We start from the raw sequence: 144,179 nt of genomic DNA, 5'->3' as shown, positions 1-144,179 counted from the left end.
AATATTCAAAAACTGTATTAGGTGTTTGTGTCAACCAACTGGCTGGTCACGGTGCTGCTGTATTTAGGTGAGTCCACTGATCATCATAGCTCATTTGGTAAAGAATCTGCCTGCAGTGCAGGAGACCTGGATTTGATTCCTGGGCCGGGAAGATCCCCTGAAGAAGGAAATGGCAACCCACTACAGTATTCTTGCCTGGAGAATCCCACGGACAGAGGAGCCTGGCAGGCTACAGTCCATGGGATCGTAAGAGTCGGACACAACTTAGTGAGTAAACCACCACCACTGATCACCATATTACATGCGTGTGTGTGCATATACGTATGTGTATTATGACTTTGTATTTATGACTTTAAGTATAACTATGTGTATCAGTATCTTAACCACATACAGGAAAATTATTTTTGAAAACTTCAAAACAAATAATTTGGCTGTTCCTAATTGATTATACTAGGCCTGGTGCTGCAGCCCAAGGGGTTGCAAAGAGTCGGACACGACTGGATTATTGAACAACAACAACAATTGATTATGCTATAAGGACAAAAAGAGCTACAGTGAAATGTAAAACAGGATTCAGTGATGGCATCAATATTTTCAATAACAATATTGAGATTGTTATTATGAAGCTATTAAATATACATTGAAGGATGAGGCAAATATGCAGTTATGTTAATGGTATGTGGAACTAAAGTTTAACATACAAGAAATGCACACATAAAATATTTTAAAAAGATAATCAAAACCCCTATATCTTTACATTTAAATTGATAGTATGGATACAAACTCTTTATCTGCAGAAACATCTTTATCGGCTTTAATTGCTGAAAAGGGCCAGTATCTCAACCCACTAGCAATGATTACCCATCACCCAGGAGTGGACTCAACTTTATTTTCTGCAGAAAGCAAGTAGAGCTTCTCACAGATCTGACTGGTTCTAGATCTGACTGGGATAGAGAATATATTATATGTTGGGATACAGAAAACAAAATATTTATCAAATATTACTGATGCTGTGCTGAAAGGAAATGAGTCTATTTGAAAGGGTGTCTCTGGTTAAAAATGGGATAATTTGAGCATCACAAAAAGCAGTGACTGCAATTGATCGAAACCCATCAAATATGTTACAAAATCCATGATTTCACACTGAAAATAAAAAGAGCTAAATTGGTAAACTTGAAAGTTTTCTAGCACATCAATTTCAATGTATCTTGCCTATCCTGTATCAAGTGCTCTTCAAGATAATCAAATAGTTGATGGACAGTTGCTCTTAGAAAATAATTCCAATGAAAGAACTTCAATTTCCCTTAAAGTAAGTCAGTAGTAGAGATGAGGAAGTGGAGGAGTGAGATAGAAATAAAACAGATTTGGCTATTCCTGACAATTGCATAGAATTTGTGAAATGAGTGTACATAATTCTTTATTATAGTCTTCTCTCTTTTTTTAGGTATGTTTATATAATGAAATGTTTAAAAATGCCAAAACAGAATGTGAGGGATTTGGAGAGGAGGTACTGATTCTGCCTGTGTGGGTGCACAGAGAGTGGAACCACACTGCATTCTCTAAACAGCAAGGATGGTGTGAAAATGCCAGATCTAGGAGAGACCGTGAACACGAACATTAGGAAGGTCACCGCTATGCTCACCCCATGGGAACAGCTTGCATTTATTTGAGAATTGAATGGATGAAAGCTAGAATAAGGACAGAGATTTTTAGCGATTTTGACTTTACACATTGATTAACCACAGAAGGTTTTTGAGAACTGGATTAAACCATTTCAACTGGGTCTTAAAGTTATATTTCTGTTGGTACAGGGAATGATCTGGATTAAGAAGTTGAACATTGCTGAAAGAGGAGTTAGCTGGCATATTAATATATTATTCCAGATAACAGAATGTGAGTGAATTAACTAGAAGATTTAAAATGAGAGTGCAGAGGAGACAATGCATATGAAAGAAACTGGAGATTTAGAAGCATGGAAATGGCATGACACTTTGAATGTGGAGGAAGAATGGAGAGAAGTTAAATAAATCTGTATCTGTTTATTGAAATTCCTTAAGAGAAAAGGAATGATTAGCAAATTACTAAGAGACGGCTTTTGTCTTTGCTAGATTTAACCAGGAATTTGTGTGTGTGTTTGTATGTGTGCACCGTGTTGTGCGTTTCATTAATATTCCTCTTATTTTTATTATTTATCCTTCTCATTCACTGTTAAGCTGAACATAGACAGAAAACGAGGTCAACTCAACATTTGCTTTTGCTCAAGGCTACATCAGGCAAATGAATTCTTTGTCCAATTCAGAAGAGAAATAAATCAATTACCTTGCTGAAGGGTGGCTATCTTAAGTGCTTTTAGGAAAAACTCAGGTCATTCTAAAGAAATGTCTGAAATATCTGCAAGAGTTAAGAGCAAGATAAGCACTAATTGGCCATCTCCTTCATCCCCATAGGGAGGTACTTAAAAGAGGACAAAATGCATCACTAGGTATTGTCAGGGTCAAACTAAGATTTCAGTATTTCTTTGAATACAAGTACTATGTTCCACTGCCTAATATGAAGAGTGTTTTTGTAGAACAGCTCTAAGAATACACCTTACTAGCAGCACCACTGGGACAGCAATATCCATTTTACCCCTGGAAAAGTTGATTGTCCCCTAAACCTTCCTAGCTCCCTCTTCTCCCCAAATTTCTTAATGTATATTGTCTTTCACAAATGAGAACCTAAGAGTCAGAAGGACACAAAACTATGGTTGACTGAGGATAGAAATATTTTTTAATTTATTTGGGTAGCCTAAGCATCTAGTTTAAAAGATGCTTACTCCTTGGAAGGAAAGTTATGACCAACCTAGACAGCATATTCAAAAGCAGAGACATTACTTTGCCAACAAAGGTCCATCTAGTCAAGGCTATGGTTTTTCCAGTGATCATGTATGGATGTGAGAGTTGGACTGTGAAGAAAGCTAAGTGCTGAAGAATTGATGCTTTTGAACTGTGGTGTTGGAGAAGACTCTTGAGAGTTCCTGGGACTGCAAGGAGATCCAACCAGTCCATTCTGAAGGAGATTAGCCCTGGGTGTTCTTTGGAAGGAATGATGTTAAAGCTGAAACTCCAGTACTTTGGCCACCTCATGTGAAGAGTTGACTCATTGGAAAAGACTCTGATGCTGGGAGGGATTGGGGGCGGGGGGAAAAGGGGATGACAGAGGATGAGATGGCTGGATGGCATCACTGACTAAATGGACCTGAGTATGAGTGACCTCCGGGAGTTGATGATGGACAGGGAGGCCTGGTGTGCTGCAATTCATGGGGTCGCAAAGAGTCAGACACGACTGAGCGACTGAACTGAACTGAACTAAAACATCTAGTGGTGATTAGAAAGTATCCTAGAGTGAACAAAGGAAGCAAGTAATTGTTAGTTTATGCACTGAAAATATAAACAGAGCAAAAAATACAGAGATGAGAGAAGAAACCAATTGCGTATAAACAGCACACTTACATAGGAGACAGAAAGAGTTCATTCATGTACTTGAATGAGGGGTGTATTGGATAGAGTTGACTTGCAGTTGGTCAGGAAAAAAGTCTAGATTCGACTGTGGGAAAGCTTAGGTGTCTGTCTTTGTTGGCCAAGCTAAGAGCAGTAGGATTAAATGGCAACCCTCTCCAGTCTTCTTGCTTGGAAAATTCCATGGACAGTGGAGCCTGGTGGGCTACAGTCCATGGGGTCACAAAGAGTCAGTCATGACTGAGTGACTGAGCTCACATACACTCCCTTGGTAATTCTGACACTCCCTTGGTGACCACTAGGGGCAGTTTGCTTACTGATAAACTATTTTACCTGGCATAACCAGTTACATAACTAACCTAGCTTGATGAAGTGACCATTGAGGCATTAAAGACACCACTGAGAATTCTGCCTTGAACTCTCCCAGAGCCACAGCACATCATATATCTCTTGATAGTTGAATTAAGAAATTGAGCAGGTCTGCATGAGAATTAGAACCCTCTCTTAGACCTCCAGTGCTTGCCTGAACTCTCTCTTGCTGCATCTTATCTTTTGCTTTTAAGTAAAATCTTTATAAGAGTATGTCAGTGAAGTTTCATGAGTGCTTTCAAATAACAAAACTTGTAAAATCTTTGCAAAGTGAATTCTTGGTAAAAGCACATGAGGCAAGGGAGAAAACAGAGAAACTGGGAAAAGTGGTAAATAAGTTGGGGATTTGAGAAAAGACGGCTTCGGGTTTAGCTATTATTACATCTGTTTTGAATGGTCCGTGAATTCACATGTGATAATCCCAAACCTAAGAGCTATCACTGAAGTTCCCATTAGCATCTCCTATTTTAATTGATTTCTTAGGCTGTACTACAAACAGATAACCAACCAAGCCCAACATTTTGCTGAAGGGTGTGGCTGACATGAGCAAAAGTATGCATGTTTTGGGTCTTGGGCTGGGAACTAGCATCCCATCACTCCCACTGCATTGTATTGGTCAAACCAAGTCATAGGAACAGTCCGGTCTCAAGGAAAGGGATAATATAATCTGTTTCTTGATATGAGAAACTGCAGAGCTATTTTACAAATGCATGGGAACTGGGTTGATTGAAGTATTGTGGTCATTTCCCCCATCTATAACACTAAGGAAAATTCAAATAAAAATTCAGTGACATAAAGCATTACCATAAATTAATAGTTTAAGATCTAGTCAAATTTTCTGTTGTCTACATGCAGTAAAACTCTTTTCCATTTTAAGTAAAAAATGTTCACTTTGCAAAAAAAAGAAAATATCCTGTGAAGGAAATCTGTTGGGATATTGGTTAATGTTATTTATAGTAGAAATGAACTCAACACTTAGAGATTTATAGAATGCATTAAAATATAGGTATACATGATGATTTGCTTATTTATTATATGATGATATATTTATGATAATCTTGTGTTCTGATGTTTCTGTTATAATCCTGTAGTAATTAAATCATTTTATTATTCCATAAATTCCATTCCATATCCTCCAAATCTATTCCCCTTTGACAGTTCTTGTGTTCCAATTTTCGTTCTAAGAAATGCTATTCTTGTATGAATAACTTATCCTGAAATGTGCATATATGTTTATGCATATTAATTGAACTTAGTTAACCAAATAATCAGGATGTAGAGAAGGCTGAAATTAAGTTTAATTTCGCTTTATAAGATGAGAAGTTTCTGTGTTCAGACCAGTAGAGAATACAGAAAATTGACAAGTTAATAGGTATCTACTAGACTGATCAATGGCTGTAGAGCAGATGTAAATATTAGGGCATATTTAGCAGTGAACTGTGATGCTGTAAAAGACTCTAGAGAATCCCTTGGACTGCAAGGTGATCAAACCAGTCAATCCTAAAGGAAATCAACCCTGAATACTCATTGGAAGGACTGATGCTGAAGCTGAAGGTCCAGTGCTTTGGTCATTTGATGTGAAGAGCTGACTCATTGGAAAAGACCCTGATGCTGGGAAAGATTGAGGGCAGGAGGAGGAGGGGATGGCAGAGAATAAGATGGTTTGATAGCATCACTGACTCAATGGACATGGATCTGAGCAAACTCCAGAAGATAGTGAAAGACAGGAGAGCCTGGCGTGCTGCAGTCCATGGGGTTGCAAAGAGTTGGACATGACTGAGCAAGTGAACAACAATAACAAAGCAGTGAAGAGCAATATCTCTCTTCTCTCAGGAGAACTTTGGCAGGCACCAAGCAGGCAGTCCTGGAGAGTCACTAGACATGTGTCATCACAGGCAAGCCTGTGACCTAGGACAGCACCTGGGAGACACAGCATATCAGAAATCACAAAGTAGATCAAGCGGTGGAGAGAGAGGATGCTCTGGGATGTGAGTGTTGGCCAAAGCATCAGTGACAGCATTGGGCTACCAGTCAGACTCTTTCCTTGCATCAACAGCAAAACTGCAGTGCAAAATGAAGTCCTGGAGAGGAGTCTTCCCAGAGCCTGCAAATAGAAATGGAGGTAGGTGGTAGGTGAGAAAGTTACACTGAGTCAGCATACCTGGGGGAACTGGTCCAAATCTATTCACAGTTGAATGAAAAAAATATGTGCAACCCAAAGGTCAAGAAATGTTTTATTCAAGTGGACTTGCTGAGGACTTAAGTCCAGGAGACAGCCTCTCAGATAACTTTGAGGGGCTGTTCCAAAGAGATAATGGAGGAGCCAGGATATATAGGAGTTTTGCAAAAGCTAACCACATAGTTGACCATCAGAAAATTTCTGCTAGCTAAAGAAAAAACAAACATCCCAAGTTAATGAATTTAGCACTTCTTGTGTATGGGAAGATGCAAGAGCCTCACGTTATTGAAATCAATCCTTTAATATGCACCTTAACTATCTAGAGCCAGTATCCTGCTTTTCTCCATTCTGAATCCAGTCAGGGTGTAAAGTTGGGGCGGGGGGTGGCAGCAGCGACTGATGACTTGATGGCCACACATTCTTTGTTAACTGATATGGCACATAATAGTTTTTCACCTGGTTCCCTTTTTGAATGTCTTTAGTAATACAGACATGGGGCATGTTGAGCACTTATATTGGCCATTTACTAAATCCTACACAAATATTATTAAGAAAACAGAAACTAAAGAAGGTAAGTAACTTGCTAACTACCACTGGAATGTATGCTTCAAGAAGAGAAGGACTATATAGGATATGCCCATTTTCCTAACAGCGGCACCCAGCACTTAGAAGAGAAGGCAGCACCTAGGAGAGAAGGCCATAATTACCTATTGCTGCTAGTGCCTCCCAACTCACAAGCAGTAGACATGGAGATGGAGTTCTGTAGGTAAATGGATTTATGATCTTAGTCCTTGTGCTAACTTGCTATCAGTCTCATCCAAGTAAAAGACCAGTCAGATGATGGTTTAGTAAATATGTCTTCAAGATGTCTGGGGTCTAGCATTGGTCAAATATAAAGGGATGTCTGGAAACTTGCCATTAATCTATTTGTCTTTGAAGTTGTACTTGTTACTGGGCTAGATTTTATGTTTGTATCTGGCAAGCAGGAAGGCATTTGGTTATAGCTGAGAGGTAGTAAGAAATTTATCTGCACCTCCAACTTGGATCACGGTGCAGCTTAGTATATGTCATGCTTTGTAAGATGCTTTATCCTATTGTAAGACTCAATTTTGCCCAGTTCTGATCAAATTTTTACATCAAGCTCTTTATCCTGCTCCCTCAGAAAATAATGGCTGAAGTGTTTCCTTCTCTGTTTTTCTCCAGTCCTTTCTAAATCTAGAGCTAGAAAATCTACTCAAGATACAGTATTTATCACTTTCTTCATTATAGAGAAGCATTCAGATAGGCAGTAAGAGGAGGTTTACAGCAGAATTTTACCATAAGCTAAGAAATTCTAGTTGTTTTATTGAGAAAAACTATCCATTTCAAATTACTAAAAAATTCCCACTTATTTCTACTCTCCAACCTGGCTTTCTCAAAAGGATAAAGATATTTTCTTATTACTCTTTGGGTGCTACATCTGTTCCTTTCTGTCATTCCTTCCCCTGAAGTCATTCTCTCCTTCCTCCACATGGTCTTTATTCTCCCCTTTCACTGGTCAAAGTGTAATATTAATTGAATTAGGAAATTGTCATTCACTGATTTATATGCCTCTCTTTAAACTCATTAGTGGATCTCAAGTCTCAGAAAGAGGTTTTCAGTAGTAAGGTTTTTACCAAAAATGAAAAAAAAAAATTTCTCGTAGTTCAATGCTTTTGCTCCAAGATGAAGATGACTAGTAGCATGAATTCTTCAACTTTGCTCTTTTTTCAAGTTTGCCTTGGCTATATAAGTAGCCATTTGCATTTGTTTCTAAATTTTAGAATCTTGTCAATTTTGAGAGTAAAGCATATACCAAGATTTTGATTGTGATTGCTTTGAATCCATTGCAGTTGTATAACATTCAGTGTAGAGATTTTATGCTTCTTATATTAATTTTTTTCTAGATGATGTTGGAGCTATTATAAATACTGTCATTTAAAAAATTTGCTTTCCTAGTGATTTCTTTTGCTAGATAATTTCCATAAAAATGCAATAGACTTGCATATTGATCCTATATCCAGTGTTTTTTTGTTTTTTGTTTTTTTTACTAAATTCAGTTATTATTTTTAATACCTTATGATTCTTTTGGGTATTCTACAAGTACAATAATATCAATTATATACATAATAACAGTTTTATTTTTCTCTCCCAAACCTTATGATTTTTATTTCTTTCTTCTTCTCTAATTGCCCTAAGAATTTGAGTACAAAGTAGAAAGGAAATCATGGTAGCAGACATCCTCGTGCTGTGCCTAGTCACTCAGTCATGTCCAACTCTTTTCGATCCCTTGGACTGTAGCCTGCCAAGCTCCTCTGTCCATGGGGATTCTCCAGGCAAGAATACTGGAGGGGGTTGCCGTGCTCTCCCCAGTTCTAATATTTGGGGAAATGCTTTCCATATTTCTGCATTAATTGTGATATTTACTGTAGGTATTTTGTAGATACTTGCACTGAATTAAGAAAGTTGTATTCACTGATAGTTGAGAATTTTGAGTACAAATCTGTTTTACATTTTATCAAAAACATTTTGTATCTATATATTGCTTTTCTCCCTCACTCTATAAATATGGGTAGAATACATTAATTCATTTTCAAATACTAAAAAAGCTTACCTTTTTCAAACAAATTCAAACTTTATACCACAAAATTGTAAATATGTATGTAACTCTTCTATATGACATTTGATTTGACTGCTGCTGCTGCTGCTGCTGCTAAGTCGCTTCAGTCGTGTCCGACTCTGTGCAACCCCATAGACGGCAGCCCACCAGGCTTCCCCGTCCCTGGGATTCTCCAGGCAAGAACACTGGAGTGGGTTGCCATTTCCTTCTCCAATGCATGAAAGTGAAAAGTGAAAGTGAAAGTGAAGTCGCTTAGTCGTGTCGGACTCTAGCGACCCCATGGACTGCAGCCTACCAGGCTCCTCCATCCATGGGATTTTCTAGGCAAAAGTACTGGAGTGGGGTGCCATTGCCTTCTCCATTGATGTGACTACCTTTACCCATTTTGCCCAACCCCACCACTGCCAATAAAAGTAATTATTGATAGGGAAGAATTTACTATTGCCATTTATTAAACGTTTTCTGTCTATCGTAATCCTTTTGATCCTTTCTCCTCACTTTTATCTTCCTTTGTATTTCACTGATTTTTTTTTTTTGTAGTGATATATTTTGATTCCTTTCTCTTCTTATTTTGTGTGTATTCTGTACATATTTTTTTGTGTGTGGTTACCATGAAACTTACTGTGTGTATATGTATATGCTAAGCTATGCTTAGTCACTCAGTCATGTCTGACTCTTTGCAACCCTATGGACTGTAGCCCACCAGGCTCCTCTGTCCATGAGATTCTCTAGGCAAGAATACTGAAGTGGGTTGCAATGCCCATCTCCAGGAGATCTTTCTAATCCAAAGATTGAACTTGAATCTCCTGCATCTCTTGCATTGCAGCTGGATTCTTTACCCACTGAGCCACAAGGGAAGCCCTGAGGCTTTTTGTATTGTACATACATCTTTAAAACTCTGTATTTTCCCTGAAACCTCACCATGCCCATAGTGTAGTAAAAGTCACTATTGACATTGGGTACTTTCACTTATAAAATAAGAATAATAATATTCCCCTTATATAAATCACAAAGATTAACTGAAAAAAATACATGTGAAGGTTATTTTACAATGTATTAATACAAATATACAGTTTTAAGAAAAGCATGATATGTCAATGATGTTGCATTATAAGGCCAGAAAGGATTTCAAAGTTCAACTGGTATATGCATTTTCTGATCAGATATCAGTAATTGTCCTTATATCAGAAGAAAGTTTCCTTTAACAAAAGTAGATATTTAATCCTCATAGTCTAATCGTTCCCACAATTTTTTTCAACTTTCATCAACTTATTATATTTTAGCAGTAAGTCTGTTCTACTCTCTATATTTTAGAGTTATTTAAAAAAGAAAAAAGAAAAGACAAAGATAACCAAGTGACATTAAAGGGAAAACTTAATTAGAATGAGAGGCAAGAACTTGAACAAATTCAACCTCACAATCCAGAGATTTGAATTTTATTAAACTTTGGGGGAAGAAAATATGTGAAAAGTGCTCAGAGCTGACCTGATTGCAAATTTTCCCCTCTAAACAAAAAATTTCCTGTGTATTAACATATTTGAAATCCTCTTTTTTGAAGTTTTCTATTTCAGTGCAAGCTTTAAAAGAAAATCTGATTTCATCAGTCAAGATTCAGTCAGGAAAGATCTACTAGGAGGGTTGTGGGATTAAGGGATTTCTTACAGTAAGTAGATATTACACGAGTCTAGGATGAGATGGTGATATATAAGTCCCCAGAATTCTGACAGAATTGGAAGATCAAAGCAAAGGTAAGACTAACTAGCCTTACTGAAAGTGAACAATTGCAGTGAACAATTTAAAACTTGCAGGGAAATTCTGAGAATCTAAAGACTTTCAGTCTCCAAAGTGGGACCATGACCAGGAAACTTGTGGAGAGGTCTATAGGAAGTTGTGACCTCTGTTGGGCTACTGTTTCTGTATGTCTGTTACCAAGTATTTCAGTATAGGCCTGGGGCTGCCATTGCCAAACACACACAAGGAAAGGCAAGGCCAAGGCCCTGGCCTGACTGATCCGGTTAGTAAAATACAATGAGTCACTTTTAGATTAAAAGAGTTTATTATTAACATAGACAGTAAAAGGAAGAATAGCCAAAAGCATCAGCTCCCTTGTTCCCACACACCTATGAGGACAACACGAAACAAAAGGAGCCCAATGACTGCAAGGCAGGCTGTGGGATGTATCACTGCCCAGGAGCCAATTTCAGACTGTAGCTGAGAAGTCTAGTCTGACGGATGCAGGCAGAAAGCCCCACCCATCATCAAAAGTTGCAAGGCGATGGGAAACTGTCTCATGACTCTCCCAGGGGGATAGAGAGGTGACTGGGCGATGACGTCAGGGTGACTCCTTTTAGGCCCCCATCCTCTCATGTTCTGGGAGGACCACAAGATGTTCTGCCAAGACTCCAATAAGCTGCTTTTCGAGCCTTTCCTTGATTTTTTTTTTAGAACCTCCCAATTAGAATTGCCTACATGTTCCAAGTCCTCTGGGATTCAGGCCTGGGTCCTAAGAAGAGGAGCCTGCAGTGAAAATTTATAGTGCTCTTTTCTCTGAAACCTCTGTAGGAGCCAGAGGAAAAAGCAAACTTACTTTGGGAAGCTTTGATAAAATAAGAGGATGGTATTCTGTAAAGCCAGCATCAAGAGTATGAGAAAGAAGGTGGTGAATTCTAGAAGCAACTGGAGGGAATGTATTCAACTTAAAGTGAGTTTCTGGAGACTTTGTGAACAGATTTGGAGTTTTGTTAGCACTGCTGAACTCCCCCACCCCAATTGTGGTGACTGAAATAAGGAGAATAATAATAATGTTTTATTGTTATTTTGTGGCTCAGACTGATGTAGTACAGGAATTATCCATTCTCTTCTTTTTCTAAAATAAATTAGGACTCAGAAATGTTAAACATTGAAAGTAGCACTTGAAAGCTTTAGTAGACATTTTTATTCAATGTTCACATTATCCATGTAAATTTATGATTATTAATGAGTGGATAAAAATAAGGGCACAGTTGGTGAGCATGGGTGCAACATGTAAATGTGTGCTTGTGATGTAAGTAGGTGCCAATATATGCCTTTAATTTGAGCAAAAAGCTGTAAAGATTAAATAAGCATCAAGTTTAGGGTTCAAACCAAATAATTGTCTCAAAGCTAATTAGCTTGAATTCTAACACAGAGCTCAACTTTAAAAAAATTTTAGGCATTAGCAAGTGGATTTTGTAGTAGCAGCTTTAGTATCCATGTCCTAACCAGATACTCAGCCACTGCTACTTAGGATCAGTCTTTATTTATTACAACCTTCCCCACTCCTTATGCTGAAAGACTAGATATATAACCAGACAGTGCCCACACTCTAACCCAAAATGTGCAGCAACCAGTAGCTGAAGCCAACCTGAAATCTGTAGCAACCAGTTCAGGAAGTCAAATCACAACCTCTGTAGCACTTGATCCCAAGTGACCAGGACTTGATCAAGAACTGAGAGCTTCTCCTAAACTTTTATCGGCTTCCCTGATAGCTCAGTTGGTAAAGAATCTGCTTGCAATGCAGGAGACTCTGGTTCGATTCCTGGGTTGGGAAGATCCACTGGAGAAAGAATAGGCTACCCACTCCAGTATTCTTGGGCTTTCCTTGTGGCTCAGCTGGTTAAGAATCCACCTGCAATGCAGAAGACCTGGGTTCAATCCCTGGGTTGGGAAGATCTCCTGGAGAAGGGAAAGGCTACCCACTCCTATATTCTGGCCTGGAGGATTTCATGGTCTTTATAGTCCATGGGGTTGCAAAGAGTCGGACATGACTGGCTGACTTTCACTTTCTTTCTCCTAATTTTTCCCCCTACTTCCAATTAACAATCAACCACAGAAAGCCAAATACACCCCATTAATGAATCACACAGGGCTACTCGCTTCTCGTTAGCCTGCCTCCAGTTTCTCCTAGTCAAGACCTTCGATCAGAGAATACTGAATCTTTCTCTTTCATCTACTCTATAGCTCAGATATTTGCACACCCAAGTTCATAGCAGCATCTTGACTGCAGTCTGTGGAATGTCCTGAAGCAGAGGATCTGATTAGCTATATCCAGATTACTGACCAACAGAGATAGTGAGATAATAATTGAGTATGGTTTAAGCCATTGAATTTTGGAGTAATATGTTATGCAGCAGTAGGTAACAACAGAAGTCAGCTACTCCTACACAGGGATAAATCCCAACCTGGGGTCCTGGCCAGGGAGTGAAGATGGTATTTGTTTTAATGGGGTTTGCTGACCTTGACTTAAACAGATGAATAGTACTCTGATTCTCTAAACCAAATATTTAAAGCCAAGGTGAGAAGACACCTCATGTTTAGCAATAGATTCAATAATAGTTTTGGCCAGAAATATTTTTGTGTCTTTTTTACCAACAGAGACATCTTAATCAATGATGTTGCTATTTCTTCATGTTGATATCTTATCTACTGTTATTTAACTTGTATGCCCAGGCTAAGGAAGAAGAAAAGAGTCAAATGTATAGAATTTTATAAATTCTAATCATACACAAGATCCTGTTTATAATGTTTGAAGGACTGTTTAGTAAATTCTACAAGTGCAAAGATTTGGAAATAAAGGCTATTTTGTTCTCACCCTGTTATACATAAGGCAGATAACAGAAGACAATCTTTGGCAATTTGGTGAATTACTGACTGATCTTCAAAAAATTAAGCACATGGGGTTTGTCCTAGGTCTGAATCCCTACTATTGAATTCCACTTCTTTGATTTCTGTGATGCTATATCAGCAGGGCAGAAAAAAGAAAGAAAACAAACTCTGCCATCCGCATTAAAGGACTGTGCAGCTGAAAGGGGAGCCCATCAAAGTAGTCAGCTCTTAAATTGACAGAATAAGTGACTTCTATGCGACATTGAGAAATTTCATGGAGGTGATGGAGAAAGAGTCAGAAAAGGCCTTCTGGCAAATTAGCAGCTGCTTCACTCATCCTTTGCTATTTTGGGTGCTTGTTTTTGAATCCTGAAGCCCATTATGGCATCTCCTATTAAAATGTAAATATACTTGGGAGGAGTCTTATTATTATTTGTTATCAATAAAAAGTAGAAAGTAACTGAAATGAGCCATCAGAAAATCATCTAGGATGTGTCACCAGAAGCAGCAGATACATAAATGTCTCCCTCCAAGTCATGGCCAAAGGCAAAGGACTATCATCAACTCTAACAGCACACCAAGTGTAATGAGATCCACTAAAACAGTTCTGCTGATAGAGTTTTGCAGCCTATATAAGCTGAAGCCTACATTCACATTAAATTCACATTTGAATGCTCATGAACAATCCTTTTTGGTTGTCTCATTGCAGTGAATTCATTTACTGCCCCCGCACAGAGCTCAGAGTTCTTTAAAGGAAGGGGAAAAATTGAAAATGTGGCAGCATTGATTGTTAAATCCAGAATTAGTTCTGAGAACTCAGGAAGGCACCTATGAAAGGAAAAAACATGTTGCTGACTTCCAGGTTCCCCAGTCTCAAAACTATGGTAAGTAAACAAACTTCATTACTAATTACTCTTATGGCTAAGAAGTGATTCGTGGCTGTATGGTATAAAACACTAAGTTTGAAAGTGACTCAACTGGGTGGAAAGCAAGTCCACACAATCCTTTTTCAAATCCTTAAAGTTCCTACCTGTTAGATGAGTCAGAATTTCTATAACCCAAATGCTTTTTTACAGACCAGTACTCTATAAAAATTTCCACTAAGTAAAACGACATGTTACAAAAAATAATTTCAGAGATTTCCCTGGTGGTTCAGAGGTTAGGACTTCACTTTTTCAATGTAGGGGGTGTGGGTTCCATCCTTGGTCAGGAAGCTAAAATCTCATATGTCGTGCAGCCTAAAAACCAACAAACGAAATATGAAACAAAAGCAATATTGCAACAAATTCAACAAAGACTTTAAAAAATTGTCCACATCCAAAAAAATACTTTAAAAGAGCTCATAAATGGATCCCCCTTTTTTCACTGAAATATAATTGACATAAAATATTAGGTTAGTTTCAGGTGTATTACATGATGATTTGACATTTGCATACATTATGAAATGATCACCACAGCACCTCTAATAACCATCTGTCCCCATAAAAAGTAATTACAATATAATTGACCATATTCCTTATGCTCTATGATTCATCTCTGTGACATTATATATCTGAAATTTTGTACCTCTTAATCCCCTTTACCTATTTCACTTACTTACTTCACCTCCTCCCCTCTGGCAGGCACCAGTTTGTTATCTGCATCTATGAGTCTGTTTTCATTTTGTTTTGCTTGTTCATTTTGTTTTTTTTTAGATTCTACATATAAGTGAGATCATACAGTATTTGTCTTTCTCTGACTTATTTCACTTAGCATAATACCTTCTAGATCCACCCATATTATTATACATCTAATTATTTCAGTTGTGCCAAATTCACTTTTAAATCAACTCAAATAACCAAATGATCCACGGCCTGATGCACAATTGTTTGAGCAGCCTGATTTCCAGCAGGACTGGAACTGCATGATCTCAATGTCCTGTGCTGTGCTTAGTGCTTAGTTATGTATGACTCTTTGTGACCACATGGACTGTAGCCCACGAGTCTCCTCTGTCCATGGGGATTCTCCAGGCAAGAATACTTGAGTGGGTTGCCATGTCCTCCTCCAGGGGATCTTCCCAACCCAGAGACTTAACCCAGGTCTCCCAAATTGCAGGCAGATTCTTTACCATCTGAGCCACCAGGGAAGCCCAAGAATACTGGAGTGGGTAGCCTATCCCTTCTCCAAGGGAACTTCCCAATCCTGGAATCGAAATGGGGTCTCCTGCATTGCAGGCGGATTGTTTACTGGCTGAATTACCAAGGAAGTCCCTCTAATGTCCTAACCCCAGGTAATTCTAAGAGCAGGAGACTGCCTATCATGGTTTACACACAGTTATGATTTCCTCTACCTCATACTCCTAAGTGCACACCTTGACAATCAACTTTTGTACAATGTGATTCTGTTTGTAAAATAATTTCCTGCAAAGATCTTTACAAACATATATTCATTTAATCTCCATTCCATAAACAAAGAAGACTAATGTTCAGCATAATCAAAGGGCCTCAAGATCATTCAGGTGATTTGTGGTAGAGCATTTCCCACTTAGTCAAGGACATTTTGCGAAAATTCTTAAGTCATATCCACATATCCCTAACTTATTTCCTTAAGTGGGCAGGAAAATTCTTAAAAGCAGAGTCAGTATCTTTTTCTTTAGTGTCTGTCTACAGCATGTCATAGAGCTGTCAATGTGCAGTTGGTAATTAATAAGTGATGCTTTAGTGATGGAAGCATTCTGCAGAATTGTTAGTATTTGAGTACCTAAAAGCACCTCACTCTAAGCAAAGACCTGAATGACTTAACATGTCATCACAGTTCCATAAGCTGTCTCATGAACAATCTGTCTTCTTTGTTAAATAAGCTTTTAACTTATTAAAATGAAGGAAGATTGGTGACATGTAAGTAGACATGATGATAAGGTGACTAATGTTTCTTTATATTAATGTCCCTGCTTAAAAAAGAAGGAAAAGTTCCAATGTCTGTTCCTTTGGAACTAGCAATGATTTTAAACATCTGTACTGTATAGCTTCAGTGCAATTACTATGCAAACAGACACAACAGAAAATCAGATACAGCAAGGCACCAAGAAGGTACGTTCTTATCTAATCAATTTCATTATCTTTCAATATGATGCTTTAAAAGATAGGAGCTGAGCAAAGACAAAGCTGGTCAGCATTGAAAGGGGATTTTTTCCCAAAGGCGAATTCAAGGACCTAAAAGACTGAAAAGAAATACTGGTATTTTATTACCAGATCTTTTTCCTCTTGAGTATAAAGTGATTTATAAGTACCCTGAAAGTTATTATAGTTAAGAGGATTTTTCTAAGGTGAAATGTAAAAGGAATAATCCAGATAAGTTGATCATTAAATTTCATGTGATGTCTTTCCAAAGGGCAAGAAATTAAAAGCTCATTCTCATTAACATGTAGTTCATTTTACCCTAAGACCAAGCTATTATAATTGTCATTTTAAAACATTCTTAACATGCCTTCACAATTCTGAAACAGAATCAACGTAAATATCAGTGCAGACTATTCCAGATTCTCATCTTCAAAGTATCACAACTCAAACACTCATACTTCAGCCATTCTGAGAGTACATAATGTACCTCCATCATGACCCTATAAATTTTTTTCAGGGACAAAAACTGTGGAAAATCTAAGAAGTTTCCCCAGTATAAAATGAAATTATTGTATAGAAATATTGTACCCCTGCTTCTTCCCTCTACCATTTCCCTTGAAAGAGAAAACACTATTCCCAGCTAGAAGCACTTCCAAGAAACAAAGGAACTTAAGAGAATCTTCCAGGAAATGTACACACACACACACACACGTACTAACAATCATTGGAAAAGACCCTGATGCTGGGAAAGATTGAAGGCCAAAGGAGAAGAGGGCAGCAGAGGATTAGATGATTGGATAGTATCATCAATTCAATGGACATGAGTTTGAGCAAACTCCAGCAGATAGTGAGGGACAGAGAGGCCCTGGGGTCACAAAGGGTCGGACATGACTTAGCAACTGAACAACAACAATCCTCTGAATTGGTGATATAAAATGAAAAACAAGTATTTTCACCCATACTTCTCAATCTTAAAGTTTTGCATTTGTTTTAGAGAACCCCAGACTGTCCAAACATGGTCCAAGAATGGAAGAACCCATAACTTCAGAGTAAGGGGCTTCTTCACCTTCCTTGCTTCCTAGAAGAAGAGAGGGAAGACCACGGGGAAGGCATGGCATTGAGGCAGGCAGACACCAGAAGGTGAATGGCCTTTGCAGGAGAGAAACCTGACTACAGTTCAAATGATGAGCAGATTCTTTCCAGGGTCCTACCCAAGACAGATGAGCCATGGTGAAAAGTTCTCACAAAATGTGGTCCACTGGAGAAGGGAATGGCAAACCACTTCAGTATTCTTGCCTTGAGAACCCCATGAACAGTATGAAAAGGCAAAAAGATAGGACACTGAAAGAGGAACTCCCCAGGTTGGTAGGGGCCCAATATGCTACTGGAGATCAGTGGAGAAATAACTCTAGAAAGAATGAAGAGAGGGATCCAAAGCAAAAGCAATGCTCAGTTGTGATGTGACTGGTGATAGAAGCAAGGTCCAATGTTGTAAAGAGCAATGTTGCATACAAACCTGGATTGTTAGGTCCATCAATCAAGGCAAATTGGAAGTGGTCAAACGAGATAGCAAGAGTGAACACCAACATTTTAGGAATCAGTGAACTAAAATGGACTGGAATGGGTAAATTTAACTCAGATGACCACTATATCTACTACTACTGTGGGCAAGAATCCCTTGGAAGAAATGGAGTAGCCATCATAGTAAAGAAAAGAGTCCTAAATGAGGTACTTGGATGCAATCTCAAGAATGACAGAATTATTTCTATTCATTTCCAAGGCAAACCATTCAATACCAAAGTCTATGCCCCAACCAGTAATGCTGAAGAAGCTGAAGTTGAACGGTTCTGTGAAGACTACAGCCCTTCTAGAACTAACACACAAAAAAGATGTCCTTTTCATTAAAGGGGACTGGAATGCAAAAGTAGGAAGTCAAGAAACATCTGGGGTAACAGACAAAATTGACCTTGGAGTACAGAATGAAGCAGGGCAAAGGCTAATAGAGTTTTGCCAAGAGAATGCACTGGCCATAACAAACACCCTCTTCCAACAACACAAGAGAAGACTATACACATGGACATCATCAGATGGTCAATATCAGATTGATTATATTCATTGCAGCAAAAGATGGCGAAGCTCTATACAGTCAGCAAAAACAAGACCGGGAGCTGACTGTGGCTCATATCATTAACTCCTTATTGCCAAATTCAGACTTAAATTGAAGAAAGTAGAGAAAAACCTCTAGACCATTCAGGTATGACCTAAATCAAATCCCTTACGATTATACAGTGGAAGTGAGAAATAGATTTAAGGGACTAGATCTTATAGACAGAGTGCCTGAAGAACTATGGAATGAGGTTCGTGACATTGTACAGGAGACAGGGATCAAGACCATCCTAAAGAAAAACAAATGCAAAAAAGAAAATGGCTGTCTGAGGAGGCCTTACAAATAGCTGTGAAAAGCAAAAAACAAAGGAGAAAAGGAAAGATATACCATTTGAATGCAGAGTTCCAAAGAATAGCAAGGAGAGATAAGAAAGCCTTCCTTGGTGGTCAGTGCAAAGAAACAGAGGGAAACAATAGAATGGGAAAGACTAGAGATCTCTTCAAGAAAATTAGAGATACCAAGGGAACGTTTCATGCAAAGATGGGCACAATAAAGGACAGAAATGGTATGGACCTAACAGAAGCAGAAGACTAAGAAGAGGTGGCAAAAATACACAGAAGAACTAAACAGAAAAGATCTTCACAACCCAGATAATCATGATGGTGTGATCAGTTACCTAGAGACACACATCCTGGAATGTGAAGTCAAGTGGGCCTTAAGAAGCATCACTATGAACAAAGCTAGTGGAGGTGATGGAATTACAGTTGAGCTATTTCAAGTCCTAAAAGATGATGCTGTGAAAGTGCTGCATTCAATATGCCAGCAAATTTGGAAAACTCAGCAGTGGCCACAGGACTGGAAAAGGTCAGTTTTCATTTCAATCTCACAAAAAGGCAATGCCAAAGAATGGTCAAACTACAGCACAATTGCACTCATCTCACATGCTAGTAAAATAATGCTCAAAATTCTCCAAGCCAGGCTTCAACAGTATGTGAACTGTGAACTTCCAGATGTTCAAGCTGGATATAGAAAAGGTAGGGGAACCAAAATCAAATTGCCAACACCCGTTGGATCATCAAAAAAGCAAGAGAATTCCAGAAAAATATCTACTTCTGCTTTATTGACTAGGACAAAGCCTTTGACTGTATGGATCACAACAAACTGTGGAAAATTCTGAAAGAGATGGGAATACCAGACAACCTGACCTGCCTCTTGAGAAACCTGTATGCAGGTCAGGAAGCAACAGTCAGAACTGGACATGGAACAACAGACTGGTTCCAAATCAGGAAAGGAGTATGTCAAGGCTGTATATTGTCACCCTGCTTATTAACATATGCAGAGTACATCATGAGAAACGCTGGGCTGGAGGAAGCACAAGGTAGAATCAAGATTGCCGGGAGAAATATCAGTAACCTCAGATATGCAGATGGCACCACGCTTATGGCAGAAAGTGAAGAACTAAAAATCATTTGATGAAAGTGAAAGAGGAGAGTGAAAAAGTTGGCTTAAAGCTCAACATTCAGAAAGCTAAGATCATGGCATCCAATCCCATCACTTCATGGCAGATAGATGTGGAAAGAGTGGAAACTGTGTCAGACTTTATTTTTTGGGCTCCAAAATCACTGCAGATGGTGACTGCAGCCATGAAATTAAAAGACACTTACTCCTTGGAAGAAAAGTTATGACCAACCTAGATAGCATATTAAAAAGCAGAGACATTACTTTGCCAACAAAGGTCCATCTAGTCAAGGCTACGGTTTTTCCAGTGGTCATGTATGAATGTGAGAGTTGGACTGTGAAGAAAGCTGAGCACTGAAGAATTGATGCTTTTGAACTGTGGTGTTGGAGAAGACTGTTGAGATTCCCTTGGACTGCAAGGAGATCCAACCAGTCCATTCTAAAGGAGATCAGTCCTGGGTGTTCATTGGAAGGACTGATGTTGAAGCTGAAACTCCAGTACTTTGGCCACCTGATGCAAAAATCTGACTCATTTAAAAAGACCCTGATTTGGGGAAACACTGAAGGCGGGAGGAGAAGGGGACAACAGAGGATGAGATGGCTGGATGGCATCACAGACTCAATGGACATGAGTTCGAGTAAACTCCAGGAGTTGGTTATGGACAGGGAGGCCTGACGTGCTGCAGTCCATAGGATCACAAAGAGTCGGACACAGCTGTGTGACTGAACTGAACTGAACTGAACTTGTATGAGTAATATTAGTTCTATTCCAAAAGTTTATATTTGCAAATCTCTATCCAGGGAATCCACCTATTTTCTTTATTTTTTTTCCTTCCTTCCTTTTCTTTTTTTCTCTATTGCTCTAAAATATTTTTTCACCTGGACTCTTACAAAGAGCATTAATTATTTATGACCTAGTAGACATATTCAGGATCTTCCCTGGTGCCTCAGACAGTAAAGTGTCTGCCTACAATGCAGGAGACCTGGGTTCAATCCCTGGGTCAGGAAGATCTCCTGGAGAAGGAAATGGCAACCCACTCAAGAATTCTTACCTGGAAAATCCCATGGACAGAGGAACCTGGTTAGGCTACAGTCCATGGGCTCTCAAAGAGTCAGACACAACTGAGCGACTTCATTCAGACTTATTCAAACAGGATAAGGAGCAAGACATTTTCTCCTATTATCCTCTGATGAAGGTTGTTTACTAGAAAATCAGAAATATAATAAGAGCCCATTGGGAAGGAATTGAAGAGAGTCCGCATCAAATAAAGAGCTCTCAGCCTAGTATGAAGTGATGTGCAGAATGGAACAGAATGGGTCCCACATCTGAGCTAACTGAAAAGGGTTCTAAAAGAATCCTGAGTTTCTAAATTGATGAAAATGAATATCTCTCTTCCTATCAAAAGATTGCTGAACTACAAAAACTTAATCCTGCTCTAAACTGAAAGTGGATTTGGGAATTTGGGCCTCTATAGGTAAAAGGATGTGTCTGTTTAAAACTCAGACAAGTCTGAGGTCAAGAAGTTGTAAAGACAAACAAGAAAGCAGGGGTAAGAAAAGAGGGATGTAGACTGTTTATCTCCATTTAATTAATATTTGTTTCTGAAGTTTTGTCTTATTCTTTCATTTGGAGTATATCCCTCTGTCTCCTCATTTTGCCTGACTTTCTCTATTTGTTTCTACATATAGTGAAGTGAAGTGAAGTGAAGTGAAGTTGCTCAGTCGTGTTCGACTCTTTGTGACCCTGTGGACTGTAGCCCACCAGGCTCCTCCATCCATGGGATTCTCCAGGCAAGAATACTGGAGTGGGTTGCCATTTCCTTCTCCAGGGGATCTTCCCAACCCAGGGATCGAGCCCAGGTCTCCCGCATTGCAGGCAGACGCTTTAACCTCTGAGCCACCAGGGAAGCCCTACATATAGTAAGTAAGTAAGTAAGTCTACATATAGTAAGTCCCCTAAATACTAATGAGTTCTGTTCCAAGAGCACGTTTGTAAGTCCAGCAAGTCACCCTAGGTATCCAACAAACCCAATCAGCTGTATAGTACTGCCCCGGGGTTGGTAGCTGGCCAAATCCTACTTCTCTAAATTTTTCAGCTCTGGGGGCCCAGAAATGCAAGCCCCCTCTGGCCACCAGGTACATGAATATCTATGTGCATGTAGCCAGGGGGTCTTGCATTCACCTTCTGCACTTTCTGGATCTGGTGGTGCAAGAGCCATGGTGGAGGAATGAGCCTGTGTGCCAGGTCTGGTGGGGTGGGGCCCCAGAGGAACACTGGGTTGGGAATAGATTGAGGGTTCAAAAAAGGTGCTTGTCTCCACCAGGTTAGTAAGGCAGAAGGGGAAGAGAATAAGAAAAAGTGGTGCCCATCATTGTCTCTGTCCCTGGAGAGATCCCCAATAAACCACTGCCCCTTGGTATACATTCTAAGAGAATGTGTTAGTTGTTCAGTCATGTCCAACTCTTTGCAACCCTAATGGACTGTAGCCCATGTCTTCTGTCCATGGAATTCTCCAGGGGAGAATACCAGAGTGGTTAGCCATTCCCTTCTCCAGTGGATCTTCCCAACCAAACTAATCAACAAATCTCTCTCACACCTGGCCGAGGTGCTTCTCAAGCTAATGTGTCTGCACTGGGACTCAGAGCAAATAAGTATGTGTGTGACCCCTGCAGAGCAGAGTCTTGGTTTCCCAGATGGTCTTCAAAGCCAATCATTTCAGGGGCTTGCCTTTCGAGCCCACATCCCATAGGCTGTAACACCTAATGTGTGGCTCAAAGCCCTTGCTCCTCGAGGGGTTATGTGTTTGTGATATTTTTTCCACTTTTGGTTTCTGCATCAGAGGTAGGGGCCATGGCAAAACCACAACTCTGCCCCTCTTATCCATCATGGTGTAGCTTTTTATTTCCTTTTATCTCTCTTGTTGTGTAAAAGCTGTTCTGCTAGGCTTCAGGGTTTTTCAGATAAAATTGTTCTATATGTTGTTGTTTGATAAGTCTGTGGGAGGAGGTGAGCTCAGGAGGTCAGCTCCTATCAGTTGAGGTGAGTTCAGTTCAGTTGCTCAGTCGTGTCTGACTCTTTGCAACCCCATGCACTGCAGCACGCCAGGCCTCCCTGTCCATCACCAACTCCTGGAGTTTACTCAAACTCATGTCCATTGAGTCAGTGATGCCATCCAGCCATCTCATCCTCTGTCATCCCCTTCTTCTCCTGCCTACAATCTTTCTCAGCATCAGGGTCTTTTCAAATGAGTCAGCTCTATGCATCAGGTGGCCAAAGTATTGGAGTTTCAGCTTCAACATCAGTCCTTCCAATGAACACTCAGGACGGATCTCCTTTAGAATGGACTGGTTGGATCTCCTTGCAGTCCAAGGGGCTCTCAGGAGTCTTCTCCAACACCACAGTTCAAAAGCATCAATTCTTCAGGGCTCAGCTTTCTTTATAGTCCAACTCTCACATCCATACATAACTACTGGAAAAAGCATAGCCTTGACTAGATGGACCTTTGTTGGCAAAGTAATGTCTCTGCTTTTGAATATGCTGTCTAGGTTGGTCATAACTTTTCTTCCAAGGAGTAAGTGTCTTTTAATTTCATGGCTGCAATCACTATCTGCAGTGATTTTGGAGCCCCCAAAAATAAAGTCTGACACTGTTTCCACTGTTTCCCCATCTATTTCCCATGAAGTGATGGGACCGGATGCCATGATCTTCGTTTTCTGAATGTTGAGTTTTAAGCCAACTTTTTCACTCTCCTCTTTCACTTTCATCAAGAGGCTGTAAGTTCTTCTTCATTTTCTTCCATAAGCGTGGTGTCATCTGCATATCTGAGGTTATTGATATTTCTCCCGGCAATCTTGATTCTACCTTGTGCTTCCTCCAGCCCAGCGTTTCTCATGATGTACTCTGCATATAAATTAAATAAGCAGGGTGACAATATACAGCCTTGACATACTCCTTTTCCTACTTGGAACCAGTCTGTTGTTCCATGTCCAGTTCTGACTGTTGCTTCCTGACCTGCATACAGATTTCTGAAGAGGCAGATCAGGTGGTGTGAGTTCCTATGCCCTCATCTTAAACTGTATGCCAACAAACTTTTAATTTTACAGTACTTTTCAATTTCCAGAAAAGTTCCAAAGAGAATTCAGATTTCTATACTCCACACCCAGTTTCCCCTAATAATATGATACATTTGTCACTATTAATGAATCAATTCTGATATATTATGTGCTTATGTACTAAGTTACTTCAGTCATGTCCAACTCTTTACAACCCTACTGACTGTAGCCTGCCAGGCTTCTCTGTTCATGGGATTCTCCAGGCAAGAATACTAGAGTGGGTTGCCATGCCCTTCTCTAGCAGATCTTCCCAACCCAAGTTTAAACTCATATCTCTATGTCTTCTGCATTGACTGGCAAGGTTTTTACCACTAGCACCACCTGGGAAGCCCTCTGATACATTATTATTAACTGAAGTCCATATTTTCTTCACCTTTACTTAGTTTGAGAACTGTCCCTTTTCTGTTTTAGGATCCCATCCAGAATTCCATGTTATATTTAGTTGTCACGTCTCCTTAGGTTTTCTTGGGCTGTGACATCTAGAAGTTCCTTTGATTTTGATGACTTTAACACTTTGGAGGAGAATCAATCAGGTATTTTGTAGAGCTAGTCAGGTATTTTGAAATTTGTCTGATATTTTCTACTGATTACATTGTGGCTTAAGGGAAAACACCCACAGAGGTAAAGGATACCAGCACATTCTGCCAAGGAAATATACTGTCATCATGATTTATGACTGCTGACGTTGACCTTGATCATTCTGCTGAGATAGTGTTTGTCAAGTTTCTTCACTGTAGCACTATTCTCTGTCTTCTTTTATGTACTCCATTCCTTCTGAAGAAAGTCTGTATGTGAGGACACTCTAAAGGAGTGGGAAGTTACATTCCACCTCATTCAGGGCAATGCTTATGCAAATTACTTAGAATTCTTCTCCATAGGATTTATTATTTTAGATCAAATGATAGCTGTGACTCTGGAGCATAATCTCTGAGACATCATATCGACAATATAGAGTGAAAGTGATGCTTCAGTTAGGGCCATATTCTCCTCTCTAGCAGAAAAGTGATATATTTCAATTTCTTCTGTTTCTTTTCTATGAGCTCCAACGCTCATTTATATGGTGAAGTTGAGAGATGGGCTCTTCTGGACATGACTACAAACAAGGTAACATGATTCATTCTCCTATCATCGAACTATTCCCTAAACCAACACACAAAGAGTAGTATACTTTGATTTATTTATTATTTTGTTAATCTGAGGTTGTCTCAAAATCATCCCTCCTAATTCATCTAGAGACTGCTAACCAAGGTAAATTAGGTTTTTACTTAAGTCTAATCTAAATCTCATGGGATGTAACACAAATTATTTTTTCCCATTGTTTATTCTTTCATGATAAGGTCTAGTTTCTTGAATATAATTAGGTATATTAGTCAAGGTTCTCTGTAGAAACAGAATTAACACAAATGTATTTCTACCAAATATTTTATATATATATATATATAATACATATTATTCATATATAGAAAATTGGACCACATGATTATTGAGTCAGGCAGAGCCCAGGAGCTGTATGGTGAGTTGGTAAGCTGGAAACCCAGGAAAACCAATAGTGTAGTTCAAGTTGAAAGCCCAGCAAGCTTGACACCCAAGAAGAGACAGTTTCAGTCTGAGTTTGAAAGAGAGGAAAAACAAAACAATGTCAGTATTCAAAGACAGTTAAGTAGGGAAATTCTTTCTGAAGGGTTAGAATCACCCTGTTCTATTCAAACCTTCAACTGATTAGATGAGGTCCATCCACACTAAGAGTCTATCACTTTAAATCTTAATCTCATCTAAAACCACCCTCACAGAAACAACCGGAATAATATTTGACCAACTATCTGGACTAGTTGACACATAAAATTTACAATTGCATTCAGTTCAGTTCAGTCGCTCAGTGGGGTCCAACTCTTTGCAACCCCATGAATCGCAGCACGCCAGGCCTCCCTGTCCATCACCAACTCCCAGAGTTCACCCAGACTCACATGCATTGAGTCAGTGATGCCATCCAGCCATCTCATCCTCTGTTGTCCACTTTTCCTCCTGCCCCCAATTCCTCCCAGCAACAGAGTCTTTTCCAATGAGTCAACTCTTTGCATGAGGTGGCCGAAGTACTGGAGTTTCAGCTTTAGCATCAATCCTTCCAAAGAACACTCAGGACTGATCTCCTTTTGAATGGACTGGTTGGATCTCCTTGCAGTCCAAGGAACTCTCAAGAGTCTTCTCCAACACCACAGTTCAAAGGCATCAATTCTTCTGTGCTCAGCTTTCTTCACAGTCCAACTCTCACATCCATACATGACTACTGGAAAAACCAAAGCCTTGACTAGAGAGACCTTTGTTGGCAAAGTAATGTCTCTGCTTTTGAATATGCTATCTAGGTTGGTCATAACTTTCCTTCCAAGGAGTAAGCATCTTTTAATTTTATGGCTGCAATCACCATCTGCAGTGATTTTGGAGCCCCAAGAAATAAAGTCCCATGAAGTGATGGGAACAGATGCCATGACCTTCGTTTTCTGAATGTTGAGCTTTAAGCCAACTTTTTCACTCTCCTCTTTCATTTTCATCAAGAGGCTTTTTTGTTCCTCTTCACTTTCTGCCATAAGGGTGGTGTCATCTGCATATCTGAGGTTACTGATATTTCTCCCAGCAATCTTGATTCCAGCTTGTGCTTCTTCCAGCCCAGCGTTTCTCATGATGTACTCTGCATATAAGTTAAATAAGAAGATACCCAAAGAGTCTATATAAACTTAACAAGTATTCTGCACCCTTATAGATTTCAACTTCTAAGACATTTGAGTGATTTTTTTCGTTGTAAAGGACTGCAGTAATAGGTAGTAGGACACCTAAAAAAGAGAACAATGTATTAGTATTTTCATCCTAAATTTAGTACTATGAAAATCTACCCCCTAAAACAAAGCCAACAAATTAAAAACGAAACAAAACAAAGAAAACTAAAGGACAGAAAAGAAATCAATGACAAGAAACAAAGAAACTCAAAATGCCTCTTATAAATCAAAGAATTTCCCATGTTTTATTTATTAATCTGTTCAATAAAGTCATGCCAATCATTCTTCTTGGTGCTTGGGAGACAGCAGTAAACACAGCAGAGAAAAGATTCCATACAGAGAGTACATTCTCATAGGAAGAGAGTAACAATAAATAATAAAAATGCACTTACTAACAGATGACAAGTGTAGTGGGAAGAAGAGAAAACAGAGCAGGAGAAGGATCACAGACATTGATACTTGAAGAGATACAAGATAAACTTGAAAAGCACCACCAACTCATTGGATATGAATTTGAGCAACCTTCAAGAGGTGGTGGAGGACAGAGGAGCCTGGTGTGCTACAGTCCATGGGGTCACAAAGAGGCAGACACGACTTAGTGAATCAACAACAACAGCAACCACTTTAAATAGAGAATGAACATGAGCTTCATTGAGAAGGCAGTTATTTGGACAAAGTCTCAAAGACAGTGAGTGAAGTAGCCTCGTGCATATTTTAGAAAGGCCGCCCAGGCAGAGAGCACACTCAGAGCAAAGGATAGGGCATGACACATAATTTGGTGAAAGAGGTCAGAGTGGCTGGACTTGGATGACTAACAGAGAGAGTGGTAGGAGACGAAGCTAGTGTAGAGGGGGTGATGAGGGTGGTAGGTATGTAGAAAGGGAATACATGGGGCATCGGAGGCCATTAGAAGGGTTGTGCCTTCTTTCAAACATCTTTGACACTCAGAAGTCTGTGTTTATTTAAGAGTCTGACACTTTGCTTGTGGTGGTCTTTGAGTATAACCCATAAAGATATTATCAATGTGTTTGACTTCAGTTAAACTTCAAAATATATTCTATGGGTTGATTTATCATACATAAACTAATATATGAAAAGTCATCAGCAACTGGAATAGAAAGAAAGAAAGAGGAATTATAGAATTCTAGAATTTATACTGGAGAAGGCAATGGCAACCCACTCCAGTATTCTTGCCTGGAGAATCCCATGGACGGAGAAGCCTGTTGGGCTGCTGTCTATGGGGTCGCACAGAGTCGGACACGACTGATGCGACTTAGCAGCAGCAGCGGCAGCAGAATTTATAGTGAAGTCACACAGAGTCATAATGTTGCTCACTTCCATCTATGTGCGCAGAACTGCTTCCTGTGACTTGCATTTTTGTAAAGTTAGATGCTGAAATTTAATTTGAGTTTTAGTGATTCATTTCCATTGCTTTAAATAAATAGCCTTTATCTTTAATATTTAGGAGTTCATTTTTTGTGTGTGAGGAATCAACTAGGTGTTCAGGGAGAAAAAAACTATTACAATCTAATTTGAAAGTCAAACTGTAAATCAAAAGTAACTACCATATACCCATGTAATTTCCAGATAATAATTACATTGTCATAAGATATTTTTCAATATATGAAGCATTTTACATTCTCAACTTCATAACAACTCTGCTTAGCAAATATTATTTTACTATCTTATGGTTGAAAAAATAGAGATTAAACAATGTAAAGAAAAAAGCATGCCACTCTGTCTCTATTTTAAATTTAAATCTTGATATTTTTCTACATTTACAGCAAGTATTAATTTTTTCTCTCACTATACAGGAGTGTTGTAGTTTACTGTAAAATATTGGAATATATTTCAAATAAAAAAATGGGGAAAAGTGTGTGTGTTGTCTACTGTGTGTAAAATTTTCTTACAAACTTTATACTCATTTTTCCTTAAAGTGATACTACAAAAATAAATATTAGAGGGAGTGGCCAAGATGGCAGTGTAGAAAGAACCTGACCTTACCTCTTCCTATAAGGACACACCAAAACTACAACTACTTTTAGAGCTACAATATAGGGCTTCCCAGGTGGCCCTAGTGGTAAAGAACCCACCTGCCAATACAGGAGAAGTAAGAGATGCATGTTTGATCCCTGGGTTAGGAAGATCCTCTGGAGAAGGAAATGACAACCCACTCCAGTATTCTTGCCTGAAGAATCCCAAAGACAGAGGAGCCTGGTGGGCTACAGTCCATGGGGTCACAAAGAGCTGGGGAGTGACTAACAGTTTCACTTTCATAGAGCAACTATTAATAAGAAAGACATGAAGATTAGCAATAAAGATCTTCTAGAGCTAAATAGATATAAAAGAAACTGCAGCAACATGGCTAGGAGTGTGAAATGTGGTAGAGTCAAGACCCATATCGCCAGGTGGGCAACCTACAAATGGAATAATTACAATTACAGAGGTTCTCCTCAAAGAAAAGTAGAGCCAAGTACCACATCAGACTCTCCAACTCATGACCTTAAACCTGGAAGATGAACCCCCAGACATTTAGCTTTGAAAGCAAGTGGAACTTACCTTTGGGAGAGCTAGAGAGCTGTGGGAAACAGAGACTCCACTCTTAAAGGGCACACACAAAATCTCACGTACTCTGAGATGCAGGGCAGAAGCAGTCATCTGAAAGAAACCTAAGTCCGACTTACCTGCTAATCTTGGAGAGCTTCCTTGAGGGCAGGCGGCAACTGGAGCTCATCTAGGTGACAAAGACACTGATAAGAGCCATACGGGGAAGCTCGTTCTATCATAAAGACAGGGCTAAAGGCAAGGGTCAGTTTAGAATCCTCCCTCTAGCTTATCAGTGCTGAGACCTGGTCTCATCCACTAGTTTATAGGCACCAGTGCTAGGATACTTTACGCCAAATATCTGGTTAGGCAAGAATACAGCCCAACCATCAGGTGGCTGGTTGCAGTAAGACTCCCCCGCCCCACCCCGAAAATGCATATGCCCTGGAACCAGGGCCCAACCACCAGAGGACTTATTATATAAGCACTTAAAACTAACGCATATATATGGAATTTAGAAAGATGGTAACAATAACCCTGTGTACAAGACAGCAAAAGAGACACTGATGTATAGAACAGTCTTATGGACTCTGTGGGAGAAGGAGAGGGTGGGAAGATTTGGGAGAATGGCATTGAAACATGTAAAATATCATGTACGAAACGAGTTGCCAGTCCAGGTTCGATGCACGATACTGGATGCTTGGGGCTGGTGCACTGGGACGACCCAGAGGGATGGAATGGGGAGGGAGGAGGGAGGAGGGTTCAGGATGGGGAACACATGTATACCTGTGGCGGATTCATTTTGATTTTTGGCAAAACTAATACAATTATGTAAAGTTTAAAAATAAAATAAAATTAAAAAAAAAAGAAAAAAATATTCTTGAGTTCACTTCTTGGCAAACACATAAAGCATAAAATATTTACTATTTGGTCTTTCACAGAAAATGTTTTTAAATTGGTGAGCTACTAAATTGCGGTCCTCATTTAAAACTGTGGACTCTTAAAAAAAGCATGCATCATCATAAACATGACACCAAAGGCCTACTGAGTTTCCAGGTGGCCTAATTTTAAATCAGAGCATAAGTGCCATAAACTTTTATTAGATTATAAAAGACAAAAGATAATAAGATTTGAGGTCATACATTTTTACAGTATTTTTTCTATACTTGATTATACCACTGAAAAAATTCAGTTTGGACAACAAAATTTTAAACAGCTCCAAGTAGGTAAACTTTCCTATTGACTAATTAGGAATCCCTTGCAGAGGATATTATGGTGGAGGCTATTTAGCTATCCAGAACTGGCACTAAAGGCACCTGCTTTTAATGAATAATTTTGTTGAAATGAATTCTCTTATAGTAAATAGTGCTCAAACATGATGCCTCTTGTTTAATAGACATGACCACAGCAGGTTGTTGTATTATGGCCAGGTGTACTTGGAAAGAAACCATAACAACAAAATCTTCCCAAGCTCCTAATGTGTGCCTGAAATTATTAAACAAAGAGTAATTAATTTGCCAGTAGTGCCACCATTTTATTCTAAATTGGCAAATTAACACACAAAGGCTCAAAAACCAAGAGTTGAGAGAAAAGAGTCACATTAAAACATCTAGGCATCCCAGATGAGTAGCTGTTTACACATATTAAACTTATTTTCAAGTGAATAAAATGAAATTCATGAAATTTTAAGTGGAAAAACAAAATGATGAAGGACTTGTTGATTAATAGCAATTGTCAATGCAAAATTATTATGAATGGAGACTTTTCTAATAGCTGAGATCCCTTGGTAGCACTGGAATAGCATTCAGGTACATCTTGCTTTATTACACTTTAATTTATTGCAATTTGCCTTTAAAAGCATATTTACTATATATATTTTTTTTACAATTTGAAGGCTTGTGGCTATCTTACTTTGAACAAGTCTAAGGGCATCATTTTGCCAACAGCATTTGCTCACTTTGCATCTCTGTGTCACTCTCTGGTAATTCATGCAACACTTCAAACTTTTTCATTATATTTGTAATGCTGATCTGTGATTAGTGATCTTACCGTGTTACTACTGAAACTCTTTTGACACTTTTTAGCAACAGTTTTAAATTAAGGTATGTACAGTGTTCTTTCAGAATAATGCTATTGAAGGAGGAAACAGACAGAACAGGCTCCATCTTGAAAGCAGGACTCCATCTTGGGCTGGACTGTGGTCTTTGAACTATATGCCCAGTACCTATGGAAATGACATACCAACTGGAAAACCAGGACTCCTGAAGGAAGAGCCCCAGGGCTCGTACCTAGACTCTTCATCACCCTAATTATCTGTGCAACCGAATAGAATCACATAGTCTATTATGCTTATTGGGGTATGACCACAGGCCTATTGATAATCGTCCAATGTTAACTATCTAGGCCTAAGGCATATGAATCACAGGTTAACTTTGATTGTATCTTTCTTTTCCTTTGTTCAGACTAGTTTCAGAGAATTTGGGGAGGTGGGTTTGGGCACAGACACTTAGAGTATGTAAGGTTTTCACAAAAAACTGGTCGGGGTCCTTGACTAAGAGGAGACTTTCCCTTGGGCCCACCAGTGTAATAAATTGCATTCTACTATCTGCATTGTCCTTCTGAGTGAGTTTCCCAGAATGTGTGGCTACAATATTTGGTGCATTGGCTGGGAAACTCCTCACTGTGAGGAAACAAGTCCCATTTGGGACTACTCCAAGGCCTTGCAGCTTGAATCTTCTAGAGAGGGAAAGGCGCCTCGTCCTTCTGGAAGGATTCTGCTTCTCAACGCTTAGACCTTTCATGTTAGCAGGTAGTAGACAGCAGCAGGGGAACTGAGCGCCCAGGTGAGGAGGAACCCACCCTGCAGGGTGGAAGAGGGGGCCTGATCACCCCCCTGGGAGCAACTAGAAGGGGCATGGACCCACAGGAGCCTGGAATAGGCAGATGGCAGCAATCGCTTTGTACACAGGTTGACGAGCATGTTAGGGCTTAGGAAGGAAATTTGTGAAAGTCATTTAGGAGGTGGTGTCCATGCCGTCTTGGGGAAAATTATTACCAAGCAGTTGCCAGGGGATTTTTAGGAGAAGAAAGTTGGTTTTTGTGTGCTCGTATTCTGCCCTCCCCAAAGAGGTGTCCCATCTGCTGTGAAATTCTTGACCCCCTCGGAACTGTCAGGCTAGAAGGAGAGGGATACATAAGTGAGTGTAAATTGACTTTTCCAGAGACCGTCTGGGATGTGGAATATTTAACCCATCTGTGTTTTCATCCGCACCAGATCTAGTCCACTAATGCAGAATGGACTTTAAGGGAGAAACAGTCTTGGACCACGTGGTGTTCTGGTTTTGCCATGCTGACCGGCAGGTGAAGACACATGGATCCCCCTTCTCCCTCTGGTGCTGGGAGCCGGCATATTGCATATTGAGTGAGGATCTGGAATAGCTCAACTGGAATTCTATCACTTCCGGGAGCCAGCGTGAGGCACTCCGCCCATGACAAAGGTCATGAGGAAGGAGGCTCGGCATACGCAAAGGCGGGATCGAGCCTCAGGAGTCCCCCTGGAAATTCTCGAGCATCTACCCCCAAAACCAGAGTCTGCCTACTTTCTGCTTTGTGCTTTCACCTACACCTCTGACTTTACGGGGGGCTGTCCCCCACTACCTCTCTCTGAAAAAAGAGTTAGCTCACAGCTCCAGTTAATAATTCCTGGATGTGACAGTGTTTCAACCTACAAACTCCTTTGGAAATCCTCTAGCCTGCCTGAATGGGTTTTTCCGGCCACATGTGATTGTTCAGAGCCTCCCAACTGTGAGAGGCAGGAGATGTTCTAAACTGCCTAAACACAGATTCCTTTGAGTAGTTAAAAGATTGATTAGAAATTGTATTGGTAAAGGGTTTTTCACTTGTTGGGCCAATGTTTGCTGCTAAGTCTCCATACTCCTTACCTACTGTGTCCTTGGCAGTGTATTGATTGATATAATGGGTGTATAGAAATGTAAAATGCCGCTTTGTCCAATGCTTTTTGGAAGGCTGGCGCCTGACTTTGGAATAATCACCTTTAGAGAAAGATAAGTTTCTTAAAATGTTAACAGGCCTCCGGGCCAGAAGATGATGTCAATCACCTGAACTTTTGCATATGATAAGTTTGCAGGAAGAAAGCCTGGCTTGCTGCATGACTCTACCCCTTCCCCCATTATCCTCTATGCATACCTTAAGGTATAAAAACTACTTTGGAAAATAAAGTGCGGGCCTTGTTCACTGAAACTTGGTCTCCCCATGTCACTCTCTCTCCCAAATTCCGGCTGAGCGTCCATCTGGAGCGTGGATGTCCTCTGCGACCATTTATTTGCCTGGGCTTCTAAGACCCACTCGAGAAGGTGTCTAAGGTGGGGCACCTTCCGCTATTCGAGAGGGCGCCTGCGGCCTCCGTGGTCAGAGCTAACCTGGTGTCACGGGTTATATTGATTTTCCGCGTAAACCAAGCCACTCAGCTTCTTTTCTCCACTGAATTTTCCTACTGAGCTATCCTTATTTCAGCCGCTTTTCTCCACTGAGTTTCCTCACTGAGCTATCCTTATTCTATTACTCTTTGTATATTTAATTAAAGTGTAATTAAGCAGTTATTCCCTGACCCTCGCCTAGCCGTCTCTCCTTCGAATACCCTGGATCAGCCGGGGCTGGTCCCCGGCACTCTGGGATCTGGCAGGATTTGGAGGAGGATGACCTGCCCCTCTCCCATACTGGATGGTGACATGCCTGTTGCCCAGTGTTCCACCAGGACTGGAGGCCACCTTAATGCCTGATCCAGGGCCAGGTAAAGTTCCTGAAGTAGTCACTGCTCCTCTGCCAGCTCTCCTGGAGATTGTAGAGCTGCCATTTCGGCAAGCTCCAATCCCAGCGATGGAGACCTCTGGTCAATGCCCCCAGGATTACACCTCAGCCAGGTCTCCTAGATTGTATCCACCTCTCCCAGTGAGTACTGATGGGAAGAGGGAAGAAAACACAGGATGCATGTGGGCACTACCATCTGCCCCCTGTAGCCTATTATTACCAGCCATTTTCCTCTAGGAATATATTAAAGTGGGAGAGACACCCTCCACTATACTCGAGGGAGCCACAAGCCATGATTACGATAATGGAGACTATTTTCGAACCCACTGCCCTACATGGGATGACATAATCCAACTAGTAGTCTCCCTTTTCAGAACTGAGGAAAGACACAGGATCCTGAGGCCAGAAAATGGTTAAGAGAAATGGCACCTGAGGGTACTGCAAACCCCGTAATGATGGGCAGAACTAGCCATCCCCGATGAGAGGCCCAACTGGGACTGTAACACAGAGGAAGGGAGGGGCCCCTTGGAGAGATATTGGACAGCTATTTTACAAGGCCTCAAAACGGGGGCCCGAAAACCTATGAATAGGGCAAAACCCTCCAAAGTGATTCAAAGAGAAACTGAATCAACTTCTGAGTTCTACAAAAGACTGTGAGAGGCCTATAGACTTTGACTCATGAATTTTTATACATCCATGAATGCCCAGTACCTTTGTTAGGAAGAGACTTGCTGTCTAAATTGGGGGCACAAGTGACCTTTTCCCCCCCACGAAGACCCACTCTTCAAGTGGGCTCAACCACCTATTTACCCTCCCTCTAGGTAACCTCTCAGGATGAATGGAGGTTGCACGATCTCCCGGAAGGGAAACCTGAAAGGCTAAACAGTTGAAAGAGAGAGAGAGAGAGAGAAATAGAGAGAAAGAGAGAGGGTCAACAATTCCCTGGGATCTGGGTGGAGGACAACACCCCTGGGCTTGCAAACCAACAAGTCCCAGTGGTAATAGAACTCAAGCCTGGGACAATTACATCAGCATTTGCCTTGATCCTGCCAGACCTTGACTCTTTACATGACTGAAAAGGACAAAGTGGCTATAGGAGTGCTGTCCCAGACTGTGGGGACATGGGACAGGCTCGTGGCTTATCTCTTGAAATGGCTGGACAATGTTGCCACTGAGTGACTGGGATGCTTCTGACTTAATTCAACAGGTATGTAAAGCTCTAAATATCAAGTGGAAATTACATATGGCATACAGGCCCCAGAGTTCTGGGATGGTGGAACGAACCAACTGGACACTTAAAAGAGGCACTCTCCAAGTGGATCATAGAGACTGACTGCTCCTCGGTGGACTTGCTTCCGACACCTCTGCTCAAACTCAGAATGACTCCATGGTCCCAGGGCTATTCTCCATATGAAATTGTGTATGGGAAGCCCCCTCCCATAATAAAACAGGTGTCAACAAATTTGCCTCAGGTAAGTAGAGATGGGATTTCACAGCAGATGGAACTGGGTAAGGCAACAAATCAGGTAACTAAGTTTGTACAAGAAAGGGTCCCATTCCCCCTTGGGGAATAGATTCATGAGTTTATGCCTGGTGACCAAGTATGGGTCAAAGACTGGAAACATGATTTACTAGCCCCTTGGTGAAACGGCCCTTATACTGTTATTCTAACTACCCCTACTGCAGTTAACGTTGCAGGTATTGTCCCTTGGATCCATCATGTGAAGGTGAAGAGAGCATACCATGGAGACCCAGAAAACGCTGAGTGGACTGCACAGAGGGACCCCACTGACCCTCGAGAAACTAAGATCATCCTTAAGAAAAAGAAGGAAAGAAGATCCCAGACGAGCCCCTTCAGGATGAAGCTGCATAATCAACTCCTGCTGCCTGGCCTCATCAACATGCACATTCCCACGCGGACTTCCACAGCACCTCCAACTGTTGGGTATGTGGGGCTATGCCTCTGTTTGTGATGGATGGACTTCCCTGGTGGGTGTCACCACTCCACCAAGGAGATTTTAAACCACTCTGCTCTTTTCTGGGATGACAAAAAGAGACTTTCCTTTCTCTTGTTAATCATAATCTCTCCCTGCTTTCTTGGTGTAAGCCAGACCTACAGTCAATAGACTCAGGTCATGGGGTTACATATTATGTAAACACCAGTTTCATAGAAGTAACAAAAGTGGTAATTTGAAATAGAACGGCTTTGGACATGTTCACAGCTGCTCAAGGAGGGGCCTGTACTATAATTAAAGTTGAATGTTGTGTATATATTTCTGATTTATCTGGCAATGTATCAGTTGCTTTAGATGACATGAAAAACCAGGTATAAGCAATGTCAAATGAAAACATTTCTTTCTGGACTTTGGTCCTACCTTGGATGAAGAGTGATTGGTAGAAAACTATATTTACCATAGTTATAGTTGCTTTGATAGTTCTGCTTTGTGGACCTTGCATTTTACAATGTATTATGAATTTTGTAACCCAAAGGTTGGTGGTGTTCTCCCAGATTTGCACTCGGAGAGCCAGCGTGCAATATATCCCTATGAATGATGCTCATACTATGAGTTAAGAGCAACAAGAGTGGGGAATGAAGGAGGAAACAGACAGAACAGGCTCCATATTGAAAGGAGGACTCTATCTTGGGCTGGACTGTGGACTTTGAGTTATATGCCCAGTATCTATGGAAACAACATACCAACTGGAAAACCAGGCCCCCAGAAGGAAGAGCCGCAGGGCTTGTACCTAGACTCTCCATCGCCTAAAAAATACCCTAACTATCTGTGTAACCAAATAGAATCATACAGTCTATTGTGCTTATTGGGGTATGACCACAGGCTTATTGATAATTGTCCACTGTTAACTACCTAGACCTAAGACAGATGAATCACAGGTTAACTTTGATTGTATCTTTCTTTTTTTTACAAGACTAGTTTCAGAGAATTTGGGGAGATGGGTCTGGGCACATACACTTAGGGTATATAAGGTTTTCACAAAAACTGGTCGAGGTCCTTGGCTAAGAGGAGACTCTCCCTTGGGCCCACCGGTGTAATAAACTGCATTCCACTATCTGCATTGTCCTTCTGAGTGAGTTTGTTTCCCGGAACATGGGGCTGCAACACTATTACGTGCTTAAGACTATAGTGTAGTGTAAACATAACTGTTATATGTACTGAAAAAACAGAAAGTTAATTTCATTGTAATACTGGCTTTATTAGAGTAGTCTGGACCTGAGCAGCAACATCTCCAAGGGATGAAAGGGAAAGCAAAAGTCGCTCAGTCGTGTCTGACTCTTTGTGACCCCATGGACTATACAGTCCATGGCATTCTCTAGGCCAGAATACTGGAGTGGGTAGCCTTTTCCTTCTCTAGGGCATCTTCTCAACCCAGCGATCAAACCCAGGTCTCCCACGTTGCAGGCAGATTCTTTACCAGCTGAGCCACAAGGATTCTTTACCAGCTGAGCCAAAAGGGAAGCCCTCTCCAAGGTATGACCGTAATTGAAATTCTGTTTGAGTTTGAAAGATATTCAGGTTAATCAGATAATATTTATTACTTTGGTCAACTCACTAAAAATGATATATTCTTAAGTCCTGTATTTGTCAAGCAAAAGCAGGCTATATTTTCCTAAAGGGTGGTAAATACCATAAATAAAATGATCTCCCTTGCTTTCATCTGCATATCACTATCCAATTGACAAGTTGCTTTAGACACATTTTCTCATTTGAGTCACTCCACCTCCCAGGCAAGAAAGATATAATTTCTATTTTACAGATGAATTAACAGAGATTCTGTGACTTTCCCAACACTTTACTGATTGTAAGAGAATCAGTTCAAAGATAGATGGTCTTTTTTTCTTTCTAAAAACAATTATTCTAATAACTACCTGATTTTTAAAAAGGAATATTACAACTCCAACTGATTCCTCTCACACCTCTTCCTGGCTCTCGCCTCATCTAAAACACTTTACAGAGAGCTACTAAAATTGTGAACACATTGCTGAATATGGTGATCTAGTATTTCTAAATTTCTCTGTTGTGGTTAGTTATTTTATATATGCCAGGATAAGATATAGCCATCCACATGTTACTCCTTGACTATGGAGTGAATACATAGTATGTTTAGGTTGATGCTGGGGAAGGGGTAGGGGTTTGTTTCTTTCTACAATTAACACACCTTACATCTAGTACATCTACCTCAATTGTTAATAATACCAAGTATAGGAAAGCAATTTTAAGTCAATGAAACCCTTCTAGGAAAAATGATCTCATCAAAATCATCTGTTGATTATACTAAAACTGCAGTTTCTTGGGCAATATTCCAGAACAGTTGAATTAAAATCTTTCTATGTGGTATCCAGGAATATGGATTTTAAACCAATTTTCTAAGAAATCCTTATGGGAATTGAAGTTAATATTGGAAGAGGTAATCTGGCATGTGTATTGAGTATCCATGCCCATTTCTGTTGGCTATGACAAGAATGTAAGTCCCTGTTTATTCTCTACTCAGTATGTTTCTTAGGGTTGTGTCTCTTCCAAGACAAAGAGGCTCACTATGGAGGTTGTGAGTCTCCAAATTTACAGTTTTGGGACTGCAAGCTTGCTGCAAGCATGACATCCAGCTGGGCCTGCCTCCTCACCCTGTGGGGCTTGACTGCATGCTTGCTGTGCTGTAAATAATAAATCATTGTCTCTGATCTCTGAGTTTCAGATCATCTGCCAGCATTCAAGCAGCAATAACAAGCTTGTAAGTAGGGTGAAATACTAGACCCTGGTAGAGAACCATGGTATCATTCAGATGTGGGTAACAAGACCATACCTGGTTTCTGATAGAAAGATTTGCTGAAATCCAGAGTAAATTTCCAAATGTTTCATATCAGAGGCATGCATGAGCCCGTGTGCAAAAGGCATTTATCTTTTTGCTCTAACCTCCTACTACAGACTCATTTTATAGTATTTAAGGAAAGAAGGTATCACTGAATTTAATTAGCTGTTCTCTATCCCTGTTAAGAACCAGAGAAAAGCCAAAAGGCTTTAAAAAAACACAGATAAGAAGAAATAGAATAGAATATGAATAAAAACTGAAAAAAGATGGGTCAGTAGTATTTTTATAATGTTTTCGAAAGTAACCATTGAACAGTAGGAAGAAAATAAATCTTAGGTGGTCTCACTGCCCACAGTGATAAACTAGCATCAGCTCACCAAAGAACAGAATTTCTGCAACAGTCAACAGCATAGTGATCTCAAGGTGTTTAATTATTCAGGTACAATGTGATTGTACAGAGTTCCAGTAGCTATTATTCTTTTTTATTTTAATTTATTTTATTGAAGTATAGTTGATTTACAAGGTAATATTGATTTCTGTTGTGCAGCAAAGTGATTCAGCTATACACATATATTCTTTTTCATATTCTTTTCCATTATGATTTATTGCAGGATATTAAGTATAGTTTCCTGTGCTATACTATAAGACTTTGTTGTTTATCCATTTTCTATGTAATAGTTTGCATTTTCTAATGCCTAACTCACTCCCAGTGAAAATCTCTCTATGTTGTATCCAGGAATATTGACTTTAAACCAATCTTAAAATCCATATTGGATTTTAAATCCAATTTAAAATCCGTAAAATCTATACCTCCACCCCCACACCTTCCCTCTTAGCCACCAAAAGTCTGTTCTCTGCGTCTGTGAGCCTGTTTCTTAGATAAGTACATTTGTGCTATATTTTAGATTCCACATGTAAGTGATATCATTTGGTATTTGTCTTTCTTTTTCTGACTTACTGTGACAATCTCTAAGTCCATTCATGTTGCTGCAAGTGACAGTATTCCATTCTTTTTTATGGTTGAGTGGTGTTCCATTGTATACATGGACCACATCTTCTTAATCCTCATCGGTCAACAGACATGTATATTGTTTCCCTATGTTGGCTATTGTGAATTGTGTGCTATGAACTTAGGGGTGAATGTATCTTTGAATTATAGTTTTATCTGGACTTAAGTCCCAGAAGAGGGATTACAGGATTATATGGCACCTGTTTTATGAGGAACCTCCATACTGTTTTCCATAGTGGTTGCACCAATCTATATTCCCAACAACAATGTAAGAGGGTTCCCTTTTCTCCACACCCTCTCCATCCTTTGTAATTTTTAGACTTTTTAATGATAGCCATGCTGACAGGTGTGAGGTGGTACCTTACTGTAGTTTTGATCTGCATGTCTCTAATCAGCAATATTGAGTATCCTTTCATGTGTCTGTTATATATCAGTATGCCTTATTTAGAGAAATGTCCATTTTGGTCTTCTGTGGTGGCTATAATTCTTGATATTCTGGGTTCTTTTTATTATGGGAAGAAGTAAGAGTGGTCCTTCAGACCTGGCCTGGTGATAAAGGAGATAAAGGAGATATAGGAGAAATAAGACACCAGTGCAAAATTAGGAGCAGAATATAAGGTAGCTTTGCAGAACATGGTATAGAGGGGAATAAGAAACCAAAAGAGGTTTCAGGAGGGAAAAATGTATAGGCACTCACACCCAGGCAGTACCAGGTTTTATCTGACAAGTCAGAAAGGAGCTCTGGGGTGGACTGGACCTCCGTATCCCAGTTCTGGATGGGTGACTTGAGTCTTTGACTTACCTGATGACAGTATTGTGGTTAGTCACCGTCCAACTGTCTGCCCCTATCTGAAGATGTAAGACGGGAGGTTATCAAAGCTGGAGAAGACAAAGGAAAAGACACTAACCAGATTAAAAACCATCATGACAAAGAATAGGTGAAAGCCATAAAGGAATATTACTCTCTCAAATGTTTTCCATTCTTTTTGTCTCTATCTTTTGTCCTACCTTGTTCTAAAGAGAATTGGATGGCCTTTTTGGAGGTTTAGGGTTTTCTCTGTAGGATTTGTTCTATATTCTGATGAACTTTTGATGTGTTTGTGGGGAGGCAGGTAATCACCTCATCTTAATTCCTCTGCCATCTTGAAGACCTCTCTCTTAAATGTTTTCCATTTGTCTTTAGAACTGAATCAGTTCAGACATGTCTTCATTAGAGTGTGAAGAAAATTTTGTCTATCTGACCAAATGAGGTCTCTTTGCCACCTCAGTTTATACCCTATAACTTATCACTGAATCTAAGGGTGGAATTTTGGGTTTGACAGATTAGATTCTTCTCCTTCTCCTCCTCGCCCCTTCCTCTTTTCTTTTCTAGTAACATCCCCTGTGGCTCAGTGGTAAAGAATCGATCTGCCTGCCAATGCAGGAGTCAGGTTTGTTAGTCACTCAGTCGAGTCTGAATCTTTGCAACCCCATGGACTATAGCCTGCCAGGCTCCTCTGTCCATGGACTTCTCAAGGCAAGAATACTGGAGTGGGTTGCCGTTCCCTTCTCCAAAGGATCTTCCTGACCCAGGGATTGAACCCAGGTCTCCTGCATTGTGAGCAGATGCTTTACCATCTGAGCTACTAGGGAAGCTCACCAATGCAAGAGACGCAGGTTCAGTCTCTGAGTAGAGAAGATACTTGGAGACAAGCAACAACAAGCAACAAAGAGAGTGAAGGCCTCTGACACATTTCATTACCATTCACATGCAAATATTCAAAGTTTGTTCTTTAAGAGTCTCTCACTTAGGAACAAAAAGCTGTATAGAATATTCTGCTTTCCTTCCTTAAATGTTTTTATTTGCTAAAAAATAAATCCAATCAGAGCAAGTTCAGATAGCGTCTTTTATTCACAGTGTTATTTAAAGATAGATGGCAAACTTTGCTTTTGAACTGACTGTTTTCCTCAATATTATGCACCTTAAAGAAGAAAGCATTGCTCCTTCAGTTTTATATTTAAGTGGCAGTTCTTCACGTTCAGCTACTGTATTTCACCTCATTAAAGACCTCATTAGAAGAAAATGTGGAGACCTGCTGTAAAGCAATAACATGTGGATATTAGAATTAAAACAAAGACTGGATAATTTCACCAGTTTTTCACTAGCAAACAGGCTTCTTTCCTTGTGGAATGAGTAAAAAGTATAATAGGGCATTCCAGTCATAGAGTCTTTTTTGTGGCACAAAATGTTACAGGAATTTCAGTTACTCAAGCTCATGTCAAGTCTGAGATTTCAAGAGGGGACTTTAAAAAATTAAAGCAGTAATAAACCTGCCAGAAAGATTTTGCATGGGCTAAAGCTAAAACACTTTTTAAATCATTTTAAAAACAACATACGTCTACCCATACTGGATGGCCAGCAATGGTATACTGGAAATACAATGTCCAGGATAAAGTACACTGAGAAGACCCGGATGAACTATGGTTACTTGCTAAGCTCCTGGATGAAGTTAGACCATCTGTGCATAATTAAAAAGCATCTCTATGCAACTGACTATACAATACATAAAATGGGCAATGGAGAAGAAATTAAGGATACATCTCTGTCTTTACATAATATTTTAATTCAGAAAATAAGATTGACAAACAGGAAGGCATCATCATCCTCACCGCCATCATCATGATTATTTTAAGATAGCTTATAAAAGAAATTGAATATTATAGGCTGTGGCAGCAGAGACTGCCCCTTGCTGTTAAAGGGGCTACAGTAGCACTTGGGATAGGTATCTTGAATAAACAGAAGAAAAATACTGGAGAACAGTGTGAAAAAGACATCTAGATTAACATAAGTTTACAGAGATGTTGGACACACAGAAACGTACTGTAATAATAATAGCAATGTCAGGCTTGTACTATGGTATGGGAAGAAATGAGGCTGAGTAGCAATGAGAAAGATGAAAATAAAAAGGTATCCTTAATGGCATTCAGATACATGCCTGTAAATTTGATATTCACTTCAGTTCAGTCACTCAGTGGTGTCCAACTATTTGCAACCCCATGGACTGCAGCACGCCAGGCCTCTCTGTCTATCAAAAATTCCTGGAGCTTCCTCAAACTCATGTCCATCAAGTCAGTGATGCTATCCTACCATCTCACCCTGTGTCTTCCCCTTCTCCTCCTGCCTTCAGTCTTTCCCAGCATCAGGGTCTCTTCCAATGAGTCAGTTCTTTGGATCAGGTGGCCAAAGTATTGGAGCTTCAACTTCAGCATCAGTCCTTCCAATGAATATTCAGGACTGATTTCCTTTATAATAGACTGGTTTGATCTCCTTGCAGTCCAAGGAACACTCAAGAGTCTTTTCCAACACCACAGTACAAAAGCATCAATCCTTCAGAGCTCAGCTTTCTTTATGGTCCAACTCTCACATCCATATATGACTACTGGAAAAACCATAGCTTTGACTAGACAGACTTTTGTCTGCAAAGTAACATCTCTGTGTTTTTATGTGCTGTCTAGGTTGATCATAGCTTTTCTTCTAAGGAGCAAGCGTCTTTTAATTTCATGGCTGCAGTCCCCGTCCACAGTGATTTTCAAGCCCAGGAAAATAAAGTCTGTCAGTGTTTCCATTGTTTCCCCATCTATTTACCATGAAGTGATGGGACCAGATGCCCTGATCTTTGCTTTTTGAATACTGTGTTTTAAACCAGTTTTTTCACTCTCCTCTTTCACTTTCATCAAGCGGTTCTTTAGTTTGATATTAGTCAGTGTAGAAATAGTATGACCACTGAATTAAAAAAAAGACTCAAGAGAGAAACCAGAGTCTTGAGGGATGAGAGTGCTCTCAGAAAAACAGAACTGGCACTAGATATTTCAAGACAGTAGATGCATTCTAGCATATAGGAACCTATTATTGTGGGCAGGAGGGTAAAGAAGGAAAAAGTGAATGCTGTGGTAGCCAGGGGAAATAATTTTGAGGGTGGAAAGCATTTACTACTCTGCAGCTAGGAAAACAAAATGGAAAGGATTGGGTCCCAGAACTTTAGAGATGTCATACAAGGGATCTCAAACCACACAAAAAAGAAAGCATTAGCCCCCACCGCAGCACCCTGTGGGGACATCCTTTGGGCTTCCAGGAGTCGTAAAATAAGCTGGAGTCTATGACCAACTGCTGGCATTAGGACCAAGAGACATAGTTGGTGAGATAATGCTGGGGACAGGAAGAAAGCAGGAAGGTGGTCTCTTCTCTCCTCTTGCCATCTACTTGCCTGCAAAAGCCCACTATTCCTAGTATGTAGCAAAACTCTACCTGACAAAAGAAGTATCTGGGAACTGTAGTTTCAGCTGCAGAGAGCAGAGTGTAAACTGTAGGCCATGGTTGAAAGACAATGCATGGATAAATAACATGAATGAAGAGCATCTTTCTATACTTCTTAATGATTAGATGTTGAGTAATGAGCAATGAAAAGCAATAGAGGTAAAATGCATTATCTTCAATTGATAGTCATCATACCACTGAGAACTCAAAAGAAGGGGCTATTGCTTCCTGGCCTGGCTAACATTTCTGATGTGTGTCCAAGGGTTATTTGAGAACAGCAAGACAACTGTGAGGGAGATCAATTTTTAAAAATCCCTAACATGGATTTTCACTTGATTCGGGCGTAGATTTTCTCTTCTTGCTTCCTTGGTTTGGGAATATTTCTCTATAGCTCTGACCTCCTCTGCTCATCGATATAAATGATTGAAGGCATTCTATTGATTCTCATTTAATAACCAGCAGCATGGATTGATGGTCACATTAAGGCTATGTGCCTGAGAGGAAAGGAGTGGAAATAGCAGCACTGGGCATTGAGAGCCAAGAAGAAATAGCTTATTACTTTCTCTATGTTAGTTTTGTTTTTATAGTAGAAACACATTAGAGAAACAAAGTATTAATATATGAGAATGTAAAACCCATATATCTAGATGTTAGTCTCTAGACTGATACATATGTTTGACTAATATATAACTAACTTCTTTCCTTACCTTTTCCCCTCTTTCTTCCTGTTTTTTCCTTAATACCTGCCTTCCTGACTTACCTTAGTGACAATATTTAAAGTACTGTGCTAGGGAACATGAAAATACAAAAACATAAGAAATGGTCCCTGATCATGACTTTACAGTATTTTGGGATTAAAATGTCTTGTAACCAGTAAATGGAAAAAAAAGAGTTGCTCAGGCTAATTTCTGCAAAGACAGACTATGGAGAAATAATGTCTGGAAGGCAGGTGTGAGGTGTGGAGGGAAACAATAAGATCTAAGGCTCAATGAGTAACAAAATACTGGTTGTGTTGAATTAGCTATGATCTTCAAAGCAACAGGGATTCACTGAGGGATCTTAAGTCAAGTAGCAATATGATGAGATTTAAAGTGGGGAAATGTTAGTCCCGCAGTCATGTCCAACTCTTGCGACCCCATGGACTATAGCCCACCAGGCTCCTCTGTTCATGAGATTTCCCAGGCAAGAACATTGCAGTGGGTAGCCATTCCCTTCTCCAGGGGATCTTCTCCACCCAAGGATCGAACCTGGGTCTCCTGAACTGCAGGCGGATTCTTTACCATCTGAGCCACCACAGAAGCCCACGAAAGACAACTCTAATTGAGGAAAGAACGAACCAGAAAGAATGAGACAAGAGGCAGAGATGTCAGGGGAAAAGATCACGATAAAAAACTCAGGCAAAGTGTCAGTGCGGTGCTTGCAATGAGCCTCAAATGGGACTGTATATAAGCAGCCAGTTATCACTAAGATATGAATTGGTTGCATGCTATGTATGGGGAAGAAGAAGAGATAAGAGGGGTTGAGTTTCCTGCAAGAATATGTATAAGGAGTCAACAGGCAGGGAATTGAAGGCAGCGGTGCATTCCTCGTTCCTGTGCAGAGCACTGTAAAGCCAGACTCCATTGCAGGCAGAATCACAGGGAAGGCAGTAGAGTTTTAAAATCTCAGGGGTGTTGATACTCAGCTTTTTCTTGGTCAGTGAAACACAGTGCTCTGGCAGAGATTTTCCTTGTCTGAGAGGAAAAACAGCAGAGTTCCGGTGAGGCCCAGGACTCCCAGAGACAGAGCAGACACTTCAGATGCCCTGCAGTCTCAGCAAGAGGGCAGTGGCAATTAGCAGGGGAGGACTTCTCTGAGAGTTCATGTAAGATATCCCCTACAAACTTCCCCAAGTACAGACAGATCGTGGCTCTGTACTTCTAACAAACAACTCAGATGATTCTTAAGTGCATTAAAATTTGAGAACCATTAACCAAGACATTTCCTTGCTGTTGAAACAATTACTCTTCTTTTACTGGTGTCTCTTCTGCTTACTTGTGTTAAAATAGCAGCAACAGTATCCAGACTTTTCTTGCTGCTTCATGTTTTAATTTTTTCTGTCCCTTTTAATTTAATTTAATTTTTTTAATCACCTGTTCCTGATGGGAGAAGCAATTATACCTGACTTCCAATAAAAAAAGTCAGCAGGGACCATCTTAAAGATGCCTACGTCACCAACAGATTCCCAGCCATCATGCCTTTTTTTGGCTTACTTCTTAAGGCCAAAGTCCATAGCCAAACTACCTGGACCCCAGTGACCTAGGATAATAAGGGAACTTAGCAATTTATCAAGCTACAGCTCGGATCTATAACTGTATGCTTGTTACAAGCATAACTTTTCATTCAAATAATGTTTTCAGTTTTGACAAGTAATCACATCTCATCCTTTAAGTAGCAGGGATGTAAACTTGCTACCTTTAACTTTGGGGAAACTCATACTGGAAAAGTCAGCCCACGCAGTCTGGAGAAAAGGGCTTGGGTGTTGATGACTGTAGGGCATAGAGCACAGGGCACATCCTTAAAGCAACAGAGCTCCTTAGTAGCAAGGCAGGAAGGTAAGAGAGAAAGGTCGCTCTGTAGGATCCCTCTGTGTTCTCTAATCAATTGAGAAGGAAAGAGTTTCAAGACAAAAGCAGGGGTGAAGCATCAAAAGCTTCAGTAAGTGGAGGATCAGGTCTAAAAAAATGCCCAATTATTCAGCAAATGGGAAGTCATTATTGACCTAGAATAAAGCAGTTTTCATAAAATGAAAACAGCAGTAGGAAAAAAGTAGAAATCTGACAAAGTATTAAAGAATATGAAAATAGAGACAGTAATGATTTTATTCTATTATGAAAATATAGACCTGAATTACAGTAATAACCAGTCCATTCTGAAGGAGATCATACCTGGGATTTCTTTTTTTTTTTTTTTAATTTTACTTTATTTAACTTTACAACATTGTATTGGTTTCCTTTGGAAGGAATGATGGTAAAGCTGAAACTGCAGTACTTTGGCCACCTCATGCGAAGAGTTGACTCATTGGAAAAGACTCTGATGCTGGGAGGGATTGGGGCAGGAGGAGAAGGGGATGACAGAGGATGAGATGGCTGGATGGCATCACTGACTCGATGGACATGAGTCTGAGTGAACTCCGGGAGTTGGTGATGGACAGGGAGGCCTGGCATGCTGCGATTCATGGGGTCGCAAAGAGTCTGACAGGACTGAGCGACTGAACTGAACTGAATCCTTGTGTTGTGCCAACTCTTCTTTAATGCTCACCACAACTCTAGGACAAGTATACTAGTATTATCTGTATTTTAAAATGAGGAACAGGAAAATTACAGCTAACTATCTTGCTCATGATCACAAAGCAATTACATGGACTATTAGACATTTAAACCAGGTACATTTAAGGTTTTTGCCACAGTTCCATTAACCCCATAAAAATCTGGAATTGCTGTTGATTTTGACACACATTTAGATATTTATTTGCACTTTATTATTGTAAAGGAAGTTGTTTGTGATTATTTCTGTCCCTGCAGAATAGCAGTATGGCATATAGAAAGAGTTCCTAAGTCTCAGACATAAAAACACTTGGGATAATAAAAGTATCGCATAAACTCAAAAGAGAAATACATTTTCCCCTGCAAGTCCAATTTTTTCTGACAAGAATTTTAATTTGAATGGTGCTTATACATTTTTATCCCATAATCATGTGCCATCTCCTTGTTAAAAGCTGCTCTCCACTCACTAGAAAGCCTTATCTGAAGAGGCTACCCCAAGAGTTATGTTAACAACAGACAGAAAAGTTTGTGCCTAAGCAGGCATTTATAATTGTATGATGAAATATTAATTCCCCTATATCAGAAAGGCTCTTGGGGAGAAAAGTCTCTCTTCAGAGGAAAAGTCTTTCTTTCAGAGGAAAAAAGGGTAATATACAGAAGCAGAGGTGAAGGGAGGCTTTAAATGGAAAGGAAATTATTGAATTTCTCATTAATTTATACTAAGAGATGGGGAAAGTCTTTTGATCTTTCCCCCTCTGATGTGAGAGCATTTCAGTCTTTCTCAAAGAGTTGATCTTCAAAAAAGACAAAGTTTTGAGATAACTTTTTCTCAGACAGAGAAAGGCAAGTACTATATGGTATTACTCATATGTGGGTTCTGAAATAGTCAGCTCTGTAAAAGCAAAGATTAAAATGGTGACCACTAGAGGATGGAGTGGGGGAACAAAACAGTTGTTTAAGGTTACAAATGTGTAAAATAAGCCCTAGAGGTCCAATGCACAGTTCAGTGAATACCGACACCAATATTGTATTATAATGACAAAGTAGATTCAACCACTAAAAAGAAAAGGTAATATGTAATATGATAGAAGTGCTAACTATTACACAATGGCAATCATAATATATAAATGCATCAAATTAATGCTGTACACATTAAATTAACAATGTTATATGTCAAATCTTTTTTAATTAAAAAAGTAGAAAGAGTGAAAGCACACAGTCTTTTTTGTTCTTTCCAAAATGGAAATCACTGGGAAAGCCAAAGATAAGTAGAGCATGATGTCTCAAAACTGCCTATTCTCCATGACAGATTGTGGAGACACAAACCAATACAAATATTCTCTTAAAAGAACATTCTCCCTTAAGAGAACAGTCTTCCTTAGGAAGCAAAATCTTCCAAGCCAAAAGATTGGAAGATTAATATTTTTAATATTAAAACATTAATATTTTTAAAGATGACCTAAAGTGACAGGAAGCATAAGTAAGGGGGTAAAAACACCTTAAAAAACAAACTAGACAAACAAAAGCAACAAACAAAACATTGTGATTTCCAACTTGTGATATAAATTTGGATTTTGGAAACACTATAAATAGATATATGAAATCATCAGCTTGTTTAGTCAAATTATATCAAGATGCAAAGGAAAAAAATTTGATTGTAAAAATATGTCAAAAATATTATTTCATACTCAAGTCCGTTCATAAGTTTAGTACATCAGTGCAGAACTAATAAATAAACAAAGGAAGTCTCTCAAGAATGCCTTAGGATTTGATTCTGTTTCAACTGATCTGAAGAAGAAAGAACTTTGATTTTTGCTATGCTTTTAGCAAAATATCAAAGAAAAACTTAAAAAGTAATAGTGAATTTCCCAAGAAAATAAAAAACATCACTCCTGGTTCTTTTGTCAACTGTAGCTGAGAAGATTGTCTGTCTCTAATAGCTACAGTATGTAGCTTCAAACCATCATTGTGTTAATTTAATTGTATCTAATGCATGCATGCTGGAGGACAGCATGGCAATACTAGATGGTTTATTTGAAACAAAGAAATGGCAGACAATTTATTATTTCAGTTTTAAAATATATGATATTCACTTTTTAAATTTTTATACTAATTAACTTGTAAATAAATGTAGTTGACTCTTTTGGAAAACCTTAAAGGTTCCAATCTACTAAACCATAAACAAGGCAAAGAGAAAAGTAACCTTTAAAAATGTTTTAATGAATAAAGTCTACCTTTTATTGAATTTTGAGCTAAATTAAATTGCTAGCATTGCTGAGTGCTGGCAAAATGGCTTTGGATCAATGTGAGTTTAACTATGGATGTACCTCATAAAGTCGCCAGTGGTAAGGTGAATTGCATCTTTGCCTTCTGTGATCATGTTCATACTGTTATTTAGCAATTTTGAAATTACTTACCTTTTCCATGACAGTCAGATGCCAATCTTAAAAGATTATATAACTTGATAATATCACAATGACTGGCCATCCCACATATCATTAAAACTGACTTACACAAAACGTAAGTTGGAGATACATAAGATGATCCTAGTTTTTTAATATATGGCAGAAGAGAATGAAGTGGTCTGAGTATGTTGGTTATCCCTATAATCTATGTTTTAGACTAGCTGGCCTAATTTCTTTTTTTTTTTTCTTGAGGAATAGTAAAGGATTTGAGAGATTTTATTATTTTTTTTCAGTTTCATCTTGTCCCCCATATAACACCTTTAAAACAATCATTTACTTTAATGTATCATAATTGTTTTGTGGGAATGGAATAGGAGAATTTCAACTCATCATAGCAGATATGGAATATTTTAGAAGTCTAAAACAGGGTCTAAATCATGTGCTAATCTCTGCACTGTCACATTAATGATTTAAATTATAATCAAACATAGATACATTTCTTGTTCTTATTTTAATCTGTGATATATGAAAAAACCTGTATTCACTTGCCCTTTATTTTCTTCCTACAAGTCACATTATGTGTGTGGTGTGTGTGTGTGTGTGTGTGTTCAGTCGCTGAGTCGTGTTTGACTCTTTGTGACTTCCCGGATTGTAGCCCGTCGGGCTCCTGTGTCTATGCAATTTCTCAGGCAAAAATCGGGGACTAAACCTATGTCTTTTGCATTGGCAGGCGGATTCTTTACCACTGAGCCACCAGGGAAGCTCCTATCATCGCGTTCAAGTTCAAGTTCAGTCGCTCAGTCGTGTCCGACTCTTTGCGACCCCATGAATCGCAGCACGCCAGGCCTCCCTGTCCATCACCAACTCCCGGGGTTCACTCAGACTCACATCCATCGAGTCAGTGATGCCATCCAGCCATCTCATCCTCTGTCGTCCCCTTCTCATCCCGCCCCCAATCCCTCCCAGCATCAGAGTCTTTTCCAATGAGTCAACTCTTCACATGAGGTGGCCAAAGTACTGGAGTTTCAGCTTTAGCATCATTCCTTCCAAAGAAATCCCAGGGCTGATCTCCTTCAGAATGGACTGGTTGGATCTCCTTGTTCAGACAAATAAAAATCCATCATTATATCTTATATACAAAGATGAGACCCCCCACCCAATCAATCAACTTTTAAATACTATACTCTGGGCATTTATTATACCAATAGTCTAATTATCCTCTTGTGCTGTGCTGTGCTTAGTCGCTCAGTCATGTCTGATGTTTTACTACCCTATGGCCTGTAGCCACCATGCTCTGTCCATAGGGATTCTCCAGGCAAGAATATTGGAGTTGGTTCCCATGCCATCCTGGAGGGGATCTTCCCAAGCCGAGGATCAAACCCAGGTCTCCTGCATTCCCAGTGGATTCTTTACTGTCTGAGCCACCATCTTACTCCTTAAGTAATTTTACAGATATCCATTCTTGGGCATAGAATACTTATGTGATCTTTCAAAGGACTGTCTAAAACCACATGATACTCTGAAAATTTGAGCACATTGTACAGCTTTATCTAGGGCTTCCCTGGCGGCTCAGATGGTAAAGAATCTGCCTGCAATGTAGGAGGCCAGAGTTTGATGTCTGGATTGGGTAGATTCCCTGCTAACCACTCCGGTATTCTTGCCTGGAGAATTCCATGGACAAAAGTGCCTGGTGTACTCCATCTGCTTTCAGCATGAAGTGTGCTCAGAGCTGTTCCTCCTTATGGTAAGGATTATTCATGCGTTCATTCATACTCATTCCTTCCACCTTTTAATCTACCTAGTGAGAAGCATTTCAAAGGACAAATGGAATAACAGAAATCTTGTACAAATCAGAACTCAAATACAGTGCTGAAGCAGAGAATTCATTTATTTCTTTTGACATGGATACAGTTAACCTAGTGGCTGAATAAGCTTTTTATCTTTTGTACACATACTCAAACACATATACATATACCAACACATGTCTGCTCACATCTCTCTCTTTTTTCCTTTCCTTAGCATTGCTTCCTTGATCTACACCTGTTAAATCTATCATGTTAATTCTTAGAAAAGAGTTATAAAGGAATTCACTGTCCTTACATCTCCAACTCAACTTTTGCAAACATGTAATAAAAACATTTTGAACTTATAAAAAGGATTACAGCAAACCTAGTTCAAATCCTTACCCAGCTCTCCCTATTATGCTTGGTAGATGGATGGATAAATGGACAGATGGATAAATGGGCAAATGGATGAGTGGATGGATGAATATAACATATATGTTGTTCGTCAATACATTCTCACTCTTTCTCCCTTCCTTCTACTCAAGCAGGTCTACTAAATGTTTACCATAAAGAGAGAATTGTTGTGTACTTTTATTGTAACAGTCTTTCTTATCTGGATTCTCTCTATTGCCCCTCTACTTACATTAAGAATACTAATCCCTCGGGACTGAGTTTAAACCCTGCCTCTTCCATGAAACCATACTAGACCATTCTAATCAACAAGACATTTTCTATTTCTTTCTAAATTCTTCACCCTTATTTTACCTCTCATTTGACATTAACTACCTCCTACTTTTTATATGAATTTTTATTTTCAGATATATGTTTTTTTTTAATGTTGTTGTGTTATTGTTTAGTCACTAAGTTGTGTCTGACTCTTTTGTGACCCTATGGACTGTAGCCCGCCAGGCTTCTCTGTCCACGGAATTTCCCAGGCAAGAAAACTGGAGTGGGTTGCCATTTCCTTCTCCAAGGGATCTTCCTGACCCAGGGATCGAACCCTCATCTCCTAATTGGCAAGGGTCCAGATCCTTTACCATCTAGCCACCTGGGAAGCCCATATGTTTGTTTCCTCACCTCTAAGTTGTAAACTCTTTCAGGACAGCTATTGACATTTCTATATTTTGTTATCATCAACAACATTGTTTTGCACAGACCTCTGTATGTATTGAATCAAAAACAAACATTTTTTGATCAATATAGCCTATATCTTATTGGTGTTCTAAGACTTAAAAAGTATGAATAAAACATAGGCCTAGTTTAAAATGGTGAAGATACAGAATCTATACCTATATCTATCTATCTATAGTTTTACTTATAGTCCCATATATGTATATATAAACTTTTTATGGATACGAACTGTATATTTCCAGAGGAAAAAACTGGAAATATATAAAGTAATACTTAACTGGTGATACAACTAGGTTTGGAAATATGGGTGAATTTATTTTATAATATCTATATTTTTAGTATGTCAATTTTTTCATTTTTTAAATTATCTCTTTTTTTTTTTTTAAATGGGAGCTGGTACTATTTCCAAGATTGTAATCATTTCATCTTTAGAATTGAACTCCTGAATTTTGAGTGTCTTCAGTTCAGTTCAGTTGCTCAGTCGTGTCCGACTCTTTGCAACCACAGCACACCAGGCCTCTCTGTCTGTCACCAACTCCCAGATCCACCCAAACCCATGTCCATTGAGTCAATGATGCCATCCAACCATCTCATCCTCTGTCATCCCCTTCTCCTCCTGCCCTCAATCTTTCCCAGCATCAGGGTCTTTTCAAACAACTCAGCTCTTTGCATCAGGTGGCCAAAGTATTGGAGTTTCAGCTTCAACATCAGTCCTATCAATGAACACTCAGGACTGATCTCCTTTAGGATGGACTGGTTGTATCTCCTTGCAGTCCAAGAGACTCTCAAGAGTCTTCTCCAACATCACAGTTCAAAAGCATCAATTCTTTGGCGCTCAGCTTTCTTCACAGTCCAACTCTCACATCCATACATGACCACTGGAAAAACTATAGCCTTGACTAGACAGACCTTTGTTGGCAAAGTAATGTCTCTGCTTTTTAATATACTGTTTAGGTTGGTCATAACTTTTCTTCCAAGGAGTAAGCGTCTTTTAATTTCATGGCTGCAATCACCATCTGCAGTGATTTTGGAGCCCCCCAAAATAAAGTCTGCCACTGTTTCCCCATCTATTTCCCATGAAGTGATGGGACCAGATGCCATGATCTTCATTTTCTGAATGTTGAGCTTTAAGCTGACTTTTTCACTCTCCTCTTTCACTTTCATCAAGAGGCTCTTTAATTCTTCGCTTTCTGCCATAAGGGTGGTGTCATCTGCATACTTGAGGTTACTGATATTTCTCCCAGAAATCTTGATTCCAGCTTGTGCTTCTTTCAGCCCAGTGTTTCTCATGATATACTCTGCATATAAGTTAAATAAGCAGGGTGACAATATACAGCCTTGACGGACTCCTTTTCCTATTTGGAACCAGTCTGTTGTTCCATGTCCAGTTCTAACTGTTGCTTCCTGACCTGCATATAAGTTTCTCAAGAGGCTGGTCAGGTGGTCTGGTATTCCCATCTCTTTCAGAATTTTCCACAGTTTATTGTGATCCACACAGTCAAAGGCTTTGGCATAGTCAATAAAGCAGAAATAGATGTTTTTCTGGAACTCTCTTGCTTTATTGATGATCCAGCGGATGTTGGCAATTTGATCTCTGGTTTCTCTGCCTTTCCTAAAACCAGCTTAAACATCTGGAAGTTCACGGTTCACGTATTTTGGAAGCCTGGCTTGGAGAATCGTGAGCATTACTTTACTAGCAAGTGTCTTCAGATCATACCAATTCTCTACTAAAATATTAAAACAAAAAATATTAGGAAAATAACATCAAAGATAGTGATGAAACGGTATCATAGTTTTGAATTTAATCAACAGTTTGCTCTCAGTTCAATGCTGTGGGAACCCAGGGAATGTTTAACTGGAACTTGTTTCAGGTCTGTTTCTTGCTCCTCGCCTTTTCTTTCTCTGGCAAGGAATCCATCTCTGCCTCTTGTTTCTGTGTCAAGAGATCTTGACTAGTTATGATTCCATCCAGTCTCAATTATTATTATTCACTTCCTTCTTTCTGGTGAATTCTGGTGGTGTCTGGGAGTAGAAATTATCATCAACAGGTCATAACCCTTCCTCTTTCCTTCTTTTCAGAAGCCAGTTCTTCAAACAGAGCAAGCAGTTCTCACCTGACCAGCTCTGTCCCCTCATGTTCCAAGTACCCCAACATTGTGAGGCCTGGGGTTCTCTATTGTAACTTGTGTCTGGCTCATTTATTCTAAAAAATTCTTGGGTTTAGAATCAAGAGACACCTGGGACCACATGTGTAAAGTGAAGTTAGCAATTAAGTATTTGCTTTATCATTAACACAGGCCATTGTCTCATCTCCATCAATTAAAAGTTCTGTCTTTGAAATGATTCACAGTTGGGAAAAAATACAAGAGTTTTACATATGACACCCTGTAATCTAATACCCTTTACTCACTTGTAGCTTTTATGCTTCCTTATTCATTTATTCACATATTAATTTGTTCTTTTTCTTCCCCTCACCAGACATGTGGAGAAGAATTCCATACCCTTTTGTTCTGGCAGAAAAGAGAAGTAGGAATGAATTTTCAGGTTATTTGGTGGGGTGGATGTGGGGGATGGTATATCCTGAGTTATAGAGCACAACTAACACCCTCTTGATCCAATTGCATAGGATAAATGAGCTATTAAAATATACCACAGAATAGAATTATTAACAGTGTTTTTACACCCTGATTTTCTTATTTACATGGTTTCAAATAGGAGTGATTATAAATTCACTATGGAAACCACAGCAAAGACAGACCAAAAATAAATAGACAAAAAGTTCTGATATATTTTGAGAAATTAGAGTTACAAATGATTTTTTAAACAACAATCTGAAAGAGGAGTAATTAACAGATTTTAAAATTAATATTTTGCATATATTTTTATCTGGACCACATTGAATCACATAATTCACAGCCTGTAAATAATATCTTGATAATTTAATCCAAATGAAAACAAGCATATTTTTTTTTATTAGCTGGAGTCTTTTTTTTAAGTGAAAGAAGAGTACCTATAAAAAGAAGGCAGAATTTTCAGTTTCCTACAATGAAAGTCTCAAAGTCACTTAGTTGAATAAGCTATTAATCTCTCTAGAACTCAGTTTTTCTCATCTGTTAAGTAGTATATTGTTTTATCAGTCTCTACTAGTAATAACATTCTCTGAAACTGGAGTTACAATTTTATATTTAAAAATCAGTTGTCCTTGGGATGTTACATTCTACTGAGCTCAACTGTATCTCCTTGAAATTTTCTTTTAATGAGATCTCCCCAATACCTCTATTTTGTACCATGTCTTTTCTTCAAAGAACCAGGGTAATTGTATTATTTTTAAGTTATAAATAATAAAGCCTCTGATGTAGGAAAGCCTTATTTTTAAATAAGGCTATAGTTTGATTTTTAAAAAGATAGTTATTTCTTAGTCCTTCAACTGTTATTTCATCTAAATGAAAGCATTCAGCTATCATAACCTAAAATAGTAAACACAGGAGCAGTCTTTCATTAAGGATACAAATAGAAAAGTCAATTAAGATTTAGAGCAAAAATAAAGCAAGACAGCTCTATTTTCTAGGCACTCATAATTTTCTGGTGTATTGAAAAAATCAGACCAACAAAGGATAAATATGGCAGACCTATTCTGCCTTTAATGTATCAAGGAATAATAACTTAGAAAAGTAAGAAGTATTGTATTTCAAGGTAGACCTTTGCCATCAACATTATGTTTCAGAATTTTTAATTCAATCTAACAAAGTCTGAAATTGCTACTAATGTATTCACGCTTTAGAACTTTAATTCCTGTAGACTTCCATAAAGCTGATTGGTGGTAATCAAGAGTTTGTTGTCTTGATAATTACTAGTTCCTTTACTAAATATCTTTTTTAAAGTATTATACCACTGTTTAGGCATTCAAGTCCTAAAAGATAAAATTTAAACATACATTTTAAGAAATATTTTTAGAGTGTCACATCATTTATCTTATTATTCATTCATTTTGATTTTCCCTGATGTCTTTACTATGAATTTATTGAACAACTGTCCTTTTGAAATCAAGCAACTAGACAGCTGCTTTCATCTGAATTGAATATTCAGTGGAAAAGAACAAACCATTTATTTATGTGACACTGAATTGATATGATTTTACATCTGTGTCCACATTTCTACCACCAAACTTCTTGGTACAGTTGTAAATTTAGCTCCCAAAGTCTGAGTATTATGGTAAAATAATATATCCTATATCCTTATATCGGAGAAGGCAATGGCACCGCACTCCAGTACTCTTGCCTGGAAAATCCCATGGGACGGAGGAGCCTGGTAGGCTGCAGTCCATGGGGTCACGAAGAGTCAGACATGACTGAGCGACTTCACTTTCACCTTTCACTTTCATGCATCGGAGAAGGAAATGGCAACCCACTCCAGTGTTCTTGCCTGGAGAATCCCAGGGACAGCTGAGCCTAGTGGGCTGCCGTCTCTGGGGTCGCACAGAGTCCGACACGACTGAAGTGACTTAGCAAAAGCAGCAGCAGCATATCCCTATATGTTATTATTTGATTAATATGGAAGATACATGAGAATTCCTAGAATTGCCTTCCAGAGCATTAAACCCACTTCTGTTTTATCCCATCTTTAAGTGCAGAATACTTAGGCTTAAAAGCTCAGAAGTTATGTCAAATAGATCAACATTACAGTCACTTGACCTCATAACATCAGAGGCCAGACCTGAAGCAATGTAATTACTACCTGTGTTATTTTAAATTCATTTAGAAAACTAAGTCCCTTAGGATTTGTTATGGGCTGAATTGCTCAGCCTCAGCACTACTGGTAAAGAATCTGCCTGCCAATGCAGGAGACACAAGAGACACAGGTTCGTTCAATTCCTGGGTTGGAGAGGAGCCTGGTGGGCTACAGTCCATGGGACACAAAGAGTGGGACACGACTGAGCGCTCACACACACACACACACACACGCACACACACTTTTCATATATTGAAGTTCTTATTCCCATTACCTCAGAATGTGACTGTATTTGTACATAGAACCTTTAACTAGTTAATTAAGGTAAAATGAGTTCATATATGTGGGCCCTAATTTGGTGTGACTCATGTCCTTACAGGAAGAGGAGATTAGAAAGCAGGCACATAAGGAAGACCATGTAAAGACAGAGAGAAAACACAACCATCTCCAAACCAAAGAATCCCTAAAAAGAGTGCAGCCTAACTGACACTTTGGTCTTGAACTTCTAGACTGCAGAATCATGAGAAAATAAATTTCTATTGTTTAAGCCACCCAATCTGTGTTTCTTTGTTGTGGCAGCCCTAGAAAACAGATTCAGGCTTCAAAGTCTGGAAAGTTCTTGAATTTATCTGCCTTCTTTTAGGACAGACCTCCAGCTTTTCCTAATTAAAATCATTCCCTCGTAACAATCTCTTTGAACCTTTAAGTGCACTTTATTACAACCTCATTTGCCTAACACTATATTAAAATCTGAATTTAGTGGAAAAATTTCACTCATGCCAATATTCCAGTCTCAAGGGTCACTAAAATTTTGTGAATGCCTGGAATCTCTCTCCTACATTTAGTGTTGGGACATATAGGAGATGGAAAGACAGGCTCAGCTTTCCCATTCAAAAGACAAAAACACATGGATCTCTTAAACATGTATCCTCTTTAGACAGACAGGAGATACCTTCGCATACCTTTGTGAAAATAGTAGTCTCTCTGAGGTATGTCTCAGTTGATAATAGCTTTCTCCCTCATTTACAATCAGATTACATCCTTGAGACCTAAAGTTTCATTAAAGACTGGGAGGACAGGCATTTTTTACCGGGAAAGAAAAAAAGTGTTTCACTTGATGTTTTCTAATTACTAAAGCAAGAGGATTGAGTGTTTTTTGCATCACGCCCAGAAGATAATAAAATGAGCTACACTGAACATAAACAGAAAAGTAGCACTTTCTTTCATGTGAACCCTGAAATATCCAAGTTCATATCCATGACCTGCTAACTTAGTAACTCAAAAAATATTGTATAATTCACATTTCTACATTTTGTATCTCTAAAATCAGGAAGCATTTTATAACTGTTTGGATTTTACAATTATAAATGGCAACTTTTTTATGAGAAATCTCTTAAAATCAATAGCATCTATATTTCATGAAATATGAAAATATTTCTGAATAGTAAAATTATTGTTACATTAAAAGAAAACAAACATGTCTGTCTTTTACTTGATGAAATTATCATACACTTTTTACTCTTAATTGTAAATCACTTAATCCTTCTCTTGGAGAAATCATGTATTTCCAACCCCAGCATTTTCAAATACCTTCTGCTATTAGTGGAAGGTGCTGTTTCAATTGCTGCACACTCTGGGTAGGAAAAGAGAAGCTAAGATTTGATTCAGTAATGACCAAAGAGGATTGTATTTCTAGCCTTACCAATGAGGACCAATTGTTGAATTAAAGATATAATGTCTCCATATCCTTCCCTCTAAGTTCCTTTAGAAGATTTAAACCCCTTGGAGTTTGTATGGGCTGAATTGTGTACCTCATCTGAAACTGGTTATCTGTTAATACTTATCTCTCAGATTTACTTCTCAGCTTCCAAGCACGTTTCAAACTAATTGATAAAAAATTAATCAGCCCATCCTGAATTTTTGTATAAATGTGCCTTATGATTAGAAATGGCTCCATACAAAAGGCATTACATGTTCCACAAATATTAAATTAATTTATAATCATAATTAGCTGAAAACTCTCACCAGCCAACCCTGTTCTTTGGGCAATCATTCTATCAATATAGTAAATGTAGGATTTTTTTTTTAAACATAAAATCTGTATCTGATCATTTCTAGTGGATGTTTAAACTCTTAAAGAATGAATTAAAAATTTTTTCTATTAGGAACTTAAAACCCTGTTAAACATAATCTTAAAGAAATGGCAATTTAATCATTATTTAAATTGTAGGAAAGAAAGAAATTGTATACATTATTAAAATGTGTCTAATGTATTCACTCACTTCGAATATGAGTTTTGACCATCTGATGAGTCTCTGGGACACAATATTCAAAATTTCTTACCATTCTTCAATCAAAGTGCTGTTCAGGGCTGGGGTCCCATCTGAAGTTCGAAGTGGGGAGGATCCACTTCCAAGCTCACCTGGTTGTTGGCAGAGTTTAGGTCACATGCATTGGACTGAGCATCTCAGTTCTTAGCTCAATTTTGGATGGCAGCTGCCCTAAATTTCTTGCCTCTTCAATATGGTGGCTTATTTTACCAAATGATGCAAGCTGAGAAAGCCATTTAGAGTCTTTTAAGAAAATGGAGGCTATAATCTTTTGTACTACACTTACAGAAGTAATAACCCTCATTCTTGCCATCTTATTTGTTAGAAGCAAGCTACTCAAGAGTAGAGGTTACACCATGCCATGAATACCATAGCTGGATCACTCGGTGTCATCTTAGATGGGTTAAATAAATATTTATTTATAAATATATTTGAATAAATAAGAATACTGTAAAATATTGTTATATGTAAAATACCTAAATTTTATTCATGAAATTTATTTTTTAAAACCTCATAAAATTATGCTACCAATGAAAATTCAAGACTAGAGGTTTTTTACTTCTTGCATATTTCATTCTTATATATACACTTTCTTCTACAAAGCAAATCCTGATTTTCTAGGACACAAGGACTATAAGGATATCCCATTTACTTTATCATACATTAAGCACACAATAGCATCAGAATAATAATATTATTATCAACAATGACATTACTAATTATCAATGCAAATATAATTAACAAAAAAAGTTAATTTTTTCACATGCCCTTCCCATTTTCCCCTGTATTTTAATGCTTGTACTTTATCTATATTGTCTGAACATAGAACCATTACAAGCTATATTCTTTTTCAACTCTCATATAGTTTCACTCCACAAGTCACTTTATTGAATCTCCACCTTTGTGCCTAGAATTTTAAACTTATATTTCTCCAGTTATTTTGGATGTGTGCAGCTTATTCTGTTGTTGATTTCTCAGGAGGTGCGTGTGGAAGTTATTTTCCTTGAGTTCTTGGAAGACGGTAGCAATTTGCTTCTATCGTTAATAACTGAGTGTCAGTTTTTCTGGTGTAAAATTCTTGGCTCACATTTTCTCTCATTTGTATTTTCATTTCATTTTGGCATAAAAAGTCACTGCAGAAATATCTGATGACAATCCAATTTTCTTTCCCTTATAAGTTATGTTTTCTTTTTGTCTGGATGACAAAGTGATTTTTTTTTTTTTTTTTTTGGATGTGGACCATTTTAAGAGTATTGAACTCTTTGCAATACTGCTTCTGTTTTATGTTATGTTTTGTTTTGTTTTTTATGGCCAAGAGGCATGTGGAATCAGCTCCCTGATCAGGGATCAAACCCACAGCCTCTGCATTGAAAGGCAAAGTCTTAATCGCTGGACCACCAGGGAAGTCTCCCCAAGTGATTTTTTTAATTTTGCTTAAAGATCAGTAATTTTACAAGAATATGTTTGGCTGTTGATCTTTCTGGATTTATAGTTTCAGGTATGAAATGAATTATTTCCAGTTACAGTTTAAATTTTTAAATTTCCCAATTGTTTCTTAAAATAATGGCTTTTAGTATTTATTGTTTAACCTTGCTTTCATTTTCTTCTTCAAGGATTCTTATAATCTGCAAGTTGTTTAAATTGACTGTTTCTCACATTTTTCACTTTTAGAAAAAAATCTTTTTAATGACTTTTTTATTAAAAAATTTCCACTCAAATTCTATTTCTTTTAATTGGTTATCTTTTTTTATTTACTCTTGTGTTTCTTCTAGTTCAGAATTTACCTGTGAATTCTTTGTCTTTATTTTAAATTCACAAATTTACATTATTTGTGAGGGTTTTAAAATTTTTTAAGTATTTTCATTTTATGATTTTAGAGCACATGCTGGCTGATATTCTTCATGCAGGAAAGGCAAAACCATAACTAGAATATAAGTTAATGCAGTCAAAAATAACTACTGACCTCTCCAGGATACAAAGGAGCTAAATATTGTCAACTTGTCACTGAGCATGTGATTGTCTCCTCTAGGGATCATATTATTTTGGAGACTTAGCTTGGATATCTGTGAATGTCATCTTTTGTGAAAAAAGTCTTTGCAGATGCAATTAAGTTAAGGATCTTGAGATGAGGACATTATCCTGGATTATCTGGGTGGGCCCTAAATCCAATGACAAGGGTCCTTATAAGTGATACATGGAAGAGAAGACAGACAGATGGTAAGACACAGGGAGGAGGCAATGTGACCAGAGTGACATAGACCCAAGTAGTACAACCACAGTCTGAGGAGTTCTGACAGGCACCAAAAGCTGGAAAAGGTAAAGAATGGATTCTCCCCTAGAGCCTCCAGAGAGAATGTGGTCATTCTGCCAATACTTTGATTTCAGGCTTCTAGCCTTCCTTATTGTGAAAGAATAAATACCTATTTCTTTAAGTACCAAGGTTGTAGTAATCTGCCTTGTAAATTCTAGAAATCTAATGTACCGCTTTCCTTTCCAGTGTTTTCTAGACCCCTAACCAAATAGCTAGGGCTTCCCTGGTGGCTCAGATGGTAAGAAATCTGCCTGCAATGCAGGAGACCTGGGTTCGATCCTTGGGTGGGAAGATCCTTTGGAGAAGGGAATGGCAACCCACTCCAGTATTCTTGCCTGGAGAATTACATGGACAGAGGAGCCTGGCAGGCTACAGTCTATGGGTCACAAAGTGTAGGACACAACTGAGAGACTTTCACTTTCATCCAAACAGCTAAACTATTTTTTTGTTCTGGTTCTGTCTTTAGGGGAATTTCTTTTCACGACCCTTTTCAATCTCATTCCTGAATGGAATAGTAACACAACTGTAATTCAGTGTCCACACCACATGGTTTAAGCAGCGAGGCCATTTGCATGGCAGCCTACTCTTTCTGCAGATCCCTTTCCTACTTAAATCCTCATTCAAGTGGGTGGTTTTTTTCATAAACTAATTAATGAGCTGCAGCAAGTATGTTTTGTCTTTTAATACCCAAGGAAGCTTGTGGATGTTTTTCCTTCATAGTAAAGGTATGGGATACTAGAATATGTTCCTTATTTGGAGGAGATGCCTTAGTGTTTACAAATCACTGGTCTCCTGAAAACTCCACTGACATTGCTAGCCCTTGCATCATCATGGGTTTTATCTCCTACTCTCTGGAGTATGTGTTTTACTAAGACTTGCAACAGACTTGTCACTTCAGACTCATCTTGTGATAACATTGCCTCTTCATTATACTGTTCCAGTTCAGAGAGTCCAGATCTAGATGTTTCTGGTCCCCTCTGATAATATAAGAGAGGCAAAGAAGTTCACATAACTCTGGGGCAGAAACCATAAAGGTTTTGGTTATCCATCCAATCAGTGCACAGTGATCAGTGCAAAGAAATAGAAGAAAACAAGACAATGGGAAAGACTAGAGATCTCTTCAAGAAAATTAGAGATACCAAGGGAACATTTCATGCAAAGATGGGCACAATAAAGGACAGAAATGGTATGGACCTAACAGAAGCAGAAGATATTAAGAAGAGGTGGCAAGAATACACAGAAGAACTTTACAAAAAACATCTTCATGACCCAAATAATCACGATGGCATGATCACTCACCTAGAGCCAGACATCCTGGAATGTGAACTTTAGGAAGCATCGCTACAAACGAAGTTAGTGGAGGTGATGGAATTCCAGTTGAGCTATTTCAAATCTTAAAAGATGATGCTGTGAAAGTGTTGCACTCAATATGCCAACAAATTTAGAAAACTCAGCAGTGGCCACAGGACTGGAAAAGGTCACTTTTCATTTCAATCCCAAAGAAAGGCAATGCCAAAGAATGCTCAAACTACCGCACAATTGCACTCAAAATTCTCCAAGCCAGGCTTCAGCAATACATGAAACATGAACTTCCAGATGTTCAAGCTGGTTTTAAAAAAGTCAGAGGAACCAGAGATCAAATTGCCAACATCTGCTGGATCATCGAAAAAGCAAGAGAGTTCCAGAAAAAACATCTATTTCTGCTTTATTGACTATGCCAAAGCCTTTGACTGTGTGGATCACAATAACTGTGGAAAATTCTGAAAGAGATGGGAATACCAGACCACCTGACCTGACTCTTGAGAAACCTGTATGCAGGTCATGAAACAACAGTTAGAACTGGACATGGAACAACAGACTGGTTCCAAATAGGAAAAGGAGTACGTCAAGGCTGTATATTGTCACCCTGCTTATTAACTTATATGCAGAGTACATCATGAGAAACGCTGGGCTGGAGGAAGCACAAGGTAGAATCAAGATTGCCGGGAGAAATATCAGTAACCTCAGATATGCAGATGGCACCACGCTTATGGCAGAAAGTGAAGAACTAAAAATCATTTGATGAAAGTGAAAGAGGAGAGTGAAAAAGTTGGCTTAAAGCTCAACATTCAGAAAACAAACATCATGGCATCCAGTTCCATCACTTCATGGCAAATAGATGCGAAACAGTGGAAACAGTGGCAGACTTTATTTTTGGGTGTTCCAAAATCACTGCAGATGGTGATTGCAGCCATAAAATTAAAAGACGCTTACTCCTTGTAAGAAAAGTTATGACCAATCTAGACAGCATATTAAAAAGCAGAGACATTACTTTGTCAACAAAGGTCCATCTAGTCAAGGCTATGGTTTTTCCAGTGGTAATGTATGGATGTGAGAGTTGGACTATAAAGGAAGCTGAGCGTCAAAGAATTGATGGTTTTGAACTGCGGTGTTGGAGAAGATTCTTTAAAGTCCCTTGGACCAAAACTGTGAAATATCAAGACTGGTTGCAAGGAGATCCAACCAGTCCATCCTAAAGGAAATCCATCCTGATTGTTCATTGGAAGGACAGATGTTGAAGCTGAAACTCCAATACTTTGGCCACCTGATGCGAAGAGCTGACTCATTGGAAAAGACCCTGATGCTGGGAAAGATTGAAGACAGGAGGAGAAGGGGATGACAGAGGCTGAGATGGTTTGATGGCATCACTAAATCAATGGACATGAGTTTGAGTAAGCTCCGGGAGTTGGTGATGGACAGGAAGCCTTGCGTGCTGCAGTCCATGGGGTCACAAAGATTCCGACATGACTGAGCAACTAAACTGAACTAAATCTATCTGATGAGAATGCAAACTCTCCTCTCTGATAAGTATAGAAAAAAACACTTGCATCATCAGCTCAGTGGTGGTCAAAGACTATATACCTGAAGTCATGTCAATTTACTTTAGCAAAGATAACACTTCTGGATTAGTGGCTGCAAGGGTATCTACCACTTGGATGACTTTGTGGCAGTCTGTTATCATTTACAGATTCTGCCTCAAGTTTGTAAACTAGTGAGTTAAGTGGAAATGTGATAGGAAGATTATCGTCACAAGGTTTGATGTTAAAGGTTAGCACTAATCTTTATTACTACTCCAAGATGTGATGCTATTTTTTATTTAATATGGTTTATTAATGCCTTACTGAGATGGGGATGAAGTTTTAGGATTCTTCACTTGTCTTTCTCTGATACAATAGTCCCTACACCACAGTGAATTTTCTGTCAATTACCAAATATGTCCACTCTAATTATAAATGTGCAGATGAGATGTGACCACCAGGTGGGGTCACTGACCCAGCATACCCAGGGAGTCTAGCAGTCCATTGATGTTCTTTGCTCATGCTTCCACTCTAAAAGTGGAACCACAGTGGTGTTTCTGTTCCCTGGTTATCAGCATCAGCTCTGACTCAATGCCAAACAGTCCCCAAAATATTTGGGAATTAGTCTTTATCTAGTGTACCCAAGTAAATGGCCATAAGTGTCTTTTGAAGAGGGCTGTGGAAATCATTATTCTATCTTAACACTGTACACACAGAAAGCATTACTCATCAATGCACAATAGATAGAGAAATATGTTTTACCCTTATCTATTCACATGCTCTGATATTGTCCAGACATTCCTCCCACAGAGCCTACCTGTACTGCTCAGTGGCTTTTGGGTCTGAAAACTAAACCATGTCTGGAAACTGAGAAAGGATGTCTTTTTTATCCAAGTGGCTGCATTCAGCCTCTTGATTAAGTGCATGATTTGTTTGGAATTTGGATATTGAGCAACACTCTTATTGACTGCCCATCTAACTTACCTCTGTAGATACCATGGTCTTGTAACTATTTCCACAGCTCTCTGTGGGTGAGACCCTTGATTGACTCTTTGGTCTCATCATCACAATATCTGCACCTAGCTTGTTGGAGTCAAGATCACCTTCTACCTGCATTATTTTTCTTCACTGTGTAATACCCATAACACCAGAGAGCCCTTTTATGTAGCAACATCACTTTCCATCAGCCCTGTCCTACAGAGGACAACCACCAGTACCCTCAGTGATGCCAATTCCTCTCTCACTGGAGCTTTGGTAAATGAATGTTCCCCAGGAAATCTCAGAGGACATATCATTTTGTGCTTTTTCTGGCCTTAACTCTAAATATTGGTCTGGTGACCAGGACGGAAGGTGTGGTAGATCTGAAGGAAACATGTGTCATGCAAGACAGAAACCTCATCTTTGTCTTCAAACAAATGAAGAATTCAAGCCGTTATGAAGAATGAATGAGCCAACTTCTATAAGACCAAAGGGTCACACGGTAGCTGGTGTTACTCTTCCATGTCAAGGTCCCACATTTTCTTAATCAGGGACCACACCTTGGTCTGGTAGAATGCTAAGGGTTGAGGATTTAAATACTTCAAGAGTGTGGCTACTTTTATAATTAAGTGTGGGGCTCTATGCCAAGCTTTTGCTATCTTCTGATTGCAGAAGTCTGTTCATATGCTATGTAGGAGACCCCTAGCCTTAAATTGTCAAGTATCCTGGGATTTTTATTGTAGGTCTCAATATATATCAAATGCTCCAGATCCACATGCTTTGTCATTATAATTTCTCTCATAGTTTTCAAATATCTGATACATTTCATGTGCCAGTTCATTCTTTCCCATGGGTGTATCATCCCAGTAAACTTCCATGTGTGGAGATACAAGTGCAGCAGTACCAACTGCTTTGTCACCTGTCCTCACTTTGATCCTGTCCTTTGTCACCTGAGGTGGGGTTCTCATTGACGTGTTAGTGGTTGATCAACTTCATATCTTATCTTCAGGGCTGCGTTCATACTGTTTCTGGTACCATTTGTTCCCTAAGAGGTGACTGAGGCTTCCTAGGAGGCAGACTCTTAGCTAAAGATTTGTAAACAGGAAGTTTATTAGGGAGCACTCTTAAAAATCAGCACATTTGAGAGAGTGAAGAAAGCAGAATCGTGAAGAGATGAACGCTGGCTTGTAATAAAGTTGAAACAAAATCTGCCGGAGTCCAGCTCCAGCAGCCAGGGATTCAACCTGAAGGGGTGAGCAGTGTCAGCAAGAAACTGAGGCAGCCTCTCATTTTTCTTGGACTGCCTGTTTATTTCAAGCTTATGATTCTCTTTTATACTTTTACAAAAGCATTAGGTCAGAGGTTTGATATTTTTAGTTCCCACTGACCCAGATTTATTTTTCTCCAAAAATCATTGTTGCCCCTCAAAAGGAGTTCCTTCCTCAGCGATTCTCTTATCTACTTTTTCTCATGTGTCCTTGTGAATACACTGTAACTCATGCTAATGTCTGGGCTGCATACCACATTCCTCAGTTTATTTCTTATCTTTCTAAGTCCTGTTTGCCCCTAGTATCTTAAGCTCACCGTTTCTTAGAAAGGGCTTCTAGCTAATAATATCTCTAAAGTCCCTAATTTCTATAAGCTATAGTAGAATATGCTAACATTACAGCAATCCTTAAATCTTTAGCTTCTAACTATTTTAATTATTCCTAAGCCCTCAATTCAGCAAACTCCTTTACCATAAACACTTTTCTCACAAATGGGCTTCAGATAGCAATTCCTCCCATGGCCTCAAGCTGCGACCTGTGTGCTCACCTTGGAACACTTTTTTGTAAAAGTCCTTGAACAAATGTCAGTGATTAACTTTATGAATTATTCTTTGAGCACAGCTGCAGAAGGCTTTATGCCTTCTCGTGCTCCTCTCAAAAACAATAAGCACCTTAATATTCTCTTCAGTCAACTCAGCCGAGGAAAGGAAAAAACAAGTCAGAATCACAAAGCCTAACTCCTTCATTCCGGATCTGTGCCTACGGAACAAAGGGAGGGAATTTAGGGCCGTGCCTCCATTTTGTCAGTAATGCCTAATGCGGCTCCAGACAAAAATCCTCACTGGAATTTATTTACAGGGCAAAAGTGGAGAAACAGACATAAGGAATAGACTTATGGACATAGGGAGAGGGGAGGAGAGGGTGAGATGTATGGAAAGAGTAACATGGAAACTTACATCACCATATGTAAAATAGATAGCCAATGGGAATTCGCTGTATGACTCAGGAAACTCAAACAGGGGCTCTGTATCAACCTAGGAGAGTGGGGTGGGGAGGGAGATGGGAAGGACTTTCAAAAGGGAGGGGATATATGTATACCTATGGCTGATTTTGGGAGGGATTGGGGGCAGGAGGAGAAGGGGACGACAGAGGACGAGATGGCTGGATGGCATCACCAACTCGATGGACATGAGTTTGAGTGAACTCTGGGAGTTGGTGATGGACAGGGAGGCCTGGCGTGCTGCAATTCATGGGGTCTCAAAGAGTCGGACACGACTGAGTGACTGAACTGAACTGAACTGATGGCTGATTCATGTTGAGTTTTGACAGAAAATAGCAAAATTCTATAAAGCTATTATCCCTCAATACAAAATAAATAAATCTTAAAACCGGGAGACATGGAAAGAAAAGTGAAAGTGAAAGTGAAAAATAGATAGATAAATGGAACAGAATAGATAGCCCAGGCACAGATTCTATAAATATAATCAGCTGATCTTTGACAAAAAAGCAAAAGCAATACAATGAAGCAGAGTTAGTCACTCAGTCATGCCTGACTCTTTGTGACCCCATGGACTATAGCCTGCCAGGCTCCTCTCTCCATGGGATTTTTCCAGTCAAGAGTCCTGGAGTAGATTGCCATTTCCTTCTCCAGGGGTTCTTACAGGCCTAGGGATCGAACCTGGGTCTGCTGGATTGCAGGCAGATTCTTTACCATCTGGAACCACCAACTGAGACTTTCTTCTCCTGCAGCTACCAATTAAACCTTGAGTGAAACCGCCCTGTTCAGCCAAGTTCAAGCACCAGAGAAGACTAAGCTGACAGATATCAGCTACCATCACTCTTGCGGCTGTAGTGATGAACATTTCAATGTTGGGAGGAAGTGTAGAGGAACATAACATCCACTGCATCCACAGTTTACAATCATAATCAATCATTCCAATGTTAGTATTCTAAAATACTACTCTCTTTCTCTCTCTCTCTCTCACACACACATGCTTGCTCACTGGCTATAATCTCTGCTGAATACAACCTGAAGTTTAGAGCCACACATTATTTAAAATCTAAATGTGATATTTTATTAGTTTTTAAATACATAACATTTGTAAGTGTTGTGAATGTATGAAATCAGATCATGAAACAAAAAGGAAGTTGGACCACAGGTGAAATACACACACCCCCCCACCCCCAATCCAGCAACAAAAGGCACAAATTCCACTGATAGACTTAAGCCTCTCATTTTCACTTAATAGTACAATTCGGTAATATCTCTGAAAAAAAACCTTAATGTTCTAGTATGTTCAAAAAATTATCTCTATCTGGAAAAGAGCAAGAAGTCTGCTTGATTTATGTGAGTTATCTTTAAAGACTAGCCACCTGATCGACCTATGACAATTATTTTTTCAAATAACTAGAAGAAACCACAGTCTCTTCTGATGATTTTGTTACTTCTGAGTGTAGCTTATTTATTCTACTCTTATCATTCCTCACACTGAAATGTCAGAGATATCAATGTCAACCCAAACCAAAGTATAAAAAATAATTTGATTACATTTATTACTTGCATCTGTAATGTGATTTATCTTCAGATGCCAGATGCCTTTTCCATGACTTTTTTTCATTCCATTGGTAAGATTCTGAATGCTAAATCTTTGATATTTATGCGACTATCTTTATCCTTGACCTTATTTTTATTCTACAACTTTTTTATGTATCTTGCTTCCTCATTTTTTTTCCTTTCCCTGCCTGCTACTCATTAATTTCTGCTAAAAAAAAAATGTTTCCATACTGCTATGGCTCCTATATTGATTTTTTTAAAAATGTTGATGATACAATCTCTATGATTGATAGAAAAATATATAATGTAAGAACACAAATTTGTAGGTTAAGTATTATTGATTCCTTGGACTGGATAATTTTTTCAGAGTCCTTTAGCTCTTCTGAGAGGGCAATGTCTCAGACTGGATCATTTTCAAAATAGTCTTAGGTGTACCTGCTATAACTAAAATAGCAATAACATTTAAAACAACAAAATCTTTCCATTGCCTTTTAATTGAGTTCACATTTTCCCAAGAGGCCAAATGTGGGGTAGAGGGGGGGATTTTCTTTTCTTCTTTTCTCTGTTTTTAAATTGTGAAATATTTCATAAATATTAATGAACATGTATAAACTATCTATACTTTATTTGTAACTTCTCCTTTATCTATGCAATTTTTTCCTCTATTTTTAGTCTTTTCAACAAAAGCACAGTTTGTTTTATATTCTCTAATGTAGTTTTATTCTTGAATAAATTATGTTATTGCATTGTTTCCTTTCTTACACTTTCTTCAGATATATATTTTTTCTAATTTTTTCATTTAGAAGCTTAGTTCATATTTACTTTCAGACTTTCTTTCCTTCTTTCCTTTATTTTTACATGTGAATATGTAATTATGCCACTCCTGCTGCTGCTGTTGCTGCTAAGTCACTTCAGTCGTGTCCGACTCTGTGCAACCCCAGAGAAGGCAGCCCACCAGGCTCCCCCATCCCTGGGATTCTCCAGGCAAGAACACTGGAGTGGGTTGCCATTTCCCATTTGTTAAAAAGACAGTTCTATAAGTATTGAATTAATATGGCTCTGTTATTGAAAAACCATTTGAGTATGACCTAATAAGTGGTTACAGACTTGTTAGGAGGGTTGAAGAAACAGATGATTGCTAAACTTTAAGGGATGAACCCCACATACAATATTCCAAACTGGCTTACCATGGGGAGGATGTTTCTGCAGTGACATGGAACCCAACTACTGACTATTCAACCTGCTTACTCAATAAGGAAGGAAATGATTCTAGAGTTGAGGGCTTATAAACACAAAATAGAAGCCTCCTGCTTTGCTTCTCATCATCTTAGTTCTGATTCCCTCATGTAAGTGCATTTAAAGGTAAAACAAATTCTAGCCAGAACTGTAATTGCAAGGAGTCTGAAGAGCATTAAGTTTAACAGCACACTCAAAGGAAGTTAAAAATTACATAAGAAATCCACTCAGATTCTCAGCATTTTTGAGTAACAGAATTAGGATTTAAACCTAGTTTCTTCTCTAAGATAATTTCTGGATCCATTTTTTCTCTCTTTTCCACTCTTGCTTTCATTTGCTTTTTACTGTGTGTGTATGTGTGTGTGTGTGTGTGTGTGTGTGTGTGTGTGTGTGTTACACTGTTACACAGTTTTCTGGATCTTTTTGTGTGTGCATGTTATTAAACTTTTGATTTTCTCCTGTTAATCTGTGCTGTGTCAGTTTAATTCTTAGATCAATAAGAAGAGCCTGGAAGAGTAAAGAAAAAATTTATTTTTCCACAGCAGAATGAATAATAAAACATAAAAAGCTTGGCCATGTGATTACAGAAAAATGTCTTAGAAAAACCTCTATTTAAGATGTGTCCATTAAAATATCCCAGTGGATACAGTAATCACAAATTATAAGGTAACTTACAAGCCACTATGTGCTTTGCAATCATATTGACCAGAAGATGTTTGTATTAATATTTGCCTTTCACTTTTACTATTTGCCAATTGAAGTGCTTGTTCCAAAATGCCATTAGTATCCATAAACAAATATGATTTGAAAAGTATTTGGATCAATTTCTTAGAATCAAGAACACAAGGATTTTCCCTGAAAGGAACAGTCCTACTTGCCAAAAAAAAAAAAAAAAATTTACTTCATACATGGCAACTGGTAAATAAATCATTAAGACAAAGTTTTTCCATTATAGAGAACATATGAGGATAATTCTTTTCATAAGAACTTAGCTGAAAGTCAGAGACACTAGATAGCATTTGCTTTTCCTGATTATTTTGCCCTATGATGTTATATGCAGAAAAAACAAAGAGTATTGATCATCATCTCATTATGCAAAGGGTTAAGTCACAACCCACTGCAGTTGCTCTCCAAGAGGGCACCCTCTGGGGAATTCAGAATGGGAAAAACAAGATGAAACATTTGGAAAGATGGGCCCCTAGACAGTTCAGAGGCATGTATAAAAAAGAATATCAGTGAGTCCAGATTCTTGCATCCACCTACACATAGGAAAGCACTAAAGTTATTAACTTGAGACATCAGTTCTTTGCAATTAGCAGTAATCCTTTACCAAGAGTATGTTTGACTACAGGGTCTTCCCTGGTGGCTCAGACGGTAACAAATCCACCCTCAATGCAGGAGATGCAGGTTTGATCCCTAGGTCAGGAAGATCCCCTAGAGAATGGAATGGCTACCCACTACAGTATTTTGGCCTGGAGAATCCTATGGACAGAGGAGCCTGGTGGGTTGCAGTCCCTGGGATCACAAAGAGTCAGACATGATTGAGCAACTAACACTTACACTTTCACTCTTGACTACATGTATTTCCAAATCCAAAATTCATAAATACACTGGCTCCTCCCCTTCCTCTTTAGAATAATACCCTCAGAGCTACTGAGAGGCTATTTCCCAGGCTAATGTTCTCAGTGAAGTCCCTGGATAAAACTAACAACTCTTAGGTTGATCTTTTTCTATCAATCAACAATACTAAACAGATCTTTTCCATTTTTTCCCCCAACATATTCTCCATTTATAAAATGCTAATAGCTCTTTTTATAAATGGAGAATGTACGTGTGGGGTCACAAAGAGTTGGACACAGACATGACTCAGTGACTGAGTATACACACGTGCAGACCAAAGCTCTTTTAACCATCTTTATGAAGGATGTGTACACAGAGCAATAATTGACATAATAGCACAATAACTGGTTCAAAGTAAAAAAATAACAACAAGACAAGAAAAGCAACAAGGACAAGTTATAAAACAACTAGTTTTATAGATATGTGGTTCCCAATAACCTATTTGACAGTTTGGGATAATTTTTTTTTTTTCCAATCAGCTTGCAGATATGGCAGGTTATAAAGAAAATGATACAATTTGAATGAAGTCAAGTCAGCTAAATAATATTCCACCTCAAATGTGAGGCACTAAAGAAATACTGAGCAATTAACCAGTTGCTTGATTCTGTAGCAAATATAAAGATGTATGAAGAAGCTGTGTAATTGGAGGTACTTTTTAATAAGAAGAGTGTGCTTTTAGTTTTTGTGGTAGGATATGAAAAGGCAGAGGAACCAGAGATCAAATTGCCAATATCCACTGGATCATTGAAAAAGCAAGACAGTTCCAGAAAAACGTCTATTTCTGTTTTATTGACTATGACAAAGCCTTTGACTGTGTGGATCACAATAAACTGTGGAAAATTCTGAAAGAGATGGGAATACCAGACCATCTGACCTGGCTCTTGAGAAACCTGTATGCAGGTCAGGAAGCAACAGTTGGAACTGGACATGGAAAAACAGACTGGTTCCAAATAGGAAAAGGAGTATGTCAAGGCTCTATATTGTCATGCTGCTTAATTAACTTCTATGCAGAGTACATCATGAGAAACGCTGGGCTGGAAGAAGCACAAGCTGGAATCAAGATTGCCAGGAGAAATATCAACAACCTCAGATATGCAGATGACACCATCCTTATGGCAGAAAGCGAAGAAGAACTAAAGAGCCTCTTGATGAAAGTGAAAGAGGAGAGTGAAAAAGTTGGCTTAAAGCTCAACATTCAGAAAACTAACATCATGGCATCTGGTCCCATCACTTCATGGCAAATAGATGGGGAAACAGTGGAAACAGTGACTTTATTTTGGGGGGGCTCCAAAATCACTGCAGATGGTGATTGCAGCCATGAAATTAAAACACACTCACTCCTTGGAAGAAAAGTTATGACCAACCTAGACAGCATATTAAAAAGCAGAGACATTACTTTGTCAACAAAGGTCTGTCTAGTCAAGGCTATGGTTTTTCCAGTGGTCATGTATGGATGTGAGAGTTGGACTGTGAAGAAAGCTGAGCACTGAAGAATTGATGCTTTTGAACTGTGGTGTTGGAGAAGACTCTTGAAAGTCCCCTGTACTGCAAGGAGATCCAACCAGTCCATCCTAAAGGAGATCAGTCCTGGGTGTTCATTGGAAGGACTGATGTTGAAGCTGAAACTCCAATACTTTGGCCACCTGATGCGGAGAGCTGACTCATTTGAAAAGACCCTGATGCTGGGAAAGATTGAGGGCAGAAGAAGGCAATGACAGAGGATGAGATGGTTGGATGGCATCACCGACTCAATGGACATGAGTTAGGGTCGGCTCTGGCAGTTGATGGTGGACCAGGAGGCCTGGCGTTCTGCAGCTCATGGGGTTGCAAATGGTTGGATATGACTGAGCGGCTGAACTGAACTGAACTAATGAAAAGTAGATGCCCATTTAACACCTGTAGTCATTTAGGTAATCCTTTAATACCCCTGGGCCTCCTGTATTTTCCACAAGTTATTGTGATTAAAGAAAAAACATCAGACGGCATATGAAAAACACTTTAATGGGGTCTGGTACACAATAATGCATATTTTCCATTCCCTTATAAATGTTATTTCCAGATATCTAGAAAAAATATATAAAAATAATCAGTTGAATGATTTCAGAAGCAGAAGGTCACACTGCATATAGCTAAAAAAAAAGATAATGCATTTGAAAATACACAAGCATACCAAAGAAGGCATACCTAGAAAAAGTTATTTCAGTTAATGCCTTTCTTATCATCTTGATTGGAAAATCATAATCACATATGACATTCAAGCATATATAAGCCTTTTCTTTCCTAGAATTGGCTTAGCCATTCTCGACCCAGTACAAAGAACCATATAATCGCCAGTATATATTTAAAGGTTTTAAGGTAATTTCCTATTAAATATGAAAGAGAAAATATGGTTTATCTTAGAAAGGTCTGAAGGAGATAGCAAAATTTCTCTCTGTCAACAATGTCTAACTTTAGTTGATGATGCTAAAGAAATAGCTTTTGCTATTCTTTAGGGAGAAATTATTCTAGATGCCTGTCACTTCCTTTCACAAGTGTGCTGGATATTATCCAGAGGCACGTGACTGAACTTCTGCAAGATCTTTTCAAAAAAGAAAACTAAACAAAACAAAATAGGGACAGCACTCACAATGCATTTGCTTCTTTGGTGTATCAGAAAAAATAAAATAAAATTTTTATTTTCCATTGCCTTTTAGGCATGGCTTTTATATGTCCAGAAGGCAAATTATCAACTCAGAGAAAGGTGTTCAAAGTTAGTTAGTTACCTTGACTTTGATCATTGGAAAGAAAAGGTGCCAGGCCAGTGTTCAATGGAGTTTTGTGTCAATGACATTATGAAGTAGGGACTATTTTAGTCTCATAATGCTCCAAGTTGTGTTTAGACTAACTCTTCATAGAATTTATGAGTGTTGTCTAATTTACTTAAGTTAAGTGGATGTCTTACAGTGTGGCCCACAGTCCCATATACAAACTTTCAAGGCTCCCCTGGGAAAATCCATTTCAGAAATTCTTAGTTCAGTTAACACCGCTAACCAGTGAATCTCTCGTGACTCCGATTTATTTTTACTTTTTCTGGTAGTGGGAATAATACTAATTTTCATCTTTGAGTATCCCTGACAGCCTTTGCGATTAAAAAAAAAGGTAGGCAAAAAATAGAAGAGCTGACATCATGGTGCTTTTTCTAAAACAAATCTTGAACTACATCTGAACAAAAATATCACCTTGGAAAGGCCCATGATGCCTATAGGGTTTAAATAAGAAGGCTAACCATGGAGTTCGTGAGTGAAAGTCACTCAGTTGTGTCCGACACTTTGCGACCCCATGGACTCTAGCCCACTAGGCTCTCCTTTGTCCATGGGATTCTCCAGGCAAGAATACTGGAGTGGGTTGCCGTTCCCTTCTCCAACCACGTAAGCTGGTGGGAAAGCAAAAGTTTATATGGCTATAGTCAGTACTTTGTCTCCTACATAGCCTCTACAAAATGTCTGGATTTCTACACATGCCTCATGGTGAATTCTAAATATTTAAATTTTGATAAAATTTGAGTGCTTTAGAGTTTCTTTGGAGTTAATTTAAATTATCGTAAGGGACTTTCTGGTGGAATTAGCTTGAGCCATAAAAAGATCTGTGAATATGATCACTTCTGTAGCGATCAGTCCAGTGTGCTGTTCTTACATCCATTAACCTGCACATTTTGAGTCTCCAAGTTGTGCCAATCCCTTTTCAGGCTGTAGGATTGTTCTTTCCCTTTGGCAGAGAGAATATAAGAAGCTTTAATCCTGCTATTCAGTGACTCATTTATCATTATCTTTTCTGTAGGTCACTCTCTGATGTTCAACCTGATTCTTACACCTGGGTCTTTACCTTGTTCCTCATCACAGGAACTTAGCCAGTGGCTAATATCTGTGTTCCTACCGTGGTTCCAAGAGTCCTATTTTAAACCCCTGACTCCAGTTCTTTTCATTAGTCCTTCCAATATTCCTGATATTGGCTGACAGCCTGAGTGGTTTTTTTTTTTTTTTCCTTCTTCCTGTGAATAAGATATACACAAATTCAGGACACTCAAACATGCTCTAAAGTCTCAGGTAGAAGTTACCTTTAGTTGTGTATAAGCCACCATAAACCTCACTCCACTTATAAAAATTTTTAAATAATGTTTACAATTTACCCATAATCATTAAGCTAAACCCAAAATTCAAACACACAGGTAAATTGAAGTGAAATTATATTCTCACTACTGTATTTCATTATCATTTGTATTCATATGCAAACTATATCTCTCTCTTCCTCTCAGTCTTTCTTTTTCTCATCTTCCTTCTCCTCCCCATCCATTCCTATTCTTCCTCTTTTGATGCCTTCTTGCAAAGCCAAAGGAAAATATGTAGAAATTCACAGACCCAAGATAGCTATACAGTCTTCCCACAAAACAGCTCACATGATGTCAGGAAACAAGCATGAAATCTGAATGCAGAAGGATCCACATTTAAATTTCAGATGAATCTCTAACATACTTTTAGCAAATTGCATAATATTTCTTAGTTATTTTTCTTACCTGTGACATAGAGACAAGCATATTGATTACTCAGGGATTCTGCAAAGATCTAATGGCACAAATGACACAACCTATATTACATAGTACCTGGCATAGGTACTCAGTTAACTTTTATTTTCTCTTTTACAATTTCCTTCTCTTTGATGTAGGTATAGAAATAGCTCATGATATGCATACCTCATTTATTAAGCCAACCACTTGGTATTTATATTTTCTCATAGACCCAAGTACACATGTAAGGAAAAAAATTATTCCAGCATTACTGTATATTGTTAAGCGTATTTTCAGATGGTAAAAGGAGCTATGATGAGCTTTCAGCCAATGAGAATGTGTAAAGCAGATGGTGTTCTCTACTCTCTACTGATGAGCATTACTACAGCACCATATGGTCAATGTTTTCAGCCAAAATTTTGGATACTCTACTTATCCAAGATAAGCATGGTCAGCAATGCATAGTGTCCTTTCAGTACAGGGTCCTATCTGTCTTGCATTTATTTGGTTTTCTACTAGTATTAAATATTATTGATCCATAATGGTTGATGAATGATTTATGAATAATAATGCTAAATAAAAATGTCCAATAATGAAACTAAGACTCTTATGTTGAATTTTAAAAATGTACAATATTTAGAGATTCTCAAGGTGTATTCAATGAATTGTCCTAGGAAATAGAAGACAAAAACCATAGGTGGGTCCAGGTTGTTGAAGGCTCTTTGATGCTATGAGGGTTAGGATGAACATCACTAAGATCCTTTAAAAAAGATTAGCTATTCAATGAATGCTAGTTGGAAAAAACTACAGCCCAGGCATGTCACAAATCCACAGAATTAAAGGTAAGGGACTTCTGGTTTTTCAGTACTCCAGAACATGAGTTATACAAACAACCCAATGGAATTCTGATTCACTTAATGCTCTGTTTCCTGGAATGCACCTGATTTATATACATAGTCTTAAAGTTCAATAGAAACTGAAGGACATCCAAACCATCTTCCAACTCAATAGAGAGATTTTTTTTCTACATCATGGACAAATAATTCTTAATTTTCCATTTGAAAAATTTCCATTAAAAGAGCTTACTACTTCATACACTAGCTTCTGGAACTTTAGAGATTAGGATAGCAGACAGAGACAGCACATTCAAAAAACTTAGAACTAACAGATTTCAATGCAAGTGCTAGTTACAGAAGCATGGAAAGGGTTAATAGACTTTTTAAGAAATGGAGAGGAACAAGCAACAGTGGAAAGCTTTTGCCACTTCTGAGTGTGAGGGTTAGACATTCTTCTCATTTTTTCCCTTAGACAATCTTCACCATGCCCTTAGTTAGTACCCCTGAGTTTAAATATTATACCATCTGCTGACCTACAGGGCATTGTTATTCAACTCTTGATAAAAATTTTAGCTTCAATATCACTGTTACTCCCCCTAAATAGTTTATAGATGATTTTAGTTTATAGATGAGTCATCTAATATCTCACCTCTCAGTTCTTTGAAATCTTCCCCCTCGCCCACCCCTACGATTCTGTCCTTCACGGTCCCTCAGCCACTCATTCTTGTGTTCTTATACTCATTCTCAACACAACAAATAACTACAACTTTTCCACAGCCTGTTTTACTGATCATCAACTTTTATTTATCCAAGTCACTGTTTCAGTCAGCTGCAATGATATTGCTCCAATCTGGGCTGGAGGATTTCTATAACTATTCTATCATGAGCTCCGGGTGCCCTGGGTGCCATCTGGCCTGGCTGGAGCTGGGAATGGAAGGGACACTTCCCCAGAATCCACATGTCTCCTTAGCGATCGGATCCCATTACCAGCATGGTGCCTGGCTCTAGCTCCCACCTCTGCTTATGATTCCTCTCTGCAAAGGGACTACCTTTCTTATGAGCCCAGGGGTACACTTCCTCCAACTTGCCCTCCCCCAGTGAATTCTGTAATCGCCAAGTTCAAAGTTGTGCACATGTGACCAAAATAAATGTTCACTGCTGAATATGATCAGTTAAATCAACCCATTCACGAAGGTTTGTACTAGGTCCTAACCCTCTCCCACCGTAAAGTGCATTACTCCAACAATTCTCCCTTCTGTTATCTACATAATTAATTTTTAATTGTTTAGTGATTCACATGAAACTACTTATTTCCCCTATCTTAAAAATAAAGCAAAGCAAAAAAAAAAAAATTCTCTTATTCCCATTTTCTCTAACATCTTATCTTTCTTTACAAAAGAAAGACTTATCTCCTCTTATCTCTTCTAAAGACTTATTTGTACTTGTTATCCTAAATTTCTCCTCTTTCCCATTCCCTTAAACAAAACCCCTTCATGCTTTTGGCCCCACCATTCCACCAAAACTGCTCTAGTCCCGCTCTCTGATGCTGTCTCAACATGAGAACCACTGGTCACTTTCCAGTCCTCATTTGACTTTAGCTATCAGCTCTGGCCTCCAAGATGTCCTGTAGTTGGTTTCTAGGACACGATTCTCTCTTGGCTTTCCTCCTACCCCCTGGTCACTCTTTCACATTTTCTTTTGCTGGTATTTTCTCTTCCCCATTCTCCTTTTAATATTGGAGTACCGTTTGGTTTGCAAATGGGTCCCCATACTCACTAGTGCCAAGAAAAGACCAAAGAAAGAGTGAGACTGCTCCAGATTGGTTGGTGACAAATTTAATAAGCAGGAGCATTACATATAAGGTTTGTCTCAGGCAGTCACAGGATGAGTGACTCTCCACACCTGCCCACCAGCATCTTAACACCCATGGCGGATTCATGTTGATGTATGGCAAAACCAATACAATATTGTAAAGTAAAAAAAAATAATAATAATAATAATAAATTAATTAATTAAAAAAAAAAGTTTATGCAGAGGCCTTAACTGGGTTCAGTCAAGTGCACCATCTGGAAGGTCTCAACAACACAGTGCTCTCCTAAGGGTGCGTCCTTGAAATTCCACTATGGGACACGTGAGAAGAATGTGCATCCCAAGGACAGGGGGAAATTAACAAATATCTTAAACCTCTGTAATCCCAGGGCAGAATTCTTTATTTATTCCCATCAAACACATTGAATTTCCTGCTTTTCCTTCTGGTTGTGAAGTACAAACACTTGGAGTCATTATTTTTCTCTTTTCTTTCTCTCATGTTACATTCATTTTTTTCATGAACAATGTGGATTCTATATTCAAAATGCATACAATATAACCCAACAATTTCTCTGCATCTGCATTGTAATCACCCTGCTTTAAGTAACCATTATCTCTTGCAAGCAAATAGCTGCATAAATGATCTGCCTGCATCCCCCTTTGCCCTTCTAATGTTTCTTCTTGACACAGCAGCCAGAGTGATTTTTTCAAAATTTAAGACAGAAAGTGTCACTCCTCTGCTTAAAACATTTTAATGGGCCTCAATGTCATTAAGAGTAAATGTCAAGTCTTATAAAAGACAAAAAAAACCTTACGGAATCTGCTTTCTGTTTCTTTGCTAAAGTCCTTACAAGCTACTGCTCTCCTTGATAAGTCCACACCAGACACATGAACCATCCCAGCATTCCTCTACTACAGGCACAATCTTTCCTTATGGCATTTGCCCCACTGCTCCCTCTCCCTGGAATATTTTTTCCAATATTCCCACATATCCCCCCTCCTTGCCTTTTTCAAAGCTTTGTTTAAATGTCACTTTCTCAACGAGGCTTACCGTTACCATGCCATTTACAATTTCATCATGTCCCACCATAGGCACATTCCTTGGCTTCCGTACCTTATTCTCCTTTCTCTTTTCCCATAGTGCTTATATAACGTGATAGAAAATGTACGTATTTAGTATGTTTTTGTTCATTGGCTCTCTCTTGTTCTTGAAAGAAATATCCGTAGGGACAGAAATTGTAATGTTCTACTTACTGATGTAACCCAAATAACTAGAATAGCTTGCACATAGTAGGGACTCAGTGTTGTTGAAGGAATAAAGGACTCAGAATTCATATAAGTAGATAACCCTAAAAGCATCTCTTAACGTTTATGGCTCAGTGAGAGAGAGATTGAGGAGAGAGCCAGATTGCCTTGGGAGGAAGCAAAGAGCCAATTGTTTACAGAGTTTGAAGGAGATCTCAAACTGACCATATGGCTATCAGATCTTGAAGACTCGGTCTAAGGGATCCCTGTATATGTAAATTACAGATTGATGAAAGTGCACATTCCTAAGACATATTATTTACCTATTCAAGCAAAGTCTCAGATTTGAGACTCAGGAATCTATACCTTAAAAATGCTTTTTAGTAATACTTATGTACAGAAACCTTTTAGAAATACTGCCTTGAGTCCTTATAAATAATACTTCACTGAAAAATATTGGCTTAACAGTTTGAAGACTAGTACCAAGGAGGAATCTGCTTGGGCTTGGGATAAAGAGAGAGGAAAATAATACCTGGTCACAAAGGGCAATCTAACAGTAAGAGCAATAAGGGCCAACTATGGTACAGGTTTGTTCCTCTCCACCAGGGGGCACTGATGAGTGCAGTGGAGAGAGATTTGGGAAGACTCCGTATCGTAGAAAACAATCATCTTTCTACACTAAATTTTATCCTTTTGCACACACAGTAACTAAGTGTACTAATATCCCACATCTTGCAGGAGTTTTAATTCATAATTTTCAGGGAAAAAATTAATCTTTAGCCTTTCTATATCTGTCAGAAAAGTAGTTATAATGAGACTGATAGTTGAAAATCAATAAAAGATCAGATAATTTTGTTTCCTATTCCTCTGGCTATATATCACATAGTCACGCTTATATGCACAGAGCGTCCCTGGGGATTTCTAATAAAACTGAGCATTATGTCATTGACTCCAGTTACTCTTTCAAAACCATACAAACATCAAACACCTTCCATTTTAAAGATCATAAAACTGCCCTATTTCAACTGATTACCATTCAACAAAGCGCTCTAAATAAGATTGCTCTCTGAGGCATGGCAAGTTAGGGAAGAGATTCCCCACTGAAGACAGAGAGCTCACATGTTATTATTGAGGACATTTTTAAACAAATTTCATTCTCTATCCTTTAGGCAAAGTGCACAGCTCCACATCTGAAAGGAAATGAAAACTCCCATGGCCTCTGAAAATACATTACCAATGATATCCAACTTAAGGATATGAAAGTGCTTTTACACTGTCATCCTGGGGAACTCAAGGTGATGCCAATATTCTGACAAATTTGTTTATTTTTTTCTGCAAATCTACAGGGAAAAATATACAAAAGTTAAAAAATAAAACAGCAGAAGATAAAAACTACTGTATACAAACAACGGCTTCCCAAAATGTTCAACTCAAAGTGCTTAAATCGCTATATCGTTTGCACCAAAGTTGGAAAATAATGTTCTGTATTCAACTGTATTATTTCTAAATGTATCTTAAAAGATATTTTTCTGTCACAGAAGGCATGATTCTTTTAAACAGATCTCTCTTTCCCTGTTTATTGTTAATACAAAGTTAAGAAAACAGACAGTGGACTCTTTTCAATAAGTGCTAATTAATCAACAGTTGGAGATAGAAACTCTTAGGAGAAAGTGATGAGGTTAAGAATGTCTATCAAAAATTTGAATGTCTTCTTTAAATGTGAAAGTAAGAATAGTTAACAGGGAATATTTATCTCCTGGATATAGATTAGGAGAAAAAGTTTAAAATTGGGGTCCCTAGAGAAGGCAATGGCACCCCACTCCAGTACTCTTGCCAGAAAATCCCATGGACGGAGGAGCCTGGTGGGCTGCAGTCCATGGGGTTGCTAAGAATCGGACACGACTGAGTGACTTCACTTTCACTTTTCACTTTCATGCATTGGAGAAGGAAATGGCAACTCACTCCACTGTTCTTGCCTGGAGAATCCCAGGGACGGGGGAGCCTGGTGGGCTGCCATCTATGGGGTCGCACAGAGTCGGACACGACTGAAGCGACTCAGCAGCAGCAGCATACTATGAGGGAATGATTACTGCATTTATTGTTTCTCAGTTTCAGTGTTCTTATCAGTATAGTGAAAGTGAACGTCGCTCAGTTGTGTCCAACTCTTTGCGACCCTGTGGACTATACAGTCCTTGGAATTCTCTAGGCCAGAATACTGGAGTGGGTAGCCTTTCCCTTTGCCAGGGGATCTTCCTAACCCAGGGATCGAACCCATGTCTCCCATATTGCAGGCGGATTCTTTATCCACTGAGCCACAAGGGAAGCCCAGGAATACTAGAGTGGATACCCTATCCCTTCTCCAGGGGACCTTTCCAACCCAGGAATCGAACCGGGCCCTCAGGCATTGCAGGCAGGTCCTTTACCAACTGAGCTATCAGGGAGTTGAACCCAAATCATGGCTTTCATCTGTTGACAAAGCCGTAAGAGACCAGACAAGATCTTGAGGACCAGTAATGGGAAGGACTGAGGATAAGGGAAGCCAAGATGTTTGTATGTTTTTCTTCTCTTTCAGTTCAGTTCAGTCACTCAGTCATGTCCGACTCTTGGCGACCCCATGAATTGCAGCACGCCAGGCCTCCCTGTCCATCACCAACTCCCGGAGTTCACTCAGACTCACGTCCATCGAGTCGGTGATGCCATCCAGCCATCTCATCCTGTCATCCCCTTCTCCTCCTGCCCCCAATCCCTCCCAGCATCAGGTTCTTTTCCAATGAGTCAACTCTTTGCATGAGGTGGCCAAAGTACTGGAGTTTCAGCTTTAGCATCATTCCTTCCAAAGAACACCCAGGGCTGATCTCCTTCAGAATGGACCGGTTGGATCTCCTTGCAGTCCAAGGGACTCTCAAGAGTCTTCTCCAACACCACAGTTCAAAAGCATCAATTCTTCGGAGCTCAGCTTTCTTCACAGTCTAACTCTCACATCCATACATGACTACTGGAAAAACCATAGCCTTGACTAGATGGACCTTTGTTGGCAAAGGAATATCTCTCCTTTACAATATACTATCTAGGTTGGTCATAACTTTCCTTCCAAGGAGTAAGCATCTTTTAATTTCATGGCTGCAATCACCATCTGCAGTGATTTTGGAGCCCAGAAAAATAAAGTCTGATACTGTTTCCACTGTTTCCCCATCTATCTGCCATGAAGTGATGGGACCAGATGCCATGATCTTCGTTTTCTGAATGTTGAGCTTTAAGCCAACTTTTTCACTCTCCTCTTTCACTTTCATCAAGAGGCTTTTTAGTTCCTCTTCACTTTCTGTCATAAGGGTGGTGTCATCTGCATATCTGAGGTTATTGATATTTCTCTCATCAATCTTGATTCCAGCTTGTGCTTCTTCCAGTCCAGCGTTTCTCATGATGTACTCTGCATATAAGTTAAATAAGCAGGGTGACAATCAATATACAGCCTTGAGGTACTCCTTTTCCTATTTGGAACCAGTCTGTTGTTCTATGTCCAGTTCTAACTGTTGCTTCCTAACCTGCATACAGGTTTCTCAAGGGACAGGTCAGGTGGTCTGGTATTCCCATCTCTTTCAGAATTTTCCACAGTTTATTGTGATCCACACAGTCAAAGGCTTTGGCATAGTCAATAAAGCAGAAATAGATGTTTTTCTGGAACTCTCTTGCTTTTTCGATGATCCAGCAGATGTTGGCAATTTGATCTCTGGTTCCTCTGCCTTTTCCAAAACCAGCTTGAACATCTGGAAGTTCACAGTTCACGTATTGTTGAAGCCTGGCTTGGAGAATTTTGAGCATTACTTTACTAGCGTGTGAGATGAGTGCAAATGTGCCAGCAAATTTGGAAAACTCAGCAGTGGCCACAGGACTGGAAAAGGTCAGTTTTCATTCCAATCCCAAAGAAAGTCAATGCCAAAGAATGGTCAAACTACCACACAATTGCACTCATCTCTCTCTTTAGCTGTTATATATTTTTTAACTTAAAAAGTATCTAAATTTTTATTAAAATTTAATCTTAAAAATATACAATTTAGTGTATAGAGTTTAAGCATCTTATTAGTAAATTTTCACAAAATTAACACATCCAAATGATGTTTGCCTAGATATCTAAATCTGTCATGATGTAACCCTGTCCTTAAATTCCCCCAAATAACATTGTTCTGACTTGTCATCATAGACATCATAGAAATTTTTCCAATTTTTGAGTTTTATAAAATTTAGCAAATATAATAATAATGGTTTGTTTAGTCAATGATAAGACCATGAGATCCATCCATGTGGTTTTCTATATTGATAGTTATAACTGAATTTTTTATTGTTATAGAGCACTTATTTCACTGCATGAATATGCCAAGATTTATCTTTTTTTTTTTTTACTAAACTATTGAATATACCAAGATTTATCTTTTTTTTTGCTAAACTATTGAAGTGCATTTGGGTTGTTTCCAATTTTTAATTTTTATGAATAATACTGCTTGAGGCCTTGTTTATAAGTCTAGTGGTGTCCATGGGTATGCCTTAGTGTTGAGGTTATGACTCAGAGTGGAATTACTGGGATACACTTAAACATGGAGAATTTTAAACAGTTTTCCAAAGTGTTTACACAAATACATATACCCTCCTCAGTATATGAGAATTCATATTCTATTTTCTTGCAAACATGGTACTGCCATTTAAAAAGTTTTTTAGATATTCTGATGAAAGTTTATTGGATTTTCAATGTGATTTTAAGGTTAATTTCCTTAGTGGTTAATAACATTGAGTTTTTTGTTTTGTTCTTAGCTTTTCACAAATCTCATGGCAACTCAGTTTTCTTCTTTTATGGAGTTATTGTTGAGGGTGGACAATGTAATTGGATGCCCTCATTAATAATTTGTAGAAGTTCTTATATATTATTTGTATGAGTTTTTAATTAGATATATGTATTGCAAATATCTTCTCTAATGGTCTTCCTTTTGTTCTATCATGTCTCTTGATAAACAAGATTTATTTTTAACATAGTTCTGTTTGTCAGTCTTTATCTATTTGACTATTGTTTTTGTGTCTCTCAAGAAATATTAACTCTCCCTGAGTCACAATGATAATCTCAGTATTTTTCTAAATAAAAGAATAATTTTTTTCACATTTAGATGAATTATTCACATGGCATTCACTTAATTTGACAATAGGGAGTGAAGTTGGGATTTTGAAAGCACATATTGATAGTCAAATATTAAACACCTTTTGTTAAAGTATCACATTATGGTGCAGGTTTGGAAATTTAAGGGTTTGAAGAAGAGGACTGGTTTTTTTTCTTTTTTCTGAGATACTATTGGTCAGAGCCCATTATCGACCATTTGTTTCCAAAATAAAAAATAAATTGACCTATCAAAAAATAAAGAATCATCTTTCCCCTCACTGAATTGCAATGGCACCTTTATCATGGACTGGATGACTGTGTATGTGTGGTTCTATTTCTGGGCTGTCTATACTTCTTCACTGATTTATCTATCTGTAGTTTCATAAAGGTCTCTCTATGTCAGGCTTGATACATTTTTCCTCAAGAGTGTTCTAGCTATTCCTGGTCCTTTGGGTTTCCATGTAAAATTTAAAAGTGATTTTACCAATCAAAAAATGTTGGACTATAATTCATTTTTCATTTGCAATATTCATCAGTGTGGGGAAATTGACATCTTTATAATATTGAGTCGTTCAATCCACGATCATGGCATATTGGAACCATTCACTGATATTTTACTTAATTATTTGAGAGCTATGTTTGTTTATAATTTTTAGAGGCCTTAAAGTCTTCATATTTATTCCTAGACATGTAATACTACAAGGCCATTGGATTGTTCAAATTTTAATTTTACTTTCTAATTTTTTTATTTGATATAAAAATGCAGAATTTTTAGAAGAGGTTATTTTTGTCTTGATATATTCAGCTTGCATTTGACATCTTTCCAAATCCCATCTATCAGTTCTAGTTTAGATGGAACCACGTGAAATTGTTATGAAAGGTGCTGCTGATGCCCATGGGACCTCAGCTCACTGTTTGCCACACCTGGCAGAGAGGGCTGTCTTCACACTCTGGTGTCTGCAATCATCAGGGGCCCCAGGTACAGCTTCAATAGGTTCCAGCACAACACAGGCCATGGAGCTGACTCTATGAGAGTCACAGCAGAAAACTTTGGCAGTGTCCACTCTGTCCACTTCCATCAAAATGCAGAGACCCTAGTCAGAGATCCCCTGTGGTGCTGTCCGGCCAAGCAATGGGAGCAGGGTCATCCAGAGTCTTGGGGGCCAAACCTTCCCCAACAAACCAGTAGGTGCAGGACCAGCTGGATCCCAGATGGCAAACCGCTGCCCCAGTGGGCCTGGAGGACAGAGCGTCAAGCCAAAGAGGATTATCCTCAGGCCTTAAGGGGTTTCCCTAATAGCTCAGTGGGTAAAGAATCTGCCTGCAGTGCAGGCAGACCTGCACTCTCCTGAACTCTTTCTGCAGTGCAGGAGACCCGGGTTCGATCCCTGGGTCAGGAAGATACCCTGAAGAAGGAAATGGCAACCCACTCCAGTATTCTTGCCTGGAAAATCCCATGGACAGGGTAGCCTAGTGGGCTACAGTCCATGGGATCATTAGAGTCAGACACAACTTAGTAAACCATTACCAAGTTCTAATAGAATTTGCCTTGCTAATTTTTAGATTTCCTCAGGACCTATCTCTTCTTTCTTCCTTTTTGTTTATCTCATTTGGAAAGCGAATGTCTATTGTATGGCTTAAAAGCTGGCTTAAAACTCTACATTCAGAAAACAAAGATCATGGCATTCAGTCCCACCACTTCATATCAAAAAAATGGTGAAAAATGGAAACAGTGACAGACTATTTTCTTGGGTTCCAAAATCACTGCAGATGATGACTGTGGCAAAGAAATAAAAAGACCCTTGCTCCTTAGAAGAAGAGCTATGACAAATCTAGACAGTGTATTAAAAAGCAGAGATATCACTTTGCCAACAAAGGTTTGTATTGTCAAAGCTATGGTTTTTCCAGTAGTCTTGTATGGATGTGAGAGTTGGACTATGAAGAAGGCTGAGCACTTAAGAACTGATGCTTTAGAACTGTGGTGCTGGAGAAGACTCTTGGGAGTCCCTTGGACTGCAAGGAGATCCAACCAGTCAATCCTAAAGGAAATCCACCCGGAATATTCATTGGAATGACTGATTCTGAAGCTGAAACTCCAATATTTCGGCCACCTGATATGAAGAACCAACTCATTTGAAAAGAGCCACATGCTGAGAAAGATTGAGAGCGGGAGGAGAAGAGGGCAACAAAGGGTTAGAGGGTTGGATGGCATGATCAACTCATGGACATGCATCTGAGCAAACCCTGGGAGACAGTAGGACAGGGAAGCCTGGTGTACTGCAGTCCATGGGGTTGCAAAGAGTGGGACACGACTGAGCAGCTGAACAACAACAACAATTGTATGCCTATTCCACCATTACATTCTGGAAGCATATGACATATTTGATCTCAGAGGTTCACAGCTGGAGAGGATTTTGTTTCAGGATGAATCATCCCTGAGTTTCACCTGTATCTGACCTTGATGATATTTAAATGAGCCTTTGGACTTTAAGTTACTGCTGAATGAGTTAAGACGTTGGGAGTAATTGGGATGGAATGAAGGTGATGGAATTCCAGTTGAGCTATTTCAAATCCTGAAAGATGATGCTGTGAAAGTGCTGCACTCAATAAGCCTGCAAATTTGAAAAATTCAGCAGTGGTCACAGGACTGGAAGAGGTCAGTTTCATTCCAATCCCAAAGAAAGGCAATGCCAAAGAATGGTCAAACTACCACACAATTGCACTCATCTCACACGCTAGTAAAGTAATGTTCAAAATTCTCCAAGCCAGGCTTCAGCAGTACGTGAACCGTGAATTCCAGAGGTTTAAGCTGGTTTTAGAAAAGGCGGAGGAACCAGAGATCAAATTGCCAACATCCGCTGGATCATCGAAAAAGCAAGAGAGTTCCAGAAAAACATCTATTTCTGCTTTATTGACTATGCCAAAACCTTTGACTGTGTGGATCACAATAAACTGTGGAAGATTCTGAAAGAGATGGGAATACCAGACCACCTGACCTGTCCCTTGAGAAACCTGTATGCAGGTCAGGAAGCAACAGTTGGAACAACAGACTGGTTCCAAATAGGAAAAGGAATACGTCAAGGCTGTATATTGTCATCCTGCTTATTTAACTTCTATGCAGAGTACATCATGAGAAACGCTGGGCTGGAGGAAGCACAAGCTGGAATCAAGATAGCCAGAAGAAATATCAATAACCTCAGATATGCAGATGACACCACCCTTATGGCAGAAAGTGAAGAGTATGTTGATGAAAGTGAAAGAGAGAGTGAAAAAGTTGGCTTAAAACTCAACATTCAGAAAACTAAGATCATGGCATCTGGTCCCATCACTTCATGGCAGATAGATGGGGAAACAGTGGAAACAGTGGCAGACTTTATTTTGGGGGTGCTCCAAAATCACTGCAGATGGTGATTGCAGCCATGAAATTAAAAGATGCTTACTCCTTGGAAGGAAAGTTATGACCAACCTAGATAGCATATTCAAAAGCAGAGACATTACTTTGCCAACAAAGGTCCGTCTAGTCAAGGCTATGGTTTTTCCAGTAGTCATGTATGGATGTGAGAGTTAGACTGTGAAGAAAGCTGAGCGCCAAAGAATTGATGCTTTTGAACTGTGGTGTTGAAGAAGACTCTTGAGAGTCCCTTGGACTGCAAGGAGATCCAACCGGTCCATCCTAAAGGAGATCAGTCCTGGGTCTTCATTGAAGGACTGATGCTGAAGTTGAAACTCCAATACTTTGGCCACCTCATGCGAAGAGTTGACTCATTGGAAAAGACCCTAATGCTGGGAGGGATTGGGGACAGGAGGAGAAGGGGACGACAGAGGATGAGATGGCTGGATGGCATCACCGACTCGATGGATATGAGGTTGAGTGAACTCCAAATGTGACAGTATTTGCAGATAAAGCCTTTACGAGATGATTAGGGCATGGGGGAGGCACCTTCATGATTGTAGTTAGTGTCCATATAAAATAATCCCCAGAGGGATCTCTGCTACTTACGTCTTGTGAGGACACAGGGAAAAGGTGGCCTTCTCTATCACCCTCATCAAGTATCAGTAGCAGCCTCTTGTGCTGCTACCCACTGAGATTTGGTAGTTTGTTTTTTGAATTTCCAATAGGCTTCTAAGTATGCCATTGGTTTATTGCCAGTTTCATACTGCCTGAAGTCCAAAAGCACATTTTTTGCTTGCAGTGCTCACCATAGTTTTTCTTCTCTTGCATCCTGGAGGGGGTCTTCCCTGCTTACTCAACAACTGTGGATGTACTCTAAACTCTCTGCAATCATACCTTCTCCAATGAGGTCCAAATCCAGGCAGTGAAATGTATCCCTTTGAGTACTCTCCCTTGAGTTCCAGGGTAGGTGTTATTTAGCACATTCTTTACTTCTTTAGAAAACATCCTCTGTTAGAGTTAACAATGTTTTATATTAAACATTCCGATCCAGAGGGATGGTATGGGGAGGGAGGAGGGAAGAGGGTTCAGGATGGGGAACACATGTATACCTGTGGCAGATTCATTTTGATATATGGCAAAACCAGTACAATATTGTAAAGTTAAATAAAATAAAATAAAATAAATAAAATATTCAGTAAATGCTTGCAATGTGAAAATAAATAAATAAACATTCCCTTGTCAAATTAATGTGTGATTTCTATCTCCTATTGGATCCTGACTGATAAAAGAGCAAATGTCAAAATGAGTTCCAAGTCCTCTGTATTACTAAGTGGATTTTGTCAATCTGAAACGTTCGACACAATATATCATTCTAAGTGGGTTATATTGACTGGAAAGTTTGTCTCTTAATATGTTCTTCTCAAAAGAATTTATCTAGTAATGAAAGTTAAAGAATGAGCATACATAGTTAATGTCCAGAGCAGTTATATTGATAATTGAGCTAAAAAAAGGTTAAAATCGGACTTTCCTCTTTAGATTTAGAGTTCAAGACAAATTACACACCAGCAGAATTTTTAAATAGTTATAAATGATAGAGATGATTTTTTAACCAAGGAAAAACAGCTTCCATGAGCACTGATCAAATAGCAAATTATAAAAGCTGGTTAATGGTATTTAATATAATTTTCTTGGTTGTACAATTTTAACACATATATTTGGCAGTGCCATTAAGTACATTAGCTATCATACTTTTCCTGGAAAAAGATTCTTCTGGAAATGAGTCCCCAAAGATATTTTATATGTGTTATGTTTTATTTATTAGATTAGAAATATGTTTCTCCAACAGAAACATTGCTAACTTCTTGAAGTGTAGGAAAAGAATGTTTTAAGCCACCCAAGAATATAAAAATAATATGCATACTTTGGGGATACAAGATAACAATACTATTGGTGTTAATAAAAATAGAAAAAGAATGTACCTTCAGCTTCTTTCATTGCTGAAGTTCTGGACATTAAGTCAGTTGGAAGTTTCTGGAAAAAAATATTTTTTATCATGCAATTTCTCCTACCTTCTTGGTAATTCTTCTTATTCTTTCCTGGAAAAAAAGCAGAAGCTGGATTAAAAACCCAGTCTACTGTTTGGGAAAAAAAAATTAAAGAACCAGTGACATTGATTAGCCTGGGTGGTGGCTAGTTTAGTCCTGACCTTTGGAGTTCTTGTTAGCTGAGGATATTTGCTTCATTTTGGTTGCATGAAACTTGAAGCAATTCCAAATCAATACACTTATCAAATACCACACCAAGTCATTGCAAACTATAATCCAGTGGAAAATTACTAGTGCTGAATAGTGTACATTAGTTTTTTTCAGATTTCCTTGAACATTAAATCATTTGGGGAGTTTAAAAAACAGAAATAGCAGCAACCACTAGTGTGTGAATCTACACCACAATTTTTTAAAAAACTGTTTTGTGGCAGAGTTATTAATAGATATTTTTAAAAGCTCTTCAGGGAGCCTAATATTCAATCAACATATGGCCCCACTGGTGTTATATTCTGAGTGAAATTTTGTGGGATCTATTGATTATTATTGCTTCTGATAATTAGGTTGAGACTCAGAGATTAAGGTGTATCAGTTAATTATTTTAGAAAAATTTCTTTTCAACACAACTTTAAAACCTTAGTATTACATATGTGTTTAATCAAGAAACAAGTAAATGTATTCAGTGAAGATCAAATGATGTTATCTTTTAAATAATCTATCATCTCAGCTTTTTAATTTATTTTTTTCAAAACAGTGTAGAGCCAAGCCTCTAGTTTGTTAATTTTAGGTCCTAAATCCATGGCAGTTAAAAACAAAAAGCAGAACTATCCCTGTAATGGAAGTGCCAACCCAGCCCCTGAATTGCCATTTCCCTATGGTTTCTGGATTTGGAATCATATAATGGAGGAGGAAATGGCAACCCACTCCAGTATTTTTGCCTGGAGAATCCCAAGGACAGAGGAGCTTGGTGGGCTACAGTCCATGGAGTCACAAAGAGTCAGACACGACTAAGTGGCTAACACACACACACACACACACACACACACACACACAATGGTTTAGAATCCATTCTTCAGTCAGCTCACTTCAGTCACTCAGTCATGTCCGACTCTTTGTGACCCCATGGATTGCAACACGCCAGGCTTCCCTGTCCATTACCAACTCCCGGAGCCTACTCAAACTCATGTCCATCATGTCGGTGATGCCATCTACCCATTTCATCTTCTGCTGTCCCCTTCTCCTCCCGCCTTCAATCTTTCCCAGAATCAAGGCCTTTTCCAATGAGTCGGTTCTTCACATCAGGTGGTCAAAGTATTGGAGTTTGGAATCCATTGTTGGATGATGACTAATATTGAATTTTCTAACATACAATGAGTAGATACCTCCTGATAGATATCTGCGTGTATTTACTACAGAATCAAAGAGATGAAAAGACACTTTTGGGTCATGGTCAACTTTCTTACACACTTTTTCATGAATAGAAATTTCAGTTAAATTTTTGGTCCATCTCAATACACACCTGAGCATGTATTTAGATTTCAGCTGCTTTTCAAATCTTTCCTGCCATTAGTAATGCAAATGCTCCTTAGAAATCCTGGGAGTGTTGGTTGTGGGCAATAATAGCTAAAGGAGGAGAGCCATGTGGATTGATGGTCAGATGGCCTCGACATGGTCTATTTATCAGCCAGATGGAGAGCAACAAGGTTTAATTATAAAGGCAATGTCTCCTAAGTTATTAAGAATCTTGTGCTTTTTACATAGTAGACTTAAGAGTTCTGCCCCCAGTTCCACTGGGCGTTGCCTCACACCACCAAGCAATTCTCCAGACACCAGCAGGGGGCCCTACAACTCAATTCTGGCACTAGCTACATGGAAAGAGCATCAGATCCCATAGACCAAGGACTCAGCCCCACAGGACTGTTCCACCTCCCTCCCTCTTTGCTGCCAATCGTAAGTTTGGGTTCTCACCTGTGCTTCTGATCCACCAACTTTAGATCAGAGGTCCCACTGAGCCCCTTCTGTGGGTTCAACATTTTAATTACTAGATTACCAGTTTATTATAAAATATTCAGAAACAGCCAGATGGAAGAGAGGCAGAGGGCCAGGTATGTGGGAAGGCACACAGAGCTTCCATGCCCTCTTCAAACCTCTGTGTTCACCCCCTCTCCTTTTGGATTTTTATAGGGGCTTTATTACATAGGCATGTTTGATTAAATCATTAATGTTAGTGATTGACTCAACCTTCAGCCCTCTCCCCTCTCCAGAAATCAGGGGGTGGGACCGAGAGTTCCAATCCTCTATTCATGTGTGATTCCCCTGGCAACCAGCTCTCATTATTAGGTGCTTTCCAAGAGTCACTTCATTAGTATAAATCCAGTTAATGTAGAAAATGGGGTTATTATAAGTAACAAGATACCCATTTCACGTTTAAAGCTCTGAGCTGATTTCAGGAACTGAGGACAAGAGACCAAGAATTATGACAAAAAATGCTTCCAATGCTCTTATCCCTCAGGAAATTCCGAAGATTTGGGGGTCTGTGAACCAAAAACTGTGGATAAAGATAAAATATATATATTGCTTATTATAAATCACAATGTCACAATTATGTACCATACTGATGCTCAAAGATAATGTTATTTTATAATAACTAAACATTTGGGAAAGGGATACTTACCTTTGAATTATCACAAGAGCCTTTCGGAAATTCTGAGTAAAATATAGGGTTATCTAAAGTCAACCAAAGGATTGATACATATGGGAAGAATGTCATATTCATGTAATATCAAATTATGCTGATATTACATTGACCAGTTAATAAGATAATGAACCTCCTACATTTGACAGACATTCAACATGTAGGGATCTTGCTTTGAATATTATAGAGGCAGATAGTCTATTTTTTATTTAAGCACAAGGTTTAACATATCAAACTATAGTTATACTATACATTTGGTCAGATCTAAGTGCTTATTTAACTTATATGCAGAGTACATCATGAGAAATGCTGGACTGGAAGAAGCACAAGCTGGAATCAAGATTGCCGGGAGAAATATCAATAACCTCAGATATGCAGATGACACCACCCTTATGGCAGAAAGTGAAGAGGAACTAAAAAGCCTCTTGATGAAAGTGAAAGAGGAGAGTGAAAAAGTTGGCTTAAAGCTCAATTTTCAGAAAACGAAGATCATCCCATCACTTCATGGCAGATAGATGGGGAAAGAGTGGAACCAGTATCAGATTTTATTTTTGGGGGCTCCAAAATCACTGCAGATGGTGATTGCGGCCATGAAATTAAAAGATTCTTACTCCTTGGAGGAAAGTTATGACTAACCTAGATAGCATATTTGGAGAAGGAAATGGCAACCCACTCCAGTATTCTTGCCTGGAGAATCCCAGGGACAGGGGAGCCTGGTGGACTGCCATCTATGGGGTTGCACAGAGTCGGACATGACTGAAGTGACTTACAAGCAGCAGCAGCAGCAGCAGATAGCATATTGAAAAGCAGAGATATTACTTTGCCAACAAAGGTCCATCTAGTCAAGGCTATTGTTTTTCCAGTAGTCATGTATGGATATGAGAGTTGGCCTGTGAAGAAAGCTGAGCGCTGAAGAATTGATGCTTTTGAACTGTGGTGTTGGAGAAGACTCCTGAGAGTCCCTTAGACTGCAAGGAGATCCAACCAGTCCATTCTAAAGATCAGTCCTGGGTGTTCTTTGGAAGGAATGATGCTAAAACTGAAACTGCAGTATTTTGGCCACCTCATGTGAAGAGTTGACTCATTGGAAAAGACTCTGATGTTGGGTGGGATTGGGGGCAGGAAGAGAAGGGGACAAGAGAGGATGAGATGGCTGGATGGCATCACCAACTCGATGGATGTGAGTTTGAGTGAACTCTGGGAGTTGGTGATGGACAGGGAGCCCTGGCGTGCTGCAGTTCATGGGGTCTCAAAGAGTTGGACACGACTGAGAGACTGAACTGAACTGAACTGAAGGGATTTATTGCACTGGCCTATCACAAAATCATCTCTATAGCCTCCTGAAACACAGAACATTTATTTGAACTGGTGTTTCAAACTAATTAGTTTAAGGGTTAGGTAAAAATCTCTTCCTTTTTCTAACACACACACACACATGCACACACATATACACATGCAAATCAAAACCAGAACCAAATGATCTTCTTTAAAAAGGATATTAATGAAATACAGGAAAGGGATAGGAGAAGAAAAAACATTTCTAGGTACAGACAGAGGATGAGAGGCAGTAAAGTTCCCTGAGCAGAGGAAGTACCATAAGCATTCACTGTTTGATGGAAACAAATGAAATAAACCAATCTAGAAGGTGCAGTTAAGAGAAAGACTTTGAGATAATGAATTAAAGATTGGAGATGACTTTGTGAAAAATGAAAGATGCAGAATGCCAAGAAGTAGACTCAGAGATGTGGACAGAAGTTTGAAGAAGATGGGAAGAGCGAGGTTGAAAACACTCTCCTAATTTACTGAATGCCATGAAACAATAGGAAATGAAGGTATTTCAACCTGGAACCCAAAGGTCTATGGTGGAGGACAAGAACACTTGGTAGATAGAGGTGTGAGATAACAAATATCAGAACCAAAGTGCTGAAGACTCTTTTGTTCATTGTGAAAGCTGAGGGTTGGGGTATGGCAGCTTTTCTCCCTTTTGATAAATACACATTTTTTATATTGGGACAGGCCATCCATTTGAGCAGGTCATTGTGCAGTATCAGAAGTTCAGGGAGAAAAGGGGCACCTGCTTAATGGGCCAGAACAAGTGAACAACCCTAGTTGATCATGAGGATGGCAGAATGAAGGAAATAATTAACACATGCCTTTTCTCAGGTGATGACATTCACTGAGAGACTACAGCTGACATAGTGCTTTATGTACATCACCGTGGCTAATACACACAATCTCCAGGATAGGCATTATTAGTACCACTTTACCTACATGAGATAATAGGAAATATATATTGGTCTCTTCCCTAATACCTGGCATAGAGCGCCTGAAACCCTTATCATTTCCTAAGTGGTAAGAGTATCTCTTATCCTAGCATTTAGTCTTTGCTCCTTTCCCTGGCACAGAGATTCTAAAATCCTTGTCATTTTCTGTTATAAGAGTACTAGGAGCATCTTCTGTTCTAACAAGTTGACTCTGGGTGGGTGCTGGGATGGCTGCTGAATGGGAGCTGGTCACCAGACCAAGCCATGATTAGAACCTTGGAATTTTCAGCCCTGCACCCTGTTTTCTAGAGAGATAAGAGGGCTGTAAATAGAGTTAATGATCATGCCTACACGAGATAGCCCCCATAAAACCCCAATAGTAGGGGATACAGTGAGCTTCTAGCCTGGAGAACGCATTCACATACAGGGAGGGTGAAGCACCCCAACTCTATGAAGACAGAGGCTTCTGCACTAGAGACCTGCTCAGACCTCACCCTTTGTATCTCTTCATCTGGCTGTTATCCTGCATCCTTTTCCATACCCTTTAGTAAACTGATTAACCTAAGTGTTTTTCTGAATTCTGTAAGCCACTCAAGAAAACAAATCCAAGAGGGAAGAGGTCATCAGAACCTCATTTTGTGGGCAAGTCAACTTGAAGGCAACTACAACTTTTGTAGGAAGTTGTGGGTAACCTGGGGACCTACTAGTAATACTTTTGATTGTCATCTGATGTGGCGGCAGTCTCAATTGACTGAGCCCTTAACCCTTGGGATCTGATGCTACATCCAGGTAGATATCGTCAGAATTGAGTTAAATTGTAGAACAACCAGCTGGTATCAGAGAATAGACTGATGCGGGGAGAAACTCCCACACATTTCATGACCAGAAGCATCAAAAATGAAGTATTCTGTGTGAAAGTAAAGGAGACACTCAGGAGGAGAGCTGTAGTTTTCTCTAGGGCAACCTATAGGAAAACAAAATTTTTTTCATGTGATAGTTAAGTGCCCAATGTATTAACACTATGAAAGTGTCAAATTTGGGGTCCAAATCAGATATTTCTGATTCTGGAATTCACACAAATTTTCCAGATAGCTGTCTCCATCCAAGTTGGCTTACTTTACCACTTGGCCAGAGGTTGCCTTTGGCTTGAGTCATAAAATCCATTCTGCAAGATTTTTTTTTTTTTTTTTCACATTCACGTGTTTGCAAGCCCAGGGAAAACTAGAGCAGTGAGCCGTCAAAGGAATTCTTTTAAAACAGAGATAAGCTGAATTTGGAAAAGAAACTGTTCCCCTCTGCCCACTAAAATTATGACAGTTTTCAAAGCCTCATGAACCCAGCACTTCATGAATATTAAAGTTGACCTTTGGGTGAGAAATACCTTTAAAAAACAGAAATACCTTTAAAAAACAGAAATACCTTTAAAAAATTAGTAATAATCTTCAAGTTTATGGCCAACAGATATATCTACTTATTATTGGATAGTGGAAGAACAAAGAGGGGATCTTGCCACCTAAAAATGTGTGTATACACACACACACACACATGCACACACATATGTGTGTGTATATATATATATATATGAGAGAAATTTTCTTTTCTTTTTAAATAACAAAAAGCCCTGCTTTATCATTCAATTTAATGACAATCCAATTAATATAACAAAGACTTGTCTCTGAAAATATACAAAGTTAAATATCTACAAAAAATTTAAAAAATATGTTTTTAGAGAAAACTACAGTTATACAAATTTCAGCTGTATTTCAGATGAAAGGAACAGATATATACTATCAGAGTAGAAGCCTAAAATTCATGTTTTTTCTGGAGAGGTAGGTAATTGGTGATTTTAAAAAGCTGGGATGTTGCAACAAGCCACATATTTTGCACGAAAATAGCAAAAAAATGCAGTCAAATTTCTTATAAATGCTTTATTCTGACTCTGGCTGTGATAAATGACTTTTCCACAGAGTGTGAAATAACTCACCCCATGCTCAAGTAATAGAATGATTGGCTCACACCTTAGTTCTTAAAATAGGATCCTCACATTTGGATCTCAGAGTCCATACATTGACAAGAGACAGACTCTGCTACTGAGGAATTTGTGAAGCCACCAAGGACTGCCATTTCCCCAGTGATTTCTTCCTTAGAGCAAGATCTTTACAGATGGTTCTCAAACCACAATTTTCCTATATTTGGTAAACAGAGTCTTTTCAAAACAGTATAAATTTCAGTATCTCCGGTAGCAAGGCATGTTGTTTTTTAGTCGCTCATTCGTGTCCAACTCACTGTGAACCCATGGACTATAACTCACCAGGCTCCTCTGTCTATGGGATTTCCCAAGCAAGAATACTGGAATGGTTTGCCATTCCCTTCTCCAGGAGATCTTCCCAACCCAGAGATCAAATCCACATCTCCTGCATTACAGGTGGATTCTATACCACTGAGCCACCAGGAAAGCCCATAGCAAGGCATATACTATCAAATTTACCAAGCTCTGTACCACTCTATTTTTCTTAGAATTTGTCAAGCAAATAAATACATATTGCCAGTCCAGGTTCGATGCAGGATACAGGAAGCTTGGGGCTGGTGCACTGGGATGACCCAGAGGGATGGTATGGGGAGCGAGGTGGGAGGCGGGTTCAGGATGCGGAACATGTGTACACCCATGGCAGATGCATGCTGATGTATGGCAAAACCAATACAATATTGTAAAGTAAAATAATAATAATAATAATAATTTTTAATGTATTTATTTGCTTGATTTTTAAAGGTCTTTAAATTTAAGCCCTTATATTTATCTAATGGAAGAATGTCTCATGGTTTATAGAATCATCTGTCAAGAATGTAAAAAGTTGGAAAATATCTAGTGCTAGTAAGGGTGAGATAAAAGTAGCAAGTGGCATAACTGCTGGGAGGGCAATACACTTGTACAACACTTGCTGGAGTGGAATTAGATGGGTAGTATATCCAAATAAAATTTACATGTATCCAATGTTTTTAGTTCCACTTTAAAGATATACTTATGGACTGCAGCCCACCAGGCTCCTCCGTCCATGAGATTTTCCAGGCAAGAGTACTGAAGTGGGGTGCCATTGCCTTCTCCCATATTAGAACACAAAGGTTTATTTTGAAGGAAATTCATTACAACTTTGTTCATAATAGAAAAAATGGAAATTGACATGAATAACCACCTCTGAAAGAGTGATAATGTAAGAATAATGAAGCTATATTATAGGAAATTAAGAAAGTATTGAAGACTTGTATGTCTGGAAAATGCCCCAAGATATAGAGTTACATCAAAAAATCACCAGACTAAGTGTATAACATGAGCCCATTAGTTTAAAATATGTATATATATATGTATTTAATGTGTATCAAAATATACTTACATAGAACATTAACTGGAAAAATGAAATGACACATACAAAATTTTAAGTCTTATGTATAAAGTAAGTGGACATTTTCTGTATTTCTATCCTTGGACTCACTTTTCTTGAAACTTTTATAATAATAATGTATACTGGTATATAATGACTTAAAATTTTTTAAATGGTAATAAACCATCAGATGGTAACATATAATAGCTATTAATTCCTATCTTAACATGTCCCCTTTTCTTAGAATATGTGCTCAGTCACTCAGTTGTGTCAAATTCTCTGCAGCCTCATGGACTACAACCTCCCATATCCCCTGTCCATGGAATTTTCCAGGCAAGAATCTTGAAGTGGGTTGCCACTTCCTACTCCAGGCATCTTCCCAACCCAGGGATCGAACCAGTGTCTCTTGAGTCTCCTGCACTGGAAGGTGGATTCTTTACCATTAGCACCATCAGGGACTCTCCCCAAATCCCCACCCTTATCACTGCCTCCCCAACAAGTTAATGCTTTTCATCCATCTTTCAGATTTTAACACATTTCACTCCTCAGGTAGTTTGTGCTAACCCCTCTGAAGTATTTTTCACCCTAGCCATCTTCTGTATTAGACTGAAAGTTCAGTCTGGAAAAAGCTCTGGAGCTATGCCTTTATGCTTTTCCCTTTATTTGATTGAAAAAACACAAGATCATGGAGTTTCCATATCCCATTTAGTGGTAAAAGCTGGTCCACTCACTGGATGCACAGATGGGCTCCGTTGGCAAAGCAGGAAAGGTCCATGGTGGACACTGCCTTCACATCATGAGAAGAGGCCCTGATACATCTCAGGTGGTAGGGACCACCAAGTGTTTGCTGAATGAGTAACTGAATCAGTGAATTTGTGAACAAAATGACTCTTGCCTACCTTTTATGGAAATGAAAATATACTCATGTGGGAAAAGAATATATTAGAAAGTGTGAATATGGAAAAGCAACAGTTTTACCAACATCACAAACCTACAGGGAATGCGCCTTGGACCTTTTTTAGAATTACTATGAATTACTGACTTCAAATAATTTATAAATCATTCATGGTTGCATTCAGGTGGATTAAATAATCATACATTCACTAATATTTATTTTAAAGTTTCTCAGGTGATATAAGCCTGTAGGCAGAAGAAAACAACAGTCCAGGAGTCAATGAAGTTTATTCCTTTAAGACCACATATCTGCTTCTTAAGGGGAAAACAGAGAGACAAGAGTCTCTTGTCACAACCTGAGAATTATATATCTCCCATTCACATTCCAGTGATTCTATTGCTTTTGTTGATATGTTAATTTAACTGAATAATTTTATTTACTGCTCTATTCCCTTCTAAAATGTGTTGTATCAGCAAAACACTTACACTTGTTATTTTTGTATCATATGTCTTATTGCTGTTTAATTCAAAACTCTCTTATTAAATACAGCATATCACCCAAAGCCATTACATTACATTACAAAAATGTTAAAAAACATACAGCTTTTGCAGCCTAGTACAACTTGTGTAAGGTACATTTTGATGAACAAATAAATGTTTCTTTTCTATCGTTTTATAGACAAAGCCTTACCTATTGCTATTTTTTCCTTGACATTATGATAGTAATAATGTAGAACACGATAATTTAGTACACAACCATCTCTCAGATAGCATTATTGTACTTCAGTTCAGTTCAGTCGCTCAGTCGTGTCCAACTCTTTGCGACCCCATGAATCGCAGCTGGCCAGGCCTCCCTGTCCATCACCAACTCCCAGAGTTCACTCAGACTCACGTCCATCGAGTCAGTGATGCCATCAGCCATCTCATCCTCTGTCGTCTCCTTCTCCTCCTGCCCCCAATCCCTCCCAGCATCAGAGTCTTTTCCAATGAGTCAACTCTTTGCATGAGGTGGCCAAAGTACTGGAATTTCAACTTTAGCATCATTCCTTCCAAAGAAATCCCAGGGCTGATCTCTTTCAGAATGGACTGGTTGGATCTCCTTGCAGTCCAAGGGACTCTCAAGAGCCTTCTCCACACCACAGTTCAAAAGCATCAATTCTTCGGCACTCAGCTTTCGTCACAGTCCAACTCTCACATCCATACATGACCACAGGAAAAACCATAGCCTTGACTAGACGGACCTTTGTTGGCAAAGTAATGTCTCTGCTTTTGAATATGCTATCTAGGTTGGTCATAACTTTCCTTCCAAGGAGTAAGCATCTTTTAATTTCATGGCTGCAATCACCATCTGCAGTGATTTTGGAGCCCATAAAAATAAAGTCTGTTTTATTATTATTAAATATTGAATATTATTAAATATTAAATATTATTATATTAAAAATAAACACTGTTTCCACTGTTTCCCCATCTATTTCCCATAAAGTGATGGGACCGGACGCCATGATCTTCGTTTTCTGAATGTTGAGCTTTAAGCCAACTTTTTCACTCTCCACTTTCACCTTCATCAATAGGCTTTTTAGTTCCTCTTCACTTTCTGCCATAAGGGTGGTGTCATCTGCATATCTGAGGTTATTGATATTTCTTCTGGCAGTCTTGATTCCAGCTTGTGTTTCTTCCAGTTCTGTGTTTCTCATGATGTACTCTGCATATAAGTTAAATATGGGTGACAGTATACAGCCTTGACATACTCCTTTTCCTATTTGGAACCAGTCTGTTGTTCCATGTCCAGTTCTAACTGTTGCTTCCTAACCTGCATACAGATTTCTCAAGAGGCAGGTCAAGTGGTCTGGTATTCCCATCTCTTTCAGAATTTCTCACAGTTTATTGTGATCCACACAGTCAAAGGCTTTGGCATGGTCAATAAAGCAGAAATAGATGTTTTTCTGGAACTGTCTTGCTTTTTCCATGATCCAGTGGATGTTGGCAATTTGATCTCTGGTTCCTCTGCCTTTTCTAAAACCAGCTTGAACATCTGGAAATTCACGGTTCACATATTGCTGAAGCCTGGCTTGGAGAATTTTGAGCATTACTTTACTAGCGTGTGAGATGAGTGCATTTGTGCGGTACTTTGAGCATTCTTTGGCATTGCCTTTCTTTGGGATTGGAATGAAAACTGACCTTTTCCAGTCCTGTGGCAACTGCTGAGTTTTCCAAATTTGTTGGCATATTGAGTGCAGCACTTTCAAAGCATCATCTTTCAGGATTTGAATTGCTCAACTGGAATTCCATCACCTCCACTAACTTTGTTCGTAGTGATGCTTCCTAAGGCCCACTTGACTTCACATTCCAGGATATCTGGCTCTTCACCATCATGATTATCTGGGTCATGAAGATCTTTTTTGTACAGTTCTTCTGTGTATTCTTGCCACCTCTTCTTAATATCTTCTGCTTCTGTTAGGTCTATACCATTTCTGTCCTTTATCGAGCCCATCTTTGCATGAAATGTTCCTTTGGTATCTCTAATTTTCTTGAAGAGATCTCTAGTGTTTCCCATTCTGTTGTTTTCCTCTATTTCTTTGCATTGATCACTGAGGAAGGCTTTCTTATCTCTTCTTGCTATTCTTTGGAACTCTGCATTCAGATGCTTATATCTTTCTTTTTCTCCTTTGCTTTTTGCTTCTCTTCTTTTCACAGCTATTTGTAAGGCCTCCCCAGACAGCCATTTTGCTTTTTTGCATTTCTTTTCCATGGGGATCGTCTTCATCCCTGTCTCCTGTACAATGTCAAGAACCTCAGTCCATAGTTCATCAGGCACTCTATCTATCAGATCTAGTCACTTAAATCTATTTCTCACTTCCACTGTATAATCATAAGGGATTTGATTTAGGTCATATCTGAATGGTCTAGTGGTTTTTCCTACTTTCTTCAATTTAAGTTTGAATTTGATAATAAGGAGTTCATGATCTGAGCCACAGTCAGCTCCTGGTCTTGTTTTTGTTGACTATATAGAGCTTCTCCATCTTTGGCTGCAAAGAATATAATCATTCTGATTTCGGTGTTGACCATCTGACGATGTCCATGTGTAGAGTCTTCTCTTGTGTTGTTGGAAGAGGGTGTACTTATAACTATGTAATATAGTTACGTTAATGTAACTTAACATTACTTAAGTCACAAAATTAGAAGTTAAATGTAAAGCATATGCCAAAAACCAATGTGACAGTTCTTTTGAGATAACATAACAGTTTTTCAAGTATGAATTATTCTTACCTCATAAATAGTAAAAATATAAATTCTCTAACAGTGAAAGCACAACACACTGGCCGATGCTGTCAACACATCAAAAGGAAAATTAATTAGTAGTTTATAAGATTCAAAAGTTGACATGATCCCTTGTTCTTTGAGAGATAAAATATACACTTAAAATCTTGGAGAAATAAAGTGTATTAGACCAGTCTGGCAATGTTGATTAGTTAGTGTTACATTTAAAGAATTTCTTTCATGACTTTAAATAATGATAGATACATGAATTTGAAGAAATCATTAAACTAACTCTGAAAAATATATTTTTTATTATCTCAAGATAGTGAGTGAGTGTGTGTTAGTCACTCAGTCATGTCCAACTCTTTGCAACCCCATGGACTGTAGCCCACCAAGCTCCTCTGTCCATGGAATTCTCCAGGCAAGAATACTGGAGTGGGTTGCCATTTCCTTCTCCAGGGAATCTTCCCAACCCAGGGATCGAACCCAGGTCTCCAGCATTGCAGGTGGATGCTTTACCGTCTGTGCTACGGTAAAGAGTTCAGCAAATAGAGAATAGAAAGAAAATACTAGACTTGGTGAATTTACAGTCAGCTTCTCTTCTGGATATTAAAATGTTTTGAAGGTCATGTAAATAAATGAAGATTTTTCCAGACAGGAGTCATGTCAAGGAATGTACCTTATAATCAAATACAGTGGTGTGAATAGTATTATTCTCTGAAAAAACATGATATAAGAGAATTAAAATTGAGACAAAGTATCATGTAGGCTTCCCAGATGGCTTAGTGGTAAAGAACGCACCTGTACTGCAGGAGATCTAGGTTTGACCCCTGGGTTGGGAAGATGCCCCAGAGAAGGAAATGGCAATCCATCCAGTACTTGCTTGGGAAATCTCATGGACAGAGGAGCCTGGCAGGTTATAGTCCATCAGATTGCAAAGAGTTCAACACAACTGAGTGATTAAACAACCACAACAAAGTATCTTGTGATATTCAGCCCCATCTGCTACCCTTGGAAATAAAACTGTGGTGTAGTCTAGAATGACCTTAGATTCATGTATTTCCAAGATATTTGTTTTTTCTGGTAAATAAAAAGTCCCTTGAATTGATTTTATGGCTAAAAATAGGATCAAGAACACATATACATACTGTGAAATTTCCTATCACAGAACATAGTGAGAAGTAAGTTGATGAAAACAACTGCATTATAGGAATTCTAAGACAATGCAGATGTTTTATATGTCAGCCCTTTAAAACCCAAATAACTTCAGTACAAGAATCATTTAGGACACAATTTTACAAAGATTATTCTGTAGGGTTTTTTAAAATAACATTTTACATGTGTTCCCCATCCTGAACCCTCCTCCCTCCCCATTCCATCCCTCTGGGTCCTCCCAGTGCACCAGCCCCAAGCATCCAGTATCGTGCATCGAACCTGGACTGGCAACTCATTTCATACATGATATTTTACATGTTTCAATGCCATTCTCCCAAATCTTCCCACCCTCTCCCTCTCCCACAGAGTCCATAAGACTGTTCTATACATCAGTGTCTCTTTTGCTGTCTCGTATTCAGGGTTATTGTTACCATCTTTCTAAATTCCATATATATGCGTTAGTATACTGTATTGGTGTTTTTCTTTCTGGCTTACTTCACTCTGTATAATAGGCTCCAGTTTCATCCACCTCATTAGAACTGATTCAAATGTATTCTTTTTAATGGCTGAATAATACTCCATTGTGTATATGTACCACAGCTTTCTTATCCATTCATCTGCTGATGGACATCTAGGTTGCTTCCATGTCCTGGCTATTATAAACAGTGCTGCGATGAACATTGGGGTACTCGTGTCTCTTTCCCTTCTGGTTTTCTCAGTGTGTATGCCCAGCAGTGGGATTGCTGGATCATAAGGCATGTCTATTTCCAGTTTTTTAAGGAATCTCCACACTGTTCTCCATAGTGGCTGCACCAGTTTGCATTCCCACCAACAGTGTAAGAGGGTTCCCCTTTCTCCACACCCTCTCCAGCATTCATTACTTGTAGACTTTTGGATTGCAGCCATTCTGACTGGTGTGAAATGGTACCTCATAGTGGTTTTGATTTGCACTTCTCTGATAATGAGTGATGTTGAGCATCTTTCCATGTGTTTGTTAGCCATCTGTATGTCTTCTTTGGAGAAATGTCTATTTAGTTCTTTGGCCCATTTTTTGATTGGGTCATTTATTTTTCTGGAGTTGAGCTGTAGGAGTTGCTTGTATATTCTGGAGATTAGTTGTTTGTCAGTTGCTTCATTTGCTATTATCTTCTCCCATTCTGAAGGCTGTCTTTTCACCTTGCTAATAGTTTCCTTTGATGTGCAGAAGCTTTTAAGGTTAATTAGGTCCCATTTGTTTATTTTTGCTTTTATTTCCAATATTCTGGGAGGTGGGTCATAGAGGATCCTGCTGTGATGTATGTCAGAGAGTGTTTTGCCTATGTTCTCCTCTAGGAGTTTTATAGTTTCTGGTCTTACGTTTAGATCTTTAATCCACCTGTGGCGGATTCATTTTGATATTTGGCAAATCTAATACAGTTATGTAAAGTTTAAAAATAAAATAAAATTAAAAAAAAATAAATAAATAAAATAAAAAAAAAAAGAAAAAAAAATAAAAGCAAATATGGAAAATTTCAAAAAAAAAAAAAAAAAAAATAAAATAACATTTTAAATATTTTTAATGTGTTTATTTGAAGAGAAAGGTTTTTAAGGTCAAATACATTTGGGAGAAACTGGGTTAAACTGGGTTAAACTGCAGCAGCAGGGTTAAAGAAAGATAAATGAAGTTTTAACTGCAAGACTTATCAGAACACTTAACAGTGCTAATACTGATATTATCTCCTTCTTCCAGAAGAATAAAGTCAACAATGTCTCCCAAAGGTATTTAATAACAAAACTCTTATTCCCTATAGAATCTTTGACAGTACTGCTGCTTGAGTAAGTATATTTTGATAAACACTGATCCACACAAATAAAGATCACTTTATTCCTTATTATAACTGCTTCTAGATTTGAGGTCAGTCCTTAAAGGCAATTGATTGTTTCATTAGGCATTTGGCACCACATAGGATCCTACAAATCACTAAGTTTCTCATTTGTGTCTGAGAAATGGACATGGTGAGTGATAAAGTTATTTACTTAAGATTATGAGGGTAAATTTTATATCCCTACATTCTAAAATGAGTACATACTCTTTCATGTTTTCACTATTTTTTCTGAAAAGAAATATACGAAGAGTAACTATGAAGAATTAGTAAATATTTTTTTCATTAGCTTTCATTTGATTTAATACTTTCTACACACAGTCTTCTGTGCTATACTGAATAAAGAACAGTATATAATGTCAGAAAGTCTTTGGGTAAATACAAAAATTCTGTAGGAAAGCATTTTGGGGGGCTAAAAATATATAATCCCAATAGTAAGCTGCATTAATATTTAATCTGTACAAATATAATAAGCTTCTTTCCATTAAAATGTGGTTTTATAAATTTTTACTGCACTCTCATTAAAAACTTATTTGACCAATTGATTCATGGAAAAAAACTGATATGTGCAGAAGAAACAAAAATCAGTGATGAGGTCCAACAAGTGCAGAAATTTTCTAATAACTCTGTACACATACCACCTAGACCAGGGTAGCACCTAAATCTAATTTAATAAATGGATCCGCAATACAGGAGGCAGCTGCTCCAGAAGACATCTGTCTTTTCCAGTTGGAAAATTATACATTTTCAGTCTAAAAGAAGAAAACGTCCATCAGAGCAGTAGGATTTCCAGCATAACCTGCTGATTAGGATTTATGCAAAAATCACATCTTGCATGGTTGACTAGATGCATATTTTCTCCTTTGCCAAATCAGCATATCTAGCAAAGATGCTTCTCAAGATTTGAATTAGTATGGAATATTAGATCAGCTGCTTCCTGAAGTTTTTTACTTACTGTTAATGGGGGAAAACTCAGAACATATAGTGTCCATGCTTATAATTTTAAAGATTAATTATTAATAAAGATTAATAAATTAGAAGCCAGGGCACCTAAAATCCAGGTTCAGGCATAAAATTTAGGTTACCTTACTGCCATGGTGTTGCATTTTCCCTTATTGCCGTTGGCAATAATAAAATTCAAATCAGTTGATAGATTTAATATATGCATCTTTCAAAGATCTTACAACTAAGGTGTAGAGTCTTACCAACTAGGGACTGAAATCCCTGGACTTGGGTGAAGAGCAACCAAGGAAGATGTCTGGAGACCTTGAGTGATTAAATACCAAACCCTTCATCAGCTGGTGAATATGTGCACTTACCATTATATTAATAATAAAGCCTGCCCTTTCTGGGGATTTCCTTTCTAAATATTGCCAAGATCCCAATGAGGCTTATAAGTAATGTACTTACAGGAATGGATGTGTGTTTGGACTCAGCTCCAGCCGGAAGCAAGTTTTCTGCTATTACTGTTGGGGAAACGGAAACCTGTAAGCCCTACTTGGGACATTTTTGTCAAGTATATTTTTGTGCCAGGGTTAACGAAAGAAGAATAATATATATATATATATATATATATATATATATATATATATTGTGTCACCCAACTGCAGCCCACAAATGCTGCTCTGTGTATATTTCCTTTGCTTGCATGCTAAGTGACTTCAGTCATGTCTGACTCTTTGCAACCCTGTGGACTGTTGCCCGCCAGGCTTCTCTGTCCATGGGATTCTCCAGGCAAGAATACTGGAGTGGGTTGCCGTGCCCTCCTCCAGGGGATCTTCCCAACCCAGGGATCGAACCTGTGTCTCTTATATCTCCTGCACTGGCAGGCAGGTTCTTTACCACTAGCGCCACCTGTGTAGTTTCTAACCAATTTTTCTTTGGAGCCTTCACTGTGAGTGTCTTTCTTAATCAATGCTAGTCTGCACATCTGCTGTCTCTCCATGCCTGGGGCCTTTGCTCCGTTGGTCTTAGCCATCAGCTGTACTTCTTGTTCATCCTACCATGGTCTGCGGGTGATCCCAAACCACTGAGAGCATCATGTTAATTCCACCACCAACCTGTTTCCACATCTCTGGTATTTCCCTCCTTGGCCATTCTGAATAGGTTCATTTCTGTGTCTAGCTCTTCCTATGTGGTGTTTCAGATAGGGTCCTCTCATTATTACCATGTTCTTTTTCCAGGAGTGTACGAGCACAAGGAGTGTGAACAGTGATCTCACCGACCTCTGACACACCTATTCATTCCAGCACCCCAGCTCTGAAACAAAGCTTGTCTGACCCTGATGGAAACATTCTTCATTAGTGGTGAGTTTTCTCTGAAGAAGCCTAATTTCAATTGTGTCTACATATCTGTTGTGTCCACATACCTGTTCTCTGAATCTGCATCTCTATTCCTGCCCTGCAAGCAAGTTCATCTGCACCATTTTTCTAGATGTTAATTTTTTTAGGATAGAGTCAATAATAGTTTCAGAATAAAATTAAAAATTTAAAGATGAAGCAGTTTTTAACTAAATAGTTTTTCTTAAGGAGCTGGTAATGTCTGTAAAAAACATGAAGGAGATGTGACTTAAGTGCTTTACCAGCACTTCAGAAGTAATCAGGCTTTTCGCCCTTGATTCATTACTTCCCTTCCCTCTACTCTTTCTTGTCTTTCTTGGCATAGTCAGAGAGTCCACCTCTTGACAGAAAACCTGTGTGTAGTTTTTCAGGCCTGATCATAAGCAATGACAAAGGCTTTCTCCACACCAGACTTGGGGCAAAGCCAGTACACTACTGTCTTTAAAGGGTGCTGCAGTAAGAGGTTCAGGTGCCTCTGGGCCTTCACTTTCTCTGCAAATAGCTCAGCTCCAAGTCTTTGTTTCCGGGTGTCTGAGGTCTGGGGCAGAGCTCTTAGGAGAGGATGGGAAAACCTTGAAGATACCTCTCTCCACTCCGATTCATGCTTATTCAAATCTCTGAAGTTGAGTCTGAGACCGCAGCATGCCAAGGAGTTTCTCAAATTACATGTGTATTTAAAGGGAGAGAACCACTGCACTCATGAGATTTAGGAGAATCTTTAAAACTCAGAAAGATCACAAAAATACAAATGATTCTAAGTCTCTGTCCTGGGTTATAAGCCCACAGAACTAGCTATAAGAAAAATGAACTCGGCTTCCGACAGCCAAAGTGTCTGTTTCCAAGCTGTCTTTTTTCAAGCTTTGCCAGTTTTTTGCATATACTCTCTTTGTTTTTAATTTGAGGCTTATTGAATGTTTTCACCCTTTTTATTGAGAAACAATTGACATACATCACTGCGTAAGTTTAAGGCTTATAGCATGATCGTTTGATTTATAGATATGTGAAATGATTATAGTAGGTTCTGCTAACATCCATCTTCTTATATAGCTACAATAAAAAGAAAAGAAAGAGAAAAGAATAAAGGGAGGAAATGTCTCCTTGTGATGAGAATTCACAATTTACTCTCTTAACAACTTTCCTGTGTGCCATAAGTGAGAGCATACAGGATTCGTGTTTCTCAGTTATCATTTTGACTGGAACTGTTCAAAATCTGAAAGAAGCTCTGTCATGACATCTGGAAGTTGCTTTCAAAGGTTTCCAGCTGTGTTTGCAAATTGGAACTTCAGTTTGGTCCGATAATGTAGGCGACTTCTATGCTCCTAAGCAGTTTTGTGGTTTGCAGAATTATTTTAGCCACAGATCAGCTTTTCTGCCAGCAACTTAGCCAAATTTAGTACAATCACATAAGAGAGGGCTTTTTATCAAACAGTTAACAGCAACAACAATTTCATACTTTGCTGACAGCTAAAAAGCAGGCCTGTAAAATATTGAAAAGCAATGCTTTAGAAACAATTTCCTACCTGGTGAAATATATTTGATGCTATTTCTATTAGGTCCTATACCATTAAACATTTTCAGAGACTAACAGAGTAGTTTTATTTTGATGACATGACTTTATAATAACAGGCACTACATTTTCTAAGGGCTGTTCTTTTAGCATCATCATAGGTTATTCACCCATGTGTTTTGGTATTTAGAAAATATTCCAGGTCATTGTTTCTGAATTTAATTTATAGTACAGTCAAACTCCAGCAGCAGGGAAAACAAGTAGAAAAAAATTGAGCAGTATTAATAAGAAGACAGCGAGGAGACATTAAACACAAAGCTATGGAGTTTTACTTTGTTTTTGTGTCATATCACAGTTAGGAAGCATAGTACTACTTCATAATTTTTAGATGTTGCTGAAGTTCTTCACTGCCTTTAGCATTAATGCTGTGATTTTAGGTCTTGTTTATTCAAGCCTTAGCCCTGTGGAGTTCTCCTAATGTGCATGGTTATGTTAATTTGTTAATGCTTTTTCATCTTACATGACTCTTCTTTTTGGCCTGTTGAAGGAGAATATAAGTTGTTCCATTATTTCACAGAGAAACATCTTAAAGAATAATATAATTACTACTCAGGCAACTATAATTTATTAAAGGCATAAAACAGCAGTAGGCTCTATTAAGAATGCAATAGAAATATGTATCAGTTAGGAAGTTTTCAACTGAGTATTTAAGTAAGTGTTAAAAACTGAGAAAACTTACATGTTTCTATGTTACTAACAAAAGAAGTCTCGATGCAGGGCAATAGTAGAGTTGATGCATGCATGCTCTGTCGCTCAGTGGTGTCTGACTCTGAGACCCCATGGACTGTGGCCTGCCAGGCTCCTCTGCTCATGGAATTTTCCAGGCAAGAATACTGGAGTGGGGTGCCATTTCCTACTCCAGTGGATCTTCCAGACCCAGGGATTGAACCTGCATCTCCTGTGTCTCCTGCATTGGCAGGCAGATTCTTTACCACTGCACCACCTGGGAAGCCCAGGAAGATTGATACTAGCTAATAAATATACTCAGAGAACAAGACCCATTCTTTCTTTGTCCCATTCTTTGTTTACCATCTTCACTCTCATTTTCAAGATGAGTACCACATCTTCATCAACATCATCTTAAGACAGAAAAAAAAGGGAGGGGGGGGGGTTGTATTATCTTTACTTATTTCTTTTATTGAGAAAGAAAAGCTTTTCAGACATTCCTTCCTTTTACACATTTCCTCATCAGTTCCAATTGGCCAACACTGTACCATGTGTCGGAGAAGGCGATGGCACCCCACTCCAGTACCCTTGCCTGGAAAATCCCATGGATGGAGGAGCCTGGTAGGCTGCAGTCCATGGGGTTGCGAAGAGTCGGACACGACTGAGAGACTTCACTTTCACTTTTCACTTTCATGCATTGGAGAAGGAAATGGCAACCCACTCCAGTGTTCTTGCCTGGAGAACCCCAGGGACAGCGGAGCCTGGTGGGCTGCCGTCTATGGGTTGCACAGAGTCGGACACAACTGAAACAACTTAGCAGCAGCAGCAGCAGTACCACATGTACATGCCCTAGCTGGGAAAGAATGGACCAGGGATTTTCAGCCTCTAGAGGGAGATAGGCTCTGACAATGGGATGAACTGTGCAGTTAGCTGGGGAGGGGGAAGAGTGGATACCAAAGTATTAAGCAGTGATTTTGTTTTGTTGTTTAGTTGCTAAGCTGTGTCCAACTCTTTTACAACCCCAAGGACTGTAACTCCCCAGGCTTCTCTGTCCCTGGGATTTCCCAGGTAAGAATACAGGAGTGCATTGCCATTTCCTCTCCAGGGTAACTTCCTGACTCTAGGATGGAACCCACATCTCCTTCATTGGCAGGTGGGTTCTTTCCCACTGAGCCACCAGGGAAGCCCCATAAGTAGTAATATCTGTCTCAAAGGACTAACTGTGTATATGTAAACTGATTCACTTCGCTGTACAGCAGAAACTAACACAACATTGCAAAACAAGTATACTCCAATAAAAATTAATTTTAAAAAAGAATCTATAGTAGTATTAGTATATAACAATTCAAAGGATACGAATTTAGACATTTATGTCTAATGTATTGATGTAAATATGTATAATACTGGAACAATTGACCCTTAAGAAAGATGATTCTGGTGAAAAGATACAGGGTGAACTCAGAAGGGACAGGAAGGACTGAGGCATAGGGGCTTACTCACATGAGGCTGAATCAGAAGCCAACTTTTCTAGATTTCTGCCTTAAGAGACGTGATAAGGAGATGTATGAGCCTATGGTAACTGAAAGTGAAGGAATATTTTTGGATGGAAAAAGAAAGGCAAGATTATATGATGATTATATATAAGAGATTGAAGAAATGGTTTTTTTTAAAAAAGTTATCTCCTACTCTGTAATAGAACAATAATGACATCTCAGAAAAGGGTCTGTTGAAAAAACTTAAAAGGAAGGTCAAATAATGCCAAGCTTGACATAAGCTAATCTGAGGAGTTGAGTGAAGCTTCAGCTCTAAACATTCAATGAAAATCATGTAGAAGTGAAATCAAGGGTAAGATTCCTTATGACTTATCTATAAAGACGGCATTTTTGGAGGGTGGCAAGGTTAAACAGCACAAGTGTACATTAACATGGCAGAGGACACACTCATGTTCAAAAAACCCTTAGGTGTGGAACTGCGCCTTCCTCAGTATTCACATTTAAGTGTCCTTATCTGTTGCTGATCAGTTTAATTTCTTCAAATGTAGAAAAATAAGTAAATATGAAATTATGTGGAGATTTTATCTTCTGGACACCTAGTACTCTCCCTGGGATCCTGCACTCAGCTCGCGCCATACTGACCTTCTGTTTCCTGAAACACCAAGCTTGTCACACTTGCTTTTGCCCTTGTTCTCCTGCCTGAATCCTCTACTTGAATACCAGCTCTACCACTTTCTAGCTGTGTGAATTTCAAAAAGCTATTTAACATTTCTGTGCCTTATTTTCCAAATTTGAAGTAAGGATAATATATACATGTGTGGCTTCCCTGATGGTTCAGCAGGTAAAGAATCCACCTGCCAATGCAGGAGATGTAGGAAACACGGGTTAGATCCCTGGCTTGGAAAGGAAATGGTAACCCACTCCAATACTCTTGCCTGGAGAATCCCATGGATAGAGGAACCTGGGGTTATATAGTCCATGGGGTCACAAAGAGATGGACATGACTTATGGACTGAGCACAACAACAAATACATGCAGTGTGTGTGTGTGTGTGTGTGTGTGTAGTACCTATATATGGTAGTATGTAGTTTTACATATTATACACACACACACACACACACACACACACACAAAAACACGGGTTTCCCTGGTAGCTCAGCTGGTAAAAAATATCTGCCTGCAATGCAGGAGACCCCAGTTCAACTGCTGGGTTGGGAAGATCCCCTGGAGAATGGATAGGCTACCCACTCTAGTGTTCTTGGGCTTCCCTGGTGCTTCAGATAGTAAAGAATCCACCTGCAATGCAAGAGACCTATGTTAGATCCTTGGGTTGAGAAGATCCCCTGGAGGAGGGCATGGCAACCCACTCCAGTATTCTAGCCTGCAGAAGTCCCATGGACAGAGGAGTCTGGCAGGTTACAGTCCATAGGGTCGCAAAGTGTCAGACACGACTGAGCAACTAAACACAGCACAGCATATATATATATATATATATATATATATATATATATATATATATGTATCGATGTGTACATATGTATATATATATAGCATGATATGAATAAATACCCCAAAGTTCTCAAAGACCCATCTACACATACATAAGCTCAAAGAATTCTCTGACATTAGCTTAAGGATATCTTAAGTTGTGCAGTTTTTCAGACCTGGATCAAGATAGGTAAGAAAAGTTCAGAAACATTCAACTCTGTGAGAGCCACAAATTAGTCTTTTTTTAATCAATATTATATGATCTGTTTGATGTCAAACCATGCCAGCTGCTACCCACACCACCCCAAATAGTTCTTCCCAATTATTGTCTCTTCTGAGAGTCACCAGGCTGGAATTGATTCCTTCCATGGCAGACACCAAAATCCAGAGCCCCAAGGCAACGCTCTGCCTCCCTTGTCAGCAGTCTTCCTTGTTACTAGTGACTTATGTCTATTGCTCTGCTTCATTTGTCCTGCTCATTTGGTGTCTGCACACAGCTGGTTCCTGTTTGCCCAGGTCTTACAAAACCGTCCTACATTTTGGTGTCTAAGACAGCCTGGGCACTAATTGTTCTGCATAGCTGATGCTGAACTTTAAACACCATCCCTCTGTGTGACCTGATTCTGACATCAGTTCTTGGATGAACCTCCTCCTATGGATTGCTTCAGGGATATCAGTTTTTCCATCTCTGCTTTGATGACAGGCTTCTAGTCTGATATATCTAAATCACAGCCATATTTATGTGTTTACTTCTTAGAGGTCGTTGTGTTTTTTGATTTGTTATTCTTGTCCTCATTATGAATCTGCGTATGTTTAACAACTAACTCCCTCCCCCTTTTTGAATTCCAGGTGAAATCTAGTATACAAAAGATAAATGCACTGCTCTGCTTGAATCTGAAGGAGAAGAGTGGGAGTTTTGTGCTCTTATGTATATCTTCTCCACAATAAATTATTGTGATATTCCTAATTATTAAAGGAAAATTGAACAAAACCTGGCTATCTCACAAGTATTTTAAATATGGTAATTTGTTCAAATCATGTGCTTATCACAGCAAAATTATCCATATTTTTTTCCAAATGATTTCAGGTACTGTATCTCATTTAATTTCTACAAATGCCTTAGTTATCTATTCATTCAGCAAATATTTGCTGAGGCCCCACTACATCAGGCTTTACTCTGGAAGCTGGATGTATAGAAAAATGCCTTTATTAGTCAGACATGAAAGTCTGTGTTGCCCGCTTTGACAGATAATAATGTAGCTGCGATTCACAGGAGTTGCATAACTCATCCAACTTCACATAGCTAGTGTCGAAAAGTGTAGTGTAGCAGAGCTGGAAGTACAAATGTTCCCTCTGAAGTCTTGTTCTATTCTCTTTTTGCAATATTTATAACACAAGGCCCTTTGAATTCATAAGTAATTCAAATTTACGTTATTGATAACTGTTTTTCAAGTGTATTTACCTTTCAGATACCCTTATGTGGCTGTAAACAGTAATTCTGTAACTTAGGATAAATAGAATCAATGGTGTCAGAGACCTGGGTTCGATCCCAGGGTTGGGAAGATCCCCTGGAGAAGGAAATGGCTACCCACTTCAGTGTCCTTGCCTGGAACATCCCATGGACAAAGGAGCCTGGTGGGCTGCAGTCCATGGGGTCGCGAAGAGTCAGGAACGACTGAGCAACTAGCACTTTGACTTCACTTTCCGAATCAATGGTTGATATATAGCATATAGCACAATCCTAAGTAAATAGTCATATTTGCTTATAAGTATCACAAATGTTGTAACAAAACTTGAGTAACCAATGACAATAAAAATCAAATTTGAAGAAGGATGTATCATTTTTCTTCTCATGCTTATACATGAAATGAAACAGCTAATTGTTGTGTTAAGTTTCCTTTATTTGGCACTGCTGCTCCTGCTGCTGCTGCTGCTAAGTCGCTTCAGTCGTGTCCGACTCTGTGTGACCCCAGAGACGGCAGCCCACCAGGCTCCCCCGTCCCTGGGATTCTCCAGGCAAGAACACTGGAGTGGGTTGCCATCTCCTTCTCCAATGCATGAAAGTGAAAAGTGAAAGTGAAGTCTCTCAGTCGTGTCCGACTCTTAGCGACCCCATGGACTGCAGCCCACCAGGCTCCTCCGTCCATGGGATTTTCCAGGCAAGAGTACTGGAGTGGGGTGCCATTGCCTTCTCCGTTATTTGGCACTACTGATTAAAATTGTGTACTGATAAATAAGCTTGAATCCAACCTATATTTCTTATACCAATACCTGAAAATGAAACTTAACTATTACTTTCATGTAGACAATGGTTCTCCCTGAGAACAGTTTTACTTCTCAGGGAATATTTGACAAAGGCAGAGACGTTTTGGTTGTGCTGCTGGCATCTAGTGAGTGGAGGCCTGGGATGTGCTAACCACATCAGCTCACAATAAGGAATTATTCTGCCTAAAATGGCAATAGTGCAGAGACTGAGAGATTCTTATCAAGTAGCATGTATGACAAATTGTGTCAAAAGCCCAAATTAAAAAACAACTAGCTTTTTAAAATGAAGAATTAGAATAACATCTTGCCAAATAACTTATTCTTTGCTACAGATAGATATCACGTAGTCTTTACCTAGAAATAGTTTATACACAATAGTCATACATTCATTTTTGTTCATTACAGCATCATTCATAGTGGTCAAAATGAACTATAACAAATGCTCATCAATAATAAAATGGTTGATCAAATTATAATAGAAGCACATCAAGGAATGTCTTTCAGCCCTTTAAAAATGAGTTAGATCTATACTAATTAGAAAGAGTGAGATTTCTGTTAATTTTAACACTTCTTTCTCACTTCCTTTGCTTTGACAAATCAATTGAGCAGTATGTTATATATGTGAATAAAAAGGAGAACATTAATAAACATTAATGAGTTTATTTTTAATATAAAATCTTTAAAACCTAATAAATGTTTATAAATAAAGTTTGCATAATGTTGGTCTTACCGTATGAAACATAAAACTGAGATAAATTTATACATACTAACTTGTAAAAATTTTCCAGATATTGTTTTAATTAAAAAGAAAAATCACCTGACCATACAATGATTTAATTTCTATTGGGTAGTTTTCGCTCAGGGTTGTAAACTAGGCAGACAGATCATCATCTTCATTTCTTAAGTAACTTGGATTTATAAATTTATAAATCTTATATAAATGTATAAATTTATAAAATACTTATAAATTTAGATTTCCATTAGTCATATTTTAGGATTGGAGTCCTGATAAAAAGGATACTCATGTAATTTAACACATTGTCAGAGTCCAGGGCAGATCAAAAATAGACATAAATTATATGTTTTACATTATTGTCACTCTCTCTCTCAACTTTTGTTTGGTATTTCTGAAAAAAAAAAATAATATATATATATATACACACACAGAGGGAGGAACTCAGAATAAATATCCTGTAGATATGTTCTTATGAAAATATTGTAAAATAGATAGGAGACAGAGTTACTGGCAAATAGAATTGAAATATGGAAATTTTGCATCCAGATATAACTATTTATTAAATAATTAAAGATTTTATTTAAGCTAAATAAAGTTGGAGTGAAGAGTTTTCATCTAAAAACAAAAAAAGTGAACTTATCCTTACTTAAAAGCAACTTTCTCCAAAGAACCATGCTTAGCTTGAAAAACACTTCATAACAGATGACTTCTACTTTTTGATTTCAAATTCTTCTCAGAAAAGCACTCTAAAATGAGCTTTTTGTAGGACGAATCATAAATAGAAGCAATGACAAGAGGTGTCTTTCTCTCAGTGCTCATTGCCATTGTCTGACCTTCAAGCATATGGAGAGAATCTGGATTTGTGGTCTGTACCTTTTGACATAAACTATGCTGAACACATGGCCTTTCCAAAAATACTTCAGGGAACAGTTCTCTGAGTATCATTCATCATCTCTTGCCACAATGACATCTCATTGCAAAGGAAAGCGAAATTGTTGCTATGAGATGGAGAGTTGATGGAGAATAGGAAAAAAGTTAATACGGTAGCTAATAAAGGGCATTTGAAGATACTCTTCAATGATATTGATGTATTTTGCTTACAATGCACCACACATTACATGAGCTAGAGCTTTGCGAACACAAGCAGGGGGGCACATATGCTTCTTTCCTTGGAACTTTGTTTATTTATGTACGTGATAATGCTTCTGCTTACAGAGGAAGTCTGATCAAACATATTTATGAAAATTAGATTTAAATATACACATCTTGGAAACAGATTAAGTAAACGTTATGCCTAGTGTACTAATAGGGGCTTCCCCGGTGGCCCAGATGGTAAAAAATCTGCCTGCAATGCAGAAGACCCGGGTTCGATCTGGGTTGGGAAGATCCTCTGGAGAAGGAAATGGCTAGGCACTCCAGTATTCTTGCCTGGAGAATTCCATGGACAGAGGAGCCTAGCAGTCTACAGTCCATGGGGTCGCAAATAGTAGGACACAACCGAGTGACTAACACATACACATACATACCTATAATGTACTTAGGTCTTCAGTTGACAAGGTAAAAAGATAAAATATTTCTTTTCAATTTAAGCTAAATACATAACTTTATTCTAAATGTATTCAGATAAGCTGGATTTATTTTTTCCTAAAAAGAATAAAAATATTTTTGAATGAAACTAGAACACTTTCTAACACCATACACAAAAATAAACTCAAAATGGATTAAAGATCTAAACATAAGACCAGAAACTATAAAACTCCTAGAGGAGAACATAGGCAAAACACTCTCTGACATACATCACAGCAGGATCCTCTATGACCCACCTCCAAGAATATTGGAAATAAAAGCAAAAATAAACAAATGGGACCTAATTAACCTTAAAAGCTTCTGCACATCAAAGGAAACTATTAGCAAGGCGAAAAGACAGCCTTCAGAATGGGAGAAGATAATAGCAAATGAAGCAACTGACAAACAACTAATCTCGAGAATATACAAGCAACTCCTACAGCTCAACTCCAGAAAAATAAATGATCCAATCAAAAAATGGGCCAAAGAACTAAATAGACATTTCTCCAAAGAAGACATACAGATGGCTAACAAACACATGAAAAGATGCTCCACATCACTCATTATCAGAGAAATGCAAATCAAAACCACTATGAGGTACCATTTCACACCAGTCAGAATGGCTGCGATCCAAAAGTCTACAAGCAATAAATGCTGGAGAGGGTGTGGAGAAAAGGGAACCCTCTTACACTGTTGGTGGGAATGCAAACTAGTACAGCCACTATGGAGAACAGTGTGGAGATTCCTTAAAAAACTGGAAATAGACCTGCCTTATGATCCAGCAATCCCACTGCTGGGCATACACACTGAGGAAACCAGAAGGGAAAGAGACACGTGTACCCCAATGTTCATCACAGCACTGTTTATAATAGCCAGGACATGGAAGCAACCTAGATGTCCATCAGCAGATGAATGGATAAGAAAGCTGTGGTACATATACACAATGGAGTATTACTCAGCCATTAAAAAGAATACATTTGAATCAGTTCTAATGAGGTGGATGAAACTGGAGCCTATTATACAGAGTGAAGTAAGCCAGAAAGAGAAACACCAATACAGTATACTAACGCATATATATGGAATTTAGAAAGATGGTAACAATAACCCTGTGTACGAGACAGCAAAGGAGACACTGATGTATAGAACAGTCTTATGGACTCTGTGGGAGAGGGAGAGGGTGGGAAGATTTGGGAGAATGGCATTGAAACATGTGTAATATCATGTATTAAATGAGTTGCCAGTCCAGGTTCGATGCATGATACTGGATGCTTGGGGCTGGTGCACTGGGACGACCCAGAGCGATGGTATGGGGAGGGAGGAGGGAGGAGGGTTCAGGATGGGGAACACATGTATACCTGTGGTGGATTCATTTTGATACTTGGCAAAACTAATACAATTATGTAAAGTTTAAAAATAAAATAAAATTTAAAAAATAAATAAATAAATATTTTTGAGTAATTTTTATGTGATGCATTCTTCATTCTATTTCCTTCTCATGTGTGCTCCATCATTCAGTTGTGTCCAACTCTTTGTGACCCCATAGACTGTAGCCCGCCAGACTCCTTTGTCTATGGGATTTCCCAGGCAAAAATACTGGAGTAGGTTGCCATTTCTACTAAGGTATCAACATCGTGTTAGATCCTCAAATGCAGATACATGTTGATGGAGAGTTGTTTATAGTGTTTGATATACTCCCTGGTTCAAGGAGTTGCTAGAACAACTGAGTAGGCAGCAAGGTGTGCATTTAGACTAGAATATCATATCTTGCTAGTTGATTATTTCCATAAAAACTTATTCTCAGAATAACATTCTACCTCTCAAGGTCAAGCTTTGAATTTGAATCATTAATATAAATTATAGTTCAAGATGATCCAAGAAATTTACATTTGGAAGATTTGTTTGGGGAAAAAATTGTGTCTATAAACTTTTATACAGTGCAGGGAAGGTACACACAGAGCAGAATAAAATTCCTTTTTAAGGGACAATGCAATGAGTATATGTGTGCTCAGTCCTATCTGACTCTTTGCAACCCCATGGACTGTAGCCTGCCATGTTCCTCTGTCCATGGGATTTTTCAGGCAAGAATATTAGAGTGGGTTGCCATTTCCTCCTCCAGGGGATCTTCCAGACCCAGGGATTGAACCCAAGTCTCCTGGATTACAGGCAGATTCTTTACCGGCTGAGCCATCAGGGAAGCCTGACAATGCAGAACCTACCTAAGTTAATGAGAATACTGATCTCATTAACTGTCTCTATTTTCTCCAAAATCCAAGTTTTGAAATACTAGAGGTCAACTAGGATCTTTCAAATCTTTTAAAATAATCAATTATTTTTTCTCTTTTATTTATATATTTATATTATTTCGTATTTTATTCCGTTGTTCAGTCAACTAATTGTTTTTCTCTCACTTTCTTGCTATGACACCTTCAGTTTCAGCATAACTCACATAAACCAGATCATGGTTCATGATGTATTTTTCCCTCATCATGTCTTCTAGTTCTATGAGAGAATGTTAGACACTACCCTAAGCCTTACACAATAGATAGAAAATGTCATGAAGCAAAGTCTTTTCGTAGTATAGTATTTCCAGAGGTGGTATTTTACAATAACCTAAACCCCATAATTAGAAATCTGGGCAAAAGACTCTTGACATTTTGATTTATAGCATCCACAGTTAGAGTGTTCCAAATCCAGGTTCATTAGTTGCTCTGATATTTTTATAAATAAAGTATATACATCTCATGTTGTACATATAGAAAAGTCATAAACCATATCTTTGCTTACCTATATCCTCTTCTAGGGGCTTCTAATCACTAGTCTGCCTAGAAATCAGCTGGGAAGCTTATTAAGAATTTAGATACTTTGGTTGCATTCCTGGGGACTTGATTAGACTAGAATGGAAAGATCTGAATTTCAGTAAGCAGGATGGGAAATTGTGAAGCAGGTGGTCATTGGAATGGGTTCATGGAAAAATACTTCCCTCTATTCTGATGTCTTAGTCAGACCTAAGGTAAAAGAAAATTTAAAATATTTCTCTAAGAATTTTACTTTGGACCATAATGTCATAAGGAAAAGCATAATTATCTCCTCAACCCCCACGAACAACTATGAAAATGGGGAAAATACCAAAAAGATATACTTGTTCAGATATTTAACAACAGGCAAAGTAAGACTGTGCACACTGAGACAACAGAAACAAAATATCCTTATTTCTTCCTGGAAGCAAGTTTTTGATGGTGAACCAAGGGAGGAGGATCTCATCCAGAAACTTAAGTTTTCTGGATGTTTTCTTCTTCAGTTTTCCATCAGAAGATGGAAATTGGACTTTGGGGTGACTAGACACTGTGGAACAGAATTCTAGAAACAAAGGGATATTCAGAAAAAATATCCCCATAAATCAGCGTAGGGTCCCTTTAAGAATCTGCTAAGTAAAAGGCTGCATATTTGTAGCATTAAACTCTACAAAGCTAGGTGAAGAATATCTGTAGGGTAGAAGGCAAACAATTCCCAGATCACAGATAACGATGATGGTTCTGCTCCACCCAGCCAAAGTGAGACTACTTAGTGATCACCTGAGACAACAGGGGACTTCCCAGAGGAATTCATGACATCCCAGATGAATACATGCCCTGGTAGTGGGGATGGAACTATCCCAGAGTGCAGGATACTCTTGACCCATCCAAGCAAACAGTTTTGACCATCCAAGCAAACGGGAAAAACAGATCTCAACAGTATCAAATTTATCCAGTAGTGACATGTCCCAGTATCTGTGCTGTTGGCTGTATAGCTTGCAAATCTTATTCCTGGTCCTCCTGGAGATTATATTGTACAATTATAATATGTATAATTATAATTGTATAATATTATAGTGTATAATTATTATTATATTGTATAATTATAATTATATTGTATAATTATAATATTATATTGTGTGTGCTAAATCACTTCAATCGCGTCTCTTTGCGACCCTATGGACTGTAGCCTACCAGGCTCCTTTGTCCTCGGGATTCCCCAGGCAACAATACCGGAGTGGGTTGCCATGCCCTACTCCAGAGAATCTTCATGACCCAGAGATTGAACCCATGTCTCCTAGGTCTCCTGTATTGGCAAGAAGGTTCTTTACCTCTAGTGCCACCTGGGAAGCCGTATATTATGCATAGCTTTCTCTAATACAATTATTCCTCTTTTAAGTATCGAATAGCTAGAATGAGTTTTATGTCTGACATTAAGAAACTGATCATATGTACACACAGCTCGTTTCCTACCATGAATTTTATGCCTCAGCTGTATCAACTTTTAATACCTCAGGACTTTGAATAAGTATATTTCTTATACTTTTGTACATCAGTGTATATCCTTTCCTTGCTAAAGAACAGTTAGTCATTCTTTAAGATCCTGTTCAAATGATGTCTCTCTTTGGTGTTTTTATTTCTGCTTCAGAACTTAGGTTGGCTTCCCTCAGTGTCTTTTCATAGTAATGTTTCTAGATGACTCTCACTGCATGTATAAACTCTCTGTGAGAACTTCTCTTTCTCATAGACAATGAGATCCTCAAAGAGCAAAATGATGTCTTATGCCTTTTGTATTATCTCAGGGACTAGCACAGGGGCTGAAACCAAGTAGCAGTAATAGTATTAGTAATAGAAGTAACAATAATGGCAGCACATAAATGTAAGTATGGTGTGGTCCATGTCTGAGCACTTGACGTGTATAGATTATATCATCCAAGATTGAGAGATGTTACACAAATTGAATACTATTATTATTATCCCTGTTTCATAGACACAGAAAGGTTTTTACAAATAATTTCAGAATAAATAGAGAAATTGAACTTAATACTTGGAACAAAACAAAAAGTGACCCCTAGAGGCAAATATGCCCCCACGTAGCACATATCCTTCCAACATCATGGTTTTAGATGCTCTCTTTTATCTCTCTGATTAATAACTTGCACTAATTTATCTTCATTCTTCTCCTGTTATACTGAAAAGAATGACTGACCATGTTTTCTCATATCTTTGTGAAATAGCAGGTAATATTTCCTATTTCACAAAGCCTTTTACTGAGGGCAATTAAAACACCTAATGTAAAAGTTGGCCCTGAGAAGCAAATGTTACTATTCCTCTTCTATACTCAGGCAAGGACAAAGCTGAATCTTCTCTTCATGAAAAGAATAAAATAACAGTATCTCTTTACTTTAAAGACTGGCAATGCTTATTTGTTATTTTTTAAATAAATAGTTTACTAAAACATCAGGTAATTACAAATAAAAAGTTCTGCTGTAAGATGAAAACATGAAAAAGTGAAACTGGCTCAGTAATGTCCAACTCTTTGCAACCCCATGGACTATACAATCCATGAAACTCTCCAGGCCAGAATACTGGAGTGGGTAGCTGTTCCCTTCTCCAGGGGACCTTCCCAACCCAGGAATTGAACCCAGGTCTCCCGCATTGCAGGCAGATTCTTTACCAACTGAGCATAATTACCATCCAAATTAGCATCCGTGTTCTCAGAGAACATACATGTTCTCAGAGACAAAAAGGAACACTAACAAAATCTATGTCTTGTTTCTTTGTGTTTAAGCATGAAGGATAATTTGAATTGTGTGTTTGGGATAAAAATGATCATTTCTGCTCTTTCATGCTTTGGTACTACAAGCAAAATTATATTGTTTTATATAATCATAAACAAAATTATATTGTTTTGGTGCTATAAACTAAATCACATTTTTTTAATAAAAGAAGTCAATATAACTAAGTCTATGATGTGTGGGGAAAAACAAGCCATGGAGAATTAATAAAATTAGGTGTATCATCATGGATTAGGTGTGATTTACTGAACTGATCTCAAATTAACCTCACAGTTAAGGCCATGTTCTAGAACAAATGTTATGGACCTTATCCCTCTAGCAGAACATGCGGTAGAGTTCTTAAACCATTTCAGCTTTAGTTTCATTGTTAGTGGATCATATATACAAAAGTGACTTTAGGAACCTCTAAACATATTATTTCCCAGAATAGAGCTCCCTGAGGTTGCACGCAATGCCTATGAGAGTGTATTCTAAGAATCTTAACAAAAGTACTTTCAAGAACCTTGAATATCCCTTTAAGGTAATACCTACAGCTTAAAACAGAGAAAATAAAAAGTATAATTGAGGAAGGTATAGCTCAAAATGGAATAATAGAAGGTTTTTGATTAGAAGTACTATGTTTTTCTTTCTATGGTAATACTTAGCTTTGAAAACCAAGATCATCTTTCACATTGTCAGAAATTATATTATCTTATATTTAATAAGAAAGTAGAATAAACCTCGGAGAAGGCAATGGCACCCCACTCCAGTACTCTTGCCTGGAAAATCCCATGGACGGAGGAGCCTGGTAGGCTGCAGTCCATGGGGTCGCGAAGAGTCGGACACGACTGAGCGACTTCACTTTCACTTTTCACTTTCATGCATTGGAGAAGGAAATGGCAACCCACCACAGTGTTCTTGCCTGGAGAATCCCAGGGACGGGGCAGCCTGGTGGGCTGCCTTCTATGGGGTCGCACAGAGTCGGACACGACTGAAGTGACTTGGCAGCAGAATAAACCTTATGTTTGTTTCTTTAGATTTGTTTGGTTTTATCTGTCTGGATCAGTCTCAGATTATTCCTTTGAACTATAATTCTGTAAGTGTCTCAAGGGCAAGTTAAACTCATTATTTATGGTTCTTGCTACATAGTGGAAGCATTTACCTTCATGCATACAGTCTTCCCATTACAGATTAAGCTAGTGTATCATTTACTATTTCACTTGTTCCATGCATTCAGTTCTCCATTTGGGGTAGAATATGCAATCTGTATTTCAAGCCTCTGTTCTCTGTTCTTCATAGTTTTCACCTACTGTCTAATTTTTTTAGTCTAATTTTTCAATTGCTCTGCTTTCAGGGAAAGTCCCTCTAGTACAGACTCTGTATAACTGATTGCCCCACCCCTTTATAGTAGCAGTTATGCTCTTCATTTTTAATTCTTTAGTTAGACTCTTAAGTGACTCAGATTCTTTATCTTCCTCATTCAAGTTTATTTTTGTATTTCTGCTTACATGTTTTATTATGTTGTGCTTTAATTTTATAATGTATCTAATTTCTTTAGATTTATAGAACTAACGTGAAGTTAAACCAGTTGAAACTTCAATTTCTTGGGCTTCTAGATATTTTAAAAATGTGTTTTGTCTTAATTTTTTATGTTGCAGAATCTTTTAAAGGATCCAATACTCTTATTTCCTGTTTATTTTTTTTTAGTCTTTTGAGATTATGATGTTCTTGGTATTATGAAGGTACAATCTTGGTGTTATGATGTTCAGGCTTTAGATTTTCTTGGGTTCCTTAATATTTACTTAAATAAACCAGAACTATTCTGCTAGAAATTAAACCTGTCTGTTGATGATTGTAAGTTTAAAGCCCAGTGATTCAATATCCTGAAAGATTTACAAGGGGCCTGGTGCCATGATGACTAGAGATATATTCAAGTCTATATATTTGTTCAGGTTTTGTAAAAGTATCATCCTGAGGCCAATATTTCATATTCACCCTACCTTTTGACCTAGTCTCCATCCCAGTGTGTGATGCGACCTGCTCAATGCTGAAGCTATGGGTTTATGATAGAACTCTGCTGCTCCGCTAGGGAGAACAAACTCAAGACCCAACCCCTACTTCTGCATTTGGAGTAGTCATAATTTTTCTTTAGGATCCCAATACAGCTCCTTTCAAATGCTATTGATTTATAGTGGCAGAGCTATTCGTGTGTTTCCTATCAATTTGGGTGTGTCTCCCCAGCAGATTATGAGTTTCTAGAGAGCATAAATCAAATGCTTTTCTTCCTGGAATACTTACCTGCTAGCATACTGACTGACAGAGAGAGAGGAACAAAAAATCTTGGCAAATTTCTATTCAATACTGAATGCTGAATGAAATACATCTTCATGATAGGCTTTAGAATATAATTTGATGAAACATTTCTTAGTAGTGTTAAAACTAAGAGCAAGTAATACAAGCAAGCCAGTTGATGATGATGATTTTTTCCATTTCTTGTTTCATTTCTTTTTTTTTTGTTAGTTTGTTTTATTTCTCTTAGGTAATATAGTCCACTGTATTATTGCTGAAATTAATAGAACTGAAACTAATTGAATATATTAAATTGCATGAAGTAAATTTTTTAGAAGGTAGCTTATAGATCCCTAACCTTTAATAGTCATAAATAGCCAGGACTTGATATAAATTCTTTATTTATTGATCCTTTATTTTTTATTTTTATTTTATTTTTTTTAGTTTTTATTTTTATTTTTTTACTTTACAATATTGTATTGGTTTTGCCATACATCAATTAATCCTTAATATGTAGTTGCTAACATTAAGTTAAAAATGTGTTACTGCTTTTAAAATATTATTGTATTGCCATATAACTTGAGAGCCAGAATTGGAACAAAATAGTTCAGTTAATTCAATATCAGTTCAGGATGATTTATTATAATACATCTGGCATAAAAAAGAGGATGAAAAGAAAACATTCATGACAGATTTGAATAGAGGATAGGTTATGAATAAACTGATGACTGCCTGTAGTTTTCTCAAAATCAACTTAGCTGAAATTATATTTATATTTTCTTAACTTTATAGGCTAAATAGTATCATTTTCAGAGTACAGATGGAGAGATTCACCATTTAAATTTTTTAATTATATGCATAATTATATTATATTTAATTTTATGCATAAAATTTTCAATTATAATTTTATGCTCCAAAATAGCTGTTTTAATACCAGTGTAAAAGGGTGTGTTTTCAAACTATCTTCCTTATATTCCTCTTTAATGATAGTTTGTTTCTATGAGTTTAATTAAATTGACTATGCAAAATTGCTATTTTGTAAACTAATCAAATATTGGCAATTCTATACCATTTAAACTAAATATATTTTATAGTCTAAATTTTAATAAGTAGCTATATATAACTGCTACCCCTAAAAATTGAGAAAATTTTAAATTGTATTTTGTTCATGTATGGGAAGTCCTATTTTAAAAAAAAGAGAGAGAGAAACAATCCTAAATTGTATTTTGTTCACATTGGGGAAGTCCCATTAAAAAAAAAAGTTGAGAAACAATACTAAATTGTATTTTGTCCATGTCCTTTGGAGGTACAACCTGATGAACTTGATTAATATCTGAAGGATTAAAGATGACTTGGCCTTGACTTAGAGATTTAGATAACACTCTATACCACTTGCAAACTACTTTCAAGAGTAAGTTACTAATGCTTCAGGGAATAATCTTGTACTTATCACTTTAAAAAATTTTTTTCTCAATGAAAGGTAATATTTGGATTTTTTTAATCTAAGACCTGGCTGCTGCTGCTGCTGTTGCTAAGTCGTGTCTGACTTTTTGTGACCCATGGACTGTACTAGCCCGCCAGGTTTCTCTGTCCATGGAATTCTCCAGGCAAGAATATTGTAGTGGGTTGCCATTTCTTTTTGCAGGGGATCTGCCCAACCCAGGGATTGAACCCATGTCTCCTGCATTGCAGGCAGATTCTTTACCATTGAACCACCTGGGAAGTATCTAAGACCTGGAAATGCATATAATTTTTATCTTATTTTTCTGTATATTGCAACAAAGCATCATGTTCTTTAAGTACACAACGCTGTGAAATAAGGTTACAGCTCTAATCTGGGACTGATTTTTTTTTTTTTTTTAAATCTCTCACCATTACCACCACATATGCCCAAATCTGTCTTCTTCGCTGAGTTGGGAGACAGTGGTGGTTACCCTGGGGTGTGTTTTGAGCACTTAATACCTGATAGAAGACAGAATTTAATTACATCTGAGTCATAGAAATAGTCATAGAAAATGTTAAGAACCTAGAAGTATAAGTCACCAAATAGGAGTTCGTACTTGACATTAGACCACTTGAATGAACTGTGAAGGTCTAGGGATATTTAATGAAAAGAATGATAAGAGAGAAATAGCAGAAAGAAGAGGCTTCCCCCCAAATTAATAAGTGTTTGTAACAAAGTAGAGCAAGGTAGCAAGTTAAGAACACACATATTTTTGCAGGAGCAGAGAGCAACTCTTTAATAATGGAGGGTCATATACAATGTATAATTGAGGAATGCTAAATTTCCAACTGATACTCTGATGTGGGGGAAGAATTCAACACAGATGTTGATATTGTGAGATGTGCTAGAGAATTAGAGGCACAGATAACCTGAATGATTGCCCAAATATCACACAGTCAACAAAATCTGTTAGATGGAAATGTATCTCTGGAATATTCCAGTCTGGAGCTTTTTCTAAAAAGAAAAAAATAACTTTTCCCCTAAAGCACTTTATTAGAAGTTCAGATGTTGATAGAGTTTAAGACTCCATACATGACCTATGACACCAGATTGCCGACCTCCTGGGTTGAGGTTTTTGATTTTGATCAAAGCATACAGAAAGCTGAATTTCATGGCCTATTTGTAACATGCCTGGAAATACTTGGGAGTCACTGCAGTTCACCGTACCTGTAGCTTTGAGACCCCATCTATTATTGCCACAACTTCTATTCAAGTCTACTGTTCTCTGATCTTGTCTGTAGACAGTCAAGTCCTGGACTGGAGTCTGATCAAAGCAGTATTTGAAGAAAGAGCTGTTTGACCTGAGTGACAATGACAGCCAGATGACAGACCATCCAGGTATGCTTTTCAGATTTACTAATCCTCAGTGATGTAGGTTCACATAAATTTTATAGCAACTAGGGGAAACATAGCTGTGTTGTAAAAACTAGAATCTAAAAAAAATTGCATACAGACAATTGAACTGGTACACACTTGTCTAACTTCAATTAAGTGTAATGCTTTCAGATGATTCTGTTTGTCTCTAAAACTTTGGCTTCTCCTCTGAATGAAACCAGGATGTGTGGAGATATGAATTGAGTGAATGTGTCATTCTTGATAAAGATGAAAACACTTAGACAAGGAGGGAGGAGCCCCTGTTCTAGACTCAGTTTTATATGCAGGAACAAAGATGAACCCCAAGATTTTTACCTATGATGTACACTCCTTGTATAATCCTCTCCCATGGAGAAGGGTTGGCCTGGCCTAATCAGGCAAAGCCTTTTAAAAGAGCATGTGGAGGTCAGAGGTAGCAAAAATCAACAAACCACCATGTTACAGAGAGAACCACATGTTTAGGAATGACAGTTGATCTCTAGGAGAAAATAATGGCCCCTGGTTAACAATGAGCAAGAAAATACTGACCAAGTTCTATAGATAGAAGAAATTCAATTCTACCAATAATCTGTAGGCTTAGAAGAAGCCCCAAGTCTCAGAGGAGATTGTATCCTGTCCAGCTTGATTACAGCCTGAGCAGAAAACTCAGTCATGATGTGCCCGGACTTCTGATCTATAGAATAAATGATTAGAGTTATAAGTACCAAATATTTGATCGTTTGTTACACAGCTATAGAGAACTAATAACCTAGTATCACTATTAATTAACTGAGTGACCTTGAGCAAGATCTTTTCCTCTCTCTGTGTCTCCGTTTTCTCACTTATATCTTAAGGTTTAAGACTATATCTGCTCTATATTTTAAAAAATCTATGAAATGAAGCTACTTATTCATTATAAGCCTGAAGCCTGGGGAGAAAATAGAGAACTCTGGAATCTACCAGGAGCAAATTCACTACTCTGTTCTTATTGACATTTTGTTATATCCAAATGAGCTACAAAGGGTGAAATAGACTAGTCCCTCATTTGAATAGTTAGTTGTACCATGAAAGGCTAATAACAAGACAGGAATGAACATATACTTCAGTATATTTGACTCCTGTAAGTAGCCTGTTTGCTTCATACTTATTGTTACTAAGAGAATTTTGCATTGAAATTCCAGGAGACCATTCCATCAAAAAGGGGCAAGGAAAGCGTTTACATTTTGATCCATTAAAATTTCATTTTACCATGAGATGTGCTTTTGGGATGTATTTCTTAATTGGAGACACATTCCATTTTTTTTTTAACATTGGGTTAATAGTTCTTTTAAAAAGTAGACATGTTCATTCAGTGTATTTTCAGTATAAAATATAATGAATGTTAGGCAAAAATTAGGACTTTTAGTCACCTTTCTGATGTAAAAGCTTCACTAAATGTGTAAGTTGTGTTATTTCATATACAATAAAACATAAACCACAAAAGGAAAATTTGTATCCAAAAAATTGTATTTCAAAATCTCATATAAGGTCTAAATTCATTCCTGTGATAGCAGAGAATTGGATTGGCCCACTGACAGAACAGATGAAGTGGCTGAAGAAGTCTTTCTGGGATCAAGAAAGACTAGCAATAGAGTAAATATGAAATTTGGTAGTTGCTATTTTCCCCTGAAATATGTGTGACCCAGACCTGTTGTGACATATCAAGAAAAAATGTTTACTCTGCCAGTATGAAATTAACTACATGTTACCCATAAGAACGTACCATTGGGCTTATAGCAGTTACTTGATAAAATTTTCTTCAAAAAATAATGATAGACAAATGGGTAAAATGAAAACAGCATGAAGGAGAGATGAGTGATTCATTACCCAAACCACTGTGAACAGTTATTTAACTTTGGATAAAGTAATACTTATTTTTGCCTTCATTCTCTAGAATATGGTCTGAATCCTAGCTGCATTAATGAGAAAATATCTTGATTGATACACAGAAAGCAAAAGTGATAATTGTTATTAATTAATAAGGGAATCAGTTCAGTTCAGTCGCTCAGTCATGTCTGACTCTTTGCAACCCCATGAACTGCAGCACGCCAGGCCTCCCTGTCCATCACCAACTCCCGGAGTTCACCCAAACCCACGTCCATCGAGTCGGTGATGCCATCCAGCCATCTCATCCTCTGTCGTCCCCTTTTCCTCCTGCCCCCAATCCCTCCCAGCATCAGAGTCTTTTCCAATGAGTCAACTCTTCGCATGAGGTGACCAAAGTACTGGACTTTCAGCTTTAGCATCATTCCTTCCAAAGAAATCCCAGGGCTGATCTCCTTTACAATGGACTGGTTGGATCTCCTTGCAGTCCAAGGGACTCTCAAGAGTCTTCTCCAACACCACACTTCAAAAGCATCAATTCTTCGGCGCTCAGCTTTCTTCACAGTCCAACTCTCACATCCATACGTGACCACTGGAAAAACCATAGCCTTGACTAGACGGACCTTTGTTGGCAAAGTAATGTCTCTGCTTTTGAATATGCTATCTAGGTTGGTCATAACTTTCCTTCCAAGGAGTAAGCATCTTTTAATTTCATGGCTGCAATCACCATCTGCAGTGATTTTGGAGCCCAGAAAAATAGAGTCTGACACTGTTTCCCCATCTATTTCCCATGAAGTGATGGGACCAGATGCCATGATCTTAGTTTTCTGAATGTTGAGCTCTAAGCCAACTTTTTCACTCTCCTCTTTCACTTTCATCAAGAGGCTTTTTGGTTCCTCTTCACTTTCTGCCATAAGGGTGGTTTCATCTGCATATCTGAGGTTATTGATATTTCTTCTGGCAATCTTGATTCCAGCTTGTGCTTCTTCCAGCATTTCTCATGATGTACTCTGCATGTAAGTTAAATAAGCAGGGTGACAATATACAGCCTTGATGTACTCCTTTTCCTATTTGGAATAAGGGAATAATAGATAACAAATGACAATTGACTTTCTTGTTCCTATGTCGATTCAATTAATGTCCATTTAATGAATCCATTTCATGTGATACATTCTTGGAGGGTACATGATTAAGATATATTTCATCCCATGTACATCCATATAGTATAAATAGGGACAGGGTTATTGGGGTGACCTATGTAGCTTTATGCATTAAGCAAATTTATTTTGATACAAAACAATAGAAATCCCCTCTGGCTAGTTTTTATGCATTAAATTGAGGAAAAGGAAAGAAAACCATGTACGAAACAGCATAAGAACCAGAAGGAAGAGAGATTTGATAACTTGGAATAACTTGGAATTCAAGGAAATTGTTTCAGGGTCAAAATAACCAACTTCTTTAAAGATAAACAGGAGACTGGGAAAGGTCAATAGTTTGGAAGAAGAAGAAAAAACCTCTAAAAACGGAGGCCATACTGTTCTCCTGCATCAGTTACAGTCAACTGAAAACTGAGTGCAGAGTAGAAGTTTAACCTGGAAATGGATGGTTAAAAATGGCATGTGAGACAAGTTGTTATATCTTCCCCTGCCAGATGTGGAAACCATGAAAACATTTGACATCAGAGACACAAGAAAGTAAGAAATTATGTATAATAAAGAAAAGAAACAATAAGAGTCATGACATATTTTTGTGAATGGTATAAAAACAGGATTTTTGGATAACTTACATTGGCTGTTGTTAGAATGAAGTGTAATGAGGCAAAGCAAAGGCAGCACAGTGCCTAACACAGAGAACTCATTCAATAATGGATAACTGAGGGTGTTGGAGAAGACTCTTGAGAGTCCCTTGGACTGCAAGGAGATCCAACCAGTCCATCCTAAAGGAGATCAGTCCTGGGTGTTCATTGGGAGGACTGATGCTGAAGCTGAAACTCCAATACTTTGGCCACCTGTTGTGAAGAACTGACTCATTTGAAAAGACCCTGATGCTGGGAAAGATTGAGGGAAGGAGGAGGATGGTTGGACAGAGGATGAGATGGTTGTATGGCATCACCGACTCAATGGACATGAGTTTGGATAGACTGGGAATTGGTAATGGACAGGCAAGCCTGGTGTGCTGCAGTCCATGGGGTCACAAAGAGTCGGACACGACTGAGCAACTGAACTGAACTAAGGGTACAACTCTTAGTTTATGTTCTTCATCTGATCCTTTAGTACTTAAATTCTCATGTCTCACATAATTTTTTATCATGTTTTCTCCATTCCATGAGTGGCAACCAGAGTGAACCAAAAAAGTTTACTCACACACTTATACAAACACACAGTAATCCCTCATCATTAATATAAATTGACCCACAGATTTTCATTAAAACATTCTCAAGCCTGAAAAATAAAATTGAACTTATAACCCACTGAAGGATAAGGGTGGGCTCAGCAAGTGAGATGGCAACAGCAAAAACCTAATGTGGTGAGTCCATATGAATCTTTAACTGGATAATCCATTTCATACCCTACCTCCCAAATCAGTTCTCTTAATGTTTTCCAGAAATCCCAAGAATCCTGGCAAAAGGTGAAAACATAAATAATCTGGGTTACTAAAGTCTAAAACTGGTGAACAAAACAACAAAAAAGTTTCAGTTTAAAAAATATTTAAAATTGACAGAACTTTGATATATTTTTTTGGTCTCCTGAAATCTGACTGCTCATCTGTGAGTATATTTTCCCCACACTGCACAGAATTCTGAAACTTATACTTTATGTACGTCATCTACAAGTTATAAAAAAAAAATCTGTGATTAACATTGTAGGCAGAACTAACCTATAATCAAAATCAGAACTGGTAATCATTTCAGCACTAATATACATCCAGCTGATTATTTTGACATGGATTTCCTGAAGAATGACTACATGTCCAAAGATGAATTCATCTCTTCTTTAAAAACACAAAGTTTTCTTATTTATTTATAATTCTTTTAGTTAGCCAGTTCTAAATTGGGAGCATCTTCATTATTTCTTTTTTGTTCCCTACATCCAAAGAGTTGCCAAACTGGATTATTCCACATTCACAATGTCTCTCCATTTACTCTACTTTTTCTTATTTCTATTGATACAGTCGCTGATGTCTTTTGCTAACATTGTTCAGTGAATTATGTAATGTTGGAATGACGGCTATAAAAGTGAACTCCTTGAATGTAGATGGTAGGATGGAAATGTTCCTTATATACCCTTTTATGAGAATTATTACGTGAGTACTTATAACTATCAGATTTAATAGAACTAAACACTTAAGATCAAAGCATTTATTACTTGTAAATTACACATAACTTATTTAAAATTTCTAACACATCTATCTGAATTCGGTTTTCTTTAGATTTTACTTTCCTACATGGGAATGAATGCAAACCAGAATCTTCAAATAACAACGATAAAAATGTTGAAATTACTTTGAATGTTGAAATGGTGAATTACTTTGCTTATGGATTGCTTCAACTGGGGTGTAAAATAGTGAAAAAAGATTTAAAACCTAATTTGTATTTGCAAACACAATTTCCTTAACATCTGAGACATGCATTTCGTTTTAATCGTAAATAGATCATCAGATGCAAAGAGCTACAGTTTTTCATTCCTCTAGCTATCTTTTTTTTTTTTTTTTTTTTGTCTTTTGGAGATAACAGATTCTGTTGACTGATCGTGTTACCTCATAGAGGATGCAATAAAGTTAAGTAAACATTTACAATTCTAACTTTTATCCTATCCAGGATTTACTATATTAAAAGCTACAAGCTCTGTAGCAAGCAGCTACTGATGGCTATAGATAACGCATTGCTTAGTTTACTACTGCAATAAATCTGCTCCTAGTAAAGCAGAAATTTTCCTGGTCTATTATTTAGCTATCTTGTGAATATGATATACACAGAATTTGATATTTAAATATGATTATTGTCTCCTGTATATGTACACTTATTGGGTCTCTCGGAAGAGAAAATTTTGACTGTGGTGCCGGGACTGTCAGGTCTGAACCTCTTCAGTTCTGTGTCATTGGCACCTTTGTATTTAACGCTGGTGTTTAGCTGCTACATGTCTGTAGGCTTCACGACTGTTACACTGTGGGGAAGAGAAGTCAGTAATATACATATTTAATTGACTAGATATAAACACATCTTTCTTTGGGAGCTATTGTAATGATTATTCCTCAACTAATAGGCATGTATATTTAATTATAATTTTGGTGGGGGGCAGCTGTACTTTTTTCAATCCATCTTATTCTCTTGGAAAAGAGGCCCTGAGCTCTGACTTTAATCATGCCACTCCTGTTTGCTTTAATTTAATGTGACTGTAATTGTGCTTTGTTGTGAATATACTTTCTTGTGGTTGAAACTGAGGAGGTATATGATTTTTCTGGGCTCCAAAATCACTGCAGATGGTGACTGCAGTCATGAAATTAAAAGATGCTTACTCCTTGGAAGGAAAGTTATGACGAACCTAGATGGCATATTCAAAAGCAGAGACATTACTTTGCCAACAAAAGTCCGCCTAGTCAAGGCTATGGTTTTTCCAGTGGTCATGTATGGATGTGAGAGTTGGACTGTGAAGAAAGCTGAGCGCCGAATAATCCATGCTTTTGAACTGTGGTGTTGGAGAAGACTCTTGAGAGTCCCTTGGACTGCAAGGAGATCCAACCAGTCCATTCTGAAGGAGATCAGCCCTGGGATTTCTTTGGAAGGAATGATGCTAAAGCTGAAACTCCAGTACTTTGGCCACCTCATGTGAAGAGTTGACTCATTGGAAAAGACTCTGATGCTGGGAGGGATTGAAGGCAGGAGGAGAAGGGGATGACAGAGGATGAGATGGCTGGATGGCATCACTGACTCGATGGATGTGAGTCTGAGTGAACTCCAGGAGTTGGTGATGGACAGGGAGGCCTGGCGTGCTGCGATTCATGGGGTCACAAAGAGTCGGACACGACTGAGTGACTGAACTGAACTGAAGAATATTTTCTCTCTGTATAAAATATGAGAAGTATCACTCTGGAGTTGACATTGCTTTTGTATTTATATTTTGTGATATAGTCATTTTTTTCTTCAAATTATTTATATTTTCAAGTCAAGTGTGCTGTTCATTTCACTTGATACATGTTCTAAAGCTAGAACATGTTGACATAGGGACCTAAGATATGTGTCTGGTGTCAAATAATCAGTTTCCAGTTATAAATTTAGATATAGAAAATTTATATGCACTTTTTTTTCAGTCTTTTTAAAACAGTGTCACTGTAGTTACAGGTTTACTCTAAAATCAACCTTATTCTCTTTCAAGCCAGATTTACTGGTAGTAAGCTAAAATAGATTCGAGTAACTCCAATTTGTAAGGTACCTTTGAACTGATATGACTTCTGTGGTTTCCCTAAAATGTAAACCGTTTAAGCTCAGACCTCAAGTTTGTATCTAAAGCAGACACTCTAGCTTTTTGCACACAGAGGTTGAATTTCTATGGTCCAACTCTCACATCCATACACGACTACTGGAAAAACCATAGTTTTGACTAAACAGACCTTTGTCAGCAAAGTGATGTTTCTACTTTTTAATATGCTATCTAGTTATGCCATAGCTTTCTTCCCAAGAAGTGTGCTGTGCTATGCTAAGTCACTTCAGTTGTGTCCAACTCTTTCAGACCCTATGGACCGTAGCTTAACAGGTTCCTCTGTCCATGGGATTCTCCAGACGAGAATCCTGGACTGGATGGCCATACCTTCTTCCAGGGTATCTTCCCAGCGCAGGAATCAAACCCGTGTCTCTTTTGTCTCCTTCATTGGCAGGCGGGTTTGTTACTCTAGCACCACCTGGAAGCAAGTGTCTTCTAATTTCATGCCCACAGTCACCATCCTCGGTGATTTTGGAGCCTAAGAAAAGAAAATCTGTCACTGCTTCTACTTTTTCCTCTTCTATTTACCATGAAGTGATGGGAGCAGATGCCATGATCTTATTTTTTATTTAATGTTGAGTTTTAAGCGAGCTTTGTCACTCTTCTCTATAATAGATTTATTATGAATTCACTTGGTAGTTGCTCCAGGTTTTTTATATACAATATTACAAGTTGCTACAAATAGATTCTTTTATTCTAATGATAACTTTCTTTAAGAATAAAATGTTATTGCATTTTTGTGAGAAACTGGGTTGCCTATTAATATCAAAACCTGCTTTTATTTATGCTTTGAAAATAGATTCAGATGGGTAATTTAATTTTTTAAGCATTAATCCAGAAACTAATTAAAGCATTGTTCAGAGAAATACTACTCTTACAAGAAGAATTTTATTTTTGGAAACACATTTTGGGGAAAAGCATTTAAACTATAATTATCAATATATTATCCGATTATTTATGTTGTTACTTGCAAAATAGCCTAAACCATGCCTGAAAACTTAGAGAAAATTCAGATTCACAGGAATAGATAAAGTGTCTCTGTAGGAAAATTCCCAAATAGTAGGTGAATTCAGAGAACTGACAAAGGGAGACCAGTAATATAAAATGTATAATTGGAAATACTGGATGGAAATTCACATTAATTTAGCTGGAAACAAAACAGCCCCATGCTATAAAAAATAATCAACTTGCAGAGTGTTAAATTGGAGAAGGAAATGGCAACCCACTCCAGTATTTTTCCCTAGAGAATCCTGTGGACAGAGGAGCCTGGTGGGCTGCTGTCCATGGGGTCGCACAGAGTCAGACACAACTGAAGCGATTTAGCATGTATGCATGCATTGGAGAAGGAAATGGCAACCCACTCCAGTATTCTTGCCTGGTAAATCCCAGGGACAGAGGAGCCTGGTGGGCTGCTGTCCATGGGTCGCACAGAGTCAGACACAACTGAAGCGATTTAGCATGTATGCATGCATTGGAGAAGGAAATGGCAATCCACTCCAGTATTCTTGCCTGGTAAGTCCCAGGGACAGAGGAGCCTCGTGGGCTGCTGTCTATGGGGTCGCACAGAGTCGGACACAACTGAAGCGACTTAGCAGCAGCAGCAGCAGCAGCAGAGTGTTAAATGGCTATGAAATAAAAATAAGTCATTTAACTTTTGGTTGCTGTCCAACCAAAGGTCAATGATACTAGTGACAATATTCTCCAATAAAAATAGCTTTCAAAGAAAAGCTCCACATAAATCACTCTTTCCTTATAACACTATGATGAGATAAGTAGGGTACTAGAGTTATTCTCACAGAGCAAATTTTAAAGAAGATTCTCATGCTTTATTAACCAAAGCTGGTAGAAACAATGAGGTTTAGAACCTGGATTTCATATTTTCTTGTTTAGAAATGATTGGGCCTTGTCTTACTGCATTGGTGGTTCTGTAAAGACAAAATCAGTAATCACCAAATTAAAAATCTCTAAGCAGGAGCATCTCTTTTTTTGGGAGTTAGTTCTAAAAGGTCCTGTAGGTCTTCATAGAACCGTTCAACTTCAGCTTCTTCAGCATTACTGGTTGAGGCATAGACTTGGATTACTGTGATATTTAATGGTTTGCCTTGGAAACAAACAGAGATAATTCTGTCGTTTTTGAGATTGCATCCAAGTACTGCATTTTGGACTCTTCTGTTGACCATGATGGCTACTCCATTTCTTCTAAGGAATTCCTGCCCACAGTAGTAGATATAATGGTCATATGAGTTAAATTCATCCAACTGGACATGGAACAACAGACTGGTTCCAAATAGGAAAAGGAGTATGTCAAGGCTGTATATTGTCACCCTGCTTATTTAACTTCTATGCAGAGTACATCATGAGAAATGCTGGGCTGGAGGAAGCACAAGCTGGAATCAAGATTGCCGGGAGAAATATCAATAACCTCAGATATGCAGATGACACCATTCTTATGGCAAAAAGTGAAGAGGAACTAAAGAGCCTCTTGATGAAAGTGAAAGAGGAGAGTGAAAAAGTTGGCTTAAAGCTCAACATTCAGAAAGCTAAGATCATGGCATCTGGTTCTATCACTTCATGGCAAATAGATGGGGAAACAGTGGAAACAGTGTCAGACTTTATTTTGGGGGGCTCCAAAATCACTGTAGACGGTGATTGCAGCCATGAAATTAAAAGACACTTACTCCTTGGAAGGAAAGTTATGACCAAACTAGATATCATATTGAAAAGCAGAGACATTACTTTGTCAACAAAGCTCCATCTAGTCAAGGCTATGGTTTTTCCAGTAGTCATGTATGGATGTGAGAGTTGGACTGTGAAGAAAGCTGAGCGCTGAAGAATTGATGCTTTTGAACTGTGGTGTTGGAGAAGACTCTTGAGAGTCCCTTGGACTGCAAGGAGATCCAACCAGTCCATTCAAAGGAGATCAGCCCTGGGTGTTCTTTGGAAGGAATGATGCTAAAGCTGAAACTCCAATACTTTGGCCACCTCATGCGAAGAGTTGACTCATTGGAAAAGACTCTGATGCTGGGAGGGATTGGGGGCAGGAGGAGAAGGGGACGACAGAGGATGAGATGGCTGGATAGCATCCCTGACTCGATGGACGTGAGTCTGAGTGAACTCCGGGAGTTGGTGATGGACAGGGAGGCCTGGCGTGCTGCTATTCATGGGGTCACAGAGTCGGACACGACTGAGCGACTGAACTGAACTGAACTGAAGCAGGAGCATGGACTACTGGCCCGGCTGCGCTCAGTCTTGGCCCAGCTGTGGCTGGGTCGCCCTTGGGGTGGAAATGGTTGAGCGTGCTGGGGCCGAAGGCGATGGTCAGGACTGTGGGCACAGTGAGGAAAAAGACCAGTGCCCACTCACGTACAAGGCAAGCACCTGCCGCAGTATCCTCTACCAGGTCCAGTGACAAAGGAAACATCGCACCCCCTCCTCTCATCACAACAGTCTCAAGATTGCCCACCTCGGGATCCCAGCGCTGCCCACCCCAGTGGTCCCTACCATCCCTCCGGCTTTCGCCTACCCTTCTGGTGCAATTGCTTTGACAGGTTCTTCCTGGGCACATCTCTTTCCACTTTTTCACACACAGCAGCAAGTGCTACAAGACAGCGAATTCTTGAGCTGCCAGCTTCCTGCCACCCCACAACCCTGCTCGTGCCCACTCTTCTTTTCCAAGTCTCTACATCCATGCAACTCACCTGCCACCCTCCCATTCTGCCCAGTCCCCCAGCCTCTTCGATGGAGATGGCGGGTGTGGAGCCAGTCCTCCTGTGTGGATTCCTCTCTGCCCTAATCAATTGTGGTTCTTAACTGTTGTTTTAGTCTCTTAAGTCCTGTTAGAGTGACTCTTTTGCAATCCCATGGCCTGTAGCCTGCCAGGCTCCTCCGTCCATGGGATTTCCCAGGCGAGAATACTGGAGTGGGTTGCCATCCCCTTCTCCAGGAGATCTTCCCCACCAGGGATCCAACCCATCTCATCATTAGCAGGCAGATTCTTTACCATAGGCCACCTGAGAAGCTCCGCAGTTCCTAACTGGAGGTCTGTAAAAATGGAACTCCATAGAAATGTTAATAAGTACTGGAACAGAGGAGGTCAGTATGTAGTGGGGGAAAAAAAAAGTAGAAATAAGCTGTTTAAAGAGGAGTAGTTTTTTGGTAACAAGTTTTTCCCCATCTCCTCCCTTGGCAAGGAAATGGAGGAATGAGTAAGATGACGGTGAAGGCCAAATAAATAAGGGACTTTTTAGAGATGAAGAGACTGGTGGAAGGTGGACTTACCAAGGTAACTTTGAACTTGTTACAGTATGTTCCACTTACGAATTTTGTTTTGATGACCTGAAGCAGAGAGGGCTGTGCTGCATCGCTGAGCATTCAAATGCACTCACTGCTGCTGCTGCTGCTGCTACTGCTAAGTCGCTTCAGTTGTGTCCAACTCAGTGCAACCCCACAGACAGCAGCCCACCAGGCTCCCCCATCCCTGGGATTCTCCAGGCAAGAACACTGGAGTGGGTTGCCATTTCCTTCTCCAATGCACGAAAGTGAAAAGTGAAAGTGAAGTCACGACCGCACGGACTGCAGCCTACCAGGCTCCTCTGTCCATGGGATTCTCCAGGCAAGAGTACTGGAGTGGGTTGCCATTGCCTTCTTCTATAGGTACTCAATCCTTTGTGCTCTTCAGGACTATAATGTTTATAGTTTTTTTTTCTATATGTGTTGCATATAAATATAGTACTATAGCATTTATTATCTTTGAAAATTTATCTCTGTTAATAAAATCTAAATTTTCAAAGATTAAATGTAACTTTTGAATACTTTATGGTTCTCATTAGTTCTTACCATCAGTATCTATTAGTTCATCTACCCTGATCCCCTCAAGTTCAACAATATGCCCCTTTTCCACTCACTTCCCCACCACACCTTCTGCATGTCTCATCCTCTGATACTGATATCTGTTCCTGTCTGCCTTCTGAACTGGATGGAAGGAAGGATTCCTGGGCAGAGTCCATATTGTCTAAATTTGTGTCATTGGCTCTTACTACAATACCTAGGACTATATCTGTGAAGCAAAATAAACTAAATTTTAGGCCAGATTTTCTTTTAAAACAGGAAAATGTATCTATTAAGAACACTTCAGCCATTGGCTTAGGTACTGAAATTGTTCTTTGTGGCTGGTGCGATCTGTCTCTCTTTCTGTTTGTCCTGTGTCCATTCTTACCATTTTCCAAATATCTCTGGGAGTCTGACCCTTGCCTGGCCCTCTTTGCCCCACTCTCCTTACCTTTTCTTCCATTTGCAGGCAGTCTGACACTTCTCATTCTGTCCTGCACTTCTGTAACAGTTACTATGAACGGGTTTAAAATTTTTTTTCTCTTCTTAGTTCTTTTTAGGACTCTAGGTCCATAGATTGGATGGGCATGTGTCAAAAGTTAAAGAGATGGTTGTAAAAATGAAAGGCCTTGTAAAAACATGCTTCTTCAAAATAGTTAACAGACACTATTTATTGTCCACATATTCTGTGGGAGGCTTTGGAATGGGCAGAAGTCGTCCATATTCTCAGGCAGTTTACAACAGTGTTAAAATGTTGGGTTTCAGCTAATGGCCCATAGGGACAAACTGAAGGAGTCTCAGTCTATGAGTGACCCAACAAGATTTATATTCTAGAAAGAAAGGGTTTGCTGCAATTAAAGAATTATCTGGAAGATGCAAAACAGAAGATGGGACTGCCAGTGTCGAGGATTACTGAACTAGTTTTAGGAAAAGATTATGGCTCAGGGAATAATTAAGGAGAAATAGAGAAGACTGAAAGGATGTGAGAGTTACACAATTGGCCCTCCATATCCATAGCCATGGGTTCAATCAACTGCAGGTTGAAAATATTAAAAAACAATTTTTTTTCAGAACATTCCAAATAGCAAAACTTGAATTTGCTGCATATAGGCAACTATTTACAGAGTATTAATATTGTACTTGGGCATCCCTGGTGGCTCAGATGGTAAAAAAATCCACCTGCAAGGCAGGAAACTTGGGTTCTCCCTGGTTGGGAAGATCCCTTGGAGAAGGGAAGAGCTATCCACTCCAATATTGTTTGTGTAGTATTTACATCGTATTAGGTATTATAAGTATCTAGAGATGATTTAAAGTATGCAGGAGGACAGCATAATTTACATGCAAATACCATGCCTTTTACATAAAGGACTTGAACAGCCACAAATTGTGGTATCTGTGAGGGTCCTCAACCAATCCCCTGCAGATACAAGGGATAACTATACAAGAAAAAACAGATAGGGCTTGGTGATTATCAAATGTGAGTGTGTGCACTGAAAGCAAAGCATGGTAATTCTTGAATGGATGAAGAAAATGTGTTATATATATATATATATATATATATATATATATGGAAATATCTTAACTGTAAAAAAAGAAAGAAATAATGCCACTTGCAGCTACATGGTTGGATCTAGAGATTATGATAGTAAGTGAAGTAAGTCAGAAAGAGAAAGACCATATAACTTATATGTGAAATATAAAATATGACACAGATGAACTTATCCAAGAAACAGAAATAGACTCACAGACACAGAGAGCAGACTTGTGGTTGCCAAGAGAGAGGGGAGCAGGGGAGGATTGAATTGGGAGTTTGGGATTAACAGATGCAAAC

This window comes from Bubalus kerabau, chromosome 3, assembly GCF_029407905.1.
Source record: "Bubalus kerabau isolate K-KA32 ecotype Philippines breed swamp buffalo chromosome 3, PCC_UOA_SB_1v2, whole genome shotgun sequence".
NCBI classification, from domain to species: domain Eukaryota; kingdom Metazoa; phylum Chordata; class Mammalia; order Artiodactyla; family Bovidae; genus Bubalus; species Bubalus kerabau.
Note: the sequence above shows the minus strand (reverse complement) of the source record.